This window comes from Juglans regia, chromosome 15, assembly GCF_001411555.2.
Source record: "Juglans regia cultivar Chandler chromosome 15, Walnut 2.0, whole genome shotgun sequence".
NCBI lineage: Eukaryota > Viridiplantae > Streptophyta > Magnoliopsida > Fagales > Juglandaceae > Juglans > Juglans regia.
In genome coordinates, this window is record NC_049915.1 from 1,009,574 (window position 1) to 1,130,524 (window position 120,951).

Genomic DNA, 120,951 nt, shown 5'->3' on the forward strand with positions numbered 1-120,951 from the left:
TTAATTATTGTATAAATTATAAAATATAACTATGAAGAATATTCAATATATAGATATAAATAATTAGATTACATATTATATATTTAATTATAAAAGTGTTATACTTATATCATTAATTTTTTTTTCTTTTTTGATAAATATATCATTAGTTGATACATATATATATATATATGTGTGTATGTATATATATAGGTAAATATATACTTATAAAAAAATATATAGGTATATATATATCAATATATGAATGAACTCTAATCGAGTCGAGTTAACGAGTCGACTCGGATATAAATGAATGGACCTTAACGAGTCTTAGTCTAGTCGAATCAAATTTTTTCGAATATGTGTCATTGATTAAAATCAAACGAATATCTATTTTTATGGATGATTTTTTTTTTTTAACGAGTCAAATTTAATTCAAATTTAACCTAAAGAGTAACAAGTGAGCTATCTAGTTGATTTACAATCCTAAATGGAACAAAGATCTCGGTTGACGGTTGGTAATACGGTTCGGTCCCACTCCGATTTCTGGACAAGACAATCGAGTATCGGTTCTTGATCGCACCACATGGGATCCAGGGACCCATTTGCTGCACGCGTTGTGAGCCGCCTGTAGGCCCCCATTTCATACTCTATTATCTCCTCCCATTTTCCATGCCCACTTAGACCACATTTATTTTTATGATTATTCTCACCTTATTTAATTATTATAATTTTTTAAATTTTTATGTAAAATAAAATAAATAATGATAATTTTTTTAAATTTTAAAATAAAAATAATATTAAAAATTTTAATTATAATAATATTTTATTTAATTTTTTAAAAATCTTATCTCATCTCATTTAAATTCTTTATCTTTAGATAGATGCAATTAGGTTAAAGAAATTATCTGCTAATTTTGTGTATACTGATGAAATGAATTGAAGAAATATATTTTATTGACTTTTAGAAAATAATGAAAAAATAAATTTGAATAAAAATATCATAAAATTAAAAAATTATTTAAAGAAAATTATTTAATATTACTTTTATTTTAAAATTTGTAAAAATTGAATTGATTTTTCTATTTCTATAATGATTAAATAAAAAAAATTGAAATTTTAAAATTAAAAAAGTATTATTTTTTTACTAATATTTGGAAATGAAATTTATATAATTAGTTTTGAGAATTCCGAAATTCTCTGTGTGTCAAAACAAATCCTAGCCCATGTAGATGCTATTATTGATGCAGTTAAATGTTATGTAGCAGTAATTATAGACGCCGTTAAATTAATGTAGATAACGGTTTACTACTTTCTATAGCTCCTAATATAACCGCTTTGAAAAAAAGTGAGATCTATTATTAAAAAATTAATTTTTTTTCATGTGAATCTCATATTTTATTCACTTTTTTTAAAGCGATTACGCGGCGGTTGTACAATTCACGGTTGTATGTAGATTTACTCCTCCTTTATTATTCTTTTTATTTTTTTATTTTTTAATATTTACTTAATAGTAAAAAACATGACTAATAATAAAATTATATATATATTTTTTTTTATTTAATAATTAAGAATGTTAAAAAATATTTAAATAAATAATAAAATAATAAAAATTTCAAATACACTATAAACTAATAAATAGATGATATGAGATTGTAAGCTTTATCATTATCTAATTAAAAATCAAGTGAAAAAAAAATGAAAAGCAGTAAAAAGGAACTGACAAATTTAATTCTTACGACCCGTTCTTTTGTTGAATAGTAATACTAAATACAAATTTAAAGTCCACAAATTTTCTCTCCGATATGTTACAAAAAAGTAAATCTCATTAAAAAAAGCAGTCCTTTAATAATTTTTTAATGATAAAACTTATTTTTTTCACAGAGGAAAAGTGCGAAATTTGTCTATTTTGTATTTTGTTGAAATTTTTACTTTTTGTTAAATATAATCCGTATGATAAAGGGAATATTTTCTAGAATTATTCGAAATATATCTATACGAAAATTTGCTTAAATACGCGATAGAAGGAAAAAAATCCGTACGGTAATGGACAGGAAATCGTTTTCTTAGATATTTATTTTTGATCGGTAAAAAAGAAAGAAAAAAAAAAAAAGATAGAATAACAATTTGTTTATAATTATATAATAAAATAATATTATTTTCACTTTTATTTTTAATTTAATAAAAAATATTATTATATTTAAAGTTGGGTATGAATAGCTTAGCCTATCATTCAGTCTTCAACACAATACTTGTGTCGGTAAGTCCATAGCCAGTTTAATCATTTCAAATAGGAGCACAATGTGAAAAGAATATATTAAATCTTCACAGTCTCTTCATATTCTATACACTATTTTTTTTAATTTTTTTTATTTTTTTTATCAAATATTTATTATATAAATAATGAATAGAAAATTTGAAATAATTTAAAAAGAATAAAATCAAAAACTTTAAAAAAATATATTAAAAAATTTAATTATTAAAAAAATATAAAGTGTAGAGTATGATGAAAAAACTAACGTGAAAAAGACGAGAGATTCCACGAAAACAACAGTATTTCTGATCCCACCTCTTAGTAAAAGTTTTTTTTTTTTTTTGAAATATGTGAGATTCTGAGAACATGGACGAAATATGTCACAACTTTGGTGTTAATGAGATCATGTCAGATGTCGTCTACATATATACAAGAGCAGAAATGGTTCTGAATTTGTGTTACCGAATAATTTTTTTTTATTTAATGATTAAATAAATATTTTTTTAATAATATTATAAATTTTTTATTTTTTAAAAATATTTGTAATGATTAAAAAAATACATAAAAAATAAATAAATAAATAAATAAAATATATTGTTTGGGATCCTTATTCAGAATTATTTTCGGTGACTATAACAATGCTCGTATAAAAGTTGAAAAAAACTGCTATGCCACTCCAAACTAACCGCTCTAATGTATTGTTGGGTGAAAAAAAAATATTTACTTAATGATTAAGAAAGTCATTTTAAATATATTTTTGTATTTTTTATTTTTTAAAACTATTTAAATCTATTAAAAAAATATAAATAAATAAAAAGTTGAAATACAACCAACGATAAAGTGGAGCGAGTTACCCAACTCATAAGAGTTTGATCTTTTCTGAATCGACATCAACTTCGCAAAAATAAGTTTTAAAAAAAAAACTTGGTAAAAATAGATCAATCATAAGTCATCTGGTTTCTAAAATTTAACTTAATTGTGAAAATAATTAGTCATTGAAATATTATAAATTACAAGAATTTCTCATTTTTAACGATAAGAAATTTCATACAGTACATATCCTTATCACTCAATATATTATCACTTATAGAAGTCAATTCTTCATAACTAGCACCGTTCAAATCTTATATTTCTAGTTGTAATAGGCTCTAATATCATTTATAATACTTTAATAAAAGCATAAACCACGTTTGAACCTATACTTTAAAATGACTAGTTAATAATATAATTAGAAGCCAACTAAAACTATTACAAAGAGTAAGAACTTCTAATTTTTAATTAATATAAAATTTTATACATCACTTATTCTTATAAGGTATCACAACAATAGCTATCCATATATTTAAGTAAATAATAACTTCGTCATCTAATTTTTAATGTTATTTTCCCTCTCCCTCTTGCCAAAGTACTTCAACAATTTTCACTGCACCTATGTTCACAATTTCTAAAATTTTTGTATATTTTGATTTCTATATTGTTGAATAAAGCATGAAACTGATTTTGTACATATTTTGATACCTCGTATTTGAGAATAAAGTTAATCTTGATTGCCAAATAGATGCGCTTTTATATATTTTGATATATAATTTAAAATCATTTGATTTCATCTCATCGCATCTTACTATTTAAACAGTACTTAAAATATTTCAAGAAATCACAATTAATTACCCTTAACAATCCTCAAGTTTTTGAATCCGTTAATATCTCCGAATCCTTTCTTCCATAGATGCAACAGTTTTGGTAAAGATATTAGCAACAACTTCGTTAAGTTATTGAAGATATCGTTTTACTTAACATCTGTCACTGAAGCTCAAATATCAAACAGGTATTTACAAAGTTTTTGACAATTTTAAAAGTATTTTGGTTATTTGGCATTCATTTACAAGGTAACACACAACATGAACAAGTACTAATTTAAAAAATTTGTGACCAATTAAAAGTAATTTTTTGCATGCATTAATAAATGAATAAGTGGGAAAGAAATTAGTGAGTACCTCTTAATTTTGTAAGATCAAGGACTTGTTTCAGCTCTTCTGAATTTTCAGCGTTCGCGTTCTTTCTGATCATACAAGAGAACCAGCTCAAGTCTCAACCAATCTCTCTCCTATGAAAATTAAAAACAAAAGCGTCTAATTCCGAGGTGGTTGTCATGTTTTAATAACTCCGAGCCCACAACCTGCCAAAATTGAATGATGAAATACAATACGAGATTTCTTAGCCACAATAAAATAGAAAAAAAATATTATAAAAATCTAATTATAAATGATTTTGATTGGTCAAAAAATAAATTTTATTAAAAATAATATTAATTTAAATATAAAATATAAAGATAACATTAGTTACTTATACATAACAAAACTCATACATATATCCACACGCTTTACCTTTAAAAAAAAGGAAATTAGTATGCATGAGATTAGCCAACTATAAATCATCTGAATTATGAGCTACACGTACTGGCTTAGTCATATTCCTTTGGTATATATTAAAATTTGACTTAGATGTGAAAAAATATGTCACCATTATATGAATTATGAATTACAGTAATTACGTGCCCATATATTTAATTAAATAATAACTTAGCCATCAAAATTTTTTCCCTCTCCCTCTGGCCAAACTGTAACGTTTTCACTGTATTTGTTTTCCAGATTTCTAAGTTATTTGTATATTTTTTTGTTTGATAGGTTGTTGGATATACGCATGAATATGATTTTTGTAGATATTTTGATGATTTGTGGTTGAGAATAAAGTTAAGTTCGGTTGCTGGATAGGTTTTATACATTTTATTTTGATGATTGCAATTATTGATGCATTAACTGTTATGTAGATGCAATTATTGACGCAGTTAAATGTTATGTAACATTTTGATACTGTTAAAAAAAATCTTTTATAGTTAGGAAAAAAATATTTAATAGCATGTTTGGAATATTTCAGAATTTTATAAGTAAGGGTGAAATTATTTTAAGTAAAAATATTTTATTAATTTTTGAAAAAATAAAAAAATTATAAAGTTAAAAATTTGATTTTTTATTCTTTAACCTTTTTTTTTGTTGAATAATAATGTTAAGTATAAATTTAAAGTGTACAAGTATTATTCAGTTATTTTATAAAAAATAGATTTACTAAAAAAGAATAGGTTGTTTATAATTTTTTATCATAGAATTTACCTTTTTACATAAAGAAAGTGCGAGATTTTTATATTTGGCATTTTGTACAAATTTTTATTTTTTGTTAAATATATCCGTAAGATTAAAGTGAATATTTTCTAGAATTATCCGAAATATATTTACGAAAAGTTGCTAATATGCGAAAAAAAAAAAAAAAAAAAGCACCCGCGTGGCAAAGGGCAGGAAATCTTTCTTTTAGAATTTAGATATTACTTTCTGATCGGTAAAAGCTCCTTTTCCTGTCAATGGCTGCCAGCCAAGAAAATAGGAAAAAAGAAGAAGAAAAAACAATGTGAAAAGAGGAAAAAAATAAAACATTTAAAGAGATTCCACGAAAAACGACATTATTTCTGAACCCACCACACTGCAAAAGCCGAAGGAAAAAACAAAACGCTGGCATCGATTTGTCGATCTTCAACGACAAATGCCACGTGTAGATATTTTGATGATTTGTGGTATTCTAATAAAGTGGTCCATTTTATGGCCAAGGGCCCAAGAGTGGTCCCAACACGTGGAACAGGGACTAGAGAGAAGGGCATAAATTTGTAACATAAGTCAAAGTAAGGGTGTACAAAATTATGAGAATTCCAACTCCGTCTGATTTCCGCTTCGATATCGACTTCGATGGAGTTGGAGTTGTCGGAATTCGGAGTTGGAATTCGGAATAGCTCCGAATAATTATTCGGAGTCGGAGTCGGAGCTCCTGGTAGCTCCGACTCCGACTCCGATTTTTTTTTTAAACCCAGCTGTAAAACGACGTCGTTTTACAACTGGGTTTAAAAAAAAAAATTTGAACGACACCGTTCCACTTAATAGGGAACGGCGTCGTTTCATATTTTCTAACCCTCCAAAACGCAGCCCCAGGTCCCCCGTCCCCCCTTCTTCTGCCTTCTTCTGCTTCCTTCTTCCTTCTCCCTTCTCTCTCGCGTCTCACTAAACCATTGAACTGTGAAGCCGTCTCGCGCCTCATGTCTCGTGTCTTTCTTGCCAGCGTGCCGCCGTTCGTCGTTGCTCCTCCGTGCCGCCGTTCCTATTTTGCTCCTCTGTTCAGCTTCCACCTACGGTGAGAGTAAGGTTATGAGCCCTAAATTTAATTCAAGCACGTCTCTTATGAATTGGAGCCAGTAGTTGTCATTCTTGTGAATTGGTTGTATTGAATATTCAATATAGTCCCAACACGGTGCTCAAAACCCTGATTTTTACATTGTATTGAAGACTTACACTTGAGCGAGGTGTCGAGCGCAAGTCGAGCGCACGTTGTATTGAACATTGGCTCGAGTGATATGTCGAGCGGAAGTCGAGCGAACCTCTCTAGAAGAGTTCTGCTCGAGCGCTACGTCGAGCGCTCATCGAGCAAACCTCTTTGTATGAGTTCTGCTCGAGCGCCACGTCGAGCGCACGTCGAGCGAACCTCTCTGGATGGATTCTGCTCGAACGCCACGTCGAGCGCACATCGAGCGAACCTCTCTGTATGGCTTCTGCTCGAGCGCACATCGAGCACACGTCGAGCGAACCTCTCTGGATGGGTTCCGCTGAGTCGAGCGCACGTCAACCAAACCTCGATGTAATAGTACATCGATACAATAATATATTATGATACAATAATACATGTCCTATTGTATAATACAATAGCCTAGTTTATTTTTAAACTAATTTTTTGCTTCTAATTTAATTTTTTCAGCTTTATTGATTGTGATATGAATCCTAGACGTAATGGGGATGATCGTCCACAAGGGGATGTGGCGGATGCCAATGCTACAACTCCTACACCGGTGGGTACTTCCACCCCTAGAGCCACATCTAGGGCAGCTACATCTAGAGCAACTACATCTAGAGCAGTTACATCTTGTGTGAGTAGTCGACTCCCACTCCCAGTTGATATAGATGATGAGGATATGTTCAACAAAGAGGAGGAGGAGATGCCCCCCATTGAGCAAGATCAACCACCACGACCTTCTAAAAAGAGGTCGTGGACATGGGAGCATTTCACTAAAATTCCTGGTGATATTGCGAATCCAGTAGCAAGATGCCATTAGTGTGGATCACTTTGTGGATGTCATTCGAAGAAGCAAGGTACCATTGTGTTAATAGCACATCTAAATGGTTGCCAACGATATAAGATAGCGAAAAGATTGCAAGCCACTGATCAGACCAACCTCAGTTACCAAACTTCTACAGCCACTGATGGTACACAGACTAAGAAATTGGTCATCCCTCAATACAGTGAGAAGATGTTGAGGGAGATGCTTGCAGAGATGATAATTACTGATGAGATGCCATTTACCACAGTCGAGAAAAGAGGCTTTCGAAAGTTTCTAAATTTTGTTGAGCCACGATTTCTCATTCCATCACGGTATACAGTGATGCGAGATTGTATGAAGAGGCATGCGAAGAACAAGGAGGAGATGTGGAAGATGTTTATTACCACTGGCCAGAGAGTGTCTTTTACGACTGACACATGGACTTCCATACAGAACGTCTGCTACATGTGTATCACAGCACACTACATTGACAGTGAGTGGATTTTGCATAAAAAAATTATTGGTTTTAAAGAAATTGTGGATCATAAAGTTGCATCCATTGGGGCAAAGATGGATGATTGTTTAAAGGACTAGGGAATTCGAAAAGTGCTGTGTATTACAGTTGACAATGCCAGTGCGAATGAAACAGCAATTGATTGGTTTAAGCGGAACACGACGGTGAGAGATGATGTCATTCGGGCCCACGAGTTTATTCACGTTCGATGCTGTGCTCATATCATTAACCTCATAGTTGTTGAGGGATTAAAAGAGGTTCATGATTCCATAACCCGAGTCCGCAACATTGTACGATATGTGAGGGGTTCCCCTCAAAGGCTTGCCAAATTTAAGGCAATAGCAGAAGATCTGAAGATTGAATGTTCTAGTATGCTGTGCTTGGACGTTCCGACTCGATAGAATTCTACATACATGATGTTGGATGTGGCACAGAAGTACCAAAAAGCATTTGAGCGGATGGAGGTTGAGGATGGGGGTCTGAGGTATGCTTTGTTGGAGCCAGCAGGACAGGGTCTCGGTGCGCCGGACGCACATGATTGGACCAGTGTGAGTTATTTTGTTGAATTTTTAAGAAATTTTTATGAGATAACCATGCGGCTATCTGGATCCAAATATACGACTGCGAACTCATTTTTCAGCGAGCTCTCGGAGCTTCACTTCCAGTTGGAAAATAGTTGTACTGACTCTGCTGGATTGTTATCTGCTATGGCTACGAGGATGAAGATCAAATATGATAAATATTGGGAGAATATTGAGAAGATAAATAGATTGCTATTTGTGGCTGTGATCCTTGACCCCCGAGTTAAGTTGGCCGTTCTAGAATTTTGGGTAAATTCTGTCCTCGGGGTAGTGAAGGCTGCAGAGTTTATTAGACGACTAAAAAGTGATGTTGATGACTTATATAATCACTACAGTACTAGTGCTCAGCCTTCATCCGCAGTTGGTAGCTCCTCACATTCGAGGCCGACAGGATCGACAGTTTCCTCAGGTGATACTGACCCATCTGTAAGGGTTAGAGGCAATCGTATTATACAGCAGTATCATCAACTCATGTCAACAAGGAACATTATGCATTGTACATCTGAGGATGAACGATATTTTATGGAAGCTGTCGATGCACCTAGTGATGTATTTCAGTTATTAACTTGGTGGAAAGTTAATTCCACCAAGTATCCAGTCATTTCCCGTGTGGCCCGAGATGTGCTAGCCATTCCTGTCACTACGGTTGCCTCAGAGTCGGCATTTAGCACTGGAGGTCGCGTGTTGGATGCTTATCGGAGTTCATTGTCACCGTCAACCGTGGAGGCCCTCGTTTGCACACAGAATTGGATAAGTGAAACGCCCATTGGACTAGATACCGTTGGCGTTGATGCCGAGAGCTATAGGCTTGAATCGAGTAAGTTTATATGCTTTTAAATGATGATTTAATTATTTTTAATGTTTCTAACTTCTACTTTTTATGATTTTATAGATCTAATTGTGAACCCTAACATAATTACCGATGATTGAGAGTCTGGAGCGGACGCTACTTGAGAGTTGGGATGGAGTTGAGAGAACCTCATTTCTTGGTAAGAATCAAATTATTCTTTTACCATATTCAATTTTTTTTCATCTATTGATTGCTACTTTCTATCTTCATTTCAGGCATGACCAATGGAACAAAAAGCATTTGAGTGAAATCCGTGTTTAATTTTTATGTAGTTATATTTTAAGGCTGAGTCGTATTGTTATTATGTTATAAATGAGACTGTTATAACTTATGGCTACATCATATATGTTATTTACTTTTTAAACTATTTATATAGTTATATTTATGTAGTTATATCCCCAGCAAAGACGTGGGATAAGTACTCTTTATTTTATAATTTCTATTAGTACTTATCCATAATCTCTCAAACGTTTATAATTTATTATCCAACTGAAATTAATCGAATTATACAAATTCGTACCATCATTCTTCTCTATAAAATTTTAAATTTGTATAATTTTCAACTCATGAGTCATGAGTACTTTTAATGCTAAATTTCAGGCGGACATAAAACAAATTAAATATATAATCAAAATTCAGTAACAAAATCAGAAGGAATATTTAAATTATTGAAAACTCTTGAATAAACCAAATATTTATAGATGGTTCACTTTTAAAAAAAATATATATGTTGCTCACTATCTGAAACGAAATTGAACAACAAAATTTAAATAATAATAAAAGAAAGAACAGAAAATAACAACTAGAAATTTATTTATTTATTGAGTTCGAAAATTTAATTTGGAGTCGGAACTCCGACCTTCGTTCGGAGTTCCGATCGGAGTTTGGAGCTCCGACCTCCGATCGGAATCGAACTCCGACTAAGGTTGGAGTCGGAGTCGGAGGGGCAATTCGACTTCAACTTTTGTCAGAGTCAGAGGTTGGAAACGACAATTCCGACTCCGTCGGAGTCGGCGCCCACCCCTAAGTCAAAGAATAAGTCAAAGAATATCACACAAAAGAAGCAGGTACATGTCACCAACGAACTTATTAATGCTTTTGGGAGTCTGTGTCGGCAAATATCACCACATTTGGGACATCATATGTGTCATGTGAAACTACAAACCAAATGGACCCGGGCTATTTTAATTTGTGAGTCTAAGCCCAACCCCTCTTTAAACCCATGTAGTCAAGCTCAGTTAAAAAAAAAAAAAAAAAGATTTTGGACTTAGGCTTACAAATTTAAATAGCTCGGTCCATTTGGTTTGGGGTTTCATATCATATGAGTTTAAAAAGAAAATTGAACATTTCAAACTCTTTTTTGTAATCATCCTTCTTAAAAATTAAATTGACTATCTGACACGACACGGAATATTTTAATTTGGAACTCAAGGTGAATTATCTTAGGAAGATGAATTTAAACAAATATGATAATAAGGTATCGATTGGTTACATAAATAAGAACAAAATTTATTATAATATTATTTTTGTTTTAAAATTTAAAAAAGTTTAATTGTTTATATTTGAAATTTTGAAAAACTTATAATGATTATTCTAAAAAAGTTGTAACAATTAGTCTAAACAACTTTTAATGATTAATTTGAATGTATTTATGTTTTAGTGATGTACGTGTTTGAGAAGAAAATAAGATATATGATATGAAAATTATTTCCAAACATCTCCTTAATCTTCCTTAGACTTTAGCAATATTAGTTATTTTTTCACCCAAATCATCTATACGTTCTTTTTGCCCCTTTTAGTAAATATTTGATTTCAAGTTTTGGAATTGATTTGATTTCCATTTTTGCCAAGATTTTGTAGGATTATTGTTTATTTGAGTGTTTAATTTTCATATATTAATTTGGATTTTCTCATTTTTGGAAAAACCCCCATAATTTTGAATTTTCAGTCATTTAATTCTAGCTTTTTGAAATTAAACTTTTTATTTTTATTTTTTTATTTTTTGTTTGTATTGTTTTTTAAAGTTCTGATTTTGAAGTACTTTGCAAAGTATTAAATTTTTCTTTTTACATTATTAAATGTGGGGTCCAGTACAAGGTTTCTACAAGTGTTGAATGTGTGCATGGTGTTTGATCTCCATTAATTGTTAGGTTACTCGAAACGCCAATACAATACATGAATATAATTTGGATTCTACGATAAAATGGTCATCAAGATTCATTGAATAAGATAGAATAAACAAGAAAGAATAAATAAGAGAGAAATGTAAGAAAGTGCAGATTCACTTTCTACAAAAATAATTGCAATATTTCGTTGAGTTCTGATAAAAGAAAAGAACAGCAAACAGTTTTTCATATTTTGGTTGAAAAAATTTATAAGTCTAACTCATCTCATTAAACCGGTTCAACAAGATAGGGTTGTTCATTCCTTATAAACATGCACAAGACCTTATCCACAGGCATGACCTTGTCTACAGGTAATAGGATTTATTCCTCAACACCTTCCCTTACGTGCATACTAGTATTTGTCTTAGTTTGTCACGGGATAAGTAGTGTGTGAGCGCCCCATTCGTCCTATGACAGATTCTGATATCATGAAGTAATTCATGCGCATAACTTAGCTCATTAAACTGGTTCAACAAGAGAGAGTTGCTCATTATTTATAAACATGTCCAAAATCTCGGCCATAGGCAATGTGAAATTTATTTATCAACAGGCTGCATCACACTCAAATTCTCGTGGGTCTAATGTATATATTCTCAGCTATTGTGAGTTCCTTCCAATTTACAAGGCAGTAAGCAGTTTCTAGAATTGGAGGCGACCATGTCCATTCAATAATCATTTTCCTACTAATTAATCTCTCAATCAAATGCCAAAATGCACAACCATCTCATTTCTATTTAAGTTTATGTGGATATATGAGTTTCACTTTACATGCTAAATGTGACGTTGTTTAGTTCAATCTTTCCCTTCTTATAAATAACATGTATACAACCCCCATATGCATGTCAATGTGACATCCAAAAAAACATTAGACGAATATAGCCTCACAATTATGCGTTTAACAAAACATATACATACAAAATGACTAATTAAATTGTAGTGCCATCATGAGCTCTACTACCAAAGCAATAACTACTCCTTACTCACAACCAATGATAAAAAAACAAACAGGGGACAAAGGAAAGGGGGTTGGTTGAGATCTAAACCTTAAGTGATATGTGTTATTATGGTTTTCTTCCGTCACAAGTGAGATATTTATATATATATTTAAAAAAAATTGAGCTAATGTAGATATAGGTGGCCGTCCTAAATAATCAATTTGTGCTTGGTAGTTCAAAATTTATGGTGCACCGGCTAATATAAGCTACAATATGGAATCAAGGTGGAGAGACATCAATATATTTAGAAAGTGCTAGATGATAATAAGACCGTACCAGTATGGTTAAATGAGCTTGTAACTTGAAACAGATACTGTCATGTGGATTGAAAAGCAAACCGTGGGTTTGTAATTGCTGAATGCCTAGTTGCAAAACAAGAAGGCTTTTTCTTTGTCTGAAGTCTTCAAGTTAAAGCAAAGAAATTCCCTAGTACAAAGACAAATCAATTTTCATATCGGACATGTTACAATTTATAGCAGAATTCTCTGCAAGAATGATTTAGTGCCACTACCAAGCGACAAAAAAGTAATGCCTAATTGTTCTTAACAATCTTTTGGATATGAAGTCATGTTCTTGGGCATAATTTGTATGCAATCTGTCTCAAGCTAGCCTAACAAACAGCAATGTAGTCCTTGTAAAGGCTCTTTTTGACTTTAACAAGTGCCAAGTTGGTATCAGTTATCTATGGTTATAGCCTTGTTCTATAGTAGATTAAACTGAAATGATTTGCAAGTTATTTAATGAGAGAGAGAACCATAACTAGTTCAGCAGCAAACCAAGAGATATTTTTCTTTCCCCAATCCACTCGGTTACAACTTGCATCCTAAAAACTACTGAAAGTCGCAAGGTGCACCTTAAATCATCTTCAGCTTGAATATAAAGTTAATGGTCCATATTCAACTTTTTCGGTAATTTATGATACACATCCCAAAAATGGTACATACTATCCTATTGTCCATGCCATGTTATGAAATACTAATCACTGATTTGGAAGGGTCTCTTTCCTTCTTTGAATAGTTGTTGGTGGGTTGAAGTTCATCAACGTTTGATTTTAAATTTTTAGAAGTCTAACATACTCTTTAGGCATGTTAGATTGATGTGTGGTCTTCTTATAGGCTTTTTTAGTTTTTTCGTCTGTTTGTTTTATTTGTTTCGGTTTTGGTTGGTTTGTATTTGGGAGATTTTTTATTTTATAATCTGTAAACTTCCTAATGCTTGGTTTGTAACCACAGTATTCTTCTGCCATAAGTGATGGCATATTAATAAGCATGGGACGGAGCCACTAAACATGTGGCTACTGGCTCTTCGATTAAAAAAAAAAAAAAAGCAAAGCCAACTCTACATAAAATGAGGCTCATTTTATGAAATCACATAGCCAAAGAAAAACGAGAGTTGGAGGCATATTTAAGTAACCACACCCCAATTAGAATGTACTCAATCTGAGCTTGACTTGACTTCAGTCTTCCACATTCAAAAGCAGTAATCGTCAAGGTAATCAAAACCACCAAAAAAGAGCTATTAATTAAGTTGGACATTTTCATGACAACTTCAACTTCTAATAACTCCAATATTTAGAACATATACAGAATACAACATGAAAGTGAAGACCAATTTCTAGTGCTACAAAGCTCTATTCTTGCATTTTTGTGAGTTCTTTGTTGGAGCCTCTCCAACATTGTGGTGCTGATCCTACATATGGATTCACCCGAGTCCCTCTTACAGGAGAACTTTGTCTTGCAGAAGATCGTTAAACTTATAAAAATGGAGCTAGAAGGTTTTGGGTCTACAACAACGACAAAGCCTCATAGCCCAACTTGGCCACACAGTGAAGTACAGACAGCTGCAAGTTCTTTCTCCCCCACTACATGCATTTTGGTCATCTTTCTCGAATTCTAGTCAATCTGCAGTTTTGTTGATGAACCTTTTATTAATGACATAGCTGTTAGACCAATTAGTTATGGACATTCCACACATGCAGCCGATATTCTTGGACTGCCCAAACTTGCAGCTGCAGATCAATCTTCTCCAGGATTCAAATCATCAACGTAGTCAATAGTTTCCTGAATTTATTCTTTCCTTGTATCATGCTTTTAATTCTGATTTTCATGCTGTATATTTCCATACTCAACCGTGTAAAAGCTGTAATATTTTCTTTCCATATTTGTCTGTACATTGAATTATTTAATAGTGAATCAAGCCATAGCAGAGGTGTGATTGACCTCTCTGTTTTTCACCATTGTCTATCAAGTTCTTACATGGTATCAGCCCGGTAAGGCTCACGCCCAACAACAGCGTTCCTATACCCAGCTTCCGCACACAAATAACCAAACTTCATGGCTTCTTCCCTTCAAACTTCACCTTAGTTTCCGAAACTGGATGGCCCCAACTATCTTACCTGGCGGATCCAGTTTCTTGTCTTCCTCAAGAGCCACGATATGGTTGGACTCGTTGATGGTACCAACCTTGCTCCACCTAAAACCTTGCCTGACGGACCTCCGAATCCTGATTACACTCGCTGGTCCAAACAGGATAATTGTGTTCTCAGCTGGCTTTATGCGTCTATCACTGAGAAACTTGTCTCTACCGTCCTTAATCTGGAGACGTCCAAACAAGTCTGGGACGCTCTTCAAACCCGGTTCTCTTCGGCATCACGCTCTCGGGTTGCTTTTCTCAAAAGACAACTTCAAACAATTTCTCAAGGAACTCGAACTTGCCTCTCTTACGTTGAAGAGGCCAAACTACTTTCGGATCAACTATCTGCTGCTGGTAAACCCGTGGATGAGCAAGACCTCATCACTTACCTCTTGAGTGGACTCAAACCGCAGTTCATGCCATTTGTCACTGCTTTTACGTTTGCAACCAGGGACAAGGATCTCTCTCTAGATGATTTTCAGACTGAACTCTTAAACTTCGAGACGTTAATGGAGGTCTCCGTCCCCCCTGTTCCTGCGGAAAACAGCTTTGCCTTTGCTGCTAATTACTCCAAGTCAATGGCGCAAAAGAAAACCAATAAAGGCCCACCTTTTTCATCTCAGAACCGGTCGCCTATACCAACTACACGACCTCCACCTCATGTGGGGTCCTCTAGCACCAGGTCAGATGCACCTATCTCAGGAGACAACAGACCCGTTTGTCAAATCTGCACTAAAAAAGGGCACATGGCTCTAGACTGCTATAATCGCTTCAATTTCTCCTATCAAGGCCGCCTACCCCCATCAGATCTTGCTGCGATGGCTGCTGAAGGAAATACTTCTTATGCTCAACAGGTATGGTATGCAGACAGTGGGGCCAATGCCCACATCACCAATAATACGGCAAACCTCACTACCGCACAACCTTATGAAGGAGAAGAGACTATCACAGTTGGAAATGGCTCAGGTTTGGTGATTCAAAATATGGGTACCACATCACTTACTTCACATCATTCCAACTTTACTCTATCCAATGTTCTTCATTGTCCTAATGCTTCCTCAAATTTAATCTCTATCAATCAATTTTGTTTGGACAATGATTGCTATTTTATACTGACTGGAAATGATTTTTCTGTGAAGGAGAACAACACGGGGCGACTACTACTCCAAGGGCAAGTTAAGAATGGACTCTATCCAATTGCAGGCAATAAATCTTGTTCAAATAAAATTTCTTGTTTTGCGGCTCAAGTCGGTGTGTCCACCACTCTTGATACATGGCATGATCGACTTGGCCACCCGTCTCAAGTTGTTTTAAATAAATTGGTTAATTCCAAACATTTAGATGTCTCTACATCAAATAAATCAAGATTTTGTTCATCATGTCCTTTGGGGAAATCCAAACAATTACCTTTTAGTGACTCAACTCGTCAAACGACTCGTTCTTTAGCTCTCATTCATTCCGATGTATGGACATCTCCTATGTATTCGGTTGGTGGATCGAAATATTATGTTATTTTTGTTGACGACTTTTCTCGTTTTACTTGGCTATATCCCATTAAATTTAAAAATGAGGTTTTCCATATTTTTAAACAATTTAAAACTCTAGTGGAAAATGTATTTTCTTGTAAAATTCAACAATTGCAAACTGATAACGGTGGTGAATTTACCTCCACCATTTTTAAATCCTTTTTACAAGAAAATGGCATATTCCATCGATTAACATGTCCTCATACCTCCCAACAAAACGGGATAGCCGAACGTAAACATCGTCACATCGTTGAAACCGGTTTAACTCTTCTTGCTCGATCCCACCTACCAAATACATATTGGCCAGATGCCTTCCTCACATCTGTTTATCTTATAAATCGACTTCCCACAAAAATTCTCCATCATTTGACACCTTTTTACATGCTCCATAAAAAGGTTCCAAAATACTCACATCTTAAAATTTTTGGCTCGGCATGTTTTCCTTTACTCCGTCCCTATGACACTCACAAACTCTCCTTTCGTAGTAAAGAATGTATTTTTCTAGGATATGCCAGTCAACAACGTGGGTATCGGTGCCTTGACTATGCTACGGGTCGTATCTATGTGTCTCGAAATGTCCTCTTTAATGAGCAAGAATTTCCTGCAGCACGTGATAGCGTCTTCTCTTCCCCTGCCTCCACGAGTACGGTCTCCCCAAGTACGTCTTCTTCTCAGTTTCATTTTCCCCCATTGCCAACCCAAATCCCTACCACTACTGAAATTAATCTCGACATTCCCTCCTCCGAAAACCCAGATCCGTCTCCTATGCCTCCATCTACGGACCATTCACCCGAAGATCCCGAAATCCCCATCATCGATATCCCCATCACGGCTTCCCCTCCCCACTCCATTCCATCACTCTCTACCCTGTCCAACACTCAAACCCATACCAATAATCGTATCACAACCCGATCAATGACCGGTAACTCAAAACCCAAAGCTTTCCCAGATTTTATCTCTCAATACTCCACTCGGCATCCCCTGCAGGTACTCTCCACGGTAGTCTCTGAAACTGAGCCATCCACTTACACACAAGCTGTCTCTTCTCTTCAATGGCGTGCTGCAATGAGTTCTGAGTTTGACGCGTTACTGGCAAATGGGACTTGGTCACTCTGCCCTCGTCCTCCTGGTAAGCATGTTGTTAGAAATAAATGGGTTTTTAAGATCAAAAGACTCTCTGATGGTCGGATTGAGCGCTATAAAGCGCGTCTCGTTGCCAAGGGGTTTGAGCAACAATATGGCATCGACTATGCCGAAACCTTTTCACCCGTAGTAAAACACACCACTGTTCGAATGGTTCTTGCATTAGCAGTTTCCTTTAACTGGAATATCCGTCAGTTAGATATTTCCAACGCTTTCTTGCATGGGTTTTTGGATGAAGAGGTATTTATGGAACAACCTCAGGGGTTTATTGATGAAAATTACCCAGATTATGTGTGTTGTTTGCATAAATCTCTGTACGGCCTCAAACAAGCACCACGTGCTTGGTTTCGCCGTCTCTCCCAATTTCTGTTAGAATATGGTTTTACTGAGTCCACTGCTGATTACTCACTGTTTATATATGCTACTGATTCAGTAAAACTATATGTGTTAGTGTATGTTGACGACATCCTCGTCACTGGTTCTAGCACAGATGCTGTTGATTTATTTGTTTTATCTCTCAAGGATTCCTTCCTTGTTAAAGATCTGGGTGAACTGAGTTTTTTCCTAGGCGTTGAGGCTAGTCGTGATCAACATGGCCTACACCTCCGCCAAACCCGTTATATCACTGATTTGCTTGAAAGCACCAAGATGGTGGGTGCTAAACCACTCAACTGTCCTTCCACATCTGGACCAAAACTCTCTTCCACCGAAGGTGAGCTCTTATCTGATCCTACTGAGTATCGCCGTGTAGTCGGGGCTCTTCAATATTGCACACTTTCACGCCCCGACATTGCATATGCTGTCAATCAATTGTGCCAATTTATGCATCATCCCCGTGAATTGCTGTCAAGAGAGTGCTGTCAAGAGAGTGCTGTCAAGAGAGTGCTTCGCTATCTTAAGGGTAGTATTGACTATGGTCTCTATTTCTCTCCCGGTGCTATAAATTTACAAGCTTATTGTGACTCGGATTGGGCTGGCAATCCGGATGATCGTCGTAGCACGACCGGGTATGGTGTTTTTCTTGGCCCAAATCTTATCACCTGGACAGCCAAGAAACAACCTATTGTATCTAAAAGTAGCACGGAGGCGGAATACCGCAGTTTGGCCATCACAACTGCAGAACTATATTGGATTCTTATGCTGATGAAGGAGCTTGGTGTACTCCTACCCTCCACTCCAACTATTTGGTGTGACAATATTGGAGCAATCGCTTTAGCCTCAAATCCGGTGTTTCATGCTCGCACTAAACATGTGGAAGTTGATTATCACTTCATCCGGGAAAAAGTTCTCAACAAAGATATTCAAGTGAAGCATATTTCTACCAAGGATCAAATTGCCGATATTTTCACAAAAGGACACACTGCCTCTCGGTTTGCTTTCCTAAGATCCAAATTAATGGTGATCTTAATCCCCATCACTTTGAGGGGGGGTGTTAGACCAATTAGTTATGGACATTCCACACATGCAGCCGATATTCTTGGACTGCCCAAACTTGCAGCTGCAGATCAATCTTCTCCAGGATTCAAATCATCAACGTAGTCAATAGTTTCCTGAATTTATTCTTTCCTTGTATCATGCTTTTAATTCTGATTTTCATGCTGTATATTTCCATACTCAACCGTGTAAAAGCTGTAATATTTTCTTTCCATATTTGTCTGTACATTGAATTATTTAATAGTGAATCAAGCCATAGCAGAGGTGTGATTGACCTCTCTGTTTTTCACCATTGTCTATCAAGTTCTTACAATAGCATGGCTTCTTATATTAAAGGACATATAACATAGTACTTTCAAAATATGAATGAAGCGGAGTTCTATAATAATTACATGTTGCATAAAGGCCTTGGTGGTAATCTCTTTTAAGAAACATTGGAGCCTGAGTTGGCCATTTTTCTTTTCTTTTTCCTGCGTGTTGTGTTTTGGAGTGTTTGGTAAAGCATCATGAATCACAAGTCAGGGTGCGTACTAATCTAGTTTTGACTTATCTCTTGGGCTCTTGGTGGTATCAAGGAACTGCATAACTGTCCTGATATCGACTTCTACATATTATTCAAATTTTGATGTACTCTCTCACCCCAGAAGAACTGATCTCTTAAGAATGGAACTACATTGTAATTCATAAGCTGGGCAGGCACTAGAAATAAGAAAATAATTCGAGTCCACTTGATGTTGAATCATGTTTTCAGAAATAGGAAGCAATCATATCATTTACTCTTATTTCTATATCCAAATGACTAATATATCAAAGATATACTAAAACATTCACATAATTTCAATCTTACGCAATAAGAAATTTTAGTGCCTTGTAGTAGTTGTTCCAGCACCAACATGATGAATCTGCATATAAAGTTGTATGATGCAATTACAAACTTCTAAATGATTGAAAGTCTACAAACTATCCCAACAGCATTAGTTGATAGGAATGGTGGATTTCATCATTTAATTGATATTAATGCAAATGACTCTGCAACCCAAAGGAAACTCAAGTTTCAAGCTGTCTCTTTCAGAGAGAGAGAGAGAACTGGGACAGTTTGGCAGCAAACCAATAGATATTTTTTATTTCCTCAATTATGAATTAGTGTTAAATTAGTAGATAGATTAGCCAGACCAGCTTTGAATCTTTTAATTGATTAAGTACCATATATACTACCTGCAGAGTTGGATCCCTTTTAATTATCACCCTTTTGCTGATGATTAAAAGCTACCCCTTTGCAATATACATCCCAAACTATGAAAAGTTGTGGAGGAAAAACATAAAGAAGAAAAACGAGAGTTGGGGGCATATTTAAGTAATCACACCCCAACTAGCAATGTACTCCAAAAACCAGAGGTATTAAAGGTGGGCATTTTCAAACCTTCAACTTCTATTAACTCCAATATTTAGAACAGATACAGTATAGAATTTGAAAATGAATACAATTTTCTACTACAGAGCTCTATTTGTGTGTTCTATGTGGGAGACTCTCCAACTTTATACCAGTCATCTAACTAACAACACCATTTTCCCAAATTTGAAGAAAAAACCACTGCAGAGGGTTTGGTTGTCCATCTTTCTCCAAAAATGCAGTAGGTACAGGTAGCTCTGGAGGTAAATACCGATGAAAAGCATCAATTGTAGCCGCAAAACCATCATCTTTCTCAATCGATTTTGCCATGCAGTTCCATTGCTCGAGATTTAAACTGGAAATGTTGATTAATTAAATTAAATCAATTGACTTTATAAGAGAAGTGTGTAAAGTTAATTAAATTCTACTTAATAATAGCTTAAGCTTTCTTATCCAAACATAAAGCAAAACTGACCACGTGCAGCAAAACACTAGGGACACAACCAATCATGAGGCATTCTATTAAACAAATTCTAAAAAATATGCATTGTGCAGTGACATATAATGTAAGATTGATTAGTTTAATTTCAAATATTGTATCTATGGCATGGATACAATCTTTGAGGCTTTCAAATGTTCCACAGGACCACAATAATAAGAAGAACGGGGGAAGTAATATGCCGAATTCATGTCATTTGAAATATCCCCATTTAGGTTGCAAGCAAACATCTTGTTTATATCCATATTGAAGAAGGCCATACAACCACTAGGAAAAAAAACTTAAATTATTGTCCAGAATTAAAGGCCTCAAATGAGAGAGAGAATTACACATACAATAGTAGGTAAGCATGGAGTTCGAATTTTGTACTTAAAATAATTAAAATTTCTCTTCTAGGAGGAAAAAATTGATACTGCATTTGGATATGGAAACATTCTGTTGCAACAAGGCAAAAAGACTGAGCTCATGAAGATCAATTAGGCCCTATCTTTCTCCTATGATTTATCCGACCTTGCATTGCGAGGTAATGCCTAATGTTATCTCGAAGAACGATCCCCACCTAAGCAAGCAAGTGCTAGAGTCTGATACTCATGTCTTAAATGAGCGTTAGAGTTTAACACTTGTGCCACAAATAAGCTCTTTAGTCTAACACTGGTGTTGTAGGGTAATGCTTAAAGTTACCGGGCACATGATTGACATCGAAGGCAAATAAGCATTTTGAGTGTAACACCAGTGATTATTGTGTCAATACAATTAAATTTATTCAATTGAATAAAATAGAGACTGCCTTTTCTAGAAAAAAAAAAAAAAAAAAACAAGCCATGAGATTAAGGAAAAGTCTACTTGCAGTCATGTGACTGCAATCCTTGGGTACAAACCGGTTTGATGAAACATGGTGTTTAGCCCAAAAGGAAATCTACTAGGGAGCTTGAAGCGATCGCTTTGCATGTGGATGGGAAAAGAAAACTCAAAGACCAGGAATTGTCCACCCAAACTAATGTCATATTGATAAGCCATTTTGAGGGAGTGGATATTCATGCTGAATGCTGAACAAAAGAAAGACCCAAAAGAAGATTCTTGACAACATTAATTGTAAGATTACAATTCACAAACCGAATCCTTCATTTGTCTGAATGTAACGATTGTACCCTCCAACAAATGTGAAAAATCCAAAAACAGCAGCAAAGAAACATAATCCCCATATGGAAGAACTTCTTTGGCTCCTGATAGCACTTTCTCAGCATTGGTCTTGATGCCTTAGTCTGCAGGGTGAATTGTTAAAACCATTAAGAAATTGCTCTTATCAAACGGCAACTTAGCAGCCTTTCACTGTGATATACTGATATCATCAGCATTCTAGAATCAAAGAAAAAAAATAGTAATTTCACCGGCACTTGATATAAACGAACAATGGAATAAAAAATAGTTTCTATTCTTCTAGCATGGTCTATCGTGGAAAGTTTGATGCAGACCAAAAATAAAACTTACATGGTGAGGAGACATACCAATTGAGAAGAATGAGAAACCTTGCAGCAAACTGGGTAGACTCCCCATATTCTCTTCCATTGCTCTATGTAGGTCTAAAAAAACCAAATCATTTAGATAGATCATTAAGATGACAGAAAATTAAAACTTATTTTCTCGTCACATCACCTGATCCCATGCAAGACAAATTCTAAAGTGTCAACAAGCACCACTATTGGCAACCAAAAAAATTTGGAAATGGGGACCAACAGGTTGCACAAGTCAAATAGAAATTATGTCCCTTATCTAGGTGATGAACCATTTGAATGCGTACATGCCTATCAAGATGATGAATATGTGTACTGGCTGATCTGAGGCCGGAACTCACCAAGCGGGGCGGAGGAACGAGAGAAATGATGGAGGAAAGAGAAAATGAGGATATGAGCTTTTCTGAGAGAGAGGAAAGAGAAAATGAGGTTCTGAATTAAGACTGTACGTACGAAGCAGAATTGTGAGATTAAACTATACGACAAATTATTGGAAATGTCCAATGAAATGACCAACCATGAGAGACGCAATTTTCAGCAGCTCCAGAAACTCCAAAGCTGTAAGACTATCTCTTAGGGGCAAGGCAAGCAAAACCAACTGAAAGAAACCGATGCTTTAATATAAATACTTACACTTCACATGATAGAGACAAATTGATAACAAACTCTCCAGCTGCTAATTAATTAGAGAAAACTGAGAAATGCAACAAAAGAAAGAAAATAGAAGTCATAAATATGAGGAAATTGATCAAATTGAGGAATTAACCTGCTATGGAGACCTGGAACTCTGCGAGATCTCTTGAAAATTCGCCTGAAATTTTGAAAAAAAAAACTAAAAATACCTCTATATATACTCACGTTTAATATCTCTTGCAAACTTGCTAGCAATTTAGAATTAACGTACCATTTCTTTGATAATGTGTTGTATGGTGGTGTTGAGGTCTCCTTCTATCATCGGTTGAAAACCAAACTCCGTAAGCACTCCCTTTAGCTTAGGTGTTTCCATACTTGTTGATACAAACATTTTTAATTTTTTACATCCATCCATTGTCATGTTTTCCAGAGACGGCCACTTACAAGAAATCGTCTGATTGCAAAAACATTCTAATTTTTGTAAAAATTGGAGGTTGAGGGTCTTCACTTGAGGGAATGCAATCATATGATCTCTTTTCTCTTCGTCTCCTGATTCTTTTGCAATGATTTCTTCCATTTCATCGCAGTCCTCAACTTTTATTTCTTCTAATTTTACAAGAAGTTTTGCTATGGATGGTGTGAATAAACATTTCAAACTATTACATCCCCCTACTCGTAGCAATCTCAAGTTATTGAAGCCCTTGATATCTCGTGGACCTTTCTTCCATATATGCAACAGCTTCGGTAAATCTTGTAATCCCAACACTGTCAAGTTATTTAATATATTGCTTTCTTCAACATTTAGTCCCTCAAGTTCAAATATCACTTCCAATGAACCACATCGTTCTGCATTAAGTATTTCTAGATTTTTCAAACTTTGAATCAAGTAGTATGGAAATAGAGACCACATCTTTGTTTGATTTTCAATCTCACTCCTATTTGGCTCATCTTGCTTTGTCAATGTAACCTACCAAAACATTATTATAAAAAAATGACACTGTCAAAAGTAGACTCATATATAGGCTTAACTTCAATTTGAGCACCTAAATTACCAAATTTTCTAAATTATATGGCCAAATTATCAAAACAAGTAATTTGATACTGCAAATAATTAATTCTTTTTTATTAATAGTCTAATGGAACTTAAGAACTTAAGATCTTTAAATCATGAATTGTCCAAAGTTTCTTCTAGAGATTTAGTACAAATAAATATATGTAATAAATAGTAGTACAAATAAAAATAATTGATGTAATACTAAAGAGAACTAGACAAATAAAGAATCATTAATTTGAGCACCCCACGGTGGCCATTTTTTTAGAAGGAGAAATCATTTTTTTTAATTCTTGTTCTAAACTAATTAAGGGTAGTTAGGTGACTAGATTATAATTTATAGTAAGGACAAATAAATTTATTCAATCACCCTATGAGTTTTATCATCAAATTCAACCTCTAAAATGAAAGAATCATTAGTTTTAATAATTTCTAATATTATTTGTAAAATGAGTGCTAGTTTTTAATATGTAAAGTCAAATTATACAAAATTTAATTTTTAAAGCGACGTAAAATGTGAAAATTGGAATGCATGAAAGATAAATGTGATATAAAAAGGTGGCTCAAAAGCTCAGAATACTCCACTATTATAGATTATTTTATTATTATTTTTCATCTACTTTTTATTATTATTAATTATTATTTAATATTATTTTATTATTTTTTTACTAATATTAAGAGAATATCAGAGATCATCTCACTATTTAAACGTAACCTTAATGAAACTAGAAAAATTACGGTAGAAGGACAAAGGAAAAGATATGTTTTTTCTTTAATTTTTTATTTTTTATTTTTTAACTCAGAGCAGTAGTACGTACTCTTATAGGTTAACAATAATAAGAGATGGAATGCATGCACAATGAATAGGCTAATCATAGAACGGGCTCAAAATCATGTACCTCTTGGGGTCTCTTCGTAGTGCCTTGGCTGGATTCAATTACCGGACTTGAACTCCTGCTACTTGGTACACACTCAAGACATCGGCTGAGAAAACCAGGAGAATCTGCTGTTGAGGAGGAGGCAAGACTAGGCTCTTGGGCTCTTGGGCTCTGAATTTTTGAGCCTAATGTTTTCAATTTTGGACAAGTATCCAATGTGATTTTTGTTATGGATGGCCAATCAAAAGAACAAACCTCCCTACTGAAACTCACGAGATTCTCCACATCAGTCAAATTGATAGTGCTCATTCGAGGGAATGCAATTATATCTAGTCCCCTTTCTTCACCAGCTTCCTCTTTTTGAACAATACTTTCCATCCGTTTGCAGCTAACTATTGAGATGCTTTGAAGTTCGGCAAATAAATTTGTAAAATAAGTCAAGAACAAGTATCTTAGACTCTGACATTTAAGGATTTCAATTGATGTTAAGTTTCGAAAGCCTTGAAATCCTGGAGGAATATTATTCCACACATGTGCCAAACAAAATAACTCCTCCAAATGTAGAGTTCTCATTTGAGCACGTACTGGAATGTTTTTCCCGCGCAGGTCATCTTGTCCTTTAAGATCAAATAACGCTCCATGTATGTAGAGCCGATTTACGACAAGTTTTTCCAAATTGGGTACCCACAAAATAGTGTTGGATGAAAATAATTTGCTAGAGATGGATGATGATTCAATTATAGGTCCTGCAACCTGTAAAATTCCACAGAATTATTAGATATCGTAAATCTCTCTCTCTCTCTCTCTCTCTCATTACTTTTCCTTATATATTAGAGATGGATGTTTAATATTCCCGCCAAAAACCATATATTTAAATTAAGGTTTGCAGTGTTAAAAGCATACCTCTTTCCCATTCAAGGATGAGTACTGGGCGGTAGATTGAGAAAAACAAATGAGCCTTGGTAGACATTCCAGCTTAATATTCGTCAACTTGGGCAACTTGATGACATCAAATGCTTTCTCATCGTCTCCTTCCAGAGACAGAATTTCTTCTATATTCCCACAAACACGTACGGTTAACTCTTGGAGTTGAACCAAACCCTTTGCTACGGCCAACGAAAACACATTTTTCAAACTGCTGCAACGATATAGCTTCACAGATCTCAGGTTTCCAAGCTCAGAGATCTTGATCCATCGGGGTTTGGTATGATAGATCTCTTTTAAATTGAAGAATTTGTTGAGTTCAAGTGACTGTACGAGAAAGAAGGCATCAGCCAGATCTAGAGTCTGATCATTCGGTAGGGCCTTGCTTAGATATTCTAAATCTTCACGGCTACGAATGCTTAGACTCTGCAAGATCTCCACTAAATTCACCTGCAAGTTGGAAAACAAAAACTTAAAAGAATTCTATTTGTACTCACGTTTAATTACCCATCAATAGAACCCATTGACCGATGAAATATTATCAATTGTAACGTACCTTTGATCCTTTGATAACGAGTTGTATGGTGGTATTGAGGCCTCCTGCTATCATTGGTTGAAAAGCTTCAAACTCATTATAATGCACTCCCTTTAGCTTAGGAGTTTCCACACTTGTTGAAACAAACATTTTTAAATGTTGACATCCAACCATTGTCATCTTTTTCAGAGATGGCCACTCAAAAGCATAATTATCTTCTGTGTAAAAAAATTCCAACTTTGGCAAATCCATGAGTGAGAGGGTATTAACTTGGGGGAATACGATCACATCTCTCCTCTCTTCATCTCCTGATTCTTTTTCAAGGATTTCTTCAATTTCTTTGCAGTTATGAACTTCTATTTTCTCTAAATTCACTAGAAGTTTTGCTATGGATGGTGCGAATAAACATTTCAAATTATCACATCCCGATACCTGTAGCAATCTCAAGTTATTGAAGCCCTTAATATCTCGCGGATCTTTCTTCCATATATGCAACAGCTTTGGTAAGTGATCTAATGACAGCACTGTCAAATTGTTGAAGATATTGCTTTCTTCAACATTTAGTCCCTCAAGTTCAAATATCACTTCCAATGAATCACATTTAACTGCATAAAGTTCTCCTAGATTTGCCAAACTTTCAACCAAGTTGTATGGAAACAGAGACCACATATATTTTATTTGATTTTCAATCTCACACACATTTTGCTCCCCTTTCTTTGTCACTGTAACCTACCAAAACATAAAAAAAAAGTATGAAGGAGTACATAAAACTTTAAAAAAATGACATTAATTTCAAGTAGACTCTGTGAAATCACTTGTCCCAAAAGCTTAAGCTGATGGGAAGAGGTAGATTTTATCATTTTATATCTTAACACTCCCCCTCACTTGTGGGCCAGACTTCCCCTTAATGAGTAGGCCCAACAAGTGGAATATTTAATTAAATGGGGTAGAGTGTAGAGTCGGGGTTCGAACTCAGGACCTCTGCTCTGATACCATGTGAAATCACCACTTGTCCCAAAAGCTTAAGCTGATGGGAAGAGGTAGATTTTATCATTTTATATCTTAACAGACTCATAGGAGGAAACTTTTAGGCTTAACTTCAATTTGAGCCCCTAAATTACCACATTTTCTAAATTACACGGCCAAACTATCAAAATCACTAATGATAATGCAAATAACCAATTTCTTTTGGTTTATAATATAATGGAACTCTAGTATCTTTAAGCGAATTGTCCAAAGTTCCTTTTGGAGATTTAAAAAAAGCATATATATATATATAGAAATAATTAATGTAATACTAAAGAGAACTAGAAATGTATAGATTATTCAGTAATAAAAGAGGGGCACCCCATGGTGGCCCTTTTTCAGAAAAAGAAGTTAATTGCTTTTTTTTTCCCTTTTTTTTTTTTATTCTGGTTTCTAAAATTAAGGGTAGTCAGGATTAAGAAATTTACTCAATGGCCTAAAAGTGTTATCAAATTTAACCTTTAAATGAAAGAATCATTTGAAAAATGAGTGACAGTTTTTAAGTGAAATTATCCAAAATTTAATTTTTGAAGTGAGGCAAAAAGATGAAAATTGGAATGCATGCACGATTAAATCAGGTTTAAAATATGAAGATCATGTGGCCCCTGCACTCAGAAAATGGTAAAACTTATTGTAATCCGACATACTCTCGAAATAGAAGAAATATAATACAAAAGTGTTTCAAATAAGTTATAAATACAAATAATAATAAATAAACCTTAATCGTGTCGATGGCCATACCTCTTTGTTAATGTCGTGTTTATTCCCTTCTAAAGAGGAGCTGTTATTTTCTTGGGATCTCTTGGCTCTGCGACCTGGTAAACAAGACTCTAGGCAGCGGTTGAAAAGTCCAACTGAATCTCTCGATCGTACTGAGGAGAAGCCAACACTAGGCTCTGTGGCTCTTGAATCCAATTCTACGTCAGTTTTCTTAAGCTTTCTTCTGCTTTCAATTTCTGAATAAAATGTTTTTAGTTTGGGACAATCCGACAATTCGATCTTCTTTATGGATGGCCACTCAAAAGAATGGGCTTTGCTACTAAAACTCGTAGTGATATCTTCTCCCATTTCTTTTCCAGCTTCGTCCTCTCTTTGAATAACATTTTCCATCAATTCGCAATCCATTATTTCTATGCTTTGAAGTTTCACCAGTAGTTTGGCAACAGAAGCATAGAGCAAATTTCGCAACTTGTGACATTCCCGGATTTTAATTGATATTAAGTTTTGAAAGCCTTGAAACCCTCTTGGAATATTCTTCCACACATGTGCCATCCGAGATAAGTTACGCAACTTTAGGCTTTGTAATTGGCTGTTCTCTATGACGACCTTTAGTCCTTCCAAATCAAATACCACTTCTAGTAATTCACACTCTTTTACATAAAGCTCTACCAAATTGGGAAACCACAAAATGGTGTTGGATGAAAGTAGTTTATGAGAGAGGGTTGTTGATGAAGTGCTGCCTCCTCCTTCAACCTGTTTAATCCATTAATTCAATCATTACAATGTTGCGAGTAGTAGTTTTCAAATATATATAATGTATATGATCCTTAAGATAAGAAATTAATAAGATGTTTATTCCCAACGAAAATCATATTGAAATTTTTCCAACAATAGTATAGAACCATTAACTCTTTAGAAATTTTCAAGAGATTTGATCTTTGAAGTAATCCATATAGAATGTGAATCATAGATGTACTATTAATTGGGAGAACATACCTCAACTGAGTCCATGGATTGACATATACCAATGAGCCTTGGTAAGGAAGATAGATGCATTTTCTCCAACTTCGGCAATGTAATGACATCACTATCTTCTCCTTTCTTCGAAAAAATTTCTTCTATATTTTCACATTTAGAAATGTCTAACGATTTGAGTTGAACCAAATCTCTCACCATGGCCAACCAAAATATATTTTTCGAACGCTGGCACTTAACTATTGCACAATGTTTCAGGTTGCCAAAAACACTTCTACTCTCCAAAAGTACTTTCCCAAGATCACTTGCATCCTCCCGTTCAAGTCTGATTTCATTTTCAAATAAATATCGTCGGCCATCTTCAATGTTTATTCTAAATCTCAAACTGGAGTTATTGAAGTCAAATTCTTTTGGCAAGCACCCGATATCTGATATGCTGATTTCTAAGACCGTCATTCGACCAAAATAAGGAATTAGTTCAGCAAGACTTGCATTATTACTTGTTCCTTCTCCATTTCCTTCTGTCGTAGTCGTATATTCCCAATTCTTAAAGCTTGCCATATACAACTCTTGTAGGCGAGATAAACGGGATAAGATTCCAGCTGCAATTCGCTTTAGAGGAAAACACATCTTCATATCCAGCAACTTTAATTGGCTAAGATTTCCTATTTCACACGGCAATTCCTCAATCTTGGAATCACGAAAACCAAGAATTTCTAGTTTTCCAAGGGTTCCTATTGCCGACACATCCCCCAAGCGACAACTCTCCAAATTCAGCATCCGAAGGTTCTCGAGCATCTGTATAGATGATGGCAATGATGTCAAGGAGAAGCAGCCTTCTTGCAAAGACAACATCTTTAGCTCATTCATCCCATTAAAGAAATTGCCTGGGAATGTTTTTGAATCTTTTAAACATAATAGTCGCAAAAATTGAAGTTTGGGACACTTCAACCCATTAGGATGACCTTTCATTTCTCCAAGTAAAAGAGAAATTGTGGTGTAACTGTCATATGTATCCTTCAGTGGCCATTCTTCATGTCTTTTATCCAACTCAACCATAAAACCATATTCATCTCTGGATGCAATTGATATGGCAACATCTCGCACAATATCATGCATTTTGATGCATTCATCCTCTTTGCTATCCAACAAGAGATTTGATCTTTGAAGATTCCGAACTATTGTGTGGACATGTGCTCTTATTTGTTCCACAATACTAATGCCTTGAAGAAACCTTTTGCCAACTCCATACCAAACTAAATGTTCAATTGGAACATCATAATCTTCAGGATACAAACAACATAGCAAAAAGCATGATTTGGCTTCGTCACTTCCTAAATAATTGTAACTGAACTCTATGCTGGAATATACCTTTGGATGCAGACCAGGGATATTTTGTGGAATAGACATTTTAAGTTGCTGAAGTGCAGCTTTCCACTCATATTCATCTCTTTTGTTGCGAAGAGCACTTCCAACCGTCACAATAGCAATGGGCAAACGTGCGCATTCCCTCACAACTTGTTCTGCTATTGAAATTAGATTGGGGGAATTGATAAAATCACCTGCCATCTCTCTGAAAAGATTCCAAGCTTCTTCTTTGGATAAAAGTCCAATTTGAAAAATCTTTTGAAATTGCATCTGATTGCAAGTTTCTTCACTTCTTGACGTCATCAAGATTTTGCAACTCTTTTCTTTAACTGCATGGTAAACTCCAATAGCCTCAAGATCAAGTGGGTCCCAAACATCATCCAATATTACAAGGACTTTCTTAGCCTTAGTCAATCTTGAATATAATTCATTTGCTCTTCCGTGTTCACTCTCTTCATCAAGTCTAGGACCTAGCATTTCTGCAAGTTCACCTTGAATCTTTGTCAAGTTTGGACTTTGAGACACCACTGCAATGGCAACTTCATGGAATAAACCATTATTTTTTACTCTTGTAGCTATCTCTTTTGCCATTTCTGTCTTGCCAATCCCTCCCATACCACATATTGCAATCATGTCGGTTTTTTCATCCCTTAGAGCCTCCAAAACATTTTGAATCATTTCTTTTCGTGATTCAAAATCCTTAAACCGTTCTGTGGATAATGATCTCACTTTCAATGGAGGTGCAATATTGAACACCCTGTCATATTTTCCACCTTCATCTAGCAACTCATTGATGGCTCGAGTATTCTTCTGAGCTTTCTTGCCCAAGGAATAGCGGAGCTTCAGATGATGAGGACACCAACCATTCATGCACATCATATTAGTTTTGGCATCTTCTGCAAGGAATTTTCCCACTTCTTCAAGTTTTTTTCCTACATTTGCCAGCCACGTCTTAACTTCACTTGCGACTACTTCTTGATTCCATTCGGCTCCAACAACAGATTGTTGCACCGCTTCCTTCTTCTCACGTAACTTCAAAAATTTCTCTTCTAGAATCTTGATACTGCTCTCGTAGGAAATAAGATAGCCAAATTGTTCTCCGATTGGCGAAACCAAGGATTCTCCTATTTTCCCAACAATTGATTCTCCTATTTTCCCAACAATTGATTCTCCTATTTTCCCAACAATTGATAAAAGAATTTCCATTTTTTCAAAAGTAGTTTTCTATTTTTGTATTTTTTACTTCTTTGTTAAATAACAGGACAAAGTTTGCCTTTGCCTGTTTACAAATCAAAGAAGCAAAACAACAAAAACAAAAAAAAAAAAGATCAGTAGAAAATTGGGGGAAAAGATATTAAAGAAACACCAAAACAAAATAAATAACTTTTAGAATATCACACAAAACGAACAAAGTACAAGTCACTATACGTGCAAATAAAAAGAAGGTCAATTTTTATAAAATTAATTTTATTTATAATTAAATTATATAATTATATTAGTTGATTGAATTTATTTTTTTAAAATTATGTAAGAAGGTTATGTTCTAAATTTTTTAATATAGATTCAAAGAGTAAAAGAAAAAAAAAAAAAAACTGAATAGTAAATGATTAGTAAATATTGTGTAAGGATATCAGTACCGAATACACAGAGAAAGATGACCACTTTTGAGACGCAATGGGCTTAATCGATAAAGTTGGGCCTATGGTGCGGATAGATATTAGAATATTCATCAAATCGACCTGCTTATTTTAGTTTAGTCCGAAATCATTTAATTTTCTTAAGAAATCTAAGTCCGAGCTTTAGGAAAAAAAAATATGTAATCATCCTTCAAAAATGAATATCTCAAACACATTTTTGTAATCATCCTTCTCAAAAACTAAATTGACTATCTGTTTAAGTTGAAACTCAATTTATATTTATTTGGTTGTAAAAATCTTTTTGAAAATAATTTTCATGATTTCTTGGTGCTTGGATTAGCTTAGAAAAGTAAGTCTACAGAATAAATAATCGATAAAAATCAAAGCCTTCTTTTTTTGGAAAACGTTTTTAGCTCAAAAATTTGTAAACAAATTTCTAATCTTGCTCGGTGGAAAGACTAACTATATAAATCTTAAAAGCATGCATGTAGAGTAAAAAGTTCAATTAAAATGCACAAAGAGATTTTTATTATTATTATTATTTACGATAAGCTACGTATATAGAAGTATAAGCTTCGACATTAATAGTACTATTTTGATAAAAGGTTATGCACCCCAAAAAAAAAAAAAAAACTATTTTGATGAAAGTATTCTCAAGCAACAGCCAAACACTTGAAAAGAGTTTGTTCTAATATTGTAAAACACAATTTGCTAAAAGATCTTTCCATAAAACAAATGTTTTCCCTGGAAACATGAAACCGACCACAACAACAATTAATTATCTTTCTAGGATTGTTTCTAACATTATTCTTATATATGAATCAATAGGATTGTTCATCCGAATTCCAACCTGAAAATTTAGGTATACCCAAACCAGAATTCGAATTTCAAATTCGAGCCGGACTAGTCCGGATCAGACCCGGATCGAAACCCAAATGAATCTGGGTTTCAAATAATGAGCTATCGTCCTTAGATGGTAGATACACCAGAACAGTTGGGCGGTATAAGGGCTTGTGGTTTGTGTATAAAGTATAGTGCAAAAGTTTGCCTTCTCACTTGTGGAGGCTAGAGAAACTTGGGTAAAGGATGTTTATGAGAAACCCTAATTTCTTGATACCAAGTCACATTGAAGAACTTTTGCAAGAAAGTATGATTAAGAGAATCAGTATTGAATTATTAAATTACTTTTCAAAGGGCAGAAATACTAAAACTATGTGTCTTAGACTAACAACCACGAAATTTCACCAACTGCTGAAAAACAACATTTACAATAAGAAAAATACTACCTTCATAATTTTTCCTAGCACCCCTTTCAAATATTCAATTGGGTTGTAGGTTATAAAGACAAATGGACATAGCCCTAATCTTTTATAGGGGCCAAGATAAATGTTTTTTTTTTAAGGGCAGTTCTATGGAGATTGAAGGTCTACGATCATCATTAAATTAATTTTTTTATTTTTTTTCTTAAACATTAATCTTAGGCCTCCATTGTTTTCAGAAAACATCTCATCTAATCTAATTATTACAATTTTTTCAACTTCCAATACAAAATAAAATAAATAATTATATTTTTTTAACTTTTTAACTTTAATCTCAACTCATCTCGTCTGATCTGCGAAAACAAACGAACGCTTAATATTTAAGAAAAAATAATAATAATTTAATACATTTCTAAATATTTAAGAAAACAAAAAACAAAAATAAAATAAAATAAAAATGCACCCTGCAAATGCTCGGTAGACCGATGGTCAACCTAACATTTCTCTTTTTTTAATACTGGGGATGGAACCTGGTTTATTGAGAAATTAGGACCAGTGCCATCCGGTCCAAACCTTGGCAGGGACAAATATTAACGTTTAGGCAATTATATGAGTATTAAAAAATATTAAAAATATATACCTACAATATAAATTTATACTAAAATATATGCAAACTATATATTCTTTTATTTTAAATATTAGTTGTTGCATGTAGAAGTGCTACCCACCCAATAAAGGACGGTAGTCACCCATCCCACACCTTGCCTGGACTAGGTGACTACAGGTTTGTTTTGACATTTTGAATATCTTAAAATTTTGTAAATACACTGAATAATAGTAAAATAATTTGAGTTAAGATATTTTATTTGGTGTTGAGAAATGAGAAGAAAAAAAAATTGTTTTGTTTTTCGGTTTTGTTTTCTAAATTTGTAGAAGTTATAATGATTAAATGAAAAAATTAAAGATTTGAAATTAAAAACTATTTTATATTTGAATGATGTTTGAGAATGAAATTATGATAAATTTTAAAAATTTATCATATCATCTCACTATCCAAACTATCCCTAAATCCACCCCCGCGTCTCGTCCCTACTTGAACAAGGTTATAGTACGCATCCTCCAGCTGGGTAGGCGGATTGACACAGCCACCCACCCACCGTCCAGCCATCTTGTCCGACAACACATTTTTCTTTAAAAAAAAAATCCAAAGAAACGCATGTAATCAAAAAAATCGCACAAAAAAAAAAAAAAAAAACCCAAAATCAAAATCTCACATATCTTCACACAAATCTAAGAGCATTAGCATTGGATTGACCATCCTATTCTTTAAATTTTAACTAATATATAACTTTTTCACTTTTAGTTAATCATTCAAAACTTGAAATCTACATTGAATTAGTTATCATACTCTCTATAATAATAAAATATTATTATTTTTTATTATTTATATTTTTTTAATTAATTTATATTTTATTTTTATAATCTTCAATAACCTCCAACAATCATATTTATTTTCATTTTCACAATCTAACAATCTATAATATAATAATCTCATATATATATAGATGATAAAATCTCATATGAATAAAAATCTCATATCTATAATATAATAATCTTAAAAAATACTTTTAGACTTGCTATCGTTCTTTTCATATTTGAAAAGAAGAATAGATTTACTGTAACTTATAGTTTAGATAAAACTAATTTAACTAATTCAATGTGAAGCAAATATGAATGATATTTACTAAATTTAAATATGAAATGCATTTGGCTAATTCAATACCAATGCTCTAAAGACCATTGCGCAGACCGATAGGCCACAGCAGCAAGCTGCGGCCATGGCTCGTAAAAATCTATAGGCAGATCTCTATGACCCATGGCTGCAACCGTGGGTCATAGAACTCGCAAACCCAATCTCAGCCGTGAGTCTTTACTTATAAAGCCACAGTCGTAGCCGTAGAGACTCATGACTAAGTTGTGGTCTTACCGACATAGATTGCCGCTTGGCCATAAGTCATTAGTCGCGACCCACGACAACGGAGAGAGACGCTGGCTTAGAGGAGGAGGAGGAGGAGAAGAAGAAGAAGAGAGAAGAGAGCACAGTGAGCGACCATTGAGGCATGAAAGGAAGGGGGAGAAAAGAAAATGGAAAAGAGAAGAGGAGAAGATGAGAGGAAAGGAAGACGGCCAAGAACTGGGAAGGAGAAAAATGAGACGAGAGAAATATATATTATTTATAGTTAAGGTGCTCGCCTGTCCGCCCCAAGCGAAGGTTGGGTACCGGTGCCCGGCTGGTAGGCCTAGCTATATGTGATGCAAGAATATAAGTCTAAAGCTAAAAAAAAAAAAAAATGAAAACAAAGTCCTGAAACTGACATATGCCAAGGAGGAACAATAGTCTACGAGACATTGTTTACCATTTATATTTACATATCCCAGAAGTATTACATAGAAAAAATGAAATTAGCAGAGAATTGAAACAAAAACATAATAGAGAAACAACGAAAGGAAGAAGGGAAAGTTTATGGGACTAACCTCTACGGCCTTCTCTAGAAAAAAGAGAAGTATATATATAGCACAGACTGTAGGTATGGATTTGAGAAAAGTGAGCTTGGAAAACAAGTGCAGAGCAACAGAGCGATTCTGAGCAAAATGTAGTTTAGATAGAAATCACAAGCATGATGGGGAACAACCATCATCTCTAGTGTCTACTTATAGGAGTCTAAACTCCTTGCGCAAGAAAATGAGGATCTAATTCTTTCTTGGCAATTTCATCAATTATGTTCTTTTCTTCACATGCATTCCTGCCTTCCTTGCAAACCAATCTCAAGAAAGGATACATGTAAGCAAGTGCAGATTCACTTTCTACAATAGTAACTCACTAGCATTTCGTTACGTCTTGAGAAGAAAACAAGAAATTAAGATAAACTAAAAAGGAATAAAAGAAAAATGGCAAAGAGAATGTGATTCTTGTTCGACCATTTTGCCATGGAAGTTCTTTTCTTTACAAGCACTCCTACCTTCTTTAAAAATCTCTCTCAACGGCTCCAAATTTACATTCTAAAATTGGGGACACAGAACTTCAATAAAGATCACTAACTATTTCTATTGCTTATTTACATTCATTAATTCTCTCCTGACACCGCCGTAGGAGTTCATAGTGACATAAGATTTCATTTTTAAGGTTGAGAGGGTGAATGAAAGGTTTGAGCAGATTTTTGTACTTCCTTTTATTCCAATATTCTTTCAGAATTATGCTAAAACTAGAATATAGCCGAGAAATTTCTCTTACTGTTGTTTACAAAAATTGTCAAGTTTCGTTGGTTCTTGATTAATTGACCATTGAAGCATCTGTGTCTGTACAACTATGAAACATCTTTTTTTGTTTTTTTGAACAACTATGAAACACTTCGCATGAAAGTAAAAATGAGCGAAAGTGTTGGGAAGTAGATCGGAAAGAGTAAGGGTCGATCTGTTTAAATAACTTCATGTACAACTGACGTTTATTTTTCCTATGCAAACAAATCTCGAACACTCAAGTATTCAAATTCGAGTTTTTAAAAACACGTGGAGCATTACCATTGGTTAGCCTAGATGGTATTGGAGGATAATTAAAGAAAAAATTGAATTATATATCCAAAAATTAAAATAAAAACAAAAACAAAGCTCTTCATGATAACAAAACTAGATCTGTTTTAAAAATTATATGGATCCCTTGTAATTCAGAAGCCCAAGCTTCATAACTTAGATCATCTAAGTTATATGAATGAGGTGCATGTTGACTTCTTGTATTAAATGCGCGCGGCTCAAGAAAATATGGAGTCCGTTGACCCCATCCAAGATAACTCAAGTTGAGTATTGTAAAATAAGTATGGTATTAGAGTTTGTGAAAATGAGTATTATAATTTTATAATATAATTTCTGTTTTGAAGTGTGTAAAAATTGTATTGATTTTTATATTTGAGTAATGATTAGATGAAAAGTTTAAACTTTGAAATAGATCGAGAAGGCTTTTTTTTTTTTTTGTTTTTTTTGTTTTTTTTCTTTGTAGTGCTATTTAGGAATAGAATTTTTGGAATTTTAGCAATGTTTAATGTTACCCAAACATGCCATTGTTTTTTTCTAAGACATATCTTAAATGTGATCGGTTATTTGTTTTTCCACTTGGTGATATTTTTTGGACTTACAAAAGCTTAAAACTAACAAGAAATAATTGATTAATCACTTCATTGGTATATATATGATAATTAATCACTTCATCCGTGTACACAGACAAACATATAAAATTATATTTATACGAATGCGTGTGTTTTTCATTTTTGTTAATAGAAACATATTAAATAGACATGTTTTGGTATGGATCAAGGAAACCGTTGGCTTCCCACCAAGGAAATACCAAAGGAAAGCAACCGACTTTTGCCGTTTTAAGCGCCGCAAATACCACATCAAGAAGCAATGAATATGTGCTTTACTATGTTGTTTCTCCTTTTGAAATCCTTCTGACCAATCACCAATGTCCCATCTATATCTATCCAATTACTTTTTCTTCATCAAATCTAGACTAAACATCTCTCATTCACCTAACAAGAGAAGGAAAAAATAAAACATCGAAGTAGAAAGAAGAAAGGAAAATCAGCCATGGAACTGGAATTGGGACTCAAGATTGCCAAAACGAGTGATGATCTCACTTCCACGGCCGAATTTCAGTTTGTGAAAGATCGAACGGGTCCTGTTTTCTTGTCTGGTGAAGATGACAACATGTTCATCCTCACTGTTCACCTCAAAGGTCAATTGTTTCTGTGATCTCTTTACTCTTACTAATTTCTTTTATATCGAATTTTGGCTATTTGTGAAATGGCGTTTGGGTAAGAGATGGTTCAAATAAGTTAATCCCAGATAGGTCTATCAATGCAGAAACTACAGTAGAATGCATAATTGGTTGGACAAGTACACAAAGTTTATGTGCTTTCTTATTTTTTGGGGTTTAAGATGCTACACTGAAATGTTTGTACAAAAGCAGGTTTTAGGAGAGACAACATAAATATCAAGATAAACGAAGATGGGACACGAATTACAGTTCATGGGGAGAAACGGGTCCAACAAACAGTGATGATAGGTTGGATACTACAAAAGAAAGGGGTGGAGCTCAGGGTGTTCAAAAAGGTTTTCAAAATTCCTGATGGGGTGGTTTTGGATAGAATCAAGGCTAAGTTCAACGAAAACGAATCAATCTTGACAATCATCATGCCAAAAAGGGAAAAAGGAATTCGTGGGGACGGGATTGAGGAAGTGAAGGAAGATGAAGTTGGGACAAAGACAGGAAAATCAGAAAGGGAGCAAATTGTAGATAATGAGGTTTCTGAAAGAGACAAGGATGGACTAAAAAATCTGGAGGAATCTAAAGATCCTGAGATTAAGAGAATGGATGAAACCGACCCGGTTGTGGTGAAAGAGACATCAGAAATGACTACGATTGTTGAAGAGATTCCTAGAAAAGATACTGTTGGAGAGCGAATTTATGAGAAAAGTAAAGAGACCGAGATTCTTAGTCAACCAGCAGAAGAGGAGGCTGGTAAAAGGGGGCTTGAACTTGAAGCAACAAAAAGGGTAGTCAAGGAGTTTCCTGAGAGAGAATACATTGGAGAGAAAGTACTGGAGAAAAGTAAGCAGCCCAAGATGAAAAAGGTGGAAGAAACTGATGGGGCTGTGAAAGAAAAGGTTGGGAGAGAGAAACCAGAAACAGTGACAATTGTAGCTAAAAAAGTGCCTAAAGGAGAGAAAGAAGCCCAAGAGCCCGAGAGTAAAATTGCAAAAGAAACTCAACCGATTGTTGAAACATCAGAAAAAGTGAAGGAGATTACGCATGAAAGAGAATTGGGAGAAGTTGATCCCAAAAATCTAGAAACAGTGCTAACCTCTAAACATCCAGAAGTGGGAAACATGAAACCTACGATCGAAACTTGGAGTAAAGAGCTTCCTGCATGGACAGAGCAGACAAAGAAACAGGAGAAGATTCAAGAGGTAGAGAAAGTAGAAGCTAATGGAATGGAAGAAGAAAAGAGCACAACGGATGAACCTGGTCTAGCAGAACATAAAATTATCCAAGAACCACACGATCTGATGTCACATACAGATGTTCAAGAGTCAACAAAATCCAAAGCTGATCAAGAAGAACTAGAACAAGCAGAAACTCTGCAACGACGGCAACCTGTTGAGCAACTTGGCAAAGATGAAGTTACAAAACTAGAGAAAACTATCAGTTTGGGAAACGAAATTCGAGAAGCGAGTAACGAAGGAAGCCTTCAAGAGAAAGAAGGTGAATCGGAACAAGAGAAAGATCTTGGTGAGGGAGCAACTCCGGAGAAGAAGCCCGTTTCAAGAAGGTGTAATCTCGGTCTTCCTTGTGTTGTTGCAGGATCGGCCATTCTCGTTTCTATTATAGCTTTTGTTATTCACATACTTAAAGCTAAGAAAAGAAAGTAATTTGTGCATTAGCTGCTTTATTTCTCTGTTACCAACCACTGCTATAAATTAACAATCTATAACATATAATTTCTATTACACATAATTTCCGAAGCAGAAGCAAAGCTCCTATTGAGGAATGAAATCCTGCATTAATGATCATAAATAGGGGGTCCAATTCAATAGACCAAGTACTTTATCACCAAAATGGTTATTCTTCTTGAGATATAACCAAGAGAAATTAAAAATCGTTGATGCATGTATGCCATATGCACGCTGTTACTTCATGTCATAAGTAGACATGGTTCATACAGTTGGCAGTTGTTTTGGAGTTGTGATGGCAGTTGGCCCTCTTGATTTTGACAATTTCTTTGAAGTTGGTGATACATTGAATCAGAATCATTGGCAGATATTACGAAGTAAAAATGCCTAAAACCCACGAGTCCAAAAGTCAAACCAGTTTGACCCTTATGAATTCAGATGCTACATAGATGTGGTACCAAGGGAATGAGATAAGTGGAAAGCACCTTTTTAGGGTATTAACAAGGAGATCAATGTTGAGACGACAAAAAACTTGATGAAAGTCTGGTGCATGTAATGATTTCTAGTATTGCTATGGGATTATCTGCCAGGAAGCAAGGTGTTTTCTGTAGTAAGAGGTATAGACAACTTTCACGGCCAAAGAATAAAAGAACTCCTCGTTATTCCATGGCTGAGGGCTCAAATAACTTCTGTCAAGAGTTCGCTACGACAGAAAAGTTTCACTCTTCACAAGCATCCGACAAAGCCTATTCCTCAGATTATCGTAATTGACCTTTCCTTCTGCGCTGAATTCAATTACCACAAAACTATTTGAATCTCGATCTTTGAATCTATACCTCCAAATGAAAAGGAAAGAAGGAAAGAAAAGCAACAAGAAGTAAATGTGGGGTCCAGTACAAGGTTTCTGCAAGTATTGAATGTGTGCATGGTGTTTGATCTCCATTAATTGTTAGGTAAACTCGAAAGAAAGCGACCCTTTTGACATAAACCTTGAAGAAAGTGCAGCCAGCGGTGCTGGACATGAAACTTCTTCAAAGCTAATCAGATTTATGGCGATAATTTAAGATAGTAATTAAGGATTTTGGTAGCCCATAATGTAATTAACATTTCTGCTGCATCCCATTCCCGTCCATAGTCCATGCTGTAAAAATATTCTTCATATATTTATACTGCACATGTTGAAAGGAAAAAGCTCAAGAACGGTCGGGTGACTATCTCATATTCACACCGGCCAATCGGACTTAAACATATGTGAAGTGTATTTCTCTTACAATAAACCACAATCCATTGAATTAAGTCAGTGTTTTCCTCTCCCCGATTCTCCATTCTCTCTTCTCTCGCCCACGCCTCCATCGAGTGCTTTGGAACGACAAGTAGCAACGAACCTATAAGTTTTTTTATTTATTATACAATCTGTCTGGGTCGATTTAGTGTCAATTTTTTTCTAGTACTGTCGTTTAGTTTTCTTCATATTTCAGTAGTTTAAATCTACGAATTTCTTCATATTTCAGTGGCTGAAGTGGTTTAATCGAATTTATAGAAGATCATTATATAATTTTCTAGTTCTTCAAGCAGGTTGGGATGCGAGGATCTACAGGGGATCTAATTTGCAGCAAGTAGGAACACTCCCAAGTCTTTGACATTCCCGTGAGAGCCACCAATACCAACAGCACTATCAATGCAAACTTCAACACAAACCTCTCGATCGGAGTTTCCATTTTGACTCAATTTTTTTCAAAAACGTTTAGCTTCTCTTAAATGTCAACCAATGTATAAGTTAAAGGTGCTCTTTTAATCATTTTATCACCAAAGTTTTTGAATATACTTTCTCACATTTTCTAAAAATCACCAAACAGAAATTAGCAAATCTTAAATTAGCAAATCAGAAACTATTTGTATATCTAACCTCAGAGATATAAATGCCCACCAAGTGAAGGAATTTTTGCACACCGAATTGCTCTTTGCAAGCAGTATTTTTGTGCACAGAAGCGAGAGAGAGATACTGTTTCGAAGGGGAGAGGTTTGGACAGGGGTGGGGCCACAAGAAATATTTCGGGTGGGGCACAGGATAGATCTGGCAAGAGGAAATTGTGATATGCTACGTCCGAGTATTTTCTCAATTTTACTGAAACTCAAACTTGGCAACTGTTTATTTGCTGGTGTAAAATCTCGTTGGCCAGCCGACCGGCCCGAAGTGTCTCAGGTTGAAAACTTAAAATTCCAACCAGCAAGCGACAAAAAAGGCTTTTGGCATTGAAAGCTATAAATGTTATGACAGCTGCCAAGGAGTTATGAGGAAGGCGACTGCTCTGGCAGCCTCTTCAATTCATTTGGTAGGTATGCATGCAAAAGGCTGCTAGTCTGACTTCGAACCAGATGATGTTGTAATGCCAACAGAAGTGGAAGTCCTCCTTGACGAGGTTTTAAAACAAAGTGATAGATTGTCCAAATAGAAGTCCAAATGACAATAATCATATAAGAGAATACGAGAAACATAGACGTGGAGTCAGAAAATTGCAAATCAAGTTTGTTGGCTGAATTGGGTACAGCAGATAGACAATGCATCACAGAGAAGACCGAGAGAACAGAGACCATCGTTTTATCAGAGAGAGGGAAGCTTTAAAAAGCAAAGGACTTTGTCAAACAAACACAATGAACCCTAGGCAGTCAAAATACAATTAATCTGTCCTAAACTAGGACCAGAAAAACACTGTTCTGCATCCATAGGAACTAAGTTATATAACCTTAAAATAACCACCTCAATCTCCGTTGGATAAAAAGCAACCAAGTCAGGCAGAGGAGCTTGAAACGACTCAATTCACCATGGTCATCCTGATTGCGAAACAGCAACTTGGTCTCCCACTTGATCCCTCCTGAGACGGTCACAAGAAGCAAGGTTACAAGCAGGAAAGCAAATGTTTTATTTACCCAAGACAGAGAAGTCAGAAAAGGATAGCATCTTTGGAAGACTCCTGATAGAATCCTTGTACTCAATAGAATAGAAGTCAAAGTTATCATGGGCGTGCACCAAGTCTTGGTCAAGATGTTGCGCGCTGACCAACAAATAAAAATCTCGTCCCACTTTCATGTTGCAGACTTTTTTATTTGTTGTTGCAAGAACTCGCAGTGTGGAAGTACATCAATTTTATAAACTTCACGCAGGACCAAGTCAAGGTCAAACCTCAATCAGCACTAGCTGAAGCTTGACATAAAATACAACCTAATCCATCTATTATGATGCAGAGACAATTTCAATTCTTTTTTTCCTTTTAGTATACAAAGCACCAAAACAGCTTTCTTTCTCTCTCTAGGAACAAATCAGAGTTGAAGCTTGACCATGTAGTGGAAACTAGGCAGACAGGGTGACATTGCTGGCAGAACAACTAATTTTCTTGAGTAATTTTGTTAGTGTCAGAACGAATCCAAGGAAAGCTAACTCTTATTTTGTTTGGTTCTCCTTTTCACTCGCAAAAAGTATATGGAATTAGATAGAAATATAGCCACCATGAGAGAAATACCAGTACTCGTATAAAATAGCTTTCCGGTGAAGCATGGGAATGAATTCCATGCAAAAACTCCCATATAATTTGCGTTTCCAGTTATTCTCTCCGTTTATAACCCCTTCTCCAAAGAGATTTGTACACAAACAACACCATTTTCCGCACTACAAATTTGAAATGCATTAAGGCTCTAATAACAAAACTCCACAACAACAGGCTATTTCCACAACAGAAGTTCATGTACCATGGCTCAAAGAGAGACACATATGTGTGTTCATTAACAGAAAATCAGCTACAACACGAAGATGCAACAGCTCGCCTAGCAATTCGATTATACAATATAAGCAAAGACAAAACCCAGAAAGCAGATAACCATGGATGAAGGGGTCCATTCCCTTTTTTTTTTTCAGCTTTACACAAAATCTATGGTGATAAATACAGAAACTTGTCCACCTTAGTCCTTACCCAGTTTATTCCTGACACACCACTGATCTCATTCTTCTCAATCGAGTCGTAACCTGTCTTCTTGTCCCTCCCGTGCTCTTCCTCTTCATGATAGTCATCATCTTCTTGTGCATTCCCCAAATTCGAAAAGTCTACCTCATTTTGAAATTGAACACCAAATCATCACCTTCTTCCTCTATGCAGGATTGTTGGGCCTTCCACCCGAAGAGTCAAGCCCCTCCGTTCGGTTCCGCACAATCATGTGAAACAAGTCTCTCACCTGTCGCCCCAATGGGTCCAATCCCACTTTCAACGCCTCGTAAACTTGAGAGAACTCCTCCACTCTCTGCCTCACCTCCCCTTCCTTCTCCTCCACCAATGGGAACTGAACCGAATCCGCCAATTCGCTAAGCGCCCTAGCGCATTTCTCAATCTGATGAATCTCCCTCAACAGCCCGCACGCGTTCTTCCTGTCCCGCTTCTTTGACTCGTCAAGAATCCGCTCGTGCAGTGAGAGGATCGGACCCGCCCACAAGAACTGCCTCGGGATATTGAAGTGCACCTGCAAACCACGGTCCTGGCACGGAATAGCCGCCACCAGAGCCCACATTACGAACAGCAGCACCGAATTCATGGTAAAGACAGGTGCAGCGAGGCCGTTCGTAGCCACGAGCTCGTTCCCTTTCGGAGCCGTCAAATTGTTCCCAATCACCTGGAGCTGCCGCGCCGCCGACCACGACCGCGATACGCTCCAGGACAGCGACCGGAAATGCCCCAAGGAACGGTTTTGATGGTGGCTATGGTGATGAGCCGTCGTCGAGGAAGAGGACGAGTTGTTGCTCCTACCAAACGATCGGTTCCGGTGCGAGATCGTGGCGTTGGGGTCCTTCTCGTCGAGCATGGCAATAGCCAAATCGATGAGCGCCTTGTTGGCGCGACGGAATTGGCCCTCGCCGAGAGTTTTGTGGTTATCGAGAGCGCACAAAACGATCTCGATCAGCTTCTGCCATTGGCGGATCTGCTCAATCCCATCGCGAATTGCGTTGCACACGTCAAGAGCCTTCACGCTCCGCTCAAAATAATCCGAAACCAACCGATCCACAGGGGGCCGCAGCACCAAAGCCCTATGATTGAACAGAATAATCCTAAATTCCTCGTGGCAACAAAGGAACGCATCCAGAAGCTTCCTCACCCAAGCCAGGGAAAGTAACTCGTCGGAGCTGGCAGATGACAAATCGGCGAACCGGTCAGCTACCTGCTTCTGGAAGGCCTCGGGGTCCATCTCCAAGCTGCTGGCGTCGCGGGCCGGTTCCATGGAGTGGACGACCGGATCGCGTCGGAGGCTGAGGATGGAACGTCCGATATCGAATGCAGAAGAAGAACCTTGGTAGTCCGTAACGGGCATTCTCACATGGACAATAAACAAATGGAAACCAACCCCCAAAAAATTCCCACAATTGAATTCGAATCCTTGAAAGCAATTGAATCAAAAAGGCTTGAATTCAATGAAAGTGGAGATTTTGAGGTTGAGAAGCTTTACAGACAATAGACAGAGAGAGATGGGGGTGGATAAATTAGGGTTTTTGGAGAGAAATGAGAGGGATTTAAATGGGCGTGGGGGAGATTTGTGGACCGCGTACGGAGCCTCTTTGATTTAACCTTTGCCCCTCCCATTATTATCATTTTAGTTAACTAATTAACTTCCTTAACCACACTTTACTTCCTAAAATACCCTCTTCTCTTTCTGTTTCTATTTTCTTTTTCTTTTTTATTTTTTATTTTTTACGCGCATCAGACACGTCCGGCACACGCCTCCCTCTCTTAATTCTCAACTGCTCCCTCCCTCGTTTAGCATTTTTATACCAACAATTTTATTTTTATTTTCACACTTTTTTGGTTTGGTTTTTAGTTCTTGTTTGGAGTGATACAAATATAAATAGAAATTAAATTTTACATTATTTATTGAGTATGCTTATATTATGAAATTAATTTTGTGTTTTTTTTTCTCTTTCTAAACTTTAGCGTTAAGAAAGAGAGTCTAAAAAATCTTAATTAATATATTTTAAAAAAAAATTTTAGTAATAAAAAAATTTTATAAAAATAAAATAACAAACTGATGTTACTTGATATATTAATTTATAAAATATTTTTTACATATATAGATCTAACACTTATCATATTTTTACATGTATTTTAATTACCTTTAACATAGAAAGATAATAAGATTCAACATAAAAAAAAAAAAGTTTTGTTATGTACAAATAAGTTTGCGTATCAATCTGTGTACTAATGCTGTTGTTTTCATATTTTAAATTCAAATTAACATTGTTTTCAATAAAGTTTACTTTCTGATCAATTATATTGAATGAATGCACATATTAGTGCATAGAATCGCTTACAACTAGATTTAAAAAAAAAAACATTTATGTTTTAATATTATCTAAGACTAAGAAGTCCATAAAAGACAGCATATTATGTAAATTTATTTTACATGCCTTCTTTTATTATGTTACATAGATTTTATTTTAAGTATCGTTTTCATGATCTCTAGATTTAGACAAAGTTTCAAGAAATTATATTTTTTTTTTCTCACTAATCAATTGCAAACAAATATATATATATATATATTAATATATATATATATATATATAAATCGATGTCAACATTATTTATTTATTTATTTGGTAATGGTCTTCAAAAAAACTGTAAAAAATCATGGCGGAAAAAGTGTGTAGTGTGAAAGGTGCAGAAGGATGGATGCACAGACGTGGCGGGCATAACTGGGTCGTCGTTGGCGCGTAAAATGGAGAGCGACTTGGTCTGATTCTTCTTTCTTCTTCTAGAAATATAGAATACTACAACCAGAATTACATGTCCTAAAAAGACTCAAATACCCCTAGAGCGAGCAATATTTGACTTTTTCTTTTGTTGATACCTTGGGCTTTAATTATAAACGAAAAATTTTATTCATCATCTCTCCACATCACATATTATATTTTTTTATTAAATATATAATATATAAATAATAAATAAAAAAATTAATAAATTTAAAAATATATATATAAATATAAATATAAATATAATATATATTATATAAAAATAATGAATAATAAAACTCTTTATAAATATATATGAAATATAAAAATTCTTATCATCAGATATTATTCACCATTTCATACCCATCGTCTTATAAAAATACTCATACATTTTATAAAAAAAAATAACTCTAGATCTTATAAAAAAAAATTATAAATATAAAATATAAAAATAATAGTAATTGATACATCCTTCTTCTAATATAAATATTCGATGATCTTGTTAGGTGAAAAGTTTTATTTTATTTTATTTTTTTAATATTAAAAAAAATAAAAGAAGAAAGGACCAGTTGTGTCTCCATCAGAAGTATTGGTTGGGAGCAAATGAAAAAGAACTATCAAATCAATTCTTTTGTTTTTTGCTTTAAATACAAAATATATCAAATCAAGCTTTCTTATCGTTAAATTAAGTTGGGGGAATACATCCACGTCGTGATTTAAATAGATCCTTTATCTAAAAGATCTATTTTTATTTTTATTTTTATTTTTTTGTTATTATTTTAAAGATAAGATCCAAATCAAGTCTTAAATTTAATGTGCATTTATGTGGAGCTTCTTCTCTTGTTTTTTAATTATTTTTTTAGAGAAAAACAAGAGTACTTGAATTTGTAATCGTTCTTCAATTCTTGTAATCATCCTATAATGTTTTATTCTTTTCAAAGAGGGAAGTACGAGGTTTCAAGTTTCAACTATTAGGGCTATGAGATTTATATAGGATTACAACTTTTCTTGGTAAAAAGAAAGATGTGTGGCCAATATCAGATCATATGAAAATTAATAATTGGTGATGATGAGATAAAGAGATGGCACTTTTTAGTGTTGATATGGATAGATCGATGAGGTGTTTTTTTAGTGTTGACATTAACGGATGATACACCTTTGGTGATTCTACTAACTTTAGTAAATAAGAATTGTTATAGATATAAAAAAAAATTATATAAAAGTAAACTCATAAATTAATGTGATTTTATGAGATCCGTTAAAATCTACTTTATAATAAAAAGAATTTTATAATTTAATATATCATATTAAGTCACGTCAATTTGTAAGTTTATTTTTATATAATCTTTTTGTAATTAAAGCATTTTTACATCTCCTAGATCAACATAAGTCAAGAATTGTCGTAATCCAACATATGCGAGAAGCTCATATGTTGCCATGTATCCATGACTCCAATTATCAGAAGTATGGCATTGATGGATTCCTTGACTTCAAAATTATCTCAAAATTTTAAAATAATAATAATAATATTAAAAAATAATATTTTAATAATATTTTATATAACAAATCATGTACAAGTAGTCGTGTCCTTAGTTTAGCTAAGAAACATGTGTCCGAATCCCAAATCTATGATTTGTTATCCCTTCTAATTTGTTATCTCAAATTGATTATATAAAATAATTATAAAAGAATTGTATGCCTATCGTTTTCTCTCTTTAATGCGAGAGAAATATATACATTTAATACACGAAATTGACGAGTTTGATTGACCTCCCTTTTTTGTGGTCTTTAGCACAAGTGACCCATGATACCTTCAAATGCTAGGCCTCTAAGTTGTGGTCTTTATTGTAATATATATGGCCTACTATGTGGATCTTCGGCTCTCTATCCACGTGTCTCTCTTTTACAATAAATATTAGGTGGGTTTGATAATTGGCAATAGGTGAGCTTGCTTGATTAAACAGCTGAACTCAGCAATGGGACCTATTTATCAGGCCTTCTACCATATATAAGTTAGTCTCCCAACAAGAGGGCACCCCAGATTCATTGTTTGCCAGGTTTCTTGACCTTGACCGTGAAAGATTCCAATAAATCCTGACACAGAAAGAGGACCACAAAAATTTACAGGTCAGATTCCTTAAACATGTGATTAGTTTCATAAAAGGCCGAAGGTATATCTGTGGAGATTTACAGTTTACCCAAACCATTTCTCTGCTTTGGAGCCACACTAGGGGTTATAATGTGGTCATTTTCTTATTTTGGACAGGTGCTTACAAAATAGAATTATGCTACATGCAATCATTTTTATGTATTTTTTATACACTACATTGATATGATTGATCAAAATAATTATTTTATATTAAAAAAATGATACAACTATTTACATTAGTAAAATACACAAAAAATACATAAAAATAATTACACATAAAATTTTTATAAAAGAATATCACTCAAGACAGCATAGGAAAGAAGAATGTTGAGGACATGACTTCTTTTTTACTTCCCAAAGTCAAAGTAAGGCTTTTTTTTGTTTTTTACTTTAGTACAAAACATAAATGACCGCTTAATTGGGATATGAAGATGAGAGGTTGAGGTTCTCCACAATCATTTCAGAGAAAATTTTTTATGTGTTTGGCAACAACTCATCATCAGTCATTAGTGTCTTGACAAACAGCAAAAATTTCAAATTGTGTTCGAATCAGTTCCAAATCAGACCAATGCTACAACTGAAGCACAAATGGTTCTACAACAACAATTTTCTGCAATAAAATCTCATTCAATAAAACCCCAATTCTACAAATAATGTCACAACTAAAACAATACAATCATAAACTGTACATAGATTTTTTATTTTTTATTTTATTGGCACTCTGTCTGGACATAGTTAAACTAATCTCGAGATGTACAAGCACTCGAGGAAAAACTCTCCTTTGGACTGTAAAGAAATTATATGAAGCCTTCGATCTTCTGGGCAATCGAGGGAACTTACCCATAGATCATTCCATTCTCGCCTCTCCATTCCTCACTTATCCTTTCTTCCTCCTGTTCTCTTCTCCCTTTTACTCTCTGGATGTACATTCCTATCAAAACTCTCTGAAAGTAAAATTCTCAATGGTCTCTCTTCGGATAAACAATTGATTACCAACGTTCATGCAAATCCTGCCGCCAAAACTCACTTTAAACTCTTTCACGTGGCTCAAAATTTTGCCATGACTGCATGCAATTCGATAAAGCTGATCATATCACTAGAGTAAACCAGTCCCTGCAATACCCAGAAGTATATTTGCAACAAGTATAGTGAATAAGAAATGAAGACAATATAAAGAGTAAAAGAGGCAACTGAGATCGAATCTCATTGCCTAGTCCTGAATCATATCTCTTGGATCTGTAACTACAATCAACTGCAGATGCACGGCTCAATTTCAGAAAGCATGCAAATTGCTTTATGTTTTGACGGTTGGACCACAATTCATGCAACAAAAAATCTAATCTTTAGTATAGTAATGTTGGACTTATCTAGATGCTGATGACTATAGAAACTAGTATGGTGTATGATGCCCTCAGATCTCATAGCTTCAACCATATCATCCGAGGCTCAATGCAAATGGCATTCACCAAAAAGCCTCTGCACACCACCAGAGATATATACACACATACATACATACATACATACATACACACACACATATAAACATTGATACTGGAGAAGAAGAGGTGGTGGAGGTGGAGGCAGTGATGGTGTGTAAAGGCTAGTGATAAATATAAACCAAGCAACCTCTCAATAAAGATCATCTGTTCATCATCGGGCAACATAGAAATGTAGGATGCCTAATGTAAAACAGAGTGCGTGCTAGGAAACCAATCACCATCAAATCCGCACAACAGAAGAACTAAGATTGCAAAAACCAAAGACTGAAAGAGAGAAAGATGGGTTCTAGACTTAGACAGTAAATGATTAAAAGCAAGAAGCGAAAAAATATAAGAGAGAAACTTGGAATAAAAATCCAATCATCCTACTCATATAAAGAATTGTAGCTCATACAAAATTAATAATTGTTTCTTATCAAATAAAGATTTAAACCCCTAACTAACATTTACTTTTCTTGTACTTTTCTCACACCACTAAATTCATATAGTGGTGAATTTTCAGGAGAAGAAAGGAGGAGTTGGTGAAGCCCCCAGATCCTGTAACTGCATGATTTCCATTAGACTCTTCCCAAATCTTAAAAGATAATGGAAACAACAACAACCAGTACCAGCTACAACTGACACTGATGGGCATCCAAGTGAAGCACAATGATACCAAATGGGTCAGATGTAGCTTTCTAGGCTGCATTACCATCAATAATGCAGTCAAAAAACTGCTCAGAGCCCAGTGCATATATCATCATTCACTATATACACCCCAAATGAAACCCCAGAAAACCATTGCAAAACCAGCCCCAGCACTTATCCAAAACAAAGAGGAAAGACTCTACTTTTGCAACAAATGCGTGTCAAATCATTGCTATGTAACAGCCCTCAGATCTCATAACTTTAAACCAAATCATCCACGGTCTTTAAAGCGAATGATATTCATCAAAAGCCTTTGCAAACCACCACCGAGTGAGAATATGGATATATATATATATATATAGGAAAATGCATTGAGTCCGAACAATCGGTCCGATTGTCCTTTTTTGTTTTACTTAATGATTAAGTGTTTTTTTAATGATGTTGTAAATTTTTTTAAAATGTTTAAGGAGATTAAATAACTACATGAAAAAAAAAACACTCAAATGGTCGTGACTATTATCGTGCTGTGGGTGTAGCAGTGTACTACATCATGATAAAAGTCACTACATATCATTTGGATGTTTTCTTCTTCTTTTTTTTTTTACTTTTTTTTTTTTTTGAATTAAAATATTTTAAAAAAATTCACAAAATCATTAAAAAAAAATCTAAATCATTAAATAAAAAAAAACAATCGGTATCCGTTGTCGGGACTCAAAAAAATTTTCATGTATGTACATGTGTGTGTATATGTATAAAGAATGGGTATTGGAGGTGGTGGTGATGACTGATGAGTAAAGGCTAGAAATGAAAAACAACGCAAACCGCTCAATACAGTAAGAGTTGTACATCATCGGGCAAATTACGGCTCGATTGTTGTTGCAAAATGCAACTAGCAGAAACATACTCAATAAAATCAACCAAACGAATACAAAAAAGTATTAGCAAAATAGCATAAAACCCTAAGATCCCGAGAGGGCGAGAGCGAGAGAGACTGATTTTCTGAGTGAGCTCTCACATATAAAGAATTGGCATCGCCGCATCGGAGCGGAGGAAGCAAAGTGATGGAATTGATTAGGGTTTTGGTGTGATTGGGGGTCCATGCGATGCTTTTTGTATCCCGATTGGTATCATTCAAGTCAATCCTTATCCGTTTGGATGAAAATGTTTCCCTTTATTTCATGGTTATAATTTTTTTAAATTTTTATATAAAATATAATAAATAATTTAATATTTTAAAATTTTAAAATAATAATAATATTTAAAATAATCTTTTAATAATATTTTATTCAACTTTCATTTCATCTTACTATTCAAACTAAACATAATTGAGACATGAGAAATCTTTTCATGTTATCTCAATATTTAAATATCACAAATATAAATATTTTTAAATTTTAAACCTTTAACTTTTTCATCTAAACACTTTTTAATTTCTAATTTTTAAATTTTTATTTAATCATTATTTAATTATTATAATTTTTTTAAAATTTCAAAAAAAATATATAGAAAACAATTTAATTTTTTTTAAATCTCAAGAAAAAAATTATATTAAAATTTTATATTATAATAATATTCTAAATTTATAATATTTTTATTCGATTTTTTCTCTCTATTTCTAAAATTTCATTAAACATCTTAACTCAAATCATTTTTAACTCATCTTATCCTAACTCAAATATCTTACTAATATTCACAAACTATCTCAACTCATCTCAGAATATTAGCAATAGTATTACCAAAGGTAAAGGTAAAATTTAGCTAAAATCACATGTTTTGCCTTTGTCATTCAAGAGAGATTCCCATATTGGATAATAAAATAATTAACCAAAATAATAATAATATATTATTTTTTAATAATAATATCCTTTTTTAAGAATAATTTTTTTTTAATTTTTTTCAAATTTTATAATTATATTGTTCATATGTTAATTAATAATTTAATTAAACTATTATTTTGTCTTCCGTCTAGAGAAAGAGAGACAGCAAGTGAGAGGAGAGATAAATAAGTGATAAAATAATAAATAAATGGTGAACTCTACCAATCCAAATATGTAGAGACATGTAACTTGTCAGCAAAAAATTTGCATTTGGCTCTTCCAATATAGTAGATTTAAGGGAAATGTTAGCTGAATTGGTGTTTGCCTACACCATTAGGTCCCATTACTAATGCTCTCGTCTCAATTTGTTATCCAAACTAGGAAAAGAGGAACCACCCTATCTATGTCTCAGAATCAATAAAAAAGAAAGTCCTAGCACTTATGATTTCAATGAAATTGTATAGTAGATTTAATGGAATTGTTAACTAAATATTAGTTTAGATGGGTGTTTGCCTATATCGTTACTCTCTCATCTCAATTCGTTATCCAAATTAAAAAAAGATGAACCACCTTTTCTGTATCTTAAAATCAAATTAGAAAGAAAGTCCTAGCACGTACGGTTTCGTTGAAATTATAACCTATATTGTAAGTTGAATTGCAACTGCACCGTCAGCATGAGGATCCATGTTTGTACTTTGAAAACTAAAATTGTGTTTAGATGTTGAGATGGTCTTAATTAATCTATAAATAGTAATTTTGTAAATCTCGTTAAGATATATTTGAATATAAATAAGTTAAGATATATATTTAAATATATAGAATATATTGAGATGACTTTTAACTTTTTGATGGGAATGGCTTTAACTATTTTATGGGAGTTGAAAATAGTTAATCCCATCAATAATAATTTAAGATGAGTTGAGGCAGAGTTTGTATTCCAAACATAGGCTAACGGCTCTGTCATTTTCAATCTTAAAAATTTCTAAAAATCTTAGTTGGGAATAAATATGGTTACTCTTGCTTTCCATTCTGTCATTATATTCGTTCACTAATTAACGTGGCAAGTAAAACTATCAAATTTCTACCGTACCTTAAATACAGAGTTCTTGAAAGTTGAAAATGTCATTCAGAGAAAAATCAGGGAAAGAAATTTTTAGAACTCTTGGGCCGTTTGGCTAGTGAGAATTGATAAATTAAGATAATTTGTGAATAATAATAAGATTATTAATTAAAATTAGATGAAAGTAATTACCTAGACGTTACCGGAACTAATTACACAAACTACAAGGTTTTTTATTTTTTTATCAAAGCTACAGAAAGATAATCTGGGAAATTTTAGATGTAGATGATCCTTTGCCAAGCATGTAAGAAACCAACATTGCAAGTAAACTGGGATGCCATAACGTGGGTAACGAACCCCCCCGCCTTATTTGCAATCATCCTCTTCAATATTCTCATTATCTTTCTAAACTAACTGGAGGCAGAATAATAAAATTTTGCACTCTAAAGCAGTAAAAATAATCAATTAGTAGAACCAGTTTAGCATAGGTTTCACTAGATACATTATTTGCTTAGTTTCCGGCAATGTATCAACGTGACAAAGCTCTTAACTAATAATGCAAAGAGAGTTGCAGCACTCCAGTGCCTCCTTCCTGTGTTGCTTCCAGGAAAAGGCCTGCTTAGACCAACAAAAAGAATGGGAAATTGAAAAACTTGAGGTTGCAATACCAACCAAAGTATTACTATCATACCAACGGGTGCTAGAGATGCCATCGATGATTCACAACCCTCCTTACACTTGATCCGAATGAACACGTATTTGGGAAACATGTTTGGAAACTTTCATGTCATCATCGTAGTGACCAGAGCACAATGCCAAAGAACAAACAGACCAGAATCTGCACAACTCCAGGCAGATGGTCTAGTTAGACTCCCCCCATCTTTGGTTCTTCCTTAGGATACTATCACTATCAATTATTCAAGAATCTCCCCTTCCTCTAATTCCTCTTCTGCTGACAAATATGCACGGAGATCCGAGAGATCTCTTCTTCCTTCTGCATCTAGCTCTTCAGCAAACTCAAATTCCAAATCCAGAAAGTCATCAGGGTTAATTTGTGCAATGAGCTCTGAGTACGAATCTATTAAGCCCTGATCAAAATCAAACTCCATCATTTGAGACACTCCTGCTTCATTGGTATTGGAGGTGGAATGTGACCTGTTGCTTGTTGCCACCCTTGAGAACAAAGGGCATTCTGATGAGTTATCTATCGCTTTCTCGGTCCTCACGTTGTAATGGGGGGATCGAGGCATTGGACTTGAACTCACATGTTTCATGAGTTCAAAATCACGAGGATCTGAAGAGCTGTTGTCTTCTATTTCCTCCTCCTTGAAGGGGGCACCAACTGGGCTTGGATTGCTTTCAGAATCTTTTGGCTCTGGTTTTTCAGTAACAGGGTTGGCATCTTTAACAACCTCAAAATCACAGCTGTGTGAAGGGAGGGAGACATATATTACAGGATACTCCAATATAACTAAACTGGAAAATTGTTGCTTTATTGAGGCCCTCGCATCTAACTCCCGGAAAGGTGATACGGAGCCCTGCAAAACTCAAAATAATAGGTCATGTCTGCATAACAAACATTTGGCAGTTTAATCAACAGGGGAATCTACAGCTGCCACGCACAAGTGAAATTGTTTCAGTACCAGAGTGACTGACAAGTATAATCCAATCCTGTCAGCCATTATATTCACCCATGGTTCAACTTAGCTGCATGCTGGCACACTAGATATTGCTAGCTCAGATGTCCATGACTAATTATTCAACAAAACCACCAGTAAATAAAAAGATACAAACCTTTGGATATTTACGGATGAAAAACTTGAGACAGTCCAGCTGTTCCTCGCAAAATTGCCTTAGTTGATGATTCCATGGGCCAGTTTTCAGATGATTCTCAATGATGGAGCAGAGGTTCGTATTTTCATTCACTCTGCACCAACATTAAATGCATCAGTTCTCTGAACAATCACATAGTCCTGTTCTATGAAGTTACAAGCCAATTGACTCCAGCGTCATTTTTTTGTTACACCAACTTGCCTAATAGGATAAGAGAATCCCTCTATTGCAGAGAAAAAAAGTGTCCCGAGTGTAAGAGTTCGTATAACAGCTCACCCATGATCATGTAAAACAATGTCTGTTGAGTAAAACCGCCATTCGATGGTCCAAAAGATAGATTTTTTCCTGAAATAATCATTAATAGGCATTGTAAAATCTGATTAAAAAAATACCCACCAGAACAAGATTGGAATCTCAATTCATCCCCGGTACCAATATGAAATTATATATGTATAGAAGATACCCACAAGCTTTCATCTTTTGACCAGATACCACAACATAGGGAGAGGGGGGAAGGGGAGGAGAGACAGACAAAGAGATTCCATAATCAATTAATTCTTATAGATAGCAAGAAGTAAATAAGTTTTCTGCAAATAGATTTTTTTTTTTTATTAATAAATGATTATAATATATTAATAGAATAGGCATAGCCCAAGTACACCCGAAGTATATTGTTAACACTTTATTTTCTTGGGCCAGATCTGTAGACTTTAATGGCCTTGATTTTCGTGACTTTCTCTTCTCTATTTCTTCTAGAGGAGAAATAGCAGCAAAAAGATAGCAGTAAAAGCCTATCAAACTTCCAGACAAGTGATCACAATTTTACAAAACCACAGAAAACAAATAGTTAAAACATGAAAAAGAAATTTATCATCTAATAATTCTACCAGAGACCTCTGAAATTACTAATATTAACCTTTGGTCATATCGAGTTCGATTTTTCTCTCTCTTTGACATTCCACTAGAGAGAAATAGAAGTTTTGTCCTTCGCCTTGCTGCAGCATTCCAGAGGCTTCTAAGATGAAATGGAAACTTAGAATGAGCATACCCGCACAATTTAGTTCTTGTTCTCTGAGCAGATTCAGCGACCCTCTTCACTTCCTCAAGTAAATTGTAATCTACAAATAATATTCCATAAGAAAAATATAATATCGGCAAATACATGTAAGAAAAGTAGCAAGCTTCACCAACCAAGTTACAACATACTAATCAAGTGCTTAAGAAACTAGCAAAGAAATTTCCCGATCTGATCAAGAGAGAGAATATACTCTTTCAACAAAATTATATGCAGCCCCGTGAAAAATTCTTCGACACTATGAAAGGGTATCAAAATCAGACACTGAAAGAGCAAACTTCCAAAGACTATGGTATGATACATACATGAAAACCTTAAATCCAGAGTATTGCTAAAACTCAATAAATTGTTAAATAGGCACCGAAACTGTGAAGAATAACAACAATTCTCCTCCAGCTAATTACCATAAAGAAATTAAACAACTTTTTCAAGCATATCGTAACCCACTCATACATAACTCTACGAAACCATGAAAACAGGTACTGGTGAGAAAATAGAGAAAAGTACCAGAAAGGAGCAGATTATCGTCGAATTGAGAGAGTGGGACGAACTGGGTCTGGCTCCTCTTGCCCGTACATCCGGTGCGTTGCTTGTGAGCTTTGACGCAAGGAAGGCTACAAGAACGCATGGAGCAACCCGGGCACTTGTACTTTGACGGGCTCGCTTCACATTCCTCGCAGACAAGTGGGTTTGTCAGAGCTTGGTCTTCTTGGCTCTCCATTTCAGAGGGAGGGGCTGGGATTTTGCTAGGGTTTATTGGGGAAGGAGTACTGTATAATTATAATATTTTTGATAAGCAAGTCAATTATTGACAAGCAAGTCCGCGTAAGTAAATCAGATATTCACACGTAAAAATTATCTTTTTCACCGTGCATCTATTTTTTTTCCAAAATGAATGGATAAATTTACACACTTTAAGATTAAGGCTGTGTCTAACCTTACTCTTATTTTATTATTGTCAAAGAAAAAACAAACCAAAAAAAGAAAATAAGAATAAGAGATAAAAAGATGTGTCCATCTATCAGAGTGTTATCCAAAATTTTGAATGGTATTGGCATGGTATATTTCGGTACTTGTATGTTTCTTTTTGAAATAATTATTATATGGATAAATTATATATATATAAACAATTATATATTAAAAAAATAATATTCTAAAATAACATCAATACAAGTCTTAAGAATATATATATAATTGAAAAACTCAATAATATTTCTCAATAGAAGTCTTAACAACTCATATATATGATAAACTCAATAATACTTCTAAATTGCCAATCCAACTGTTAAATAAATAATCACTCTGCTTCATCTTAAAGACAATAAGAATCAAAGTTTGAAATGTTAATCAAAATATTTTTATCACAATCATCGCCCTCATCATCAACATCAACATGGTATTGAAAAAGTCTGGTAAATTTATATGGCTTTCTTTTCCTCCTTTTTTGTTTCTCAAAAATAATTGATGGGATGCTTTGGAAATAAAATAAGTGACCATGCAAAATATCTAAGATGAGAAAACAAGAAAACATGAATTTAAAGGATACAAAAAATACAGAAAAAAAATTGATAGGGCTAATTATCACTGGTTGTAAATTGTTATAGAGAAAAGATGTATTGACAAAACCATGACTGAAAAGGGAAAGAAAATTTCACACAACTAACTTGACAAGATTGGAAAATGGGTCAAACTGGCCCTACCCCAAATTACATAACATAAATCCCTTTTAATTTGCCATGGATCTTATCGAGTCTCTTACTGCAACCAACAAATTGCATAATCCTTTTTTTCTCTACAAATGATAACTTATGTTAATGGATATGTAAATTTCTCACGAGCATAAAGCAATGAAGGACAAAAGTGAGTCACTCTGCATTTTTCAAGATGTACATCGTGCTGGAAGAAGGTATTTAAAATGCGAAGAGAGAGATGGAAGAAGAAAATTTCAGTACCATGAATGCAATCCTTGGCATGGGTAATTGACTTCCCCGTCGCATTCCAATATTGTGTACCAACTTTTTAAATATTGCAGTTAGTAAAGTTCTAGTAAATAAGTCTATCAAATTATCACTTGACTGTATTTTTTTGACATCAATATCACCACCTTTTTAAAGCTCGTGTGTATAAAAGAATTATAGTGAAATATGCTTAATCTTATCGCCTTTGATGTAGCCGCTTCTTATTTGCATAATATATGCATTATCTTCGTATAATATTGTTAGGCCGCCTTTGATTGTGAGTAAACCACACTTTTCTTGAATATGCTGAATTATTGATCTTAACCAAATGTATTCATGGCTTGCTTCATGTATTGTAATAATTTATGAGTGATTGAAAAAAGAAGCTACTATTGTTTGTTTGACAGACTTCAATGAAATAGTTGTACCTCTATATGTAAATAGGTATCCTGTTTGAGAACGCCCTTTATGCGGATCAAATAGATAATGTGCATCTGCATATTCAATTAATTGTGTGTTTGATTCTTTTGGATAAAATAATTCCATATCGATCGTACCACGAAGGTAACGTATGTCATGTTTGATTCCATTTCAATGTTTTCGAGTTGGTGCAGAATTATATCTTACTAGTAAGTTGACTGAAAATGCAATATTAGATCTTGTAAAATTTGCAAGATACATTAAAGCACCAATTGCACTAAGATATAGTACTTCAAAATCAAGAATTTCTTCATCTTCCCCTTGAGGATGAAAATGTTCATTTTCAATATCAAGTGATCGAACAACCATTGGAGTGTTTAAAGGGTGAGTTTTATCCATATAAAAGTGCTTCAGGACTTTTTCTGTATATATAGACTGATGAACTAAAATTTCACTTGAAAGATGTTCAATTTATAAACCAAGACAAATCTAGTTTTCCCAAGATCTTTCATTTCAAATTCATTTTTTAAACAAGTTGCAGTTTTTGTGAGCTCTTATGGAATTCCAACGAGATTTAAATCATCCACATATACTGCAATAATTGTGAATTCAGACTCTGACTTCTTAATAAAAACATATGGACAAATTAGATTATTCTCAAATCCATTTTTTAATAGATATTCGCTAAGATGATTGTACCACATACGTTCAGATTGCTTTAAACCATATAATAATTTTTGTAACCTGATAGAATAAATACTTCTGGATTTTAAATTATATGCTTCGAGTAGTTTGTATCCTTCAGAGATTTTCATGTATATATCATTATTTAGTGATCCATATAAATATGTGGTAAGAAGGAATTTGAAATGCACAGAGAGATATGGAAGAAGGTAATTTCAGTACTACGAATGCAATTATTGGCATGGATAAATTGTCCATAAAATGAACCCTTTACTAGTAATGAATTCTGTGACGAAAATTGAATCACACATGAACAAAACTGAAATGTTTAATTTAAAAATTGAATCTCATTGACCAAAAATGGACCATTCAACAAATATTAATGGATGAACATTTTAGGCATAAATTGAGCATGAAATGACTTTATATATTACAGTAATGACTCTGTTTGAACAGAAGTGTTTGCAGGAGAACTTCTCCCCTACAATAAGATACATACATATATATATTTTTATATAAGTAAGAAGATACATACATATATACATAAAATGAACAATGAAAAACTTAGAGAAGTTAATCCGAAAACCCATAAAAAGAATATGATCCTTCGGGGAGTGAGGAAGAAACCTGTAAAAATCAGTTTGGTTCCTCGAAAAAGACTGGAAGAAAGATTGAATGGGAAAATGAGTTTGAGTAACAGAGTTGACTGCGTTTGCTCCAGCTACAATGGAGTGGATTGTGGAGGTGGTGACCGTGGCGTCAGCGTAGGGTGTCTGAGTGAGGAGAGTTGAAACAAAGAGCAAAAGTGAATTTTGAGGATTAAGGTTTTGATTACGCAAGGAAGGGGAAGAAGTAGAAATGGACTGACATTCCAATTTTGTCTATCAGTTTTTAGGATATTTACGACAATGTCATGCACCAGATCATAAAGCCATTAGAAAATGTGATTTTCTCATAATAAAGTCTGATTAAGAAATTTTTTGCATCTACGTGTACGACATGATAAATAATTACTTGTAGAATGCATGAACGACTTTGAATATTCAATGCATAAACTTAACATTCATCATCAACACCTATTATTCCACATTGATTTAGATCCATTGGACTCACATATTATGAAAATCAGTGTCTAACTTTCAACATTGACTGCAAGTCATATGAGGTGCCTTCACTTTCAGAGTTGGACAACATTTCTCACTTAGCAAATCATGGGTACTCTCAAGACATTAATATCTTCCTCTAATCAACCTTTAAGTGTATGTGTCTAACTGATACATGGACATCAGTACAACATCTTAATTGTATGTGTCTAACTGAATATTTCATTGATAGTGATTGGAAGGTGCAAAAAAATCATTAATTTTTGTTTAATCCTTAACTATCGAGGGGATACTATTGGGAGATATATTGATTCGTGCCTCTTTGATTGGGGCATTGATAAGATATTTACTGTTACTGTTGATAATACTAGCTCGAATGATATTGCAATTTCAAATTTGAGGCATTTTTTGACGGGAAATGTGTTGGAAGAAAAGTATATGTATATGAGATGTTATGCTCATATTTTTAACCTTATTATGAATGAGGGTCTAAAGAAGTGTAATGATGCCATCACAATGGTTAGAAATGCAGTTAGATATGTGCGCTTCTCCTCTACATGATTGGACAGGTTTAAGAGATGTGCAGAGAAAAGAAAATTGATTGTAAAAAAATATTGTTTCTTGATTTGCAAACTCGATGGAATTCAATTTACAAGATGTTGGAGGCAACTACAAGATTTGAGAAGGTTTCTAGGTGGATGGAGAGTGAGAATTACAATTTTCTCTCTTACTTTAATGATGGACATGTGGGGTCTCCTAGAGCTGGAGAGTGGGAAATAATGTGAATTTTTGTGAAGTTTTTTAAAATGTTTTATGATGTCACTAATCGATTTTCTGGGTCTTTATATGTTACGGCAAACACCAGTTTTTTGGAAGATTTGTATACTCCAAAAAGAGTTAGGCATAGTTAAAGTGATAATAGTTCTTTGATGAACATGGTCATAAGCATGAGAATGAAATATAATAAGTATTGGAGTTCATTAGATATGATAAACTTGTTGTTGTTGATTGCAGTTGTACTTAATCCACGTAGTAAATTAGTGCTTCTTACTTTTCATCTGAAAAAAATTTATGACGAGACTCGTGTTGAAGAGTTGGTGTTGCGTGTGAGACAATTATTAGCAGACATGTATGTGGAGTATAATGCTAAGTTTGGTTCTACCTTGACTATTTGGGAACACGAGCCCCCTCCGACATCTATAACCACAAATGATGGTGAAGAAAATCTTGAGTTAAAATTGTTTTATGAGTGATATCAAGCATTTTCCACCACTGGATCTTCAGTTGCCAAAACATTGGTGGACCGGTATTTATCAGATAGTTGTGAGACATTTATTCCATCTCTTGACTTGTTGATTTGGTGGAAAATTAATGAGCATAATTATCCCTAGTTGCGAGGATTGCACGAGACTTATTGGCCATGCCTGTTTTCAAGATTGCATCGGAGTCAGTATTTAGTATGGGAAGTCGTGTACTTGATCTTTTTCGGAGTTTGTTGGCTCCGAAAATAGTTGAGACATTTATTTGTGCTCAAAATTAGTTGCGACATTCGTCAACACCAATTGATATTTGAGAATCCATGAATAATGTAGAGAGATTTATAGTAGAATATGATAATATTTTACTCATTAAATATTAATTTACTTTTATAAATTACTTTTCATCATCCAAATTCATTAATATTTGATATTTTAATATTATTAATATTTCTAATAGAGTTGGGAGCACAATCTTATTTTTTAATAAATGTGTGATGTACGGCTGTTGAGTATAAGAACTCAAAATAAAGACTCAAATAAGCAAGTATACATTAAGGTTGCTGAGTAGAAAATCTTTTTCTTTTATAAAACCCATGTTAATTTGGGCTGAGGGTATGGACTTCCTAAAATATTATTTGTCATTTCTTTCTAGAAAACTTGGGCTTGTTTATTCTTGTAATGGGCTTTGAATATATATTTATTGGTCCATGGAGAATTGCGAAGCCTACAAATGGACACTTCACACCTTTTGGCAATACTGGCTGGTGTAAAAAGTATATAGGTAGAGTTGTAAATAATCCATTATGTTCAATAGCTCGCTTGATACTTGTCCGGTTAAATTTGAATCTAACTTGACTAGGGGTGGGCAGTGGGGGCCCGCCTCCTCATTCATTGAAGCTCCCTAGCCGGAGCAAGTAAGTGTCACATTGCTTAAGTATGACTAATGTATTGCATTGACCTCCTATATAAAGGTTGGCTTAGGATGTCAAGGCAATACAAAATTCAACTCTAATGAGTTTAAATTCTTTTTTGTATTAGACCCAAATTTTAATATAATTTAAATTATATTATCATTTGGGTCTAAATTTTTTTTTTTAGACCAAAAAATAATTTTTAGACCTAATGAATTGTGGCTTGGGTGGGGGGCAGATTTGATCCCATCCCCCGCCCCCAGGCGGGTTGAGGGGAAGGGCTCACCCCGCCCTGCACCATGCGGGTATTACCCCTAAATTCGACTCTTGAAAAAAAAAAAAAAACTTGCCCGTGAAAGCAAATACACGCTCTATTAGTAAATGACACACACCCAATAAAACTCGACTCGACTCGGCTCGGCTCGGCTAAACCTCGTTAAGGCCTGCTCGTTTATGTCCGAGTTGACTCATTGGCTCGACTGGATTAAATGTCATTCATATATTGATAAATATATACATACACTTACGCATATATATATATATATATGTATTAGCTAATACTATATAGCACTTTTATAATTAAATATATAATATGTAACCTAATTATTTATGTCTAAATATTGAATATTCTTCATAGCTATATTTTATAATTTGTACAATAATTAGTCGACAAAATTTAATAATTTCATATACTAGTATGTGAGAACCATATATGAAATAGATATATGATATATACTATCATACTATGTTTATATATTAATAATATATATAAGCATATAATATATTGTTATTATAGATAAATATCAACTAGTTAGATATTAATTATTTAAAATTTTTTAAAATATTATAATTCAATAGAGGTTCTACTTGTTAGTTATACAAATTTAACATTAGATTTTTTATTTTTTATTTATCTAATTTATTACTTATTAAATATTATTCAAAAAAATAAAAAAATAAACAATTCGAGCAGAACTCGAACTCGTCCCACAAACGAGCTTAACCAAGCTCAAGTTGAGAGTTTAGCTTATCGAATCGAGTCGAGCATTTTGGATCGAGTCGAGCTCAACAAGCCAAAGACTAGTTCGGCTCGACTAGATTATAGCCCTCTATATAAGTAAGTTTAGGGCAGCAAAATCTAAACCCTAGACAAAAGGCTGAATATCTAGATTTTCTTATATTTAAATAATACGAATTTAAGAAAAAAAATATATTTTTAATTATAAAAAATATATAAAAATCCATATATATTTTTTTGACTGCACATAAAAATCCATATTAAATGAAGACTAAGCACATGGGAAATGAAGGAAAGAGAACAATAAAGTGTAATGGTACAAGGAACTCAAAAATGGAAAATCAATATTTAATTCATTTTTCCCAACAAGGGAAAGCAATTTATATTGGTTGAAATAGAAAGGTAAGTCATTTGGTGCAAAAAAAAGTGAGATAATAATTAATTTCAAATGAGCCACTTATTGGAGTTGGTAAACATTCTCTAAGAAATTTATTGTTGTAATTATTTCAGTCTAATAATACTTTTTATTATTTTATTGTGACCAGTGTTAATTAGAAAATCAAACGAGTATAGAAAATCAAGAGTTAACTTTGACTAGTTTACTCTTGAACCATGTCATCTAATAATTATTTAAAATTAAAATATTAAATCCAAGTAAATATGATTGAGCGAAATTTTAGTAGATTCTTGACTCATTGAGGTAGATCATCTTATCGTCATCATCCATATTTTAAGGGTGTGTTTAGATGTTAGAGTGAGTTGAGTTGAGATGATAAAATATTATTAGAATATTATTTTTTAATATTATTATTATTTTAAAATTTAAAAAAGTTAAATTATTTATTATATTTTGTGTTAAGATTTAAAAAAATTATAATGATGAGTTGAGATGAATCTGTAATCCAAACTCACCTAAGATGAATAATCAAGTTCTAGTTTGAGATCTACCTGCTAAAAAAAAAAAAAGGAGAATGGTTAAAACACACCGTTTCATGTTCCTTATAAACATAATAAATTGGAGCCACTAGATCACAATTCATGAACTTGACATTAGATGCCCATTTTATTAAACATGTAGCCACTCCAATTTGTGTCCCGAATATCATATTATATGAACATTTAGACCGACTCCAATTTTGTTTTTATTATCTTTACTGAAAATATTTTATTAGGTGGGGACAGAGGTAGACATCAATACATGTGTTACATTGGACCCACCGAATCAACCCCATACAATTTTTTTTTTTTTTTTTGATCATCAACCCCATTCATTGAACCTGCTGACGGAAGCGAAGCCCTCCATTGGGCTTCCTCGTTAAAATATAGGAGACAATATATTAAAAAAAAAAGATCACATCTTTGTAACTTCTCTTTTTGTTCTGCTCGCTTGTGCGCCATTGCGCCGGATGTAGAAGATGTTTTTCGTGATCATGGAGCCTGGATTCTCGGCTTGATTACAGGGAGTTCTGGTTATGGCTTTGTGGGGGGTTGAGGAGCTTGGAGTTTGGTGCAGATAAGTAGCTTTTTGCTTGTTTTTGAATGAACTCTTAAGGATTGGTTGTTTTTGTTTGTGTTGATTTTATTGGGTACTTTTGTTTGCTGCTAGTTTTGGTGAAGCTTTGGGTGGGTGTCTATGCGGGCATGTGAAGATTTTATGCGTTTTGTGGAGTTTCTAATTGGTATTGAAATTTTGGAAGTGGGTTTCCAATTTGGTTTGATCTATGTGGGGAAATGGGTTTGCTTGCTTGATAGTTTGAATAGTCCCAGGAAGGTTGACGGAGGAATTTAAATTGCTCTGGGAAGGATAGTGTATGAAGTTTGTAAGAATGGCTTCAACAGAGTGGGAAAAACACACAATCTAGGGTTTTAGGGGGATGGGGTTTAAGGGTCTGATCTGAATTATTGTTGGGAACAAGCAATGGATGGAAATCTATCACAAGGAGATCTGATTCCAGGTGGGGCTTCCTATGGAGGCTTTGACTTGCAAGGTTCAATGAGAGTTCATCATCAAGCACAACACCCTCATCCAGGACACCAACATCAATCTCGTGCTCGCCAAGGTTCTTCGGTGCATCCCTCGATTCATGTGGGTTTTCCACTCACAATGGTAACCGTACAAAACAGCGATCAAACCATTCCAGTGGCAGATTTCAATAAGGGAGAGCGAAGCAAAAACTCAATGAGTGATGAGGATGAGCCAAGTTTTGCTGAAGAGGGCGTTGATGGTCATAATGAAGGAAACAGAGGGAAGAAGGGGTCCCCATGGCAGCGTGTGAAGTGGACGGATAAGATGGTGAAGCTTTTGATTACTGCTGTTTCTTATATAGGTGAGGATGCTTCTCCAGATTGTAGTGGTGGGGGGAGAAGAAAATTTGTGGCCCTACAAAAAAAGGGCAAGTGGAAATCTATCTCAAAGGTCATGGCTGAGAGGGGTTATCATGTCTCCCCTCAGCAGTGTGAGGATAAATTCAACGACCTAAACAAAAGATATAAGAGGCTTAATGATATGCTTGGGAGGGGCACTTCTTGCAAGGTTGTTGAGAACCCTTCGCTTTTGGATATGATAGAGTATCTGACAGAGAAGGAGAAGGATGATGTTAGGAAAATATTAAGCTCAAAGCAGTTATTCTATGAAGAGATGTGTTCTTATCACAATGGTAACAGATTGCACCTGCCTCATGATCCAGAACTGCAGCGTTCATTGCATTTGGCTCTTAGAACTAGAGATGATCACGATAATGATGATGCAAGGAGGCACCAACATGATGATCTGGATGAAGATGATCAAGATTTGGACACTGATGATCGTGATGATTTTGAAGAAAATCACACTTCTCATGGGATGTACGGAGTGTTAGGGTCTGCAAAGAAAATGAAACAAGGGCATTCCCATGAAGATGTTAGTTTTGGGAATTCCTTGAATTCCCAGGACTACAACAAAAGTCCTTATTCTCATTCTCAAATTGCCCAAGCTGATATGAATCAAGCCTTGCCTGAGACCATGAGACCAGCTTGGTTACAAAAGCAGTGGATTGAGTCCCGTTCACTTCAATTAGAAGAACAGAAGCTCCACATTCAAGTTGAGATGTTGGAATTGGAGAAACAGCGCCTCAAATGGAAGAGATTTAGCGGGAAAAGAGACCATGAGTTGGAAAAGATGAGGCTGGAAAATGAGAGGATGAAACTTGAGAATGAGCGCATGGCACTAGAATTGAAGCGAAAAGAAATGAGTGCTGGCTTTAACTAGTTTCTTGCAATAGCTACATGCTTGATATAATTCCTCTTGCTGCCGGTAGACTGCAGTTGGTTTTGAGGGGAGTATTGCATATTGGACAGCGGAACCTTGTTGGCTGTCACCAATGCTGCCTACTTATTTTGTGTAATAGTAGAGTAGTGACAATACCAATAGGCAAATTCTCATTCTTTTGCCTGAAGGGAAATGGTATTGTCTATGGTTGAAGAGTTTTGTGGCTAGCATTGTTTTTTAATATTTTTTAAGTTGGATTTTTAAATATTTTACCTTGTTGTCCCTTTCTTGAAACTCAGCTAATATGATTTTGTTTTTAGTGCTAGAATAATTCTCTTTGTCAAATGCTGCAATATTTTCATTTACTTGTAAAATAATGTCTCTTTGTGGCAATTTAAGACGACTATAATTAAATTGTTGCTTTTACCTGCGTGCATGTGTAAAGGCAGGATATACTTATGGGTCCAAGGATTAATCAGTGCGGGGTTTGCAAGCTGTTATGATATAGCTTATGATATTTGAACAGGAGGCCATGCGATAACATATATAAGATGACCCTTGACAGCTATGACCATTGATATACTGTGAGCCTTATATAGGATTAGAATCTTGATTAGCTTATGGTATGAGAATTCAGGTCAGCAGAGTCATAGAGTAGTGACCCTGTAATTTCATAAGTTAAACTGTTTAGAAAGAAAGAAATGAATTTGATCATTTGATAAGGCTCATAATGTTCTTTAAATGATCCATTTGTCTGGTTTGATTTATGTGATGTTTTTTATAATCTAATCTGACGTCATATTACCATTATCACGAGGTTTGCATTTATACATCAATTTGTCGGTGTAACATTATGCCGGACCAGTTGGTCAGAGTGTTGGGTTGCAATGTTGCCTAATATGCATACTAATGACCGAAACTTGCACATGTTGCTGCTGAACTCCAGACTGGTTTCTGATTTTCTCAAAAATTTCAAGTTGTTCTTTCATAACAATCGTTCTCAGCATTCAGGTAGTCCTTGTGATGCATGTCCTCAGATCCTGACTCAATTTCTGTTTGGATTGCATGTTCTTGGAGCATGACTCAATTGCCATTTGAACTTCTTTCTGTTGAACTATATGTACAATTATCTACTCATGCTTATCCTTTTTTTTTTTATCGGTAAACAAATTTTGATTGATCAAAAGAGTAGGCAAAAACCCAAGTATACGGGACATATTTATCTGTAGCTGTAAATTGGCTTATTAATGTCTTCATCAATTCTTATAATGGCAAGAAGCTAGAAATCACATGCACTCCTTAATCCATTCTTTATCTTGCATCTGTTATATATGTAAATTGATAAAAAAAAAAAAAAAAAAAAAAAAAAACTGGGAAGAAGTTGTAAATGGATGGTTTCTCTTGATTCTGAAAGTGAAAATCGCATTTCAAAATTGGATAGAGAATAGATTTTGCAAATGGTATGTAATGGCTTTAGCCAATGATCCTTTTTCTGGAATGTGGCTTTTGTGTGCGAACTCTCAGTTAGGAAAAGGAAAGAAAAATTAAAATAAAAAACTTCCCACATTTTCCTGGTGTTTGCTTAACAGCAAAAGGTGTGGGTCCTACTGGTAACATCTTCCCTGTAGAAGAATTTTTCCAGCAAATCTAATCATGCATTTTTAGCAAGTTTTTGCATTATGGAAAGTTTTAAGTTGCAAAGGCTGAACTCAATTTTAGCAATAAATTGATTTTCCTCAGATTTATCAGGTAATTATGTTTCATTTGGAGGAGCAATCAGAATGTACTGAACTCAATTTTACTTTAAATTGGCAAAGGCTTGCAAGCGAATGGCTTATAATTAACGCGATCTGTCCATAATTTATGTTTCCTAGTCTTGATTGATCTCTACAAAATATGCTTCTATGTTCTGCCAACTGCTTGCAGGAAATATTTATGCTTGGATGGTTTCCAAGGATTAGCAAGTGAGAGATTTTTTATTGCTTTTATTGTAATTTTATGTTATATAATATGCAGTCATTTGTTTGGCCTTCATTCTGATTATCAGACTGTCGATCCTGGTTCTCAAATAGTCGAAGGAAAGCATTTTTATATTTGTACATTAGTTGTAGATGTTCATTTCCTTTTAAAGTCACTGCTATCTGGACCCTATATACGTGTATTATGCTGCTCATAAGTTTTAATTTTTGATTTTGTTCTTACTTGTAAAAAATCTAATTTAATTCCTTGGCAAAGAGGTCTTTGAGCTATTTTCTGCAAAATAAAGAACTACCATTCAAACTTATCTTGCAGTGAAAATGTTCAAGCGTATACTTTTTGTGCTTTACTTGTTTTTTTGATTTTATCAAAATGGGAATCTTTGTAATGGACGCCAGTGCAACTACTGGCGTTTTTGTACAGGATGTATTTTTATCACGTACCTTCAGGTGCTGATATATATTGCTGTTAAATTATCTGTTACCAGTAAAAGTTTATATTTTTTTTAGGTAACTTTTACTGGTAACAGATAATTTAACAGCAATATACCAGCAGAAAAGTTTATTTCAAATACTTGTATCTTACTTCATGCAACTAGGTATTACGGTCCTCCAAAATGTACTGACTTTTTTCCAAACTGAGGTTAGTAGCAGAGAGGTAAGTAAACTGAAAAGTTTATGAAAATTTGGGGTTTGCTTGATCATTGGTTTAAATATTGGTTGCATTCAAATTGGAACTAATCCATTGATTATAAGAAAGCTTGCCACTCTTTTATCAGCCAAATAGCTGATATATCTATTTCTTGAAAGTTTCAGTTTTCATCTGGTTGTTTTGGATTATCACCTGTTACATGCTTCAAAGGTGACCTAATATTTGTGTTGTTCCAAACTACAACTGGTAGTTATAAGGTTTATTTTTTATGCCTTAATTGATCGACAATTGCCGACAGCGATATATGTAGGAGAAGCTGGTACAGAGAAACCTTCTGTATAAGGTTTGGAATGGTGAATTGAGGTAGAGTTATATCCATTGCTCTCTATCTTCTCCAAAAGATACGTCTGAAATTAAACTGACATCATGGTGTCTATCCAATTCTTTCCATATATGAAATTAAACTGGCATCATGGTGTCTATCCAATGATTTTCATATCCCGAGTAATTCCTGGTAGGAAATTGTGGCTTAATTACATATTTCCACTGTGCTATCACTCTCAGGATATTGAATGTTGTTAAATGCCAAGTACCCTAGTTTAGTTGATATGCAGGAGATGCGAATTGGACCAATTAATGATGCCCAGCTGCTGTGGATTTTAGCGGTAAGAGGCTTGTTTTTGTTTGCCTTATATTTTCTGTGGGCATGAAGAGAGGGTTGGGGTGAAGATGTTCCCCCTCTGAATATATTATACAAGTAATTAGTGCAAACTGCATAAATCCCTTGTACCTGTATTGATTGAAAAAGACTTATTTAAGACTGCCGATTTTTATTAATCTACCTTGGCTGAGAATGGTGGGTCTGTCGGCAAAGTTATGCTTGAATCCTGTCAGTTTTATGCAGTAACAGGTAAATCCAGGTTCACTAGTTATCAAGAACTACAATTCAAATAGAAATATATGATTGGATCTGAGCATGTGAATTTAGAGTTTCTCTTTCTGCCTTTTTTTACACGTGCGAAATGATGAATTGAAAGGAAATTAGGGTTGAAAAGAGTAGAGTGCTAAAGATTAGCCACCTCTGGATACTTCTACATAGTGAACATAAGCACTTCATCGTTATACGTATCAGTTTTCTGTTTGTTAGTAAGGATTTAATCATTATTTGCGCTGGTAATTATTGGATGTCACTTTAAGTTTTCAGTAATCAGAGTTTATGATTCAATAGGATTTAATATTTTAGGATACTATGCAAACTAAAGTATTATAATCCCATCAGACATGCATATCTGCCTGTAGCCTCAAGCAAATAACTGCCTCCTGAAATGTGAAATAGTATCATTAATTAGTTTTCTTGTATTTGAATAGCCACATATATTGGTTTTCTGACACTATCACACTCTTTTTCTTGGCAGAGTTGCTATCATCCTATTTGATAATCTTCAAATAATACCCTCTCTATTTATGACTCTAGTTTGATAGTATCCATAGTACCTTAGTATTAATTGTTATAATGTTGACAGTTCACATCTTCTGTTCTCCTAGAGGGGATTGTTAGAGGACACCGAAAGGGAAGACTCTACCCACTATAGAGGTATAATCTGTATTTATTAGTTTCAATTATCGCACCTATAATTACCTACCTTTCTAAAGTTTCATGAGATATACATAATGCATACTGATTGTTATTGCCAATCATTGGGCTTAATATTCAGCTAAATCTTTGAAGCCTTGTTTGTAGGTTTGTCGCCGGTTGGGTTGCCGTAAAATGGAGCAACGCCGATATCTTGTTTGAGGATCTGTTTTCTGGGTTCCTCCCTACTGATTCACAAATCACTTTAGTGGTATTGAGGTACTCCTTCTCAGTCTCTGTTTCTGCAGCTAGAGAACACATCATCATCATCACTCCTCCTAGTTTTATTGGTTGGGTTAATACATGGTACTAGTGAAGTGGGATTACAGTCTTGACCACATGGGGCGTTTGTAAAGATAGCATACAAAGTTTGTTGCAAGACACTTTAAATGATCATTGGACAAAGCTTTATCCTGTTATCCATTTAAGAGAGTCTCACATCAGAGAAGTGGACAGAAGTAAAAAAAAAAAAAAAAAAAGGCAGCATAGAAGTGGACGGGAGAAGAATGTGGTCTTTTGTTGTTACTACAGATCTACCTGTCTTTCCCCATTGTAAATTGTTGTTTATGGGCACATGGGGGCCTCTCCACCCTCTCTTGTTCAGTGTCATCTTTTTGAGTGCTTTCTTTTGGGGTCCCCTCCACAATGACCCTTTTACATATATATATATATATATATATAAAGGTTTGTACTTTGGTCTTGGGGTGGAGATGGGTTTTGGTAATTGTTGATGTAATTAGGTTTTATTAGGCATAATTATCCTCGGGATCGTTTTTGGGTCTTTGAATTCGTGTGACATCGTTTTGTGGGTGTGCACATGCTTCCATGTTCCAATGATGCGCACAACCTTAAAAGCGGCGTTTTGCCATTCATGTAAGCATAACTCCTGAGATCAGCTTTAAACATAAACATTACTATTACCAAAATCTCTGGCACGTGGTTATGATTGCTTGCAAGTCACTCCCGCTATATCTTTTTAGTATTGTATTTTTCTCCGTTGGTAAGTCTTTCTTTTTGAGTTATAAGTACATATGAAGGATTCTTACAATAAAAATCATTAAAAATTTGAGTTGTGCAAGCCACTATGTATGGAAGTTTATATTGATAATGCCCCAACTGTAAATCATAATAATAATAATAATAATAATAATAACAATAATAATAATGGAGGGTGTGTAAATATAATTTATCTTTAATTTATTCTTAAAATTTCCACTCAATGTAATTTGAACTATTTAGTCATTCACTTGTCAACAGAGTAAAATGACCAAAATACCCTTTTTATTTTAGTACTAAATGCATATTCTTCATTTCAAAATAAAATGGAGAGAAATATGTGGAATGAATAGTCAAGAAAAGTGACAAACTCCATATTTGTATGGAGATTGTATATACATGTATATGTATATATAATATTAGATTCTGTTTGGATTCGGAAAGTGTTTTATTTCATCTCATTTCATCATTAGGCCTACACATTAGCCGGCCCAATCACTTTTTGAGCTCGACCCAACTCAGCCCACAACCCATAACCAACGAAAGTAAAATGACCCGACTCGATCCGACCCATTCGGGTCGGGTTAAAAGTTATCATCCCACAACCCCCTCTCTCGCAATCTCTAGCTAGAAAAGTTATTAGCTCGTATACAGCTAGTTTTCAAAGAATCGGTTTGGATCCAAAGATGAAGCAGGAGATTGTTGACGATGACTTTCAGCAAGAGTAAGAACTATTATGAAAAGATTGGAAAGCCATTGAAGATGGGTTATCTTCCTATGGCCTTCTTAGGACAGGGAAGTCAGCGATGATTGCAACAATGGCAAACTATTGGACGATGATGTCTATCATCTTAAGCTCACAACAGTGAAGGATAACATGGAGCTGCAAAAGCTTTTGATCGAGACTACTGCTAGGTCCATCATCGTGATCGAGGACATTGACTGCTCACTTGATCTTACTGGTCAAAGAAAGAAGAAATGTTGATGCAAAAACTGAGATACAGGTGTTCGTAACTTCGTGGAGCTACGGCCGAAGAGAGAGAGAGAAAGGATTAGGATTTTTTGTGTGGAGAAAAGATAAGAGATCGGGGGCTACGGTTTTGTCCGCTTAATAGATTGGACCAATCTGCATTATTTTTTAATCCGATTTTACCGAGTGGATGGGTCAGATATTACGGACGGATTGGGCCAAAAAATTATTTTGCACATGCCTACTCATCATTATAACTTTTCTAAATTTTCATACATATAAACAATTTAACTTTTTCAAATCTCAAAACAATAATGATATTAAAAAATAATATTTTAACAATATTTTTTTCAACTTTTATCTTTAATCTAAAACCATCTCATTTTATCTCATCTCTAATCCAAACCAATCCTTATTTACATTTGATTGGGCCATACTCAAGTGCTTAATTACCTTAGGTACCTCCAATTAGGAGAGTTTTGTTTTTCTTTTTTTCTTTTTTTTTCGGGGGTTGGGGGGCGCTGCTGAGCTGGTGCCAGATAAATGGTAGGGGTTAATCCACATGGTAGACAAGATGTACATTCACATCACATGCTCGTCCATGTGAAATAAACCTTTTTGTCTACGCGTAAACTTTTCATATACATGTTCCTGTAAAATAAAGTCAGCCACCTACCAATTCAATGTGTGCATATCATGTATTTCCCTTTTCTTTATTTTTTTTATTTGTTTTTATTTATAATCTTTGAGTTTATAAATATATCACAATATAAAGGTAGCACTCGCTAATTTCTAGCTATGAGGCTGTATTTATAATCATGTGTTGTAAAATACATAGAGATCAGCTCATCATGACACATGCGAGCGCTATATAAAGAGTACTGGCTTTTTAATTTTATAGATAAATATACATATATATATATATTATGTAACTATATAATAATAATATTAAATATGTCACCATTAAATAATTTTCAAATCATTTGATTCCACATCATAGAATTAATGAATAGTATATATTACTAGTCTAACAATATTAAATAATGAAGGAGACACCGTTGGATCGATCTTAACACGGCTTGACATGATCAACCAAGACTTTCATCACTCGATTCATTGCAAGTTTCAAAACATCACTGTTGTATTAGTTTCTTGGTGGTTGTCCAAGAAAACTTAAGAAAGAGAGAATATCAATTTCCCTTTTAACCTAGACGTTGCATGCGGTCCCATGCATATTTCTTGTTCTCAACTTGCACATATATATATATATATATATATAATCTTTTATGAAATTCTCAAAGCTACCAATCTAAATCTACCATGTGACTCCTTTGCATATAACTGGTACAATGCCAGCCTGCATGATATACATACATATATATATATATATATATATATATATATATATATATATACACATGTGTATAATTCCAGCTATTTATTGAGATGTTGTGCCAGCAAAGCAACCCGACATAAACAAAAACCCTAGCTAGCTAGTAAAAAAAAAAACACTAATGTTTTGTAAGACAAGCAACATATACGTACATACATACATATATAAGCAATTAAAACCTTGGGGCAAAAAAGGAGAAAACAATGTTATCATGTCGACAGTGCTGCATGCATACAGCAATATCCCCACTTCTCATCATGTTATTTACGAAGTATATATATATATATATATATATATATATATATATGATCTGTTTTACTTAATTCTAATTTAAACATTGCAGGCGATCGAATAGATGCCGCTCCCATGCATTATGATCTACATATAATAACTCGCCCTAGCCTGCAACCTCATACTTTGTTGTTAGATTTTTTTACTTATGAGTCGGTGTATAAACGCACTAATATTTATTATGAGACTCATAGTATATATATAAAAATTAATAATTTTTAATATTAATTAATGTATTAATAAACACTACAAGAAAAATACTTATATATGACCAGTTATATATCTGCTACGAAAGTGATAATTTCTTATTAAAATGAGTTTATTTTCAATGCAAATTAATAACCTATATATTAAAAATACTCATTTAATTTTCTTGTAATGAAAATGACTTGTAAATAAATTTTTTTGATTACAAAAATAGAGATAATTAGTAATATATATAATTTTTTTTTATCTATTTCAGTGTTTTTCCATGCATGTTTAATTTACCTGATTTATATCCTTAAGACGTTACGATTTTAGTTGACGAAACTGCCCCTTATAATAATAGATGATTGTCATGATTTTTCTGATCTCTTTGAATTTTGTACCTGATCTTGATCATATTCATGATATATAGTATATACTTTCACATGAAAGTTTTCTATATCTTTGATGATTTAATTTGTGCATTAAATGACATATTGATTGAATGGGTCCTACCCCGTTGCATTATTATTTTGTGTGTTGGGCATTCCCACTTGGGTTTTCGACTGCCAATAATTGAGATACTGAAATTGATTGCGCGCAAACGGAAACAAAAACCCTCTGTTCATTTCTCCCACTCTTCCCCCTTCTCCACCTCTTATTTATTTATTATTATTTTTTTCTATCTTTACTTCAACCATGTATCTTGGGCTAATTATTTCTACTGTTATATATATGATCACACGCAATCATATATCATAAGATTATTATTTTTTTTTTTATAAATGCTAGCTGCATCCACAAAATAGTTTTACTATCTAATAAATCATATGATAATTATAAGAGTATTATAAATTTATATTTGAGTTTGTAGTGGAATGATTTATTGAATAAAAGGTACGTACACTCCACGATATTAATTGATTAAAAAGAGGATTTCGAACTTCAAATTAATTATTCTATTGTCGTATATATGTTGAAAAATTAGAGAGGGAAACGGGAGACACTGTAGAAATTAATGGATAAGACACAAGCTGGACTGGATATTTTACTAAGTAATCCTACATACAGTCGTAGAGTACGTAAGCGTTGTGCAGTCACTTTAAAAAAGTGTGGAGTCCACCATTAAAAAATTAATTTTCTTTATATATGGGTCTTGTATTTATTTATTTATTTTTTCAAAATGATTGTGCAACGCTTGTACACTCACGACTGCAAGTATTATTTCTCTATTTTGCTCATCTATGCCAATCTAGGAGCCCCTTTTTATACAAGTATAATTACAAGGATTATTAAGTAAATTAAACAATTTTTGGATAAGGTAAACGAAGATGACAGCCATTATTAGTGATCAGAAGTGAAAGAAATTAATCGTTCTACTCATAATAACATTTAGAACCACCCATATATATATATATATATATATATATATATATAATAGGTGTATATAAGAAGACGAGAATTTTCTTTTAAGCCATGACCTTCTCACTAAAAAGAGGTCATTTTCAATTGCAAGCGCTCCTACAATTTCAAATTTGAAAAGAGAAATAGTAAACAATAATATGTATATATATATATATATATATATACACACGCTCTCCTGCCAAAATTGTATACAATATGGCTACCACATTAAGGTCATGAGGTATTTAAAGAAGAGTGATCCCATAGGCCGAAAATTAATCATATTTAGAAGGCGGTGTAGAAATTAACTTCATTCGCATTTTTTATATAACATGATTTGATATTTAAAACTTCTTTTACAAATCAAATCTTGACATGTTAGTACGTAGTACTGTGGATCTGGCCTGTGTATCTTCCATGTTGGCTTGAAAGTAAAAATATATACTGTATTCTCATCTTATTTCTTTTACATTATCCCGATGCAACATTAATATTAATAAAACTATTATATGAGTTCTTACTTTTTTAAATGCTCCATACATTATAATGAAATATTAGTGAGATGAGAGTACAACATATATATATATAGCAATAGTCTCACAAACTGACGTGGTTTCATATAATTCGTCAGATCTACTTTACAATAAAATTAACTTTACAATCTGACAAACCACATAAGTCACATCAGTTTGTAAAATTACTTTTATATAATCACTGTGTGATTAGAGTATTTCTCATAACAATATATTCCTCCGAAGAATTAGCTAGCTAAACATCCAAATTAACCTCCCCAATAAGGTCTTTTTGATGGATGATTATACAAGATCACAAGCACGGAAATTCTGAAACCATTTATTACGGTAGGTTTGAATCCAACAGAATTGGCCTACCATTTACTTCTATTCATAAATGGCTTTGCCTAATAACATGACCCTACGTCTAACCCGTTTCATTCAACAGTGGATCCCACTACCAAAATTTTTCTTTTTATAAACTCAAGTATTTTCGGAATACATCAATTTGTCAAAACTACTATGGTCTCGATCAAAGGTTGTCCCCCAATTACGCCAAATTGTATATCAGTACCACATTACTCCAACTCAACTAAGTTTGAAAATCAAAGCTCGATTTTTTTTTAAAATTATTTTATTTTTAAGTCGGTATATAGAATATGTTATCGAGCGCATCATTTAAATGATAAGTATATTTGATTTATAAAATTCAGATTTTGAAATTTATTTTTGAAATTAAATTATTTCATGCAAGTATTTTATTGACTTTAAAGAAAAAAATTTTAAATTTTTTTTTGTTTTTGTCAAAAATTCAAACCTAGGGGTAATTTGGGTACTAAGAACTACCCTCATATAAAAAAAACCTGAAGTACACAGACAAACCCAGATCATAAACGGGATGATCTATTAAAATATCATCTCAAATTAGCTTTCATGATTAAAGGTCAATGGTATCCATGTTAGGGTTAATCCGGTCATTTCACCTACCACTGAATTCCAAAACACCCTCACAAAAGCAAAGCTCATCTCCACCAAAAATAAAAAAGAAAAAAAAAACTCATTATAAATAAAAAAGAGAAAAAGGAAAAAAAAAAAGAAAAAAAAAAAAGCTGACCTACATGGGCCGGCTTTTAACTCAATTTAGCTGGACAGACAAAAACTAACATTTTATCATTATCGTCTCTATGTGCAGCTGTTCAAATATTTCTGCAAAACTTTTTTATTTTATTTTTTTGTATTTTTATCTCCATCTGTAACATAATATATATTTTATGTATATTTCTGTGCCAATTTTTATTATTTCCCACTGTTATTTATTTTTTTTAGAAAAATACTTTATCTATAACAAAATTATATAAAATTAAACTCACAAATTGATATTATTTGATATAGTATATTAAATTATAAAGTTATTTTTATTATAAAATAAATTTTATAAATTTCATAAAGTCATATTATTTTATAAATTTAATTTATGCAATCTTTTTATTCCGTAACATGAATTATCTTTTTTTTTTAATCTCGACGGCACAGTCACAGACCAACAAAGAAAAATTATAAAAGAAAGAAAAAAGAATTTGAAGATTCCACAGCTAAAAGAAAAATATATTATATATATATATATATATTTATATATATATTGTGAAAAAAAAAAGTTCTTGAGATTGACAAGCAGATCCCCACCATAATAAATTAGCAAATTCACCATACACTTATCTATCTTCATAAAATCGTCGAGAATTCACCTTCTTCCTCTGTTTGGTATTTTTATTTTTATTTTTCTGTCTTTCTTTCAGCTAGACTGTAATTGCTAGTAGAGAGAGAGTCCTATGCTGGGTGGGGACTCGGGTAGCAGGGTGTTGGAGAGCTCCGACGATGCGGCTGCGGCCATGGCAGCGGCCGTGACAGCTCAGCAAGGCGCCGAGGTTGGCGGCGTTGGATCAAACTCAGGTGAAGAAGATAAGGGTGACCGAAGTTACGGTGGAAACCGGTGGCCACGACAGGAAACTTTGGCACTCTTGAAGATACGGTCCGACATGGACGTGACCTTCAGGGATGCAAGCGTTAAGGGTCCCTTGTGGGAAGAGGTTTCCAGGTTATTTATACCATACATACAGCTATAGGTTTCTGATACAGTACTGGGTTTTTTCTTTTGTCAATTTTCATGGGAATTTGAGCTGTGTGTGTTGCTGGGTACAGATCTGTATATATATTTTTTCCGCTCTTTTTTGCGCCTTAATTGTCTCAGTTGTTCACAGTACTTAATTTGTACCCTTGCGGGCAGTTCACATGCATTTCACTCGTTGTCAGAATTCAAGGGCTAGTGTTTCTGATAAAAATTTCTTTTCTTTTCCTTCGCCGTCTATTTTTTTCTAGGAAAATTTATCCAGTGCGTTCCCAGCTAGTTTCTCACTTCATGTTGCGGGAATTCCGCATCAGCAAAGAAAATTCTGAGCTAGCTGTAGACTTTAGATTTTAGGTAAATTCGGGTTTGTTTTTGTCTTCTAGCATTTGCCTTTTCCTATATCCCAAAAAGGATATGAAAATAAAGATGATCCAGTCCATGAAAATGAATTGTTTCTTCTACATATTACTCTATCTCATTCAGTACTTTGGTTCTAGAAATTTAAAACGGAGAATGATCATAATCCTCCCAACTTTCGCTATACGTTTTCTTAATTTCGATCTTTGTACTTTTGAGTTCTTCTTAATTATTTCCAGCTTTCATGATGATGACAGAAATTTTCATGTTTCTTTTATGTGGAATACAGCTTTGTTTTTATCATGGCCGCGGATGAATCATAAGAAACAGAAACGGAGAGTTTTCTCTTATTTTGCTTTCTTTTTCTGGGTTTGATTTTATGGAACTGTTTTGATGATCAGGAAGCTAGCAGAACTTGGTTATCATCGAAGTGCCAAGAAATGCAAGGAGAAATTCGAGAACGTGTACAAATATCACAAAAGAACCAAAGAAGGCCGCACGGGGAAACCTGATGGAAAGACATATCGTTTCTTCGATCAATTGGAAGCTCTCGACAATCATCCTAATTCCCTGCAATCATCCAGTACGCCGGCAAAGTCTTATCCTACAGCTCCACCAGCAGTGATACCGGCGACCGTAGCAATGCGGCCATTCATTAACCCTCCTAGTCTTCCTCAGATCACTGTTACATCAGCGACGCAAAGTAGTATGAATATTGCCACACCGGCGATAAACCTTACAATTCCTTCGTTCCCACCCACAAACCCTACGATTCTCCCAACGCCACCGATAGTGACAAACTCTTCTCAGATTAGCGCAAACATTCCATCTTCTTTCCCGAATCTTTCTGCGGATCTTATTTCCAATTCCACTTCTTCTTCTTCCTCGACTTCCTCGGACGAAGAAGTACTGGAAGTGCGGCGCAAGCGAAAGAGGAAATGGAAGGACTTCTTCCAGAGGCTAATGAGGGAGGTGATACAGAAGCAAGAGGAGCTGCATAGGAGGTTTTTGGAAGCCATAGAGAAGCGGGAACACGAACGCATGGTTCGCGAAGAAGCTTGGAGAGTGCAAGAGATGGCGAGAATCACTAGAGAACGAGAAATATTAGCCCATGAAAGATCGATAGCGGCGACCAAGGACGCAGCGGTGATGTCATTCTTGCAAAAGATATCCGAACAGCAAAACCCGGATCAAGCAGCTCAATTCGATCTGCCGCAACCACAGCCAGTACTACAACCAGCACCACCACCTCAGGCATTAATACCAGTACAACCGTCGGCACCAATATCGGCCCCGACTGCAGCAGCAACAGTACTGCCACAAACAGTGACTAGTTTGGGAATCCAGAAGATCGATAATAATGGGGGGAGCTTCACGCCGAGAAGCTCTTCGAGATGGCCTAAAGTGGAGGTTCAAGCTTTAATAAAGCTACGGACCAATCTTGATGAGAAGTATCAAGACAGTGGGCCAAAGGGCCCTCTGTGGGAGGAGATCTCGGCCGCCATGAGAAACCTTGGGTACAACCGAAGCGCGAAGAGATGTAAAGAGAAGTGGGAGAACATCAACAAGTACTTCAAGAAGGTCAAGGAAAGCAACAAAAAGAGGCCCGAGGACTCAAAAACTTGTCCCTACTTTCACCAGCTAGATGCTTTATACAGACAAAAGAACAAATTCGAAAACCCAGTATCCTCGAATCAAGTAAAGCCGGAAAACAACATGGTGCCATTGATGGTGCAGCCGGAGCAGCAATGGCCACCTCGGCAGGATCAGCAGCCATCGGACACGGCAATGGAAGATGCGGAAAGCGAACCAATGGATGAAAACCAAGAGGAGGATGATGATGATAAGGATGGAGACGAGGAGGAGGAGGAGGAAGATGAAGAGGGGAGTGCTAGTTTTGAGATAGTGGCAAGTAAACCTGCTTCCATTGGTGCAGCTGAGTGAGACATGGCCGATCGATCGAAAAGAAAGTCCAAGGAATTATGGGGTCGGGTTTGCACGGGTTGTCGGGCCGGAAGTGGACCACCGGGTTCGGGCGGTGGTGATCAAATTATTACAGATCGACAAGGAATTACGCGTTGAAAATATACAGCAAACACGTTTTTTGTTTCCGGGGGAGGGTGGTAGCATATGATCAGTTGGATTATATGTTTATTTCATATTTTTTTTTTGGGTTAAATAAATAGCTCATATTATCGAGAGAGAGAGAGAGTTTGGTGTTGTATTTTTTTTTTTATTATGTTTGTTTCATGGTGGTGTAAATGTGAGAAATGGTTATTAGTTTTGCTTTTTGTCATTTCTTATCTTTAGTTTTTTTTTAATTTATATTAGATACAATACTTTAGAGTATAACAAGTCTCATGCATTTCTTTTTAAAAAAATAAAATCGTTACAATTACAAATATTACTTCTCTTAATTTTACTTTCATATATACAATTTAAGAAAAAAAAAAAGGAAAAAAGAAAAATAGCAGTGCTGGCAGAAGGATCTATTTACTCTTAAAGGCATCTGAAAGTTTTGGCAGAAAAATGCAGAAAATGTCTATGATGGGAGTCTGATATGGATATTTAGTGCAGTAGAAAGCTTTACATGAGAGGGGGAGGGGACGCAATGCCTGCCCTTAACAACAGAGCTTACCACAAAATGCCAACTTCACATGCATGGATTCATGAGCCCTACAAAAATAGGGTCCACCAAAAACTAAAGGAATCTTCTAAGTTTTCCTAATCCATAAAACCTAACTTGCACACGCAGTTAATTTTCTCTGTACAAGGAACAATTGGTTTTCATTAAATTCATGATCATGATGCTGTCAGTACTAAGAAAATGATGGGGGGACTGGGATTTATTATTGCTGCGATGTGCACAAAAATAATTAGCTCTCTTTATTAATTATATAAACACACAAAATATAACCTCTTTTTTTCTTTTCTTTTTTTTTTCTTTTTTTTTTTTTTTCCTTTAGGCAAACAAATTTTATTAGAAAATGAAAAGATGATACATGAGGTAGTGGTGGGGTTTCTTGACAAACACCCCAATACAATAACCACAATACAAAAATGATGGAAAAAAATAAAACGAATTTTGAGACCAATTTTTTGGTCCACGCCCATGTCCTACAAAGAGGACGTTATCTTAAAAGATAATTTTTAAGTAAGCCACCGTTGGAGGTAGTGTAAACTGTAAGTGCACTATAATTTGTTGTTTTAAGATATTTTTTAAAGAGATCCGTAATCTCTTTTTCAAGATTATTGATTAAGAAAAACAATAATATAGTACAAAGATTGGCATCGGATGGACTGACTTGGGGCGAATCATTTGTCTTCCCGTGCCTCTGTAGTGGCGTATGGAGGTCATGCGCCAATGGTTGGGAGATGAGGTGGGATAGATCTGAAAGATCGTGAGGTGGAGAATCTGTTGGTATGACCAGTGTAGCCGGTAGAGTCGTTGGGGCGCGATGGTTCGTCAAGACTACGCTCAGAAGCAAGCCACGCGTGAGGGTCACGCATCGAGTTTTTTGGCGCGATTCCGCCTCGTCCCAGTAGATTAGTCGTAGTTGGGTTGTGTGGTGGGGCGCGTGTCGACTAAGACTGTTCATCCAGACCGGATTTTTTTTTGCCCTGGATAACAATATTCCGGTTACAGGTTTCGGCCCGGATTTAATCCGGACTGGTACCCGGATACAGTCGGGCCAGGTACCGGGTTTCTTTTTTATGACTCATAACCTACGGTTTCAATTCCTCTCTCTAAAAAAAAAAAAAAATCCGGGTTCAACCCGGAACCCGCGGGTTTCGGCCTGGGTTTGAAACTCGGGTCTCATCCGGGTATACCCCGGGTTCCTGAGTTGAAACTTGGATGAACACCCCTAGTGTCGACTGATGGGCTGGAGTGCAGTAGACCTGAAGAAAACCGAACCGATGGATGAGAGGAGAGAAAAAAAAATACTACCATAAAAGCATATTCGCACCGTGGTAATGGAAAGGAAATGGAAATGGAGAGGAGGGTGGAAAGCATATTCACACAGCTCTCACCTTTTTCTCCGGTGGAGACACTTGAAGTGATTTGAGCTTTCTAGAGATAAGGAAGAGCTTCTCTTTCTAGAGAGAAGGAAATCATATTTTGAGATGTTGAGTTGTCACTCAAAATATAAGCCTAGCTTTTTATAATTTCAATTGAAGTTCTCTTTCATTATTATTTTTTTAAGAACGGTCACCCTCGTAAATAAATTTATAAATTGACATAATTTTATATGATACGTTAAATCTATTTTACAATAAAAATAACTTTATAATCTGACGTACTACATGATCAAACTACATCAGTTTATAAAATCTCTATTACTAAAACATTTCTTTTTTTTTATAGGAAGATGTATAAATTATTTTATAGTTAATATCAAATAGGTACATCAAAACAATTAAACCGCATGATTTAAGTTATTTTTTTTTTAATTTCTTATTCCTCATTCTTGCCTGAAAAGAAAAAATAAAAAAAATAATTTGCATCCCTCATAACTCGAGTGAGTTAAGTCGTAGTGTTTAATAACCCCAAACAAAAACCTTTAAAAAAGTAAAAGCAATCCGTTTATTTCATGAGCAAATCGTTTTTAACAATGATAAAATAAATTAAAGTAGCTAGACATGAATAATTTTCATTAAAATTCAAGGAACTAGAATATATCATGTCGGCCATTGGCACAGTCCCAGATCATCCATCTTTGGGGGATATATATGACCCAATAGTTTTAGTAATTATTTTTTCCTCTCTTAATGTAATAAGATTTTTGCTTTGTACAACAAGAGAAAAAAATTATGAATGTTAGAATTAAAAGGCTATATTTTTTGGCTTTTACAAATTTTTAAGGTCAAATTTCAAAGTCTTAATGAGAAAAAGAATTCAGATTATATTACAATTAAGGCTAATTCTTAATTTATTTTAGAAACAAAACGCATGAATACATGATTTCTTGTTTTTTCATATTTAAAAAAAAAAAAAACTACGGGTGCTTACTATATATAAGTTTTTTGAGGGGTTAGAGGTGCTATTAATTCAATTTTTTGGGGCCAATTCAAAATAAATTTTTATATAATTTGTTAAGTAGAGGGGGGGTTTTCATATATAATCTTGAGGATGATCAGCATGGTGCATGCATATATTATCTTTGACTTGTACATGGATATATATATATATATATATATATATATATATATATGCTCTACATTTTTGTCCATTCTCGTGACAATACTTCAATATATTTTATGTAATAAATTAGAAGTGTCCCACAAAATTGATTATAATTGGTTGGGACGTTTATCATCTTTATATCGACAAGAATAAATATTCTGATAGATACTACAGTACTATTTCACAGTATATGACATAAATTAAGGCACCTATTTCCATGACACATATAAATTATATTAGATGATCATGCAAGAAAAATAGTACTCCATCTTCCTCTTATAATAAAAGTGGCCGGTGATGATTATCAGGAATATCAACTCCATTGATCCGTTGAGTTTATCACAATTGATATGTCTTTAAAAAATAAAAAATATTTTATCATTATTTAACACGAATTTAAAAAAGAACAATTATATGTCTTGGATTAATATTAGGTTGATTGATGTATTAATATATATTAAGTCACTTCATAAATTAACTGTTTAAATAAAAAAATCACTTGAAATCAAAAGATGTGACTAGAATTAAAAAATAAAAATAAAAAAAAACTCAGAATAAAGAAAAAGTATTTCTAAAAACAATTAACTTCTAACTTCAATGTGAAACTTAAGTATATATAGTGGTTTGATTTGATTATTCCTAATTATGATGATTAATCTAAGCTAATTAATTAACAATGTAAGCATGTATATATATATAGGAGGCATGAAATTATCATTTGTCCTAAAAGTTTAAACTAATGGAAGATGTAGATTATATTATTTAATTTATATATTAACACTCTCCATCAATGAGTGAGCCTAACATGCAAAATATTTAATTAAATGAGATAGAGTGTAGAGTCAGAATTTAAATTCAGAACATTGATCTAATCTCATGATATCATGTGAAATTATCACTCGTCCCAAGAGTTTAAATTGGTAGAAAGATATAAATTTTTTATTATTTAATTTATATCTTAACAGTATGCAAGACAAAATAGTTAAGTTAGAAGGAAAAAACATTTAGATTCAAGTTTGATGTTGACCAAATTTACACCTGACGTACGTGTCTTATGCTCATTCCACATGATTCAGTATGCCTCACAATATAAAAGAAATGATATTTGTATAGAATGTCACGTACTCTTTTTTAAAAAATGAGTAAATATAAGATTTATATAAAAAAAATTAATTTTTAATAACATTGGATTCCACCTTTTTTTAAAGAGAATACATAATGCTTACATAACTTATGAGTGTATCTAACATTACTCAGTTTAATTGATATATATAGAGAGAGAGAGAGAGAGAGAGAGAGATACATGCATATACAACTGAAGAAGAAAAGCATTGAGGAAAGGAAGAACAAAAGCACTACATGATAAAGAGATTCAATGCGTTTACACTACCCGAGGGACGCAAACATGGCAAGCCAGGCAAATTACTGAAGATGCAACAGAGACTGATCGCCAAAAACACATGCACGTACGGACAATGCTAAGTCATGATCAATATCTCCTAGTAAGCTGGCCTCATCTTGATCTGATTCCCAATTAACTCCGGCCTTTTTATGAGTCCATGCATGCATGCATATGCAGTTGCCGGTCATTTTTGCAGGTACGTCGACGCGGTTCTCCTATAGAAACCACTTCATGCGCATTTATTCTCTGACAAAGTTATCTGCTCGAGACACGCATGTATGGCAATTATATGGTCCCAATCATCTCGACCAACCACTTGAATGAATTCCGTAGACAAATTGATCATTAACATCCTCATCATCATGTATGTTGATCCATCGAACGAACTACACGCATTAATTTCTACGAACAAGACATTAATCCACTCTTGATAAAGAACCTATACATACATATATACATTCAAGTTAAAGCTATAAACTAGCTAGCTAGCTAGCTAGCAGCTATATATGTGTTCTTGAGGTTGCTCAACGTACGACCTATAGCAATAGCATGCATGTATATGGGGAAGTCTTGATCTCTTGATGATCATCTTCTCGTTATCATTAATTACCGACCTCAAAAGATATAACGTTTAATTAATTCCCCTAGTTATCAATTTCACTATAAAGTACTTCTTGTTTTTCTTTATGGGTCCATATCATCAGCTTATATAATTAATACTAGGTTGAACTATATTATATTTATATATGAGAACATTGAGAAGTGCAGACAATAGAGTTATGTTATATACATCTATTTTTACGTTCTAATTTTTACGCATTATACTAATGTTATTGGTTAAATAATTATTTTATACTAAAAAAAAATGATGCAACCAATCACATTAATAGATGGTATAAAAGTGATTACACATAAAATTTTTATTTTTTTTTAAAGTAGTAGTTCATGTTGGTGTATATATATTGTTAGAGAAGGATCGCTCTATATATATATATAATATATATGGTCCAATACCACAAAAAGATTGGGTAATATTTTGACCCTCATATAAAACTATTTCATCACTAATAATTCACAAATTTACGTATTTTAACGTGGTACGTCAAATTATAAAATTATTTTTATTATAAAATAAATTTAACGAATTACATGGAAGTACATCGGTTTATGAGTTTACATTTTTAAAAGGAAAATTATAGGGTTACTACTCTCTTACTACCTATTTACTATTCTTTTTATATTTTTTTAATTTTTTTAATTATTAAAGATATTAAAAAAATACTTAAAAGAAAATGATAAAAAATAATAAATTACTAATAAAAAAGTAGTAACCCTATCACCGCCCATTATTTCATATATAATACTTCTCTTTGAATTATATATATGGGCAAAATATTTACTGAATGACTAATCGGGACAGATCATCAGATCAGGTATTTAGGATTAAGGAAATTAAATATATAATTAAATTCAATTAACTCTAATGAGATGTTTGTATAGAATATTTTTAGAGAGATAATCAATAATTGCAAGAAAGGCCGACATGAGGAATAATCATAAGGGTATCATTATCAAGGCCAAGGAATAATCCAAGTCATGTCCAGCCAATATTTAGTTGACTTCGCCTGCCTTTTATTAATTAATAGGGTTTCCGCGGCCAGCCGCGTCCATAATTGCGCTACTTAAGCCACGATTCAATGCCTAATTATATATTAATTAAACACCAATATATATATATATATATATATATATTTATTTATAATATTTCCAATATGGCCGGTTTGAAAGGTTAAAGACAAATCGATCATTATACATTATTAATACAATCGCATCGCATAATTTGAATTCTACATTGAAAAATGATACGGATTCCGATATTAATGGGTCCCGATAGTATTTTTTTTCTTAATAATTAAGAATATATTTTTATAATGATGTTATGATTTTTTTTTTTAAACAAAAGATGTTTAAGATGATTAAAAAAATACGTAAAAAAAATATACATGTCGGGAGAATTCCCGATGGTTGTAGTGCCACTCTATTTTATTTGTATGAACTTATCAAATAATATTAAATATTTAATAAATATTTTTATAAATTCTACTTTATGCATAAATTTCTTTGGCTTAAAATCATCAAATTTGAAAAACTCAAGATGAAAAATCAAATTGTAGACTCGGTTTGGATCGAGAGGGCTCTCAACCAATTTTAACTCATCAAATAATATTAAATATTTAATAAATATTTTTATTAATTCTACTTTATGCATAAATTTCTTTGGCTCAAAATCTTCAAAATTGAAAATTAACTCAAGATGAAAAATCAAATTGTAGACTCGGTTTGGATTGAGAGGGCTATCAACCAATCTCATATCGTATTATCATTATAATTTTTATAAATCTCTACATAAAATATAATAAATAATTTAATTTTTTTAAACTTTAAAATAAAAATAATATAAAAACATAATACCCTCTTAGTGTCAGTGCGATTGCCGATCTTAACTAATAACATAAACAAAACAAAGACAATATATATTTGGTTAGATGGTTCAGGATTTATTTGTACTTTCTGTCCCAAGTTGGGTACCCTTGTGATTTACTTTATTATGATGATCTTTCGTTTTCGTTAAAAGTTTATAGTACTACTTATCATCAGATTGACTCGAGCTTTTATTAATGGAGTTGTAGTTGGAATGTATTGCCCTTTAAATTAAATTATAATCTAAAATAAATAAAGAAAGGGAAAGAGACACAATGATCCATAGAACAAAATGAGCACTAATGCCCATGTTGTGAATTCAGTATCTTTGACAAGTTAGTATTTTGACATTACGAGAAATATTTTAGTTATAAAAAGATTTCATAAAATTAATTTATAAATTGGCATGATTTTGATATTATACGTTAAATTGTAAAATTATTTTTATTATAAAGTATATCTAATATATTATATAAAATCATATCGATTAGTATATTTACTTTTATAGAATGATCTATTTGTGACTGTAATACTTCTCAAACGAAACTTTTAAGTTTTGAGCATGAATCATATTATTGTTAGTCAATCACACTTGTCGATACAATGCGGGAGCATCATTCTCGACACCCCTAACATTGTCCAAGATAGAAATTAAAAAATACATAACATGGATAAGAATAATCATATAAATACAACTATTTTACGACTCATTTTATAATCAATCAACATCATCGTTATCACTTAATTAAAAATATTTTTTTTTAAATTTTTTATCCGATTTAAATTTAAAATTTTAAAATTATAAGTATATCATTACTCAATTAATAAAATTAATCGAACACACTGAAGTTGGGCCCTAATATTTCAAAGGCGAAGCTTGGATTGGGCTCCTGCCTATATTGAATTTGTCCACATGCTGGCACCTGATCTTTCTCCTTCCTTTCATAAAAGACTATCAAACCATTTTTCAGAAAATTTGCGTGTAGAAGTGAATAAAAAGTTTGAAATGAAAAACAAAAGGCTACTTTTATTGGAGCAGTCTTAACAAATTAAGACTCGCGTAACATCATCATTGGCGTACCAATTATTGATATACACATCACATCAATCATTTAAATAATAATTAACTTTACTATGATCTATTGCACGCCTCAACAATATTGATTATGACTATTTATATTTATATATTGAACACTGTTATTCTAAAATTTTTATATTATATATTGTAATTTACTTAATATAATTTAATTTAAAAAATAAATTTCAAAATTTAAATTTTATAAATCAAATTATAACAATTTGATAATATAATAACTCATATATATATATATATATAAATCCCAATAGGTTGGTCCAAGTAGTGAAGACTTTGATATTGAAATATCACTCCCTTCAAAGTTCAAAGTTCAACACCTCATGGATACAAACAATCATTTAGAGCCATACATCTTGATGAAAAGTCAGCAATTTAACCAGTTTTAAGTAAAAAAAACTTCCAAATGTGCGGTGTACACAAAATTGGAATTTATTCTGCAGAAGTAGATCCAAAAGATCCTGCCTTAGAGAGGTTCCCAATATCAATATATATATTTGTAGAAAAATACTAAATATACTTAAGAAAAACTTACAAAAAATTTACTTCTCCATATATCAGTTATTGATATATTGAAAATTATAAAATTTAAATTAAAAAAAAAAACTAATAAAATGAATTTTCTAAATAAAAATATTGTAAGTACATGGATCACTTCTCTCATCAATATATATATGTGGTTCGTACTTGAGTCGATTGGCAATTGCAACTTGCATGTGAGTTTTGTACAAGTCTCTGAATGGCTAGCCTATGGATCAGTAGTACTGCTTGCTGCAAAAATAATTGTAAGGATCAGTCGGCATGCATGCAGGTTACATTTATTGAACAAAAATGATTGATGCATGGTGTATATATATTGTTTATACTTTATCCTCCGTTTATTTATTTATTGAGCTAGATATGCAACATCTGATAATTTGTAACCCGGCTATGGATATTTTATTTAATAATTATCCGTTTTAAATATTTTTTGTAATTAAAAAAGAGATGGGCACAATATTTATATATATATATATATATGACCTCTTCAAACTGATAACTCAATTGTAAAGATAATAATAATAATAATAATAATAATAATAATATTATTATTATTATTAATTAGCCAGGTGGTCAAAGCTAGCGTTTTGATCATCATAATATTGTATTGTTTTTCTACAACATAAAATCGACCATCGATCTGCACCTAGCTGGACTACAACAAAAGAAAAATAATAATGATTTATACAAATCTTAAATATAATATTAGTCTCGACTCTGTACAGTTTTTTTATATAGCAAGAAAATTCACTTCTTTTATACGGCCATTTTTTAGAAAAAAAAAAATTATATAAAATTATTACCGTAAGCTCCCTAGCTTGCGATCTGTCTGATCACTAAAACGGCCTCTTTGTTCTTTGTTAGAACATCATGTTATATATACACTAGGAAAAACATGTTCAGATCAGTCTGAATTGGAGAGCAGCTGCTATATATATATATATATAAATATATATATATATACACACATACATACATATATATAATATGTATGTATGTATTTTATGAAGTGTACGTTCTTAATTTGTTTGTGCAGGTTTTTTTTTTTTCTCTAAATTTAGTTTTAGTTGCCAATTCCTTACTAAAAAAACAGCAGATGATCATGATCTTCATATATATGTACAACTTATAGGAACATTTCCTAAAAATCATATAATTAAATATTTTCCATTTACTATTAAGAACCTGATTATTCTATATATCCTTAATTCAAATGAAAAAAATTACTTGCAAATCGACATTTCTTATAATTTTTTTATTCGATTTTAGTTAATTAAACTTTGTAGACAAAGATCACATGCATATTACTCAAGGAATTATAACACATCACTCCTTGATAATCCCACCAAGATCGTAGTGCTGGTTCAATGGTTTTTGAGTTGCTCTCAAGTGGTTTGGAATATACTCATGTACTAGGTCTCGGATTCGAATTCGAATATGAATTCAAATAATTTAGAGTCTATTAAACTATATATGACTTAAATCCGACTTGAGGGAGCCTAAATTATGTCTCAAATTCGATCGATTTGAGTGAGCCAGCGCTTGTGACAGCTTCATATTATCTAAGTCCCTTCTATTCGATTCTCAGCAAAATATGTGCTATTATTAATGCTACTATGAGCACGTTCCAAGTATGGAACCTACCTCTAATTACGTACCCCTGATCTCCTCCTTTTATATATTATTCAAAAGAGAAATGTCTATTGGCGGCAATTTCACATACACCATTCATTTGTGCACTAGAATAGTAGAATTAATGCAGTACGCAAGCAAGTTGCTGTTGGTACTGGTGGGGACGACACTAGCTAGGTAGAGAATCCCTTGGCCTCGAGTACTCTCGACCCACCGGGCGTGTCGGCGTCCACAAATTAATTAACCAGCAATGCAATGCAATGCAATGCAGCTAGCGCTGATGATAATTTAAACTTAAGAGGCAGTAGCAGCAGTACTACTTGAGACTCAGATCAGAGATCATGATCAGAAAGAGATATTAGCTGTGAAGTGGATAGCGTAGGTGTGAAATGGAGTGCATGTGCAGTGATGGCAACCGGATCAGCTTCTCTGATCTGTTTCTTACACCAACTTTTTGGCGGAATATCAATTCCTTTTCCCCAGATCACGACTTCTCTCAAATTCTGGGCCTCCCTTTTTTTTACCACTATTAATGGCTAGTACTACAGAATGCCAGAATCTAGCCAAATCAGTCTGTAGGATTTATAAATAATAGTGTAATAATTTAATACAATATATTTTTATAGTATTTTAAAAAATAAAAAAGAAAAAATTGAATAAAAATATTATTATAATATTATTTTTATTTTAAAATTTGAAAAAATTGAGTTATTTTTTATATTTTATTTAGAAGTTTAATAATGTTTAGATTAAACATTTGAAAATTTGAAATTAAAAATATTTATATTTGTAGTATTTTTATATTAAGATAGATGATCAGTTGAGATGATTTTACTATTCAAATCAAGTCTAAGATTCCCTACAAATTTGGTACTGCTCACAACATGAATGCGAATATAAGCATATTAAGCATGCTTATATAATTGGACCAGGGTTAAAGTCATGAAGCTCCCAAAACACTCTATTTATATATATGCGATATTGCTGCTCATGTTGCTGTAGTCTTTCTCTTTGAATAATATTCTTTTCATTCATCTCTTAAGACATGATGAGAGAAGGGTTAGTACCGGATAATACTTATCACCCTCGTATCAAATAATTAAAGAAATATCTGGTTTATAAATAAATTATGTAAAAATAATTTAATTGTTAAGATGAATGATTCTTTTTAAAAAAGATGACGGTACTTTAATTTTATTTCTAAATTCTCACTTATATATAATATCATAGCAATGCATTTTACAATAAAAGGCAGCTTCGAGCTTACAATATCGACAAATTTACTACGATAAGATCAATGGCCTCAACTCCCCCGATCTCTTACCTCATACCAGCCTTTATCTTACTAAAGAAAAATTATATTCATCATCCCAACATATTACACACCGTACTTATTTTTATTTTTATTTTTTTTCTCTTATTAAATGTGTTGTGTATGAATTACGAATAGAAGAATTCAATTAGTTTATGGAGAATAAAATAAATAAAAAAAGTGTGATATGTGAAGATTATGAGTAACAAAGCTCCTTACTAAAGTTACTCTTCAAGTACATGGATTCTATAATGGGAAGTTTATTGCAGCATTTCAATTATGCACTATAACAAATGCATGGAGGAGTACCATATCCTTGTGAGATGATCACCACTTATCTCAAAAGTTTAAATTGATGGGAATATGAATATTTAATTATTTGAATTTTTTCTCGACACTCCACCTCGCGTGTGAGCTAAACTCTCTTTCGATGATTGGACACAACATGTGAAATATTTAATTAAATGAGGTAGAGTGTAGAGTTAGGATTCGAACTCGGGACTTATACTATTTAAAAATCATCAGTTGTCCTAAAAGTTTAAGCTAATAGGATAATATAGATTTTCTTAGTTGTATTATATTTTTAACACCCCTAATTAAATCTTCTCATGGTAATCCCTCTGAAGAGGGTATATAGAGTGGATCCTGCCTTCCCCTACTAGGGTTGATCGGGATCCATCCTCGAGGTATTAGCTAGGCCTCCCCAAGCAAAGAGGTGGCCAACTGACCTCCAGCCCCATGGATCCATCCCATGTTAATTAATTCAAAGCTAGCGCGCGCTATCTCCTTCAACAATGGCTTGCCAGAGGTGCATGGAGACCTCATCTCGATCGTGAGGGGGCAGCCCCACGCTAGGCTAGGGGCGCCCTGCTTCCCCCTTTGAGGGGGTGGATTGATTCCACACACGTGGGTGGTGGAGGTCTGTGGGGTTGGAGGCCTTCCCATGTGGAAGTGACCTCGATCCAGTACCCTTGAAGCCGTGGGCGTGGAGTCTTCCTAGCTCCTTGAGTATAATTGAGTGGTACTCGTGCCAATTACGGTGCTATATATGGTTAATTAAAGGAAACATCTTTACTTTTTTATTGTTTAATTTATTTCCTAATTTTCAGTTACTTGTTTTTAAAAAGAATTTCTTAGTTTTCATTTTAAAAACTTTTATTTAAAAATTTGTCAAACAAACTTTTTTAAATTTAAGTCATTTTAACATTTTTAGTTTTTAGATTTTAAAATCCTTTATTTAATTTTATTGCTTTTAATTTTTAATATATTTTGTTCTTCATTTTGTGTTTTTTAATTTGTAAATTATAATACGTGGTTATGAACTAAGAGTATTCAAGTGTTAGGCTATATTTAGTTTCTAAACTGAGTTCAGTCTAACTTTAAGCTGAGTTTAACATCCAAATATCCAATTCTCAAATTACTAAACTTATCCCCAACTCAAAACCTTATTACATGTGGGACCCATAATTTTTTTTAACTTAAAACATCTTTCTACGTGGGACCCGTAACCTTTTTTAATTTTTCATAAAAAGTATTAAACTCATCTTAACATTCAAACACACATTAACTCCTTCCACTATTCAATTCACTATTATTCATAAAAAACTCAACTCAACTGAGTTTAACTCAACATTTAAACACAGTTTAAATCAAATAACTAGTACTGATCATGACTTTCACTCCGGCCACTAGTACTGGGGCAGCAGGGCTGTTCATGAGACTGAGATGTGGGCAAAGAACCACTTTGGTTGATTTTTTTTTTTTTAATTTCCAAGTATATTTAAATTTATTGCTTCTTACAACTCTCTTTTATTTATTTATATTTGCAAAAGTTTTTACGGTTGCAAAAACAAAATGACTACTATTTAGGGTTTATTTGGTTATACTATTCAGATAAGATGAGATGAGATATTTTGTTGAAAGTTAAATAAAATATTTTTATAATATTATCTTTGTTTTAGAATTTGAAAAAGTTGAATTGTTTATTATATTTTGTATAGAAGTTTTAAAAAGTTGTAATGATTATATGAAATGAGATTAAATCAGATAATTTAATTTTGTGTAACCAAACCAACTCGTCCTTTATTTGATGCCCCCAGATTCTAAGTAAATAGGAAAATATTATTACTTATTTAATTAATTTTGCAAATATTAACAACTTAAATACCACAAATTCATATTAAATACACGGTCATGCTATATATCCCAATATTCAGACTCAAAACTGAAAATATATAACAGGAGATAATCATTGTGAATTGAACTCGGGAAATTAATAACTCTTTTTCAAAGCATTTAGATTTTTTCTATATCTATAATGACGCAACAAAGCACTTGATTCGCTTTAATAATTAAGAAGCTTCCGTATCAGCTTGTCTCATTCAACATTTTCGATTAAAGAAGGTTTGTTTATTACCATCTCATAACCGTCGCCATGATCATCTTCTTCCTGATCACTATCCGCCACTTTATTGTCTTCTTCATCATAATTTTTTTCACCATTTTCCGTACGATCGATAACCCCCATTATTGCCGCCGTCTGTGGATGGTAATTGTCTTCTTGTAGAGGCCGGCACTGCCGCACTGGTTCCACCATCAATGGCTCCATTAGGCTATTGGGTTTCACATCATTTACAGGACTGCTCGAGCTATGGATCTTGTTCTTCTTCTCTTTGTATAGGGCATCCAGCTCGTGGAAGTACGGGCACGTTTTTGAATCCTCGCGCCGTTTCACGCTGCTATCCTTCACCTTCTTGAAGTACTTGTTAATGTTTTCCCATTTCTCCTTGCATCTCTTCGCACTCCGGTTGTATCCAAGCCTGCGCATGCCTGCCGAGATATCCCCCCACATGGGTGCTTTTGGCCCACTTTCATGATACTTCAGATCGAGACCTGTCCGAAGCCTTATCAGAGCTTGAATTTCAGTTTTTGGCCATCTAGAAGAACTCTTATCCGGTGTAAGAGAATTATTCTCAATGCTATTCGTTTTATGAATATCGGAACTGTTCACCGACAGTGGAGGTGGCAGCGGTTGCCGAGACATTGGCAGTGACAGCAGTCCTGTGGTAATATTTTTGTCATGTGCTTGTGTTGGGTGATGTTGTCCGGATATCTTTTGCAAGAATGCGATGACTGCTGCGTCCTTTTCTGCTGCCGTGGATCGTTCTTGTACTAAGATTTCGTGTTCTCTGTTAATTCTTGCCATTTCTTGCATCCTCCAAGCTTCTTCTCGAACCATTCGTTCATTTTCATGCTTCTCGATGGTTTCCAAGAATTCCTGCTGTAGCTTCTCTTGCTTCTTTATCACCTCCTTTGCGAGCCTCTGGAAAAAGTACTTCCATTTCCTCTTTCTCTTGTATCTTCCTTTCATGAGTTCTTGATCTGACGCCGTTGAAGACGAGGTCGAAGTACTGGAGAAAAGATTTCCGGACTGCATGTTGGTGCCTTGCAAAACATGTCTTGGGTTGTCTGTTTGTGCTGAAGAAATTACAGGAACTTTTGCTGGTATTGGGGAAATTGGAGAGTTTGATATTGGAGTGACAGCATTCTGGGATATGAATATAGGGTTTGCTGTTAATGGAACAGTACTGATATGAGAGACATTTGGAGTACTGCTGATCATAGTACTAGTCCAAGCCGGAAGTCCTGCCGGAGTACTCACTGCTATAGAGATAGCCTGAGGTTTAGGCTGTCGGACATGAGTACTCTCGAACGCTTGTAATTGATCAAAAAACCGATATGTCTTTCCTTCTGACTTCTCGATTCGACCTTCTTTTGTTCTTTTGTGGTACTTGTAGACATTCTCAAACTTCTCCTTGCATTTCTTGGCGCTTCGATTATAACCAAGCTCTGCTAGTTTCCTGAAAACAACATTTGCCAAGAAAAAAACATCCATAATATATATGTTTCTCATGTCCCTTGGAAAGATTACTAATTTTTTGAACAAAGCTGCATTGATTTACGTGTTGGATAAAAATGAAGACTATTTATTACCAAAAACTATATATGTAAAAGAAGGAGGACATAAAGGAAGAAAGCCGACCCTAGAAGATGAGATCAGTAAGAATAAGAAGAATCATGATCACCATTAATGGAGATTAATTGTAAATAATTTATCTTATTCTTGAAACTATATATAGCAAACTCATTTAATTTCCACTTAGATAGAATTATAAGCACATGAGAACAATTAAGCAGAGAATTATAAACTTGAAACCACTGGTTTTGATCATGTCATGTGGGGTTACGTGTTTGTCTAATTTATCTAAGAAGTAGGAAACATAAGCACCAAACCCAAAACTTGTGGATATCGAATTTTCATGTAAATTAATTTAAAAAAATCAGCAATGAAAATTCAAGGAGACCAGCGAATGCATGTCCCAGTAAATTATGTCGTGAATGACTCAGAAAATTAAGCCCACACACAAAAAAAAAAAAAAAAAAGAACATAATTCAGTGGAAAATAATTCTGGATCTAAAACTGCATATATAATTTTCAACAGATCAAACCATAGTATAGGAAATCAAATCACCTTGCAACCTCTTGCCATAGTGGACCTTTAAGATTTGTGCCACGAAACACAGCATCCATATCAGAACGTATCTTCAAGAGTGCCAAAGTTTCTTGGCGAGGCCATCGGTTTCCACCGCCGTTAGCTTTAATATCACCGGTCTCATGATCATCACCTCCGCCGTTATCGTGATCATGATGATCACCTGAAATAATATTACACCCAACAACGTGATCTGTCCTAATATTGCCATGATCAGCTCCGGCGGCCACCACGTCACCGTCAACAGAGATTGCCAAAACACCTGAATCTCCTGACATGGAACCGATCTCCACGGATTAAAGCTGCAAAAAAGAATAATATCACAAGAGCGAGTACTGAAGTCGCGAGGGTTTAATGAAGACAGGCATGTGGGTGATTTTCTTTGTTTATTTGGGTGGGATCTGCCTGTCGATCTCAGGGAGGAAGATAAATAATTTTTAAAAAATGAGAACAAAGAAAAGAAATACAGAGAAATCAAAACTCTCTCTCTCTCTCTCTCTCTCTCTCTCTCTCTATAATATCTTAGTTATGGAATCTTCAGACGCTATAGTTGTTCTCTTTTTTGTTGGCTGGGAAAAAGAACACCAAAATACTCGCTTGGGTTCTCTTATATGCATCATCACATCAGTGAAAACAGCAGTACTGCTTGGAAGGGAGGACATTATATTTAGGGTAATGGAAATCTTATGATCAGTAGCAGTGGCAACAGCTGCAGATAGCGACGATGGGGGATAATAAGTTGGCCCATTTGTAGGCCAGCTTTGCTTTTAGGGTGAGTTTTGGATTTCAGTGGCCGTTGGCTACCCCTAACATGAAGGCCATTGACCTCTATCCACATGCAAGCTAATCTTGCTACTATTTTATTGGAATATCAGGTCATCAGCATTAATATGGGATTCTTTTTCTTCATTGTTTAAAATATTTACTTCTTCCCCTTTTTTTTTTCATTTGAGCTTCGTTTATATGCTCTATGAATAGACCCTCCCAATCAACATAAATGCTGCATCAAAATTCTAAACCTTAATTTCTAAGTCATGTACTTATGGTAATTTATCTCGAGTAATACTATATATATATATACAGTTTTGTTGAAAGATTTAGATATAGTAAACTGAAATGAGATGAAATTTAAATAAAATATTATTATAATATTATTTATGTTTTGAAATATGAAAAAATTAAATTGTTTATTATATTTTGTGTGAAAATTTAGAAAATTTATAATGATGAGATGAGATGAGAGACTCTCTCAATCCAAGCAAACCTTAAGATATATAAATCTGTGCACTCTCTTTAAAAAAAAAGTAGGATCTACGTACTATTAAAAATAATATTTTTTCTATATAAGTACTCTCAAGTTTACCTATCTTTTCTAAAAAAAGTATCGCGTAGAACCACTTGCACACCATAGTACAGAAAATTAATATCATTTCTTATGTAACAATATAGTTAGATGAAGGTCGAGCTACCATTTATGAACTGAACTAGTAGCGATCGACCAATTATTCAGTTAGGTTGTGACCTAGCTACCGTAATAAATGGGAATGAAAATTCCGTTGGCTAAGGTCTTATATATATATAATTTTTGATGATTTTTTTCTTGTAATTATTTGAGATTAATTCATTCGGGGACCATAGCCAGCCGTGCCCCGTGGTAGCTTCTAATTGTGAGTTGCTGTTGTTGGTGTACTGTTCAATATATTGCTTTCCACTTAGTTTTCATATTCCGGGGCGGCATAATTGATTTGATTGCTACATTTCATGCCATGCCATGCATGCATGCTAATTAATTAAATTAATTTATATATATATACTCCCTCATGGCGATATATCCACCATAATTTGGTTGCTCATGAAATTAAGTGGCCAGCTTTTCTTGTTATTTCGGTGCTTATCTTTATAATTTGGTAAATTAATGACACTTACCTAAATTTGTACTTAAATTAATTGATCATACTCCAAGAACATGCAAGCTGACCCCACAACGTGCTTCAATGTGGTGGACTTTATGAAAGAAAAATATTAATATATATATATATATATATTAGAGATAGAGAGAAGTGCTACAAATCAGGTCATGATAAAGAAATTTCATAAAAGTAAACTCACAAACTGACGTATATTAATGTGATCCGTTAGATTTATTTTATAATAAAACTAACTTTATAATTTGATATATATACTACATCGATCAAAGTGGTTCAATCGAGGGAAAGTAGTTTAGTTAAGAAAGGAAGGTTGATTATGATCATGATCATCAGAAGCATTAGTTTGTGCATTTTCATCGACTCAATTATGGGGGTGAAAGACTAAGATTGGAGGGGGCAACCCGAGCTATAATGCAATGAGTGGGACCTAACCGATCAATTGGATATTATGCATAAATATTCGTCATTCAATAATATTAAACTTCTTATATATCCCTTTTTGTTGAATGAATATATATATATATATGGATAGATTAATTTATTAAAAAAAAGAGAGAGAGATATATTAACTTATTCGTACGGATAAGTATGCTGCCATTAATATTATGGCTAAGCTAAAAGTCGTATACGCCAATCATGTATAATTCATCCTTATCCGAGGGTTGTAAAATTATGATAAAGAAATGATTGTTTATGTCAGAGTAAAAATTACAAGGAGTCCATTAATTAGAAGTAGTAATTAATATTTATCAAGGATCGATCGAAGATTTCCCAAGCTAGGTAATTAATATATATATGAGAAATATTTTAACTATAAATTAGAGATCTCATCTTATAAAAATAAACATATAAATTGATATAACATGATGTGATATATTAGAATATAAAATTATTTTTATTAAATCTCTTTGTCACTGTTATATTTTATATATATATACAGCAAATTACATATTAATTATAATTTTTTTCTAATATTTTGTTTTTAACTTAAATGATTCAATGCATAGAGATGAAAACAACTAATTAATAATTCCAAGATCATCATCAGCTGGCCATTCATGTGCAGTACAATAGATCATTAAATGGTATTCATGATGTCATTATAAGTTGTGAGGCTGTTTGATCCGACTAATTTCTTTCTTGCTGGCCCATACTTTGAAAAATTTCAGGTGGACAAAAAGCTGGTTGCTTAACATGGAGGGCATCATGTGAAACTACGTACACTCGTTGGAATATATATAGATATACATATATAGTCTGAATGTCATGCAGCCACGTGGACAAAAAACCTGAGTTTATCTGGCATTAGCTAAGCAAACTCACGTTAATTGATGATGATTCTCTTCTACGGTTCAGTACTGATCTTTTTATAATCATTCCTTTTTTTTTTCTTCTTTCTCCTCAATAATTACAAGAGTACTTAATTGGCACACGCGTCATTTTTTTTTTTAACAACACACGCGTCATTATCCTCAAGGAATCCCAACAACAAAGAGTACTGTATTTTCTTTGTATATTTCCAGGTAAAGTTTAATTAAGCTTAATCTATTTCATTTAATTAATCAAATCAGATTCTTTCATCTCAACTCATTATTTGGATTGACATAAAAAGAATGTCAAAACGAGATTTTAGGGCCAAATCATGTGGTTCAATTTCCTGTCCAAATGATATAATATATATATATATATACACACACACATGAAAAATAATTTGTAAAAATCTTAATCATCTATTAATTAGAACTTACACCTAACATTACTCATATATATTTGTAAAAATGATTGTGACTTGGAGAGGGCGGTCTAGGGGTCGGGTAACTTCTAATGTCAAAGTTAGTAAATATTTTTGAAAGATTGTAAATAAGTAAATGAGTTTATGAATCATGAATATTTTTGGTACCTGGAGTTAGCTATTTATACTGTGATCTGAGAATGCATGAATAGTATTTTCTCCACAAAGTCTGTTCCTTCTCTCCTACGTCCATTATCAGACCTTCTTTAATGCAGTGTAGCTTTGCGTCGATTCCATAAATATGACATCTTAGCAGTAATATCATTAATGCGATGCGGTTCCCTAACCCTACGTTTGAGTCATATGAGCTGTAGATGATCTGGTGTTGACAGATCAAGGGCTCTCCGCATTTTCCGTTGCACTCTGTGCAGGTCCCTGGATTCTGAAGATGGCCGTAGAATGTCAGGCTGATCAGTTTTGTCGTCCATTCGACGCCTCTTCCTGGTAGACCCCTATTCCCTACGCGGGTATGGACACTCTTAGGCCGAGTTTTAGGGCCGAAGCCCAATGGGCCTTGCCCAGCGGGAAAACCGCCTTACACACACGCGCGCGTGTGTATATATATAATATATATTAGATCCATAGCTATTTTCATGGCCAATTGATTATGGCATGAAAATATTGCTCCCTATTGCATCATGTACGACATGAGTCCATTGTCATGCAGGAAAATATATTGTCATTTTAAGTGCATACATGCGCCTATTATATGGACTAAAAGACAAGCGTTTGCTCTGGCACTCACAAACAGGTTTAAATGAAAATGGCAGGGTACGTATAATTGTTTATTGGGCTCACTTAATATGAGGCTGCATGTTTGGGCCAGAGATTAGAAGGAAGACCAAGTTTTCACAGCATTGTCCACTGTCCAGTACTACTCCAGTGACAGCTTTTACAGCAACCATTTCAGCATTCTTGTGGGAGTAGTGATAAAATTTTCTGAAATAGTAATGCCAGGTATAACTTCTGTGAAAATCATTTATAAAAAATTTAAATAGATAAATTTCGTAAAAATTATTAGTAAAACAGTAGATTCTATTAATAAAGAATAATTTTTTACATTTTTTTAAAGGTAAAGTCTATTTTTTTTATAAAGATTTATGCGAGACTAATCAATTTCAAATTTATACAAATCATTTCTTATTAAAAAATAACCATATTTCTTATAAGAGGCCACGTTGTGAAATGACAAAAAAAAAAAAGGGACAGGGAGTGGAAGGGATGGAACTAATAACTATCACCAGAAAAATGGGCTTGGCTTCAAGAGTTGAAGTGATCAGTCTGAAGATCGATCAGAACAAAAACATGTGTGTGTGTGTGTTACATTCATTCTGGCTAGCAAACTAAGCAGTTTGCATCATCTAATACTAATTGTCTCAAGCAATTAAGCAGGGGCAGCGTTGAGGCCATGCACATGTTTCTTACCTAAACGGTCTTAAGTGTCTCTGCAATAACATGCAGATAACTATGGCGTGGGGATCCTAACCTTTGAATTTGTATATATAGTACCATCTCTTCATGGGCCTGTAATACTGGCCTAATTAGGTTCTCCAGAGAAGAGAAATGATACTCGTAGTTGTAAATGCGTAAATGTCCTACAATCCCTTTAAAAAAATAAATAAATATGAGATTCATAAGAAAAAAAATTAATTTTTAATAGTAAACTCCACTCTTTTTCAAAACAACTGTAAGATATTTGTGCACTTCACGATTACATGTAGCATTTATCAAAGAAAGATCTTTTTAAATCATTTAGCTTACCTACCAAGCAAAGAAAGAGAGATATTGGAAAAGAAAGTTGTGTGATGTTAAAGTTGGAGAAGAAACAAAAAGAAAAGACAAGAAAGAAGCAGTACCACTGCAGATTGAAAAAGATTAATACCATCATATCTTGTGGGACTCGTCATAATCCTTAGTTAAAACGATACTCCTCCTGAAATGATTGAAATCCTCCTTAAATCATGTCATGAACGACAAATTGCTACTTACTAACTAGCTAGTCTGCAGGCACTCTAGAATTGCAGACAAACTGATCATAGAAGTACTCAGCACTTTCACCTGATCTTCCATGGTGCTTGCTTGTCACCATGAATGCCTGTGATCTTGTAGTTTACTTTATCTTCATTTATTGCATTTAAATTTCTGAATTCCATATCGATATAAAAGTCTCCTTCTGTATATGCAGGTTGAAAGTGTCAATATGCAACAAATTATGCAAGTCTCGTGTAAATCTTTTATAAAATGTGAATTCCATCGTAAAAAAGTGTAAAAAAAAAATCACTTTTTCCGAATCCGCTATTTTATAAAAGATCTGTACAAAATTATTTATACTGATTATTTACATAGAGGAGAATTAAGCTGTTAGGTGGATGTAAATCGAATATGGAAATAGTATCAAATTGGAATATTTGATTTGATTACCAATGAGATAAAAGATGATGATGACATGAAACAAATCAAATCATTTCTAAGATAAGATTTGATTATGACCAAAATAAAATCTTTATTATAAGTGTGGGTTTATCTTTGTTCCAACGTATTAGATTTTGTAAACTCATTTGCAGCTAATGAGTTTTAGTTTTTGTCAGGTAAGGTCAAAGTATGATTGGCTTCTTAGTAAATTAAGCACAAATTTCTTTTTGCATTTTTCTTTTCATTTAATTTGAAGTGAATCATTAAAAGAGACAACCTAGGAAATCTTGATTTTTACCTAACACTCTGATTCTTATAAGCAATATATATTAATCGTGATCAACTAAACCCCATCTACGGCCATCACGAGTTGGAACTTGATTGGAAGATCATAAAGCGAACATCTCCTTAATTTCAAGCCAAGATTCTTATGGTTACTTACCAGCATATCCAAATGAGAAATTTGTGCACAATTATGCACTTTTTCAACTTCTTTTGACTCTCCAAGCTGCTATATATGGTGGGACAATTAATTATATATATGCACCCAACATATATATATATATAGACTATAGTACTATTAATTGGTGTTATTTGCTTCATGATCATGCATGATTCATGCTTGTAATATGTCACACTAATTAATTTATATATTTTTTCTTTCAAACTTTGGCCATGCACCCATCTTTAATATTCCAGACATCCTTTTTTTTTTTTTTTGCACCACTGATAATCTAATTTCTTTCCCCCCTCTTGCATGTGATTATATTATATATCAAGTGTATGTGTCATTTATCTAATAGTATAGTAGGCCAGGCAAGTTGCGTACGTGCAATATTTTGCAACAAGTAGTCATGTACGTGTCCCCTCTTTACTTCCATCTCAAATAATATTAAGGAAATTATTGGCAATAAAGATATGCTTCATTTTCATTAGCTGATCATCTAGTTGAACCCAATAAGCCACAATATTATATATATATATATATATATATATATATATATATATTATAACTAAAAGAAAAATAAATATTTGTGATAGATTATTTGCGACGATAACGACTATTTGTGATAAAAACATATTCATTTTAGCAGGAAATAATTTTCGTTAGAAATAACTGCTCACAACACAAATAAATAATTTTCTTGTAAGCTAGTATGTGCAAAAATAAAATTGAAGTTGGTATAATCTTAACAAAATTTACGGTCTCTCGTTTTCCTAAAATTAAATTAAATTAAAGTTCGCATCAACTAGATTTTTATCTTCAATTATATCAATGGAAGTGTCATATTTAAAATGACTTTTTCATTTAAGTGATTAACTTATAAATTAAATAATTAAAATTTGTCATATCAGTCACTATGATTAAATATAAAGAACTTGCTCTAATCAAATAAGGGGCTTATATCCAAATTATCAGGATTACATTATCTTATATGTTTTGCTTTAACATGATCGGATTTATAACCTGTGTTCGACAAATATTAGAGTACCAACGACAGAATTTTGCCACATTAAACCAACATAAGTCAGGGTCCATGCTGTTTGAATCACCCAATAATAAGATGCCAGGTATATATATGTGTATATATATATATAGTGGGTCTCACGTCTATATATATTTCAAAGGATAGTGGAAATTAAATTGTCAAGCTTTGAATGATCAAAGGATTGATACAAAAGAAAAAATATATATATTCAAGAGCCAATCGTATGCTGGCACGTCTTATGATAGCAAGTATGTTGATTAATGCATGATGAAGAGGCTTTTCCAACCCTATTAGCCCAACGATACCGATTAAGGCCCATACTGGAAGTCCAATAAGTTGAAGATCTAGGAGTGTGCTGTGTACTCGCTGCGCAATCACTCTCCTAACAATGGTAACCTTCATTGATACTTGGAGGTGTCTCCCGCTAAGGAAATAGCGAGATATCCACCTAAGAAATATAACTCATTTATTCAAATTGGATTCGATAATCGAAGTTTCAAAGTTAAGAGAAAAAATCAAGCCATTAACCAATCTTTATCGGTGATAATTCACGTCTATATAAAAAGTTAGTGTTGGTGATCTAAAGTAACTTTTTTACCTAATCTCTCATTATAAGACAATACACATATATTTCTAACTTAAGTATTGGAAATGCATCGGGCACACCAAACCACCATCTTTTCTTATCATAGGTCGACGGTTAAGGTCAACAAGTGGTGAAACACGTCTTGAACATATGACAAGATTGATCCATGTAATTACATATTGCTTGAAAAGCAAATTCGATCGGGATCTTATAAAAAAGATACGTAAATAATTAATTTTTAAGTGAAGTTGAGATTATGTATTTTGTAGATCGTAATTGCATAGAACGGTTAAGGTACATCTATTTTTTTTCATATAAATTTCAAGTATTTCACTTTTTTAAAAAGAATTAATGTATTGCACCTTAAAACTATATTTAACATTATTTAATATTGTATCGGTTGATTCATTATTTCTAAGTGGTCTTCTTTTGCCAAAAGCCTCGTATTCTAACCATGTTCATATCTTAAAATTGGAATTGCTTGACCCACGTATTTTTTGTTATAACTTTTAGGCTTTGTTTGTTTTTATAGTTCATTTCAATTTATCTTATTTAATTATTATAATTTTTTAAATTTTTACATAAAATATAATAAATAATTTAATTTTATAATATTTTATTCAATTTTAATCTCAATTCATTTCATCTCATCTTACAAAACAAATCCAATACCGGTCAAGATATCATCACTAATTGCTTTAAAAATAAAATAAAGGTCAACATCATCAAAGTTCACGTGAATGCCTGCAGTCGAATAAACCATGTTCACACCTTTGATCATGACGCCAATTTATCTTAGATCCATTTTCCCCCTCCCCCCATTTTTTAAGTTCCATCTCGAGACTCAGAAACTCGCCCACCTTATTCAATGCATGCGTTGTTGCTGCATGTAGGTAACCAACAAGAACATGCATGTCAGTGCATGCATGTTTGGTCAATTTCAGATAAAATTGTCTGAGTATGTCTTGTTTATCTACAAACATCAATCAATTGCAATACTAAATTAATGAAGAAATAAAAATTCTGAGAATCTATTAAAACTCGTTCGAATAGTGAAATGAGATGAGATAGTTTTAGACAAATTAAATAAAATATTATTATTATTTTAAAATTTGAAAAAATTAAATTATTTATTATATTTTTTGTGAAAATTTAAAAAAATTTTAATGATTAGATGAGGTGAGATGAGATGAAGCGAAGATACATCTTATATCTTTTTCAAGAACTTCCATTTTTTTTATTTTCTGCATAATCCTTTGCAGGTGATCTTTCTACCGCCAGAAAGATCTTTTAAGCACTATTTTGATAACTTCACCGGATCAAAAGTGCTCTAAACAGTTCCTAAATATCTTCGTTACTCTCTACTAATTAAGCTTTCATTTGCAAATTATTCAACCGGGGTTTGCAATATGTAGATTCAAAGACATGCATGCAGTCCTCAAAGTGGACATGTTGATCTTCATGTTACAGATCAGTTCTGTACGCATGTCTTCTGCTTCCATCATTACAGCCGCGTGCTGATCCATGTCATAATTCCTCTCACATGAACCTACTGCACGTCGTCCCCAATTAAAGAAGCAATTATGAATCATGCATGGCCTTTCACACCTCCTCTACATCCCCAAAAGCTCCCTTGACAATGATCATCACCCATATATATATATAAGTATGAAAAATACTGTATTTTGTTTTTTTTTTCAACTTATTTATTAATTACTTGACATATATCAGAAAATAAATAAATTAAAAAATATTTTCCTTTTTATAGAAAAAAATAACATGAATCATGGGGAAAGCGAATGCTGAAGACTTAGCTCAGACAGGTAGAACCGTAGAATGCACGGGCCGTCGAAGGTACCGGAACGGAAGTTAAGGTAAACGAAGATCAGGTCAACTGTTAAGGGCAAAACGGTAATATTGAAAACAAAGAAAAGTCTCTGGCTCAAGTGGACATTAAACAAACAACACTAAGATAACGATGAAGTAATTAATTAGTACTAATAATGTCTGAACACTTTCTCTATTTATTATAGCCGTGGATCGGTAATTTTGATCAGCTGATCTTTTACGTTCGTGAGTTGGATTTGATAAAGTCTTTAAGTCCGAGTCTCTGTGGGAGACAGAGAGAGACTGTGTAGTAAGAAACGAACCATCCGGAGAATTTGAGTCTGAGGACGAAAGATGGCAGCCATGTATAATCTTCGGTTCTGGGCAAGTCTATCTCTGGGTTCTTTGAGTTTTCGCTGGGTGTTGGAGAAAGTTCTACTGTTTCTCTGAGTGGTGGGTAGGTTTGCATAGAAGGGGCAAAAGGGTGTTAAAAAGTGTCGGTATTTGAAAGATTCTGATGGTCTTTGTTCAGCTGACGAGAAGTGTAATTTTGTAAATCTTCTCAGTGATGCTATAATTCGGAAAATATTTGTTTCGTTTTTTGAATTTTTTCTTCGAGGTGTTTGTAGCATCACATTTCAATTTGTGTTCTGTGACTTTTGGTTTGTAACATTGTTGTTGTTGTGTGGTTGATTTTTTTTTTTTTTTCTAATTGAAAATTTATTTGCTCGTACCTTTTTCTTGTTTTTGAATTCTATGGTTTGATGCTTAATTAGGAAGAAAATGAATCATTTTTACGTCACATTTCTAATTTTGCGTTTTTTCCTTTGCAGAATTCTACCTGGAAGACTTGATCTTTGCATGCTTTCACCGATGTCCGAGAGCCCTAGGAGTGGAGGAATGGATCTTCGATCAGTTTCCTCTTTTGGTGATTCTTAAGTTTTAAGATTTTTTTCCCAGAAGGTTCCTTTTTTGACCCTGTCATTTGCTCCTAAAACACGATGTCAGGACTTCAAGCAATTTAATTTATTATGGCTCTACAGAACTGTATATGTGTCTCGCACGTTATTGGCTTCTAGATATTGGGCCTGCAATGTTTTTTTTTAAACATTAATTTTTTCCGTCTATCTCTATGCTGCCGTGAAGGTTTTGCATTTAATAATTAGGGATGCGGTTTAGAAAATGCTTTAATATTTTTGGTGCGTGCTTTCTGGTAATTGGGGGAGATTTGCATCTGGCTTTACCATGTGAGCATAATTCTTTTGGCTGGATTCTTCATTTAAATTACGTTGTACCAAATAAGAAGTGTTGTTTGAATTAATGGTTTTTTAGAATTCGTGGATCAGTTTAAAATTTGCCAAAAGATGTCTCTGATAAAAGTCTGGTATTTTATGCTGCTTTAGGTCCATGTGAGCTTTCCTTCTTGTCTGAGAATCTCCTTTTCTTGCTTTGTGCTTTTCCCTATGTGTCTTCTTTTTATCTTTTCTTTGTTATCAAGCATGGTGATTGGAATTTGAATAAATGAATTTGATTTGCAGCTGTACTTGAACTTATGGGTTTGTGGTGACTAGTCATACTTTTATGCAAGTGGAATAAAATATATGTGACGATATTGAAGATATATTACATCTGGGGTTATCAGCATAATGGAGAAGATGTCGTTCCGAAGTATAGTTCGCGATGTAAGGGATGGACTAGGAAGCTTATCAAGGAGAAGTATTGAGGTGAGGCTGCCTCGTCATCCCAGGGGGAAATCACATGGCTCAGTCCATGAGTTGCATGACCAGCCCCTGGTAGTCCAGAACAGCCGTTGGGCTAGCCTCCCGCCTGAGCTTTTATTTGATGTGATCAAAAGATTGGAGGCAAGTGAGAGTACTTGGCCTGCCCGGAGGCATGTTGTTGCATGTGCTGCTGTCTGCAGAGCCTGGAGGGAAATGTGCAAAGAAATTGTCAGAGGTCCTGAATTATCTGGGAAAATTACCTTTCCTATTTCCCTGAAGCAGGTGAGATCTTTATGATCATTTCTCTTGTCTGTATAATAAATACATGATATACTTGCTTAAATATGTCTTTATTAAGGTCATCACTTTGTTTTTGTATCTGGAAGTTTAGTTGAATGTAAATTAATTGCTGCATTTTTTACATCATTTTAACTATTATTTTTGTTTACAGCCGGGGCCTCAAGTTGGAAACATGCAATGCTTTATTAAGAGGGACACATCAAATTTAACTTACCACCTTTTCCTCTGTCTTAGCCCTGGTATGCTCATATTGTAACACTTGATTGCTGCTAATATCTTGTTGAGTTTAGTATGAACTGTCTTGCTTTGTGATTGATTGGGGTCCTAAAGTGATGCCGGTGGTTAACTTAATGCCTCTTAATATTTTCTCAACACATTCAGCAATTTTGTTTTCAATGAAATTGATGGTTTCTGCAGCTCAAAATTATCCTGGATTGCAGTTAACTTCTTGGGGTTTTTTTTTTTTCACTGCATGCATTGGCAATGTCAGATGTTATTGCTCAAAACATTTTTATTGTCACCAATAATTTATTTATGTAACATGAGAATTGCCCTTCGCCATAACCAAGAGTTTCATATAATTTAATGTGGCATATATGGGACATGATTCTAGGTGAACAATTCTAATGAAATCTTCTATGCAATGAAGGTGCCAAAATGTTAGTCCTAAGTATCTGAAACGCTAGATTAATATGTATTTGGCATCTACATGTCTTCTCTCTCTCTCTCTCTCTCTCTCTCTCTCTCTCTCTGGGTGTACCATCCTCTAAAATGAATGTGATGCTTCAGTATCCACCTAAATCCTCTTTAATTGAGTCTCCTTGTGGCAGTGATGGCCTAAACCCCAGGCAATTTATAAGCTTTTTTTGTGACCTAAATCATATATGTGACATCTAGCTTGGCCATCTTCTTTGACTCGTTCCAAGTTATAGCCTTTATCACAAAAGTAATGCCTTAGACAACTAATGGCCATTTCCAATGTTCATGGTCACATGAGATGTGATTCCATTGCGTGGCTTATAACTTTACTGAAATTTCACTTTGCTTCAGTGTCACTGATGTAAATGTTTTGGGCTCTTTTGGTTAGTGGCAAATTTTGGCTCAATGTTTATGAATTTGATCCAATTCCTATTAAGTCTGTTTAGAAAACATGTAGTGATTCCCATCTCCTGAGGTCAATTTGCCTGATGTTTTATTTATAATGAATGACAAATTTTGGGTCGTGAGTTAAGAACTCATTGGGTATGTACCTGCAGGCCCACTCTGTATGGGTTCCTGAACGGTCAGAGGACGAACTACGTTAGGTTTATGAAAATTTCATTTCTCATGCTCCATGGACTTGAAATTTTGTTCCAGTTGCAAAAGTTTTAGCTGGGCATTTGTATCAGCTGTATCTTCTTTGGGCTGTGTGCTGTGTTAAATTGAATGTCTTCTTCATTTGTGATTGATTTAGGTTAGTGCTTGCATCAATTATCTATGCCGTGTGATTGCATCTGTATGTTGGTAGTATGTTGGCGGCCTTTTTCCATCTTAAGCACAATTTCTTTCCCTTAAATGTATTTGTGCCTCTTCTCTTTTGTGTTTGTTCATTATCATTCTATTTGGGGATGAACTCCTAACTCCCAACCCATCTATGGTCCTGCAGCTCTGCTTGTCGAAAATGGGAAATTTCTTCTCTCTGCAAAACGGACCCGGCGAACAACTTGCACAGAATATGTGATTTCCATGGATGCAGATAGCATTTCAAGATCAAGCAGCACTTACATTGGAAAACTGAGGTAGGTCTTGCTAAACTTCTTAATTCTTTTATACGTGATTCAATTCACTGTAATGTTTTAATATGGGGCAAAGTCCTTGTATTAATGGTTTCCTCCCTCCACTGCCTCCCAAAAGATAAAAAATAAATTAACAAAAAGGAGGAGAAAGATATTCAAGTAAAGAACAAAGAAAGTATGCAATGGTGCAATGTGTGTGAATCTGTGGTCAAACAAATTGTTACAACTTCATTCAATGGTTTATAACTTATTTTTTAATTTTTTTATAATTCAGATTATAATTAGATGTTTGTTTATATTTCAGTAATAGGTATTATGTATGTCTTGTTCAAATGAATAGATTTATCCTATTATTAAAAAGTATTATTTATTTTGTGTTCTTTTTGGTACTTAAAAGCTAACCTTAAATTTATGTTTGAATGAGGTTCTCAGCATGAATAGATTAATGTGAAATTCTTTCCCCGTTAATCACAATTTGTGCCTTCTGTACAGATTCTAAAGAAGAAAATCAATAGACTGTGACTTCTATATTATAATCCCAGATAGAGCTGAATTGTTATGTGTTGGGGTCTTTCATAAGCCATGATATGGATATATTGAATAGCTTATGTACCTTTTGAGATTTTGATTGCAAGTATATCAGCATGAGAAATTCAAAAATGCAGATAAGGACCATTCAGTCTGTGCCTTGATCTCTTCTATTTGTGGTAATCTAGACATGTCCTTGTCGCAGTATCTATCTGGCTTATCTTCTGTTAAATAATGTTCAAACATGTCTAATTCTCATATCCTATAGTCATTGTAATCTTATTGCCCCATTCTTGAGGTGATTTAACTTTTGGAGCTGCAGCTAAGTATTATTTGTTTCATATCATGCCTAAACCATACTAGATAAACTTCTCTGAGTTCGTCCATAATTGGCACCACCTCATACTTTTGTTTAATCATTTATTAATTATTTCTTCTACTTTGCAAGTTGGTGTGAAGAACGCACTATCCACACCACTAACTTGGAAAGATTTGATTTGTAAGATTCAAAATTTTAAATTACTATTGCAAATCAAATAATGTCATGTCGCCAGTGTGGAAGGTGTGTCCTCAACACTGGCTTGCAAATATAATTTTTCTTTATTAATTTATAACTTGTTTCTTGCCTGTTATATTTATATTGGAACCTTCGTTTGGATTGTGCTGCTTTGTTGGTCATGTTTCTTGAATTTTAGCATTTCACCCCTAAAGACAAAATAATAATATTACAGGAAGCTGTATATTTATTATTTGTTCTTAATCACCAGAGCCCACTATGTACTTTGTGCAAGAAGTCTTCATTTTGTAACTTCAAGCCTATGATCAAGTACATTCCATGAATGGCTTTGCATCAATCTCTTCTGTTCAAACGCATAAGGTCTTTGTTTCAGGTCAAATTTCCTGGGCACCAAATTCATAATTTATGATACACAGCCTCCCTATAACAATGGGCAGTTTTCACCCCCCAGCCGAAGCCGTCGGTTTTACTCGAAAAAGGTTTCTCCAAAGGTCCCCACTGGAACCTATAACATTGCTCAAGTCACATATGAGCTCAATGTGCTAGGCACTCGGGGTCCACGCAAGATGCACTGCACAATGCACTCAATCCCCGCCTCAGCTCTTGAACCAGGTGGTACTGTTCCTGGTCAACCTGAGCTCCTCCCTCGCTCCCTTGAAGACTCATTTCGTAGCATTTCATTTGCAAAATCAATCGATACCTCAACTGAGTTTGGCAGCTCCAGGTTCTCAGATATTATTGGATCCCACAATGAAGATGATGACGGAAAAGTGAGGCCTTTGGTTCTCCGAAACAAGGCTCCAAGATGGCATGAACAGTTGCAGTGTTGGTGCCTCAACTTCCGTGGAAGGGTGACTGTTGCCTCTGTCAAGAACTTTCAGCTAATTGCTGCAACACAGCCAGCTGCTGGTGCACCAACACCATCACAGCCAGCTGCTGGTGCACCAATACCAAGGCAGCCAACCCAACCTGATCATGACAAGGTAATTCTGCAGTTTGGTAAAGTCGGCAAGGATATTTTTACCATGGATTATCGGTATCCTCTGTCTGCATTTCAGGCTTTTGCCATTTGCTTGAGCAGCTTTGATACTAAGTTGGCATGTGAATAGAAAACAAATAACAATGGTGAGGAATAGAAAATCTAGATGGTAATCTCTTCTTTTGTAGGGTTTTTTTATAGGATGGGCTGTTTGTATGTAAAATTCAATGCCCTATAAAAAAAAGTGCAGATCGAACAATATTGGTTAACACAGGAGGACCTTTTCCTTTTGTTTATCCTTGTTAGTTAGCTCTGTATGCTTCCTTTGTCTATCTTTGGTCGTTAAAACTGAGTTTTAACATACAGTTATCTTGGGTTAACGAAACTACATTCTTCTTTATCTGTATTCGGTAATTAATTCCATGAATTATACCAAAGAAAATAAATGAGTTCAGCGGAACAGTTGTGTGCCTCATGAATTCCAAGCCATTTTATTGTTTTGTTTGTTGAGGTTAGTGCCGATCGGAGTTGACAATGTTGCCGGCCCCAATATCACAGAAAAAGTCCAACCCATGTCCTTTTGTATGCTTGCGTTCGTGATTCTTTACACCTCTTGACGGTTTGAGTTTTCATGACCATTCTCCCAGACTATTCTTTTTTTCTTTTATTTTCCTTTTACTGGTGTGATGAATGCGATGTTAAATCCAACCAAGAAAGTGATGTAAGTTTGCTAAACAGTCCAGTACACTGGGAGTAAGGAATCAAGGATAGTGCTAAACTGAAAACAAACAAGAAAGAAAACAAGTTCGAGGTACAATAAAAATTTGAGGATCTTGTCTGTTTTACAGTAATCATGAAGTTTCTATCTTTCAGTGAACGTTAAACTCCGCTCATTTTGAAATAAATAAATGATGCTATTTTCTTTTTAGTTGTTTTAAAGCATATGAGATCGGCAGGTCATGCCAACTTGCCGTAAGAAAATAATTACAGGTAGATCAGTGTGTTCACACAACACAGCCTTTTCCTAATTACAGATTATGAACTGATTTTGTTGATGAATATAAACTTCCTTGAGGCTGAAGCAATATCACACTATGCCAAAAGCTCACATTTCTCTGGGCCCAGGCAGTACTGCGCCAGGTTCAAGTCTCCGGTCGATTGTTTCTCGGTCTTAGAAACCCTGAACAGTCCCTACTCGGCCTCGTTTATTTTTAAAAAAAAAATTAATTTATCTCATTTAATTATTATAATTTTTTCAAATTTTCATATAAAATAAAATAAATAATTTAAATTTTTTAAATTTTAAAACAAAAATAATATTAAAAAATAATATTATAATAATATTTTATTTAATTTTTAATTTTAATCTCAACTCATTTCATCTGTAAAAACAAACGAGTCTATCTCATCCATCCCATGTTAATCCAAGAAGTTCCAACTTCCATACCCTCTTACTCTTTTTGAAGGGGTGACATTCAATTTGTAGTTTTGTGAAAGCTAGAGGTTTTGATTCTTTAAGCTATTTAGCTAATTGTACGGGACAGAGTCAAAGACACACACATACACGCATATAATTGGCTGGACACCGTACTCATGTAGAGGTTTCAGTCTTTCTTGCTTCTTACATATAATTTGCATATATATATATATATATATCTATTTTTATATGAATGAATGAAATTCTTAATTTACATTCCAAGTTAAAAGACAGGAACTGTAAAAGAAACATAAAAGAAGCAGGTGATCATAGAACCATATAAATTTGCAGAAAACATATAGATTAGATGACTTTGAATTCACCAACTTCATCATGTTACAACAAAGCTCATTCTTACAAGAATGGAACTAAAAGAACCAGTGCCATGCAAATGATATATATATATATATATATATATATATATATATAGAGAGAGAGAGAGAGAGAGAGAGAGAGAGAGAGCAAACTTTTGAATGATTACATCAGTTCTGCTAGCTTGAACAAACAATACCGACGACCCAAAAGTCTGCAATATTGCAGCAAATTAAATTAAACGTACGTACGTTACGTAGTCCTAGAAATAATTCTTCATGGGTTGACAGTACTGTCGAAAACGACAATACTCATGTAATATGCTAGAAAAAGACTGGTACGGTTGAGCCTCCTTGACAGAATTAGGGAGAGTGAGCACTGGTACTTGCCATATCGATCTAGCTGACTGAAGTACTACTGCCCAGCTGCTGCACTTCAGAATTTGGAACGAGTAGTACTTGATCTTCTTGGCTTTTCATGGAGGAATATGTATGCTCCAATCCTCTCTGAAGTGATCAACTACGTGGGTCAGGGTTACTCCGATCATTAGGGTCCCAGAACTCGAGAAGTGGAGTACTACGAAAACTCTTAATATTATGGAGCAAATCCAAAAGGGTTGGAGATCTAGAGCTGATCTCTCTCTTTCAGAGAGACAAGCACAGAAGCACACAGATGACAAATATATGTATACACACACAGAGATCACACACATATATACACATATATAAGTAGCATAATCTATTAATTACGTAGCTAGCTTGTGAAATAAATGTGTATTAATTCGTAGAAGGTGCTGCAATATTATTGCACTATTTCTACTATGCTATTGCCAGGTATTGCCCCAGCAAGCAATGAGCATCTTTTATTTTCTTCCTCCAAAAATATCTCCATGATCCCCTTTTATATTGTTCATCTTTTCACTCGATTGGTTTTGTATTTTATGATTGTAATCTCTATAGTCGACAAATTTTCTTTTTTCTTTTTTCTTTTTTAAGTTTAAGAAGTTGATTTTTTTTTTTTTTGTTTAAAAAAATGTGTTTCAAATTTTGAGCAATTTTGGAAAGCTGTTTGATTTAGCACTCCTGTGATCACCAATCAAATCACAACAAATGCATATTTTGTTTCTATGTTCTTTTTTTTTTTTATGAAAGAGAACCGTATCCCAAAATTTACTAATAACCCTCACTTGTGGCGGAAGACAACAGACATCTGAAGAATACAGATAAACAAAAAGGCCAAAACCCAGGCATCAAAAACTAAAAAACATCCAACCAAAATTTTTTGTTTCTATGCTTTATTAGAAATTATAGTCAATAATTATGAGTTATGAATGAGACATGCTCTTAAAAATATAACAACTTTGGGACAAAAATATTGAATCTACCCTATGCACCCTAGTATTTAATGAAATCACAAAATGATCATGAAGCAACTTGCTGATCTCACAGTATCATCTTTCTCTAGCACAAAAAGAGGTAAATCTTACAGATCTGACTCATAAGATTGCCAAGAGATGATGTTCCTTAATGCCCCAGATTTTGGCCATGCATGTAGATTGTGATATGGAGATAGCTAGATTTTCTCCATTTTGATGTTTGGTGGAGCACTACATCATCTCATATATTTTAATTTAATAATTATAGATAATAATAATGGTTGTGCTTGTGCAAGAATGGATCGCACACAGTGGTCACTAGTGCATCTTTCTAGATCAGGATAAAAGCACTTTGAATTTTATATTGGAATGGTTGGTAATATCCTGCAGGAATGGGTGGGACCTCTTCCATGGCCTCTTCAGAAGAACCAGTTATGCATATAAAGTTTGCAAATTTTGAGTTTATAATTTTTTTTTTTTTTTGGAACCAAACTCAGATGTTAGAAGTACTCTAGCCATCTAATCAACACGTGAGCCTCACACACCACCACAGTTGTTTGTAAAACATGCACCATTCATGTGGTTCTACATATTTGAAAACTACAATCACAAATATACCAATGAATTTTTGGCCTAGCCAACTCATCAGGTTTCAAGATCTGCTCCACCCCACTCCCATCTGGCCATTAGGGCATGATCAGATACATACACTGATCAAATTGAGTCTGACCCTCCTAAGCTGCAAAAGATTTGGTCAATCTTATTCTAACGAGTTATTTTATTCTTAAGTCGGTGTGTAATATACATAATTCACATCACTTAAATTAATAAAATATAATTTATAAGATTTAAATTTTTCATACAAATCAAATTATGATATGTAAGCACTTTATTGGATGTATTCACACTGGCATATAAATATTAAATAGAATTTTGATATTCCAATCATGGAGTTACATTCAATGTCTAATTCCTTGAATGCTGATTTAGAGGTATTAAAAGTAAATATCTCCATCCGAATTACCATAAAAATCCTCAATCATTTCATGTCATGAAACAGATAAATCTATATATATTTAATTAATACAAAATATGAATCTTTTTTAAATTATTTTAAGAATACACTAATCAAAATATTATCATTTTACAACTACTAAATGAATATGCACCAGCTTATAATAAGATTCTGCTGAAATTTGAATTATTATTATTAAGATGGATTATTCTTGCTTTTTTTTTTCCTTTCTTTTTCTTTTTCATTTGGACCGTAAAATACATTTATTTTATTTTTTAGTTATTGTGTCGGGGTACATAAATGAGTGTATGAGGATGACAATTAATAGCACACAGAAATAATATCCAATAATAAGTAATATTAATGCTGCATGAGATCAAGTAATTTGCGATATATAAAGCTGCTACTACTAGGCTAAGTTGAAGTTCACTGTTTCTCGAGCCCACTTAAATGCTGCAAAATTTAATTATTTCCTTCATCAAACTCCTTAAGCTGCTTGCTTCCATGATGTTATCCATAACGTATATATAATTTATAATAATATTTGTGGATGTAAATCATGCACACTTTCTTTAAAAAAAAGATGATAAATTTGAGAACTACTTTGTATTGATTTTTAAAGTGCCTCTCATATCCTTAGGTAGTGAGAGGGAGGTAGTCCTTGTATTGATTTTTTAAGAGTAATGGTAGACATAGTTTTAATATATGTAAGTTTTACATATTTTTTTTAAAAAAGTGAAGTCCATCATGAGAAAAATGATTTTTTATGTAAATATTATATTTATCAATTTTTTTTTAAAGGGAGTGTACGGGACTTGCACACTCCGTGAGTATTGCAAATATCATTTTTTATTTTTTAAAGAGAAATAATAGTTGCAATCGTGAGTGCGTAAATACTGTGCAATCACTTTGAAAAAAGTAAATAAATACAGATCCACATAAAAAAATATTTTTTTTTAATGGATCACACTATTTTTCAAAATGATTACACGATACTAGCGTAACTGTATGTAGTATTATTACTTTTTTTTAAATGATAAACCTTACTTTTTTTAAAAAAAAAGTGTGCATGACTTACATATGTATTTAATATTACTTTTTAAATGATGTCCATAGTATATTCTATAAATCAGCTTATAATATAATAACTCGCTCCAATAATTCCTCTGCTACCTTAAATGCTGAGCATTCATTTTCCACCGGAACTTAATAATTGAGTAATAAGATGTCATAGCTGAGGATCTCTATTGTGATAATTTAAAATAAAGATAAATATTTTTCACTATTGATATAAATTATTAGTATGTCCATTAATTTATTTAACAATTTTTTGTGTAGCTTTTTAAATAATTAAGTGTTATTTTTTAAAAAGAAGAAAAAAAATATCTAACTCGCAGATGTTAATTTCATTTTCTAATTCGTCCAACATTTTTGCTCTGTGGTTTTTAAGAATGTCTTTATAGGTAAAATTCAATGCCTAAACATCTCCTTAGGCCCTGTTTGGTTTTACAGATAGTCTCATTCTATCTTATCACATTTCATCTCATGTCATGTCATATCATCATCTAAATAGTATTAAAACACATACTTTTCAATTCAAATTTTTAACTTTTTCATCTAATTATTATCTAATAAAAAATGTTACAGACACAAATAAATTATATAAAATAAACTCACAAATTGATGTGACTTCATAAAATCCGTTAAATCTATTTCATAATAAAAGTAATTTTACAACCTGACGTACCACATCAAACCATATCAGTTTGTAGATTTATTTGTATGTAATCACTTTGTGGCTAAAATATTTTCCTTATCTAATCATTACAACTTTCCAAAACTTTCAATAAAATACAAAAAATAATTTAATTTTTTCAAATTTTAGAATAAAAATGATATTAATAAATTATATTCTAATAATATTTTAACTTTATAATTTTTTTAAACAACTTATTCTCTCTAATTTCTCAATACTCCATAAAATATTTAATTCAAACTATTTTATTATTATTTACATATTATTTCAATATATAATATTCATAAATTTTTCATCACATTTCATTTTGTAAGCAAACGAAGCCTAAGAGCATAATGCAGACTATTCTTTTACGAGGTAAGTAATCATTCATACGTAATCTCTTTTACAATTTTTTAATAATTTTGTATAAAATAAAAGGTACATATGCCAAATCTGAGATTCTAATGAGATAGAATTTTAAAATTAAAAAAATAAAAATAATGTTTGATTGGCAGGTTATAAAATGAATTATAAAATACTTTTGTCCATGTCATTAATATTCTTATATCAAAGAGGTATTCTAGCATCAAGTGAGTGCGTAAAATACAACACACATTATTTAAATGATCAAATTTAATTTATTAAATTCAAATTTTAAAATTTATCTTTATATCATATAAGCACTTTACCATATCTACTTAACACACCTGCTCGAAAATAGAATTTCTCTGCACTAAAGAGTAACAAATAAATCCCAAAAATAATAGAGGTCTATAGCATCCAAGTATACTCGATGAGTTACAATTAGATAAATGATATTTATAATCTTAGGTATACAAATCTCGTTCACTCTATTTAAAAAAAAAAAAAGTAAATTCGAGATTCAAATATAAAAATAATTTTTTAATAATAAACATCATATTTTAAAGAAAGTATATGTGATTTGTGCACACTAAAATCATATCTAACATTACTAGTACAATTATGAGAGAATGAATATTACTTTTAAAATCAGACTAAAAAAGTGATTAGTTAGAAAGAATAACTTAGTAGCCTTTTCATTCAAATGTCAACCCAAACGAGTAGTGTTTTTCTTCCTCCTTAGGAATAATATT

At 33.7% G+C, this 120,951-nt stretch overlaps 8 protein-coding genes and 1 non-coding gene across 16 annotated transcripts; 4 read left to right on the top strand and 5 right to left on the bottom strand.

Annotated features, from left to right (window-relative positions):
* Positions 1 to 22,777: 22,777 nt before the first annotated feature.
* Positions 22,778 to 31,757, bottom strand: LOC109004834. The gene is made up of 8 exons (XM_035686041.1): positions 29,205 to 31,757; positions 28,230 to 28,961; positions 26,484 to 27,191; positions 25,907 to 26,377; positions 25,025 to 25,756; positions 23,346 to 24,041; positions 23,208 to 23,252; positions 22,778 to 23,039 (listed from the first exon to the last, which is right to left on the bottom strand). The coding sequence occupies exons 1-7, from the start codon at positions 31,755 to 31,757 to the stop codon at positions 23,211 to 23,213; spliced, it is 5,934 nt and encodes a 1,977-aa protein (XP_035541934.1). The 3' UTR covers positions 22,778 to 23,039; positions 23,208 to 23,210.
* Positions 31,758 to 37,943: 6,186 nt separating this feature from the next.
* LOC109004835 (GRB10-interacting GYF protein 2-like) lies at positions 37,944 to 39,970 on the top strand. Its single transcript, XM_018983541.2, has 2 exons — positions 37,944 to 38,233; positions 38,468 to 39,970. The coding sequence occupies exons 1-2, from the start codon at positions 38,086 to 38,088 to the stop codon at positions 39,928 to 39,930; spliced, it is 1,611 nt and encodes a 536-aa protein (XP_018839086.1). The 5' UTR covers positions 37,944 to 38,085; the 3' UTR covers positions 39,931 to 39,970.
* A 2,484-nt stretch (positions 39,971 to 42,454) lies between these two features.
* Positions 42,455 to 45,518, bottom strand: LOC109004839 (UPF0496 protein 4-like). Its single transcript, XM_018983544.2, has 2 exons — positions 43,917 to 45,518; positions 42,455 to 42,824 (listed from the first exon to the last, which is right to left on the bottom strand). Exon 1 carries the CDS (start codon positions 45,298 to 45,300, stop codon positions 44,092 to 44,094), a length of 1,209 nt encoding a protein of 402 aa, XP_018839089.1. The 5' UTR covers positions 45,301 to 45,518; the 3' UTR covers positions 42,455 to 42,824; positions 43,917 to 44,091.
* A 5,501-nt stretch (positions 45,519 to 51,019) lies between these two features.
* On the bottom strand, positions 51,020 to 51,106 carry LOC118344772. The gene has a single exon (XR_004798521.1). It is a non-coding gene; the product is annotated as a small nucleolar RNA snoR118 (small nucleolar RNA).
* A 3,188-nt stretch (positions 51,107 to 54,294) lies between these two features.
* LOC109004837 (box C/D snoRNA protein 1) lies at positions 54,295 to 57,548 on the bottom strand. Its single transcript, XM_035685941.1, has 5 exons — positions 57,279 to 57,548; positions 56,613 to 56,814; positions 55,973 to 56,041; positions 55,658 to 55,790; positions 54,295 to 55,401 (listed from the first exon to the last, which is right to left on the bottom strand). Exons 1-5 carry the CDS (start codon positions 57,490 to 57,492, stop codon positions 54,778 to 54,780), a joined length of 1,242 nt encoding a protein of 413 aa, XP_035541834.1. The 5' UTR covers positions 57,493 to 57,548; the 3' UTR covers positions 54,295 to 54,777.
* Positions 57,549 to 65,452: 7,904 nt separating this feature from the next.
* Positions 65,453 to 67,695, top strand: LOC109004836. Its single transcript, XM_018983542.2, has one exon. The coding sequence runs from the start codon at positions 66,043 to 66,045 to the stop codon at positions 67,369 to 67,371; it is 1,329 nt and encodes a 442-aa protein (XP_018839087.1). The 5' UTR covers positions 65,453 to 66,042; the 3' UTR covers positions 67,372 to 67,695.
* Positions 67,696 to 79,092: 11,397 nt separating this feature from the next.
* LOC109013861 (trihelix transcription factor GT-2-like) lies at positions 79,093 to 82,162 on the top strand. Its single transcript, XM_018996089.2, has 2 exons — positions 79,093 to 79,479; positions 80,268 to 82,162. The coding sequence occupies exons 1-2, from the start codon at positions 79,214 to 79,216 to the stop codon at positions 81,808 to 81,810; spliced, it is 1,809 nt and encodes a 602-aa protein (XP_018851634.1). The 5' UTR covers positions 79,093 to 79,213; the 3' UTR covers positions 81,811 to 82,162.
* A 13,505-nt stretch (positions 82,163 to 95,667) lies between these two features.
* LOC109013862 (trihelix transcription factor GT-2-like) lies at positions 95,668 to 98,798 on the bottom strand. Its single transcript, XM_018996090.2, has 2 exons — positions 98,044 to 98,798; positions 95,668 to 97,371 (listed from the first exon to the last, which is right to left on the bottom strand). Exons 1-2 carry the CDS (start codon positions 98,340 to 98,342, stop codon positions 95,889 to 95,891), a joined length of 1,782 nt encoding a protein of 593 aa, XP_018851635.2. The 5' UTR covers positions 98,343 to 98,798; the 3' UTR covers positions 95,668 to 95,888.
* A 9,518-nt stretch (positions 98,799 to 108,316) lies between these two features.
* LOC109015800 (tubby-like F-box protein 8) lies at positions 108,317 to 114,319 on the top strand. 8 transcript variants are annotated; one of them, XM_035685892.1, is made up of 6 exons: positions 108,317 to 108,651; positions 108,933 to 109,062; positions 109,638 to 110,102; positions 110,272 to 110,359; positions 111,766 to 111,898; positions 113,314 to 114,319. In XM_035685892.1, the coding sequence occupies exons 3-6, from the start codon at positions 109,746 to 109,748 to the stop codon at positions 114,047 to 114,049; spliced, it is 1,314 nt and encodes a 437-aa protein (XP_035541785.1). In that variant the 5' UTR covers positions 108,317 to 108,651; positions 108,933 to 109,062; positions 109,638 to 109,745; the 3' UTR covers positions 114,050 to 114,319. The 8 variants fall into 8 exon arrangements, with proteins under 8 accessions (XP_035541785.1, XP_035541787.1, XP_035541786.1 ...); XM_035685894.1 differs by having other exon boundaries at positions 108,317 to 108,643; XM_035685893.1 differs by having other exon boundaries at positions 108,317 to 108,556.
* Positions 114,320 to 120,951: the final 6,632 nt, after the last annotated feature.

Coding starts and splice junctions, on each gene's coding strand:
- LOC109004834 (XM_035686041.1), bottom strand. CDS start 31,757: ATGGAAATTCTTTTATCAATTGTTGGGAAAATAGGAGAATCAATTGTT. Junction 27,192..28,229: donor AACACGACATTAACAAAGAG/GTATGGCCATCG, acceptor ATGTTTTGGTAG/GTTACAGTGACAAAGAAAGG. Junction 24,042..25,024: donor CTACGAAGAGACCCCAAGAG/GTACATGATTTT, acceptor ATGTTTTGGTAG/GTTACATTGACAAAGCAAGA.
- LOC109004835 (XM_018983541.2), top strand. CDS start 38,086: ATGGAACTGGAATTGGGACTCAAGATTGCCAAAACGAGTGATGATCTC. Junction 38,234..38,467: donor CCTCACTGTTCACCTCAAAG/GTCAATTGTTTC, acceptor GTACAAAAGCAG/GTTTTAGGAGAGACAACATA.
- LOC109004839 (XM_018983544.2), bottom strand. CDS start 45,300: ATGCCCGTTACGGACTACCAAGGTTCTTCTTCTGCATTCGATATCGGA.
- LOC109004837 (XM_035685941.1), bottom strand. CDS start 57,492: ATGGAGAGCCAAGAAGACCAAGCTCTGACAAACCCACTTGTCTGCGAG. Junction 56,042..56,612: donor CGAACTCGATATGACCAAAG/GTTAATATTAGT, acceptor TGATTATTTCAG/GAAAAAATCTATCTTTTGGA. Junction 55,402..55,657: donor TCATCCGTAAATATCCAAAG/GTTTGTATCTTT, acceptor TGAGTTTTGCAG/GGCTCCGTATCACCTTTCCG.
- LOC109004836 (XM_018983542.2), top strand. CDS start 66,043: ATGGATGGAAATCTATCACAAGGAGATCTGATTCCAGGTGGGGCTTCC.
- LOC109013861 (XM_018996089.2), top strand. CDS start 79,214: ATGCTGGGTGGGGACTCGGGTAGCAGGGTGTTGGAGAGCTCCGACGAT. Junction 79,480..80,267: donor TTGTGGGAAGAGGTTTCCAG/GTTATTTATACC, acceptor TTTGATGATCAG/GAAGCTAGCAGAACTTGGTT.
- LOC109013862 (XM_018996090.2), bottom strand. CDS start 98,342: ATGTCAGGAGATTCAGGTGTTTTGGCAATCTCTGTTGACGGTGACGTG. Junction 97,372..98,043: donor CTATGGCAAGAGGTTGCAAG/GTGATTTGATTT, acceptor TGTTGTTTTCAG/GAAACTAGCAGAGCTTGGTT.
- LOC109015800 (XM_035685892.1), top strand. CDS start 109,746: ATGGAGAAGATGTCGTTCCGAAGTATAGTTCGCGATGTAAGGGATGGA. Junction 110,103..110,271: donor TTCCTATTTCCCTGAAGCAG/GTGAGATCTTTA, acceptor TTTTGTTTACAG/CCGGGGCCTCAAGTTGGAAA. Junction 111,899..113,313: donor ACTTACATTGGAAAACTGAG/GTAGGTCTTGCT, acceptor TCTTTGTTTCAG/GTCAAATTTCCTGGGCACCA.